General features: G+C 37.3%; 9 protein-coding genes across 10 annotated transcripts in view; 6 read left to right on the top strand and 3 right to left on the bottom strand.

Moving 5' to 3' along the window:
• Positions 1-13873, top strand: part of LOC593493 (serine/threonine-protein kinase Nek5) — a 14294-nt gene extending 421 nt beyond the window's left edge. The window contains exons 2-8 of the mRNA XM_792965.4: positions 958-1089; positions 2889-3042; positions 8966-9103; positions 9619-9817; positions 10068-10901; positions 11499-12051; positions 12668-13873. Coding sequence (XP_798058.2) covers positions 958-1089; positions 2889-3042; positions 8966-9103; positions 9619-9817; positions 10068-10901; positions 11499-12051; positions 12668-13026 — 2369 coding nt within the window. The 3' untranslated portion in view covers positions 13027-13873. The remainder of the gene's footprint in view (positions 1-957; positions 1090-2888; positions 3043-8965; positions 9104-9618; positions 9818-10067; positions 10902-11498; positions 12052-12667) is intronic.
• Positions 13874-43354: 29481 nt separating this feature from the next.
• On the top strand, positions 43355-54099 carry LOC593484 (acetylcholinesterase collagenic tail peptide). Its single transcript, XM_030974096.1, has 14 exons — positions 43355-43487; positions 44058-44143; positions 44517-44619; positions 45580-45761; positions 46175-46312; positions 47929-48000; positions 48420-48491; positions 49522-49602; positions 50139-50235; positions 50494-50630; positions 51053-51319; positions 52418-52499; positions 52837-52939; positions 53254-54099. The coding sequence occupies exons 1-14, from the start codon at positions 43355-43357 to the stop codon at positions 53354-53356; spliced, it is 1656 nt and encodes a 551-aa protein (XP_030829956.1). The 3' UTR covers positions 53357-54099.
• A 767-nt stretch (positions 54100-54866) lies between these two features.
• On the bottom strand, positions 54867-80986 carry LOC100891387 (AP-4 complex subunit beta-1). Of its 2 annotated transcripts, none has more exons than XM_030974095.1 (18): positions 80888-80986; positions 69633-69699; positions 69239-69362; positions 68700-68872; positions 67989-68119; positions 67217-67355; positions 66639-66732; positions 66157-66280; positions 65520-65646; positions 64764-64859; positions 64121-64290; positions 63463-63596; positions 62786-62951; positions 60951-61024; positions 60457-60562; positions 59344-60043; positions 58679-58805; positions 54867-56286 (listed from the first exon to the last, which is right to left on the bottom strand). In XM_030974095.1, exons 2-18 carry the CDS (start codon positions 69680-69682, stop codon positions 56146-56148), a joined length of 2676 nt encoding a protein of 891 aa, XP_030829955.1. In that variant the 5' UTR covers positions 69683-69699; positions 80888-80986; the 3' UTR covers positions 54867-56145. The 2 variants fall into 2 exon arrangements, with proteins under 2 accessions (XP_030829955.1, XP_030829954.1); XM_030974094.1 differs by having other exon boundaries at positions 80884-80980.
• A 276-nt stretch (positions 80987-81262) lies between these two features.
• Positions 81263-90082, top strand: LOC582742 (tRNA wybutosine-synthesizing protein 5). The gene is made up of 8 exons (XM_782684.5): positions 81263-81422; positions 83948-84102; positions 84524-84593; positions 84893-84937; positions 85468-85605; positions 86012-86099; positions 86582-86698; positions 87876-90082. The coding sequence occupies exons 1-8, from the start codon at positions 81339-81341 to the stop codon at positions 88133-88135; spliced, it is 957 nt and encodes a 318-aa protein (XP_787777.3). The 5' UTR covers positions 81263-81338; the 3' UTR covers positions 88136-90082.
• Positions 90083-93719: 3637 nt separating this feature from the next.
• LOC115919769 (cell wall integrity and stress response component 4-like) lies at positions 93720-98147 on the top strand. Its single transcript, XM_030973934.1, has 5 exons — positions 93720-93825; positions 96263-96496; positions 96798-97010; positions 97447-97611; positions 97864-98147. Exons 1-5 carry the CDS (start codon positions 93720-93722, stop codon positions 98145-98147), a joined length of 1002 nt encoding a protein of 333 aa, XP_030829794.1.
• Positions 98148-104914: 6767 nt separating this feature from the next.
• On the top strand, positions 104915-111234 carry LOC105440182 (cell wall integrity and stress response component 4-like). The gene is made up of 7 exons (XM_030973933.1): positions 104915-105039; positions 105434-105512; positions 106486-106653; positions 107883-108119; positions 108450-108779; positions 109051-109215; positions 110170-111234. Exons 1-7 carry the CDS (start codon positions 105016-105018, stop codon positions 110448-110450), a joined length of 1284 nt encoding a protein of 427 aa, XP_030829793.1. The 5' UTR covers positions 104915-105015; the 3' UTR covers positions 110451-111234.
• Positions 111235-114120: 2886 nt separating this feature from the next.
• Positions 114121-125396, top strand: LOC100889923 (sialin). Its single transcript, XM_030974924.1, has 10 exons — positions 114121-114280; positions 115841-116052; positions 117725-117964; positions 118855-118942; positions 119469-119564; positions 119959-120083; positions 120504-120659; positions 121885-122017; positions 123241-123482; positions 125020-125396. The coding sequence occupies exons 1-10, from the start codon at positions 114121-114123 to the stop codon at positions 125155-125157; spliced, it is 1590 nt and encodes a 529-aa protein (XP_030830784.1). The 3' UTR covers positions 125158-125396.
• Positions 125397-128846: 3450 nt separating this feature from the next.
• Positions 128847-133273, bottom strand: LOC105440089. The gene is made up of 6 exons (XM_030974654.1): positions 132947-133273; positions 131749-131808; positions 131088-131228; positions 130099-130236; positions 129566-129597; positions 128847-129242 (listed from the first exon to the last, which is right to left on the bottom strand). Exons 1-6 carry the CDS (start codon positions 133169-133171, stop codon positions 129227-129229), a joined length of 612 nt encoding a protein of 203 aa, XP_030830514.1. The 5' UTR covers positions 133172-133273; the 3' UTR covers positions 128847-129226.
• A 10898-nt stretch (positions 133274-144171) lies between these two features.
• LOC582578 (frizzled-5) overlaps positions 144172-144179 on the bottom strand; it is a 5543-nt gene continuing 5535 nt past the window's right edge. The window contains exon 1 of the mRNA XM_003724498.3: positions 144172-144179. This exon is cut by the window's right edge and continues 5535 nt beyond it. The gene's annotated coding sequence lies outside the window, so the exon portion shown is untranslated.

The following is a 144179-nucleotide window of genomic DNA, read 5'->3' as shown; positions in this document are numbered from 1 at the left end:
CCATTGACGCCCATCTGTGGGTAAATCGGGGCAATTGGGGCAATTTACCACCGGGCCTACATGGGCACCAATTTTCAGGTGAGGATGGGGCGAGGCCTCCAGGGTGCACTCCAGCAAAGCATAGAGAGTCAATGCTAATGCGTATTGACCTCTAGCACTGCATACATGCTGTGAGGCAGGGACCTAGAAGTCTATACACAAATACACACACCACACAAAATCGCATAGACTGTACACAATCATGTCGATGCAGCTGTAAGCAAAGTTTGACACTAGACTTACAATTTGAATTTTTAAATTATTATTTTTAACATCGGTAAGTTAAAAAAAAATGTATTTTACTGCTATTTAGGTGTCATCAATTGTCACTAAAGTACCGATTTTGAGTGAAATCAGTTGAGTTTTGTACAGTGGTGTTTGAAATGTTGAGAATCAAAAGCACAACTTTTACTACACAGCCAGGATAGTGATGCTCCTATGTGTGCCAGGGTGCAAATCCTCCGTCTATCGATAACCCTTCTGAGTATAATAATACTGTCCTGAAACCTTTACTTATCTGCGAAAGGTCTGCATTTTTCCACAATTAATTAGTAAAGCATTTTCCATTTCATATCTAATTTGGCGAGAAATTGACAGATATTAAAAAGCTATGGACATTTTAAAGAAAATGTGACCTTATGAATGAAAAGTGGACTTATAATGAAAATAATAATAATAATAATAACAATAATAATGATACTAAAGATATAAGACTACGTAATTCAACTTAATAATAGTTGATGGGAAGTGTTTGTTTTAGTCCATTTGGTCTGGGCCCACGCTATACTGTTTGCCAAGATTTTCCTTATCATTTTAGTATATATATATATATATTTTTAAATGTTAACATATGCCGAGACCCGCTACATTGATTCATTTTCACATTTCTGACCAAAAATATTTTAATAATCATTGTAGGAGATTTGGCGAGGAAAATCGAGGAAGCCAAACTGTCGGGGCAGAGTATTAGTGCCCCTCAAATCCTGAACTGGTTTGTGCAACTCTGCCTCGCCCTCTACTATATGCATTCTGAGAAAGTCTTACATCGAGGTGAGTAGTTTTAACTTCAGTCATTTCATATTTCACTTTACTTCATGGAATATCATACAAAATAGAAAAAAACTGAAACCATACACATAATACAAACGTGACGAAAGGTGATATGATATTACATGTAAGAAACATCTTCAAACTTAGATGACACCACGTAATATTGAGAAGAAACATACAATATTTTATGAAATCCTGAAGTCATGACTTTGTGAGAAGAAATACAAGGTGATGAAATATGAAGAAATCTAGTTTTAAAATGCTATACTCCATAAATAGTCAGCTTTTTAATGTTGGAAAACGAAAATCTTTGTATACTTAGCATTACGTTTTGGCTGTACGAAAACCTTTATCTATAGGCTATATTTCGATAAAAATGATTCGTTTATCCCCTTTTTCTGGCACCACTTTATGTACTATGAATCATCATAGGGTCAACATGGCGCTGAAAAACACCGCCAAAAAAAAGGCCGCCGCACCCCCTGCTCCTTTCCCCCTTCTTTTTTAAAATGTGCAAATGAATGCCAAATTAGTGTAACAAATGAATTGCACGTATCACTAAGCTCTGTGCAGAAACGTGAAGCATATTACACTTTACGGCATAAAATTAGGCAATTTTTGATTTGTACGTATAGTCAATAACATAAAGGAAGTCACACGTAGCAGTCCACTATGTTGACGTGCAAATCGAAAAGTCGCTAATACTGCCGGGGGTTTTCCGCTTCACATCTGAACAAGCATTTAGATTCCATATTGGTGTTTCCTATTCATGTCCATTCAAATAAGCATTTAACCCGATGCCTATTGAGGACACGGCTCAATGTAAAACTCATAAATGTGCTCTAATTTCTTTGATACTGCCGCACATGGAGACCTAACTCTCTTTTACAAATTTTTGTTGACAGTTACTTTGCTTGAGAATTACTCGGGTCTGGCAAAACCGGAAGACCTAATGAATTATATTAGCATTACCATAACTATTATGACCATCTTGTTCTTGTATCTGGAGTGTTTGTAAATCAGAAGAACAAAAAACAATCATGAGAGCATGAATGTACAGTGGCATATCGTTTTTGGGGCACATGTTTTGTATTTACTTGAAATATAGATATTGATCTGTAATTAATGACAATTTCATAAAAGCTAGCGATGATATAAGCAGCTTTATATCACGCGCATGAACAACATTATTTATTTATAGACATACAGATAATGTGCCGCGTGATATAAAGCTTTAATAATAATGAAAGAAAATCAAAATTGGCAAAACGATCATGATATATGTTAATTTTTTTATGAAGGCTTAGTAAGTTAAGTTTCATACAATTCGAGCTGCACGTTTATCCCTCCCGCTCGACATTACTACCTTACCCCCCCCCCTTTCTCTCTCTCTCTCTCTCTCTCTTACTCTCTCTCTCTCTCTCTTTCTCTCTCTCTCTCTCTCTCTCTCTCTCTCTCTCTCTCTCTCTCTCTCTTTCTGTCTCTCTTTTCTCACTCCCCCTCTCTCTCCCCCTCTCTCTCCCTCTTTCTCTCATGCTCCGTTTCTTTCCCTACATTCCTATTATGCTATACAATATTCCAAGTCATATTTTGTTTTGGTTCTTCAGGCTTTGCTACTTAGTCTTGTATGTCGAACCAATCACTATGTGCAGAATTGGCAAACCGTTGTACTATCCGCCAAACTATTTAACCAGCACACAGATGGTGATGAATTAAATGCACCAAATACACACAAATTTAAGAAAAAAGGATATAATGAATTTCTCCTTCCTCTGTATTTCTTGATGGTTTCATGATAGACCTCAAGCCATCAAATCTGTTTCTAACATCGAAAGGCCTCATCAAGGTGGGTGACTTCGGAATCTCAAAGATGTTACAACATACTCTGGACCACGCCAGTACTACAATTGGGACTCCTTACTACCTATCACCAGAAATCTGCCAAAAACAACCGTATCCTTCCAATGAGATAATTCCTGTAATATTATGCCATTAAGATATGGAACCCTAAATGTAGTCTCAAACAAAATTTACCATTATTTAGTGTACAGTTGAGCATATAACTTAACATTTTTCATACAACATATTGCTTGTTTGAAGCATTTTTGTACATTTTACATGATTTTGTATCATTCGTGGTCTATCGCTCTTCAATAAATAACCTCGAAGCCCTAACTGGCAATAACTATAAACATTTTGTTTTTCTTCAACGTGTTTTACAACACTGCAGAACCTCTAAAAATAATTTGCTGTGATGCTGTCTCTATGACTATTGCGTTATTCGCCCCTTTTCCCTAGGATAAAAGAAGAAAAGAAAAATCTCATCTTATTATACAGTGCGTCCCAGAAAAAAACGAAACCGAGAGTTATCGATGTTTGATCATAACTTAATCACAATGATGATTAATAAATGACACATATTTGTAAAGCTTAGATCCTCCTCTTGCATTTGATGCAACTCATATGATGCATATTTCACGCATGAGTGATTAAAAATAATTTGAAGAGAAGGTACCAAAAATCATTTGGCGGGCGGTATCTGAATTTCAAAGAGAAAATCAAATTTTAGAAAATTCATTTGCTGCCCTTTCATATGACACCTCAATCAGGAAATATGAGCCGGGAATAACAAAGTTCTGTTTGTTTAAAGTGATGCTTGCATTTCAATAATTTGATTAAACGAACTCATTTTCATTGGCTGCCTGCCGTAGCATCAAACAGAGTTGACAAATGACTTAACTCCGTTTCGTTGACGATGAGCCATGCGTCAAGTCTTTTTGCGGAAGAACAGCCTTTGGCTGAAGTGGGTGCCGTACGTGCAAAAAAGAACTGAATCTTTCTCGTTCGGCGCCCGCAAAGGTTAAAAGGTGCTGATCTTCTTTTCTTCGAAAACCTGATAAATAATAATGACTACAACAAAGAGGTATCCTTAAGATACATAATCGATGAGATTCTGGATTGTACCCATCCTTTGCATGTATTCATGCATTTTACGATGACAGAATAACGACGTACACTTTACTCACTCCCTACGGACTTTTACATTCATTAATTCACATCCGCTATGTGCACGGTATCATGTTACCCATTATCCCTTCGTTATCTGACACGTTCAATTTCAATTCATGTATTTCGAATTAGTACATGACAACGTTGATTTGCCAATATTACTATAGATCTCAACAGCGTAGACTATAGAGTAAAGCCATAATTTGTTGTAAACCGTTGTCTTGGCAACGGTGTATCATACCGGGCGTTAAGGGGAAGGCTCTTTTGATAAGCAGAAATAATACTGGAGTCTTTTTTAATCGGTATTTGGTATGGATCCGTTTGATGGGCATGTACCATTTAAACTTTGCCTTTTCTTTTCTTTTACATTTTGTTTGGGATAATAATAATAATAATAATAACTTTTACTTATATAGCGCTTTTCATAAGACATTTATATCAAAGCGCTTTATAATATTGATACAATTAAAACTAAACAGAGTAATGACAAGAAAACAAATATGAAGTGAAATTATGAAAAATAAGATAACAAGGTAAGGTAACAATTTAAGAACTAGGTAACAATTTAAGAACTAGGTTGAGTATGCATTTTCCATTAGGTAGGTTTTAATTTTGATCTAAACAAAGTAATATCTGAGATGCAACGAATGGAGGCTGGGAGAGAATTCCATAAACGTGTAGCAGAGCATGAAAAGGACCTATCACCAAAGTATTTTGTTTTTGCTTTTTTAACGGTTAAGAGAGTTTGATTTGCAGAACGAAGGGGCCTATTGTGTGTGTATAATTGAATCAGTTCAGGGATCGCTCCTCTTTTGAAATGAGATTGATTATTCAGGCTTCAATCAGTTAATTTTGTCAGACATTTCTTCGTTAAAAATAGATAGAACAGGCCAAAGCAACAAGTTGCAACTCGATGCAGATGATATAGTGTTCATACGTCATAGCGGATGTATGCGTTAATGCTTTGGGATAGCGTTTAGGGGACACATGGAGGGGGAGCATGCATCATATTTGCCTATATTTCCCCCTTTTCCCCCTTTCCCTCTTTTCCACCTTTTCCCCCTTTTCACCCTTTTCTCCCTTCCCCCCTTTTCTCCCTTCCCCCCTTTTCTCCCTTCCCCCCTTTTCTCCCTTCCCCCCTTTCCCACCTTTCCCCCCTTTCCCCCCTTTCCCCCTGTCCCCCCCTTTCCCCCTTTTCCCCCTTTTCTCCCTTCCCCCCTTTTCTCCCTTCCCCCCTTTTCTCCCTTCCCCCTTTTCTCCCTTCCCCCTTTTCTCCCTTCCCCCCTTTCCCCCTTTCCCCCCTTTCCCTCTTTTCCACCTTTTCCCCCTTTTCACCCTTTTCTCCCTTCCCCCTTTTCTCCCTTCCCCCCTTTTCTCCCTTCCCCCCTTTTCTCCCTTCCCCCCTTTCCCACCTTTTCCCCCTTTCCCCCTTTCCCCCTTCCCCCCCCCTTTCCCCCTTTTCCCCCCTTTCCCCCTTTTCCCCCAACATGCCGTATATTCTTTGGTTTTGCGCTTGCCCAACAAAGCAGTATATCCGCCTTATTGTACCCTACTCGAACCGGGTTGGCGAAGCCCTTAATAATCAAAAGCTCAGAGGGTAAATAACACACACACAAACACACACACTCTCTTCTCACTATGTGTTCTCTCGCACTTCATCAAGTTAATATTACCGGCTACCACCCCGACTCAATTTGACACCTGTGCCGCCCCTCTACCCCCCCCCCCCCCCCAATGGCTGGACCCAATTTACGCCAGTTTTCGTGTAAGAGGTTTTTAGCAACACAATCGTAGCATAAGCTAGATTTTAACGATTTAGTTATAATTATTGTGTCTAGATACTATTCCCTGAAGTGTATCGTGTGACGATGACTTCATGCTAAAAATCAGAGTTTTAGAGTGCCCATCGCATGATCTCATTGTGAAGAGGATAAAGATTACATCGGTTGAATTTTGTTGGCTTTCCGCATATATTTACGAAAATGTAAAGGACAATTCTTTTAAAAATCGAAATGGTTTGATGATAATATATTCATAGTCAATTTATGTTACTCTTGTAACTCTGCACTCCTCCTGTGTCGTGTAAAATTCGGAATTAACAGGTATTACAGGGAAAAGGAAGAATGAAAGAAATGAAGAGAGCAACAGAGTGAGAGCAAAGTCAGAGATAGGAACAAGAGACATGCAAAGAGAGGGGTAGATCGAGATACAGAGAGATAAAGAGACACACCAGAGACAGTGATAGAAAGGGAGATAATAATTAACATCGTCAACGAGGGTGACTTAATCAACTCATGTATCATTGTAAGGTCAGGACTTATCTTCTTTCTACTCGACATCCTTTCACCTTTCCTTTTTTTGTCTTTTTCAAATCCACCCAAACACTTTTAATTCATTAATCTGTTATCGATCTCAGGACCCTGATAAAAATTGTGCTCTCGAGTGTAAATCTGTTGCGTGCGTAGATTTTGCCGCTCCCCAACGCGGTCGGTTGCACTTCAAGAAGACAAATGTAAGAACAAATATATCAAGTCAATAAACCTTTTTTGCTTATCTTAGCTGGCCATCTTGTTGACTCGTGTTATATGCTCCAGTTATAGTTCAACTAGAAATGGCATCCCCCATGACGGATTCTGACCTTCATGGAGAATAGCGATTTAATACCGAAGTACTCTCATGAACCTAATAATAATAATAATAATATCGAATATTTAGGAGCGCTAAAAACAATAAGTACCATAGCGCTTACAAATACAAATATATGTAAAGAGGACAAGAAAGTACAGTACAGGAAGTATATCACATAGATCATTGGGGGAAAAGGTAAATATAATCATATTGAATCTATCCTGTGTAATCCAATCTAATTTGTCTCTCATGATAAAGGGACTGAAGTCGAAGGAAACCACACCCCAAAGAATAAGTGCCTTCACGGGAGTGCTGATGGGGGGGGGGGGGGGGCAGTTGACCCCCCCCCCCAAGTAAACTTCAAACGTGGTTTATTTCTAATTCGATACCCAATGTAACTGAAATGACATGATTTTCCATTTTTTCTCACTTTTGCCCATTATGCCAGAGGCGGAACTCCCAGGGGGGGGGGGGGGATGGGGGGGGGGGGCACTGTGCCCCCACTTTTTCAGGTACCCCCAAAAGGTCCAGTTTTGTTTACAGACGACAAGTGCTCCTTTATATTTTCTAATAACTGTCCTTTTCCTGTCTGTCCATCTCTGGTGAGTACGTCTTTTCAGGCGCAAGAAGTGCCATTTTCACCTCTGATAATTGCCCTTTTTACATTGACACGCGCACTTTTTCATTTCTAATAATTGTCCTTTTCTCTTTTGATAAGTGCCTACTTTTCCTTTCTCCATAACATGCACCCCTAATTCAAGGCAACGGTACTTAGAGCACCTTTTCTTTAATTTTCCCTAGAGCTCGCTCGCTCGCTAATAATAATAATAATAATAATAATACATTTATATAGCGCAGCTTTTATACAAAATGTATTCAGCTGCGCTGGTTAAGAGCTCCTTTTTACTAAATCCTACAAAATAAGATCTCTCAATTGAACAAATAAGTTTTTAAATTGTATTTGAAAACATTGAGAGATGGAGTGCTTCGTATTTCTATTGGCAAGCTATTCCATAGTTTGGGGGCAGCAATAGCAAAAGCACGGTCCCCGAGAGTTACTTTAGTTTTGCCATGGGGAATCTGAACAATAATTTATTTGTGGAACTGCGCAGGCTACGACTGTTGAATGGACTTTGAGTTGAAGTAATTCTGTAATGTAGTTAGGAGCTACGCTCGCTCACATTTATAGATGTTATAATTATGTTACTTATAACGGAATTTGCCAGGCTTTCTTCTTTAGATTGTGCTTCTTTCTCATATAGGGTTTGTTTTCCGTCTTCTTTTTAAGATGTTATTTTTCGCACTGGGACCTCGCAAATCATAAAATGTTGGCTCGCTCGCTCGAAAATGAATATACAGACCATCACACCCAACTACAAAGTATCCTGTGCCACTTAAAGGAAGAAACACATATTATTGATGTTATCCCTGGTAGTGTAATCACAATCATGACGATGTAGGTAGGGGTGTATACCAATGTCTAAAAATGTTGTACTACATGATGTTTTTTTTAATGTTTCCCTTTGTAGGTGCCCCTTTTTCCAGAAAGTGCCCTTTTTGTTGATGCCCCCTTATTTTGGAAGACGCTCCGCCGCTCCTGCAGTGTGCTACTTGGTGGTGATGCGGATTTTGTTCTGACCCCAAAAAGGTTTTTGCTGAGTGTCGTATATGAGATGTATTCCTGCCCTTTGATATACAAATTCCTTACGAAAATGTGCAAGAGATATATAAATAAATAAAGATATTCTTGGCATGATGTGATGCCTTTTAGTATGAATTGGGCGCAGCCATTTTCTCGAAAATGTGACGTACCAGATGAAGTAGTAGATATATCATGCACAAAGCTTTAGTTGGAAAGACCTTTTAAATCAATATCAAAACCTTTACTTTACTGTTAAATTCATCTTTCAGCGCAAAACATGAAACTATGCACGCGGAGCATGGCTGAAACAAGACCAATAACAGAACAATGAAATCATGTAGTTCGCTTGCCTATCGATTGGACATGGTGGGAGTGAAAAGTCGATGAAACTTCCTGCATTTCCCAGAATAAAATCAGTTTTCCTTGACAATTATGCACGCGGAGCATGGCAGAAACAACACCAATAACAGAACAATGAAATCATGTAGTTCGCTTGCCTATCGATTGGATATGTTGAAAATGAAAAGTCGGTGAAACTTCCTGCATTTTCCAGAATAAAATGAGTCTTCCTTGACAATGTTTTTCATTTTCGATCAGATACAACCAGAAGAGCGACATGTGGGCAGCAGGTTGTATTCTCTATGAATTAGTCACTCTCACACGCCCCTTCGAAGGACATGCATTCCCAACCCTCATCATGCGTATTCTAAGGGGCTTGTATACTCCTATTCCAAGGTTTGTACCGTCTTATTTCATTCCAATTCAATTCAATTCAATTCATTTATTCTTTCATCGTCATATAAAAAATACATCAATAGGTAAAGTTATACAAATATCAATAGAGACTAAGGAAAGGGAAGTGTTCCATTCAGTTGTTGAAACTAGTCAATACATGCACTTAGCCGTCTAGATCGTGTTACCACACAGCATTTAGACTTTATATCCTCTTCCCTATCTTCTATTTCTAATTCGCATCTGAACGACAGAGGGGGTTTCTTCTTGTCGAGATATTTCAAAGTTGAACTATCCTCAAAGTTATATTTCACCATTTTGAGATTTTGGCAAATTAATGTACGTTGTAATGCAGTTGTTTGGGCAGAAGTGGGATGTTTCAATATGTACCCCCCCCCTTATGTCTCGCTGCACAAGCGAATATGGGAACAGACGATCTTCCCATTTATGTGGGAAAGGCTTAGAATATTCGTCAATTTTGTTCACACTGCTTCTCTGTAACCATGTTTTATTTCAAGGAACTACGGAACCGTCATTGAGGAGCTGGTGACAGTACTTCTATCTGTGAATCCCGGTATGCGACCATCAGCCCATGCCATTCTCACCTCACACAGTATGCGACCATTCGTCAAGGCTTTCACTGACCAGAGAGAACTCCTAGTTAACTCGCCCGCACCAAGTCCCGAGACAGTGTGTCAAACTCAATCCAAGAAATATGTAAGTCTAGAAAGAAGCTACATGTAGGATAGAGAAAATAAAGTCTTGCGAATCATTTCTTATTCAAATCAAATGTATATATAATTGTAACTAAATAATTGCTCTTTATTGGTCCTTGTTTCTCTCCGAACTCATTTCTGGAGACTTTAAACCAACAACAAAAATGCAGTATGTTTGCGAATTATATTTTTCAAGTTCCATGAACTGGTACTTTTATATTTTCATTTTTCTGCCTCTTTATTTTATTTAGGAAGACGAAGGTCTTTTTCAGGTTGTGTCTATGAACTCTCCTTACGCAATAACCCCACGATCTCAACGTCAAAACGCTTCGAGACGTGTCCGAAGGTTCCAAAAACCAGAGCCATGTTTTGACAATCCCAAAGGACAAAGCAGACAAATGAAACCAAGGACGGATTCTCCGATGGTTAAGGACAAGAGAAGGACTAGGGTCACAAAGAAATCAACGGAAGCGAAATCGAGAATCTTCCACCTCTACTCTGCAAGCGAACCAATCCATCTTGGCGATGCGCCCATGCCTTCTCACTATAGACCTGCAAGAGCTATGAGTCAACGGAAATCATCCAAGAAACCACAAACACCAGCAGCTCATCGCGAAGGGCGCATCTCTGACGGCGTCTCTAGATATGGAGCGTGTTGTCGACAAAACTCAAATGCTTCCATGGAAAAGTCTCGTAGAAAAGAACTAGATGCGACGCCCTCTACAGTATCCAGAAAAAGAAGGTCTTGCGCTCCAGCGATGGATGGAAGTGCGTATGAGTCTCATTATCATTCATCTGACATGTCATCTAAAATCCCATCCAAGAAACGTCGACAATCACTGCCTGAACGAGTGAAAGATTCTAAGTTACTCTCTCGGCTTCTCTCAAGTGAAAGCAGGACCTCGAAGCGACTTCATCCAAAGTTGAATGAGAAGGTCCTCCAGAAGCCTGAACCTCATCAAGAGCATCGAAAGTCTTCTAGACATATGCTGAAGGCGAAGACTGATAGGCGACAGAGTGAACCACCAACTACCAAAATTGAAGTGATGTCGACTCTGACCCCAAAGTTGAGAGAGAAACATAGGGTATTGTTTACAAAAAGCAGTTTTCTACAATCTAACTGTATAGTCTGTTTTTCTATACGTACAATTTGATAGAATCAGTGCTAAACAGTCGCAATTATTTTTAAAATCAACTCAAGGACAATTTCAATACCACATTGTACATCCCATACAAATCATGTTCGGACGTAATACGCCAATGTAATGTTCACATGATTCAAAAGGTGATGGTCTTTTGAAATTGCCTTTAGTTGATTTGTTAAAAGTCATTACAATCAAGTAGTAGGCAAAATAGAAAAGATATTTATTTTATGCTTCCAAATTCTTCTTCTTATTTTATCTCCGTTGGAGCCGGAAATCAGAAGTCAATTCATGCAGATAAATATAGTTAAAAAGGACTTCGACATGGATTTGTCTTGTATGTCAGGGCTTATTCCTGGGGAGATGAAAATTATATGAAAATGGGGACTAAGCGCAAAAACAAACAAAGATATACATATAATTATAGATATAATGAAGATAGATAGATAGATATAAAGATAATGGAAGATAAGGGAATGATCGACAGATTAACAAAATAATTTTTCAATACATTACATTTCCATTTTATTTGTTAATCAGGTCGGCAAAATCCCGAGAACAGCACCAGCGGCGGAGAACTCCCAGAGATCTAGAAAGGGATCGACTGCTCCAATAACTTGCCTCTTCCCCAAATCCGCTGAAACATCATCACGACCTCGCACACGGATCAAGCACGGGACATACACTCTCAACCTTCCAAATCTGTCCTCTGATGATAGACAGGCGCCCTCTAAGTGTGGCCAATGTGAATGTAGGCAAGGTAGACGGGCATCATCCAGGTCTAACTCCGATGCAGACATCATTCCCTTCCACAGAATCCAAGCCCAAACAGAGAGGAAACGAAACAGAAATGATGGAGAGGTTTCCGGTGATGGCATTTCATCCGAGCCATCTGGTAATTTTGATTCACCAAGTTCTTCATCGGTTGGAAACTTCAGGAGAAGGAACGCACTCCGACGACGGTCTCGTGAGTACGTTCGACAGAATAGTGACAACAAAAGAATTCGCCTGGGAGCTAAACCTGATGTGATTCCTCCCATTGAAGACGAAGTCTTTTTCGAACCTGCAGAAGAAGAACAAGGTGTTCATTTAGGTAATACATACGCTAAAATGGATGTTAAACTTTATTTCAGATTTTAGTATGGGTCTAGTTTACGATTATTATAGCCCGGAAGGTTCTTGGTAACCTTTTGCATTCCATAACCTAAAATGCAATTTCCCCTGTTGTGATATTGGTATAAGGTCCGGGAAACATTTCATAGCCTAAATTGTTGCCCGTTTCTTTACACCGCAATACAAAATGTGAAGGAATGATTAAAAGTTTTAGCTGTCTGTATTTACTTCCATGCCACGTACCTTCATATAGTTTTTTTGGTAAACAAATTGTAGCCTCATCGTTCCATTCTTTTCCTCAAATGCTCAACCAGTCATTAAAAACAGCAGTAAGATTCACCTTGTGCATTAAAAGGGAGATCATTATCAAATAATGAATACCTGGGGGGGGGGGGGGGGGTTAACAAAACTTGTCATCAGGGACGAATGACATCTTTTGTAATAAGCTACTGAAATCCTTAGTCCTGATTGATAATCATCAGATTTATTACTGATTTTTGTCATTTGTCATTGAAAAAAGGCTTTGTGAAACGATCCCCCTGAATCGTAATGTTTATCTTCACAAGATGTGAATGTGTTTTTGTTTAAACCTCAAGGTAGAACATTGGACCGCACTCGGACCGATGCTCTGGAGATGAAGCAAGACTTCGAGATTGCAGAGTTCCTTCACGCTGGCATGGAGAGGCCTGGTGAGCTGACCTCTGACCTGCGCGGGAAACTTGAACTCTTGCAGATGTACCTTGAGCGTCGCCTCGGCACAGAACGGTCCTCTGTGGCGTACAATATCCTCGCATCCGCATCCGGCAAGCAGCGACACACAAGCAGTGGACATTCTACCGATGGCACAAGCACGGAAGATGTTGTCAGGCTCGTGGCCGAGGTCCTAGGACCTGGTAAAATGAGCTACTTTCCTGTCCTCGTGGAAGTTGTCAACCTGAGTAACCGCTGCCATTGAACTGTAAAGCATATCACGTGATCTTAAGATCCACTCTGAATAAGATCACAAAGACTTCAATTTAGGACATTTTCAATAGCCATGCATGTAACTTTTTGAAATGTGTAAACATATTAACAATGGAATAATGTTATCATCGTAAGGAGATTTATATAGGCAATACATGCCATATAAATTGTCCTTGAACTGATTTCACGAAAGTCCTCGCCATCTTGTTTGTGGAGTTAGTTTTAAGATAAGGCAGTTCTACGTACATGTAACTATTTGTATTACTATTACACAAAGAATTAAGCACGATGAGTAGACCTTTACTTTTTTATCCTCATGAAGCATATAAATAATCTTTGACTTTCTTATATTTAAGCTCATTTCTCCATTTCGGAGCAGAAAAATATGAAATTTCGTTTGCCAGATGCAAATCCCAGACAATGTGTTCTTTGTACATAATTTACCGCAGTGTGCTTTCTGTATAGCGAGATTTCATCGGCTGCCGTACAGAAAATGAAAATTTCCACATGTGTCTTGTTTTTAATTTGCTATTTTGTTATCGTTTAATATATATTTTTATTCACCAAATACTTTGTCATAATCATGGATTTCAACGATGGCTTTGTCATTTTTATATTGTCTGAATTGAAGTTATGTTACTGATTTGGGGTGTTTTATAGTGCGTTTAATTGTTTCGACCCTCACTGTAGTTGATCTCAAAAGATATATGTGAAATGTTAATGATGTTATATATACCTTTATTGTTTTTTAATGTATCTCATATTTAGGTCCTGTGGGCCCTTTTTTATGGAATTTAAAATGTTTTTATCACAAATAAATACTCACTATTATATAAATAAACAACTTTTACGTCCGTTGTCGTATGTATATGTGATTACTGTCTGAACTTATAGGGTAAGCAAACATTGAGTAAGCTGAATATTATTCCTGAAATTCTAAGATTTCTGTTTTCGTACTGATAAGCTCTTAGTATTCTGTTGGCAAACTGTGGTTCGTAACTTTTTGTTTTCGATCACTTTTATGTCAGACTGAATACAGTGGTGTGCTTTAAGTTCCGACGCGCCCTCTTTCGACGAACAATAATCTCTAGTTGATCTGCGAAGTAGCATCAACCAACTCGATACAAAAAGACCGCCGCGGTTCTCGTTCGTGTGGACCCCATACGGTGTTACTCATTAGCTCTCCGGGGCGATCGTCCGTTGGCTTTCGCACTCGAGCAGCATCAGCTTAAAGTGCGTTCAATTAGCCGCCCAAGCTGACTTCCAGCTAGCCTAATCATTGGTCGCCTTTTCAGTTGACTACTTTGGATGCTGGTGGTGACGTCGAGTCTTTGGTCGTCTCGTTCAGCTTCAAGTGAGCAACCAGGTTAGACTGTAACTGGAATAACCATCCAGATCATCACTTAACCCGAGATTAAAACCTCAAGTCAGGTTTTGATGGGATGGTGTTGAGGAAGAAGCCGCCGTAATATTTCAGGAGTCTTCTGAAAAAGAAGGAATAGTATTATCTTCAGTGAAAGTGCTGCAGCCTTGGATGCTAATCTATCTTCGCTTGCTGTCTTCCTAAGACCATACTCCACGAGCCATTCTAGCTTCAACGTACAATTGATACATTCTCAATTACTAAAACACCCGACCTAACCTGGATGTGTAAATTAGGACCAATGGTCAGTTCACATCGTGATATCTACCGCAAGTCTTTAAAGCCATAGTCGATAATCAATACCAAATGTGAAGGGATTTTGATATTAGATTGTCGTCAGTCTCAGTTCTCCTACTTTGTCGGCAGGTCAGCTTGGGACTTCATTGTAATTTTCGACATTGTTCTCCTCTTCACAACAGTTTAGCATCGCATTGTTAAAGAAAAGGAACTTTCTTCGCGGGATACTTTATGGACAAGCTGTAGGCGCTTTCTTGTTTACGAAACAGTAAGTTTATAATTCAGACCAAATATATCAAGAGATATAATATCATAATAAACCAATACTCTTTGTACATATTTCATTTGTTCACTGACGTTTAGTAAAACATCGATGTTGCAACTTTTTTTCTCATACACTGTTATCATATTTTGAGACGGCGTCAGTTCAAATTGAATAGCCTTTCATAGAGAACAGTTTAGTAATGAATAGGTAAGCTTACCCATGGTGTATTTTGAATGTTCAAAATAGAACGATCTTCGGTTTTCTTGTCAAACGAGGACGACAAAACTTGTATGCATGTTGGTCATGTTAAAGATGGTGCGACTCGGAATGAATTAATGTTATCTTCGTGTCTTCTGTGTGGCATAGACCCTCCAGAGAGCTCGAAATAGCTGTGCAATGACGTTTAAACACCGTTAATTGAATCAGTCAAGAATAGATCAACAACTGTTTGGTGCTATTTGAATGCAAAGTAATTATGCGAGATACGTGAGCGTCGCATTTAAACGATGTAGGCATATGATAAAATTCTGCTGTAGAATGTTAGTTTCTTCAATTCATTACTACTGCTTATAATCACATTTAAATGCGATGGTTGCATAATTACATATAAAACTATATTCTATTTTTAATTCATTTTGCAGTTAGGTGTAGGAAACGAGAATTCGTAATGAATTACAAGTTACAACACATACAGATCACAATAGGACGGGTTTTCTTTACAGACTCGGTCTTTAGGTAAAGAGCAAGAAATAAACCCTCTTCTGAAATCGATATTCTCATGACCTTTGACATCGCCTGTCGACCTGTCAATCAGATGTTCTATATAAACAAAAATATTGGTATTTTGCTATGAATTCCTCCTATTCAAGAAGATTTTATCTTGCCCAAATCCATCTTCACCTTTCTTCACTCTGTATTCATATCGAATAACAAAGCCTCTTGTAGACATTTTTTGATATCAATAAAACAATCTCTAATAGAAAATGGACATACCAGGCAAGAGATTGATATCTCTTAGGCTTGACTAACTTTAAAATATTTACTGAACACAGAGTATTTTGAAAAATGTAAACCTAACAACAAACCCAAATACCTACATTAGCCTCATTACTTCTCTTTTGTATAATTTTTTATCATTAGTTAAGAAATCGCTCTTAATTTGATTTGAAGAAAAAAATGACTGCGAGTAAGGAGGACTACTTTTCAGGTGTATCCCATAATATTATCTAAGAACCATAAAGTATATGATTGGCTGTCTCCCAAATCAGAACGTTTGATGAATTGAAAAATACATTTTTACAGTTCATCATATTCTCTCTCAATCTATTCTCATGGCAAATCAAGGGCTTTTTGAAATATCAAATCATTCAAAGCAGGATTTATTATTAAAATTTCTTCCTTGCTCCTCACCGAGAAAAAAGTAGATCAAGGCTTCGGGTTTATCTGTCCAAATTAGATATAAAGTACATATACCAATCACCTCATTGCTCACGCTGCAATACAATAATAGTTTTAGATTGTATTATCTTTGTGTCTCAATCTGTGATTTCTTGAGAATACGACAAGCACGGGGTGAGTGACCGTTTTGAAGCTCCTTTCTATCAGCGATAGTGATTACCAACTTTGTTAACGCAATTTATTTAATTATAGTCATTTTTAAATCTAATTATCTAATACAACGCACCTGTTTACTCTACCACTTTGTCTGTTTCAAAAGTTACGTAAATTAAAGAAAAAATGAATAAAACTGTAATTCTATTAGAGAGAAAAGAAGAAAAAGTTATCATTCTAATCGTCAAGTAGGCCTACGCCAAATTCGATTGCAGATCTCCTTACAATACACCTACATGTATATATTCAACCATATTCTTCTAACATTTCATTAGCTCCAGAACAAATCCATAACTGCCAAAATAACAATGTTCGATTCAAACGAATTTTATCTATCTTCGCTTAACCTTTCTCATCACTCCTTTTCTTCTGTCTTTAAGTCTTGCCTCCACATTCCCTTATTTTTTTCTCCCTTATGCTCTTTCTCCTTCCGCTCTTTCCTCGTATCTCGTCTTTATTTCCCTCCCTCCTTTATCTCTCAAATGTATATCCCTTTCTTTTTTCTATCATTTTTAAAACTCCTTTCTTATCCAAAAGTCTAAATTCTGTTGACTCTATTCGTGCTCAATGATATTGACTTGGCAAATCGTTGTATTTTGCTCCCACACTCTGCCCTTTCCAATTTCTTCTATCACATCATCCATCTAATGATTATTTCTCTTCTCCCATAGTCCCATTCACATCGAATGGCGTTATGACCTCAGCTTTTCTCTTGTCTGTCAAGCTCGATGAAGTCCAAGATATGTCGCTTCAAATACTTGACATTTATCCAAGTCATAGCGAGTAATATCCATATCATCGTCGAGCTATGACGTATAACGAGCTGTGTTTCCATTCTGCCCCACATAGAGCCCCCTTACCCCTGTATGAATGATCCGCGATCTGCCCAAGACACACGTAGTAAACACATTCAAGATGAATGCAAGTACAAAAGCTGATAACTACACTTTCAACAATTTTGGAAATTTGCACTTCAGCATCGAGGGACCTTGTGCAACATAGGCCTACATCCGGGCAACTGATTCTTGTTATTGTCGTTTGCATGAAAATAATGTACTTTTGATACGTGACACAGTGTGATGAGTTTTATTTAAATGGCGTTCTTAATGGGTTATGAAAATGAATGCCTTGCATCAATCTTAATTACAGACATCTTCCATGATTCAATTTTCATTCATACGAGCATTAGAAATCCATACACTGGAATACATTTAATTGAATTCTAAGTCTCTGGATGTATGTGGACATAGAGGCATAAGTACATGAAAGCAATATGAACTCTACCTAGTGCACCCTATCGGTATCTTATTTTTCATCTAGGAAGCATTAGTAAATTGGTGTAATTCGGAGAACTTTACATTCAAAACTGCTCAATTTATAATTCTAGCTCTTTGATGGCATATATTATAATACAAATCCAGTTTTAAATAATTTTAAAGGATTCTTTGCAAATGCATCCCTAACCATATTATGTTGCCCAATTTGCTTTCGTTTACGAGTAAAGTTGTATAGAACCTATACCAGCTGTTGTTCGTTACTTTTTTCATAATTCCAATAAGTCACATAAATTTGCATATAATTATGATGTCACAATACTCGCTACATGATAATACTTAGCGAGAGGGCTGGTAAATATCGATCTATTCTAATTTAGTGTGTTATTAGCACCTGCTTGTATCGATTTCCCTGTGGTTAAATGCCTAAATCTTCCATAATGTGATGTGGTAATGAACTAGATGGTCATACAGTTAGATTATATCAATCCAGTACGGTAAATTGACTTTCATTTGCAAAAGTAGGAGAAGATGGATGGTTTCGTTGACGTCGTATGTTGGTCCCGGAAATGCTATTGTATGCAAATATGTTGAGTCAATTTGAATTTAGTAGATGGATTCCTTAATTGGATCCAAAATTAACGTCATACATCAGTCCGCCAAAGTCAGCCCCATCAATAAGTCTTGTTTCTATACTGAAATGAGATTATAAATTACCAACATCGTAAAATTATTCCACCACCAGCACCACCATCATAATCGATGCTTTCTGCACTTCTCAGCTTTTTAAAGCTAGCATGTTTATCATAATTATCATCATTGTCATGGATCACCATCTTCAGTTTCATTGTCATTCCCACTATCATTATTACCTTCACCAACACCACCACCATTATATACTATACCACTATACCACTATATACCAACATTATTATCATCATCAACATCATCATCATCATCATCATCAATATCGATATCAATATCACCATCATCAAATCATCATCACCGAAACCACCATCATATTAACAACACCATCACAATAATCACCACCACCACCGCAAACATCATAACCAACAACATCATTATCAACACCGCCACACCCACCCTAATTATCATCACCACTTCCAGCATCACCACCACCATCATCATCATCATCATCATCATCATTATCACTAACATCAGGATGAAATCACCATTCTCACCTACACCACCATCAAAATCACTCCGTGATCACTATCTTTCTACATATTATATATATCAGCAACATCATCACTACCAGCAACAACATATACTTAATACGAACATCATCATTACAAGCCTCATTACAATCAGATACCTCTAGATCCTAGCTGTCACCATCACCAAGGGCTACCCAAGTGAGATGGAGTTCAGCCAAAGGTCGATGGACTCCCTAGAAATGATGAGAGTGTCCTAGATTATGAACCATCTCAATCTTGACCTTAATAATACCAAGTGCTTATTATAAATAGATTACTGGAGCAGGAGTGTTTGTTAATGCACATGGGTTCCTCATGCCATCTTATTAAGGGGTGAGATCTATTTTGTTATGACAACTCAACCTCATAAATAGAAGAATATAACTAGCGCTCATGATGGAAAACATTATACATAATAACACTGCACAATTTCATGGGGATCTTAACCTTCATGGTTCGAAATTCTTGCGACCTTTATGTTAATTCCGATTCTGTGATGACGTTTCAGTTTGAAATAATTTTGCGATTCAAATTCAGAGATGCGATATGTGTGAGAAAACGGAGCGGTGAAATCAGGTCAACAGTAAAATCAAATCAAGAAGACGTTTAAAAAAGAATGGTAACGAATGAATGACCAAGGATAACTCGAACATTAAATGTATAAGACTCTCTTTTAAATAATAGTAGGAGTCCATTCGGTATTTAACACCCCTCTGTTAATACTACTCTTTCTTTGGTTTTATTATGTTCTAGAATGTTACTGGATCAAATAAAAATCTTTATGGTCATCTTCCTTTTGACGATTCGACTCGTATCAGACAGTGCGTAGGGCAGACCGTGGAGGATAAATAGGATTAGTCTAGGTTAGGTTCTTCTAACAGATTAGTGTGAACTGTTGAAGACCTTTTTAATCGGTTCTTTTGTATCCTAAGTCTTCTTGACGCAAAATGAAGAAAACAGTTATCGTGTCAACTTAAAGGTATACCTTGCAAACATACCGTAACTTTCAGTCTTTGACAAATTACGTTGGATACGAGATCGTAATTATTATATCTAAATTCAAGTTTTCAATATGATGCCTACAATCAAAGCTCAACAAGCATTCTGGTCATGAACATTCACGTCGAGAAAATTGATAAAATTGATAGATTATCGTTTTACTATAAATAGCAGTAAAATGATCGTTTGAACCAGGAAAATGTTAACAAAGTAATGAAATGATTAATGTAATTATTTGAATTTGCAGGAAACTGCTTTCGGTAAAACGCATACCTGATGTAGTGCACGACCAACTAGCTCGTGACTACTAGCACGATTTTATTACCTTTATTTGCTCACTTTTCAGCTATTCTCCACTTTCTACCTGGCAAATATTCCCTATATTATCTGTCGTTTTGAACATAAAGTCTAAGATTGGTTTCAATCTGTGAAACTTCATTTTCCCTCATTATCTTAAATACGTTTTGATACAATGGTGATTTTCAAGCGTCAAAAATAGACTGAATCAAGGATACTGCCTTTAACTGCATTACAAGCCCATTTATTGCTGCACAGTACAGCGGCATCTAAAGTGTACTAACCGATATACGCCTTAGGTAAAAACGCCACTTTTATTGATTCGAGAACCTAATAATGTTATAACAGTTTACTCAACAGATTGAGGCTCTTGGAAAGTTAACTGTATACATAGAACACCGTGCGAATAACAATGAATATTCAAACACACCCGATTGTAGGAATTTATAAGGTACGATGAATGTACAACTCACAACTTATTTTGTTTATGATATACTGTATGATACAATTATATTAATCACAACGATATTTTCAATCTAACTTTGCAATCAATATTTAGTAAATTCAGTTGTAAGTTTGATTAGGCCAAATAATACAAATAACGTGTTTCTCGTCCGGACTTAACACAAAAAGGAGGAGGCAGGGCATTACTACTTACTATTTTGCAAGTTTTAGCTATTTTTTCTAAGACGGATGCCACTAGCTTGCCAAGACTATTTATTCACAGATATTGTGCTATGTGAGTATACTGATGCAATGTATGACAAAACAAATGATTTGTATCAATTTAGAAGCTATTTAAACAAAACGTTTGTCACAGGCTTTTTTTGGGGGGGGGGGGGCTTTTTGTGGCTTAAAAAAATAAAAATAAAAAGTAAATATATATTTTTGTAATAAGAGGAGGCGGGCGGCGACGAAAAACACTTCATTTTTGTTATTTGGCCTTATGAATGGAAGCATAATATATTCATTTGTTCATCAAAGTTTCACAATGATTTCGATAACTGTCTTATCATCCATTTGTTCATTTTCTCTAGGGATTTCAGAAAATATTAAATCTAAAATAAGGTCGTCTTATTCCGTTAATACAACAACAAAATATTACCAAACAGGTATTGCGCCATTGTGTTTGCCTACAAGTAGAGATACCAAATATATATAAAAAAATAAAAAAACTCATCTAGTCCTAATACGACACATGCATTCAAAGTGTAATACCATTGAGGCTACGTATATAAACAAATTCTCAAGGAAGACAAATTGCTTCATGTTTCATAATAGCACATCGTAGTTTTGTACATAAGATCGTAGGAGGGGGCTCGATGGGGCGTGGTATAACCATAAACACCTTTGTTTGAATTCACTCCAAAAGACCTGTCCAATCGATGGGATTCTTGATCAAGCTTTACAGACCGTTAAAAGAGATTTGCTTGGAATCTAATGGCTCACAATTGATATCGATCGGAAGAGAGGATTAACAACAAAAAACATGGACTTTTTCTGTCAGCCCATCTCGTAGAGCTGCAGGCAAGATAGTACAAACAAATTCACACAGAGATTGGGAGAGATTATGTTGATACAATGGCTAGTGCCACATTGCAAATTTGATGTTACAGAATATGACTAGATTTTGTTACCATACAAATGTATTAATGGATGAAGTAGCCTACATACTATATCATTGCTGGCACAAAAACAAAAACAACAACAGCAAAAACATTATCAACAACAACTGTTGAGTTGAATTTAGTTCCTATTCATGTAATTTAAGAGACCATTGTTTTATCTAAGCCAATTCACTGCTTTTTATTATACTATTCATTCTAATACTCTTTACGAATAATATCTTACCTTTAAAAAGCAGTTGGTTTCCAATCATAGAAAATCACTCAACTGAGATGGGAGTAGTATTGAGAGGACATTTTAAACCTGTTTTCTTTGGGTTCCCTCGAGGAATTCCATTATGAATCGTTGATAGAAGGCAAATTGCTTTCTTGACCCTTATACGCAGACTAAAGTTCATTGCCTTTGGATAGTTATTAACAGTATCGTGTTGGAGGAAAGTTTCACCGTGACCCTAGCATCTATTGCGAATAGGAAGAAAATAAGACATACAGTTTATTTGCGATGGAGGTGTTAGGTTTCTAGCACCCTCAGAGAAATTATTGAACTATTTCTTCTTTTTATTTAGTCACTGGAAGGTTCTTGTCTAATGGGGTTGTAAAATAGCAGACCCTTTCTTTGCAGAGGCATTAAAACTAAAGCTTCACGAATACTTACATGATCAGATGACATCATGGATAATTCATAGCCCTGTGTGAAATTGCACCTCGTTACGTGCTAGTACTTATATGGTGAAGCTTCTTCATTATTTATGTAATTCATGTGTAAGTATTGTTTACACACTTCATGCCACTCATATAACACCCTCTTTTGATCACCCACATGGGTATTTTTTATTGTTATTATACATACTGTACTATACATATAACTCGCAAAGCCCCCTATTTCTCCGTCTCTTCTCTATCCTTTACATCATTTTTCACTGATTACCTGAAAGTAAACGCAACGTTGTACCCCCCATCTGAAAATTACATATAACTGTCTTCAAAAACAGCTACACTCAAATTCGTATTGTCCTCTTCTTATATTCCTTTCTGTGCGGGTGGGTTGGGACGTATCCTCTTTAGCCATTGATTTCTCTTTCTCTATAATAAAATAGAATTGATCCTATCGTTGTTCTTTAAGACTCGCCCTCTTTCACAGGTGGGATGTTGTCTTTTGTTCGGGGGCAGAGTTACACTGGAGGCTAGAATTATTTGATTGAAAAAAGTGAGGTCGAGATGTCAAAGAGTTCGAGGTAAAGGAATTGAAAGGGGATGGACATTGTTGTGAAGATTAGCATGGTTTGAAGGGGTAGTAGTGTGAATGAACTCGATGGAGAGAGAGAGAGAGACAGAAAGAAATGGAAAAAAAGAAAGAAAGAGAGAGAGAGAGAGAAAGAGAGAGAGAGAGAGAAAGAGAGAGAGAGAGAGAGAGAGAGAGAAAGAGAGAGAGAGAGAGAGAGAGAGAGAGAGAGAAAGCGCATTTGTTTGAGCATGCATTAAGCAATATCATTTTTTCCCCAAATTATTTTAGTGATATGAACAGTCTTTTGAAAAATATTACACTTTCAATTTTAGACGTGAACGATTATCTTGCATTGTATCACAATTTGTATGAATTCCCTGTATCATGTAAGTTAACCGCTAAGCGAACTTTCCCCGGTTATTATCATATTTGATATTGCATTTGTGCGTTTTCTTGAAACTCACTCCACCCTTAGCTCCGAAAAGCCGATATCCGAATTATTGCCACATGCCAATATTGATATCCCGACAAATTGAATTGATACCAAAACCCATCATGAGAATTTAATTCCACTTCAGGTATAGCCAAGGTTGTATGATTATTTCATTTCGGTTTCCAAACCATCCCTGTCATGCGCCGTTGAATTCGAGATTGGTTTAGCCTTGCTTCTGTGTAATGTGATTAGGCGCCGGTAATTTTTTTCGAGACTATGTTGAATTATTCATAGAATATTTATATGAATATAATTGATCTAACGAGAAACAGGACAAGGAGCCGTATGAGGGGTATATCGGATGGGTATATCGGATGTGTATATGGGTTATCATACAGGTTGTGGTTACACCTGTGCTCCGTCTTATAAATTGTCACAAGTCCTCCAATCAATCGCAAATTTGCAGTCCCCTATTTCTTATGTACATAATATCCTACATTATGTGTATCATATAAAGGACTTTACTTATATTGGAATGTGGTTACCACTTACCAGTCATGCGGATGTAAAGAAACATCGAATTACATCGTATATGGATATATAAATAAATCGTCCAAGCTCTTCAAATATTAAATATATACAATTTCAAAACTCTGATAATCATTTACAATTTTAGACTACCCTTTTGTACCTCGTATAATATAACGCTGTTTAATTCTTGATAAAAACAAAAGCTCATTGTATGACCTAAAGAATAGCTAATACAGCTATTGAGATAATTATTACAATTAGGCACTATTCTATTCAACAGACATCACAATAATCATGGATCAATTTCGTCAAATTGAATAATTCTTTCAACAACAGCAAACAAAATAAATAAAACAAAAAGTATTCTGTTTATATTCTCACATCAATTCGTATACCAACACCTGATATACTAAACAACATCATCTTAAATACAAACCGATCTTCTCTTCTACCACTCTTGGAACCACCGGCGCTCTTATCAACCCCACTTCTTTCCAACCGACTGCAAATAGTGTTAAGAGAGTTGTCTCTTCCTTGGTTACCATAGTTACCAAAGTTCTTCTCGCGCTGGAAGAGCGTATCTCTATATTTGATTACCAATTCAAGTACCAAACACACTGATACTAAATTTGTCCTCGGAAAACAGAGGCGCTTCCTTTATACAAAGGTGAACCGGTTTACATTTATTAAATTTAATTTAATTTCAAGGTGAGGAAAACTCTAAAAAAAAAGCAGTTTATTTCGATAATTAGGGCTGTTATTCGGTAGAGTAATCTTGCAAAATTTTACATCTTAGTTACTTTTTTTTTCTCTCGTGACTTCGTACTGTTCTATTCTCATTTAGTAATATTTAAAACAAACTCAAAATTCACGATCACAAACATGTAATTTTCTTTCCCTTTCTCTGTCTCTGTCTTTGTCTCTGTCTCTCTCTGTCTCTCTCTCTCTGTCTTTCTCTGTCTCTCTCTCTCCCACATTCCCTCTCGTTCATTTGCTCTCTCCGTGTCGTACCCATACAAGTATATCTAGCCAGACATATATAAACGCCACTATCTCACTCGCTCCACTCTCGAGTATGCAGCCCTTGGGGCAGGCAGCGACCGAGTCAAGAATCTTTTTGATATTTACTTGGTGTAATCTTTCCCGGCAAAATAAACTCCCCAAAGCTCTGCGGAGCACGTCGGGGATACTCAGAATTACATTCGTCCCAAGATCTTATTTAACTGTCAAGAAATGGATGTGTTCAGATTTATAATTCCAAAGATGACGTTCCTTAGCATTAATACACCCAAGCCCAACATTATCCTGATGATGTAAATACTTGAGTGATTCATAGTATATGCAACCCTACTGTAATCGATATTGTTATTGGAATATATTCAGAAGGGAGTATGCTATGATGATGTTTATGTTGTATAGGCATGATTCGAAAAAATGGGTTTCCAAAATGAATCGTTACCATCTCGGTTTTAGGAATAATCATACATTTCTTTTGATAATTACAACAATTTAGTGTTTACGGTTAATGCTGGAAAGTCACTTTATTAGACAGGGAATCAGAGGGTTTTAAAAAGCGCAATGACATGACACAATTTTTAGAAAATTAATTATACAGAAACTAACAAAGTACATGATACATAATGTATAACCATGGAGCTATAGCTCCATGGTACATGTATAACATACATAATGTGCAATACGAACATATTTGCTTCAGGGGAGAACAAAAAAACCTATGACATTTATCTCTTTCTCTAACTTTTTCTTTCCCTTTCTTTCATATAGCGAACAAAGTACCCTTGTTTACCTATTTGGTACACACATTAAAGCATCTTCAAAGAAAATAATGCGATTGCTTTATCATCACGACCTCGTTTCAAAGCATTTTTTCACAATCCTGTCAAAATGTTTGTAAAGCGAATCAATAGAAGTGACTGATGTTAAAGTCCCGAGAAAGAAGCCATGATAAATATTCACATAAGTTGATTCTTTTTACCTCGATCATGTATCTCAATGCTGGATGAAGTGACGAGCGTGTATACCACTCTGTATACAAAATGAAACATAAAAAAACAATCAAGGGCATTCAATCTTTACAAATGCGAATCGTCTTAAGCCTAGGAACTACTTAGCAAATGCAGCCTCAAGACAAGTAGAAATATGATGCCATTTCAGGGTCCTCCGTAAACAGACATTATGTTTTGGAAGTAATTCCCTATCGTCGACCAACGTGCTAAATGTTATTTCTTACCTTTAGTGACCAAAAGTTGTATTTTCAGTTTCTTAAATAAATTGATATCCGCAATGTAAATTCTAATTCTATTTGTGTGATTATTATACTTCTCCTCTTGGGATTTCTACAACGTTTCAAGACTTCATATTCTGCCGTTTTTGTAATAACATGTTTAGCACAGGTATCATATCAAGTTGCATAAGATGAAATATCGGTCTGTCATCTGTATTACGGCGACTCTCTATATACAGGTGTTATAATTGGCTCCAAATATTCTAGTACCACTGATTATCATAACGGACTTACAGAGCTCTTCCAGTGGAACTCCGCATATTCATGGCTAGTCGACGGTGAGACCGTGGACCAAATTAAAAGTACACATATCGGAGGCACGTTTTTGCTCCATGCACGCCAACTCTATTCGTATCTGCTATCTATATCTATGGTGGCCCTGAAGGGACATCGCGAATAGACTAAATCGTGAAAAATATGCGATAAAATTCACGATATCGTCAATTTTATCGCATATTTTTCACGAAGAAATTCACGAAATTGACGATATCGTGAACTTTATCGTGAACTTTTCACGATGAAATTGACGATATCGTGAATTTTATCGTGAAAAGTTCACGATATAAAGTTCACGATATCGTCAATTTTATCGTGTACTCTATCGTGTACTCTATCGTGTACTCTCCTGACGGGCGCTTCGTAAACAAAACCAGCCCTAGCTGGGGGAGACAGAGAGAAGGAAAAAAGGGAAAGAGAAGATAAAAGGAAAGAAAGAATAATAAGAAGAAAAGAGGGAAACGGGGGGGGGGGCGAAGGGCTCTTGCCTCCTCCTCACTCCCCCCCCCCCTCCCCGTCAAAAAATAAATCAGAGAGAGAGAGAGAAGGGAAAGGGAAAGGGAAAGAGAAGATAAAAGGAAAGAAAGAAGAGGAAGAAGAAGAAAAGAGGAAAACGGGGGAAGGGCGAAGGACTCTTGCTCCCCCCTCCCCCCCCCCCCCCCGCCAAAAAATAAATCAGAGAGAGAGAGAGAGAAGGGAAAGGGAAAGGGAAAGAGAAGATAAAAGGAAAGAAAGAAGTGGAAGAAGAAGAAAAGAGGGAAACGGGGGCAAAGGGCTTTTGCCTCGTCCCCCCGCCCCCCGCCAAAAAATAAATAAGAGAGAGAGAGAGAGAAGGAAAGGGAAAGAGAAGAAAGAAAGAGAAAAACGAAAAAGAGGGAGAATAGGAAAGAAAGGAAAAGAAAGAAAAGAAATGAGGCAAGAGCCCTTCGCCCCTGTTTCCCTCTTTTCTTATTCTTTTTCCTCTTCTTTCTTTCCTTTTATATTTTCTTTCCCTCTCCCTTCTCTTTCCCTTTATGGCGGGAGGGGGGAGGGGGAGGTAAGAGCCTTTCGCCCTTCCCCCGTTTCCCTCTTTCCGTCTTCTTCTTCTTTCTTTCCTTTTATATTTTCTTTCCCTTTCCCTTTCCCTTCTCTCTATCTCTCTCTCTCTCTCCTATTTATTTGTTGGCGCGGGAGGGGGGGAGGAGGCAAGAGCCCCTCTTTTCTTCTTATTCTTCTTCTTTTCCTTTTTTATTCTCTTTCCCTTTCCCTTCTCTCTCTCTCTCTCTTATTTATTTTTTGGGCGGGGGGATGCAAGAGCCCTTCGCCCCCGTTTCCCTCTTTTCTTCTTCTTCTTCCTCTTCTTTCTTTCCTTTTATCTTCTCTTTCCCTTTCCCTTTCCCTTTCCCTTCTCTCTCTATCTCTTATTTATTTTTTTGGCAGGGGTGGGGAGGGAGGAGGCAAGAGCCCTTCGCCCTTCCCCCGTTTCCCTCTTTCCTTCTTATTCCTCTTCTTTCTTTCCTTTTATATTTTCTTTCCCTTTCCCTTCTCTCTCTTATTTATTTTTGGCGGGGGGGGGGGGGGAGGAGGCAAGAGCCCTTCGCCCTTCCCCTGTTTCCCTCTTATTCCTCTTCTTTCTTTCCCTTTCCCTTCTCTCTCTCTCTCTCTCTCTCTTATTTATTTTTTTGGCGGGGGGGGGGGGGGAGGTAAGAGCCTTTCGCCCTTCCCCTGTTTCCCTCTTTCCTTCTTCCTCTTCTTTCTTTCCTTTTATATTTTCTTTCCCTTTCCCTTTTCCTTCTCTCTCTCCTTATTTATTTTTTGGCGGGGGGGGGGGGGAGTGAGGAGGAGGCAAGAGCCCTTCGCCCCCCCCCGTTTCCCTCTTTTCTTCTTATTATTCATTCTTTCCTTTTATCTTCTCTTTCCCTTTCCCTTTTTTCCTTCTCTCTGTCTCCCCCAGCTAGGGCTGGTTTTGTTTACGAAGCGCCCGTCAGGAGAGTACACGATAGAGTACACGATAGAGTACACGATAAAATTGACGATATCGTGAACTTTATATCGTGAACTTTTCACGATAAAATTCACGATATCGTCAATTTCATCGTGAAAAGTTCACGATAAAGTTCACGATATCGTCAATTTCGTGAATTTCTTCGTGAAAAATATGCGATAAAATTGACGATATCGTGAATTTTATCGCATATTTTTCACGATTTAGTCTATTCGCGATGTCCCTTCAGTATGGTGGCCCTGAAGGGACATCGCGAATAGACTAAATCGTGAAAAATATGCGATAAAATTCACGATATCGTCAATTTTATCGCATATTTTTCACGAAGAAATTCACGAAATTGACGATATCGTGAACTTTATCGTGAACTTTTCACGATGAAATTGACGATATCGTGAATTTTATCGTGAAAAGTTCACGATATAAAGTTCACGATATCGTCAATTTTATCGTGTACTCTATCGTGTATTCTATCGTGTACTCTCCTGACGGGCGCTTCGTAAACAAAACCAGCCATAGCTGGGGGAGACAGAGAGAAGGAAAAAAGGGAAAGGGAAAGAGAAGATAAAAGGAAAGAAAGAATAATAAGAAGAAAAGAGGGAAACGGGGGGGGGGAGGGCTCTTGCCTCCTCCTCACTCCCCCCCCCCCTCCCCGCCAAAAAATAAATCAGAGAGAGAGAGAGAAGGGAAAGGGAAAGGGAAAGAGAAGATAAAAGGAAAGAAAGAAGAGGAAGAAGAAGAAAAGAGGAAAACGGGGGAAGGGCGAAGGACTCTTGCCCCCCTCCCCCCCCCCCCCCCCCGCCAAAAAATAAACCAGAGAGAGAGAGAGAAGGGAAAGGGAAAGAGAAGATAAAAGGAAAGAAAGAAGATGAAGAAGAAGAAAAGAGGGAAACGGGGGCAAAGGGCTTTTGCCTCGTCCCCCCGCCCCCCGCCAAAAAATAAATAAGAGAGAGAGAGAGAGAAGGAAAGGGAAAGAGAAGAAAGAAAGAGAAAAACGAAAAAGAGGGAGAATAGGAAAGAAAGGAAAAGAAAGAAAAGAAAGGAGGCAAGAGCCCTTTGCCCCTGTTTCCCTCTTTTCTTATTCTTTTTCCTCTTCTTTCTTTCCTTTTATATTTTCTTTCCCTCTCCCTTCTCTTTCCCTTTATGGCGGGAGGGGGGAGGGGGAGGTAAGAGCCTTTCGCCCTTCCCCCGTTTCCCTCTTTCCGTTTTCTTCTTCTTTCTTTCCTTTTATATTTTCTTTCCCTTTCCCTTTCCCTTCTCTCTATCTCTCTCTCTCTCTCCTATTTATTTGTTGGCGCGGGAGGGGGGGGAGGAGGCAAGAGCCCCTCTTTTCTTCTTATTCTTCTTCCTTTCCTTTTTTATTCTCTTTCCCTTTCCCTTCTCTCTCTCTCTCTTATTTATTTTTTGGGCGGGGGGATGCAAGAGCCCTTCGCCCCCGTTTCCCTCCTTTCTTCTTCTTCCTCTTCTTTCTTTCCTTTTATCTTCTCTTTCCCTTTCCCTTTCCCTTCTCTCTCTATCTCTTATTTATTTTTTTGGCGGGGGGTGGGGAGGGAGGAGGCAAGAGCCCTTTGCCCTTCCCCCGTTTCCCTCTTTCCTTCTTATTCCTCTTCTTTCTTTCCTTTTATATTTTCTTTCCCTTTCCCTTCTCTCTCTTATTTATTTTTGGTGGGGGGGGGGGGAGAGGAGGCAAGAGCCCTTCGCCCTTCCCCTGTTTCCCTCTTATTCCTCTTCTTTCTTTCCCTTTCCCTTCTCTCTCTCTCTCTCTCTCTCTTATTTATTTTTTTTGGCGGGGGGGGGGGGGGGGGGGGGGAGGTAAGAGCCTTTCGCCCTTCCCCCGTTTCCCTCTTTCCTTCTTCCTCTTCTTTCTTTCCTTTTATATTTTCTTTCCCTTTCCCTTTCCCTTCTCTCTCTCCTTATTTATTTTTGGCGGGGGGGGGGGGGGAGTGAGGAGGAGGCAAGAGCCCTTCTACCCCCCCCCCCCGTTTCCCTCTTTTCTTCTTATTATTCTTTCTTTCCTTTTATCTTCTCTTTCCCTTTCCCTTTTTTCCTTCTCTCTGTCTCCCCCAGCTATGGCTGGTTTTGTTTACGAAGCGCCCGTCAGGAGAGTACACGATAGAGTACACGATAGAGTACACGATAGAGTACACGATAAAATTGACGATATCGTGAACTTTATATCGTGAACTTTTCACGATAAAATTCACGATATCGTCATTTTCATCGTGAAAAGTTCACGATAAAGTTCACGATATCGTCAATTTTGTGAATTTCTTCGTGAAAAATATGCGATAAAATTGACGATATCGTGAATTTTATCGCATATTTTTCACGATTTAGTCTATTCGCGATGTCCCTTCAGGGCCACCATACTTCAGGGCCACCATATATATCTGCTACTTGATGCATTTTTTTTACTACTCTTGCGCGCTGTCTCTTCCTCTCTCTCTCTCTCTCTCTCTCTCTCTGCCTCTATGTCTCTGTCTGTCTCTCCATCCTACCCTCCCTCTCACTCTCCCTTTCATTTTCCTCCCATTCCCCTTTCTCCTTCCTTCACTCTCTCTCTCTCACATCTCTCCCTTTCGGTCTTCCTCACTTCAGTAGTTTTTATAGCTCTATTCTGTTTATCTTTATTTATCATGACGTCTGCTTTCGCAACTTTCATATCCATGCCTTAATTCACGTCTCTCTGAATGTCTACTTGTGAAATTGCTCTGTTAATCAGACACTATTATGGGGGTGTATGTCAATTTCTCTCTCTGCATGTTCATTATATAGGTCCATATTTTTCATGTTCTTTACGATCTGTCTTATATTGTCCCTTTGTGTCTCATTCTCTTTATCGCTCTCTCTCTCTCTCTCTCTCTCTCCCTCTTTCCTTCTCTCTCTCTCTCTCTTCCTGTCTATGTATCTGTGCCTGTGTCTGTGTCTGTCTCTGCCTGTCTCCCTTGTATCTTCTCCCTATATCTTGTTTTTATAACGTGTGCAAATTGATTGAGTTACGGTCGAATTTGGGTACGTGCTAATCTCGTTATGTATATGTCAGCATGTGTGTTCCTTTCATTACAAGGTCCCTTCCTACAGCTCCTGTTTAAAACAGAACACATAAAACGAGGGAGATTCTTTAAAAGTCAGAAAGGGCACCTATTTCTTTAATTCCCATCTCAAAGATTTCAAAGGTTATGTTGTATGATTGTATTGTTAGTTGATCCACAGGCGAGATTGAAAGTGCATGCAATATATGCATTAAGAAATATTTCTTTAGTATATGCTAGGCTTTATTTTGTATAGAAGAGAATGGGTGAGTGGATGGTCTGCCTGGTAGGCTGGTCGATCTCACATTATACATTTTGTCTGCCTCTTGCATCGTTCACTTGCTTTCATGTTCGTATCTTATTCGACAGTGTGGTATACTTGTCATAAATTAGATAAAAATTATTTATTACCAATTAGTACACGAATGTAAAGATACCTAAAGGTTTGGCTTTGCAATACGCAGACATAATGATATTGCCAAACAAAATTAGAAATATCTAGAAAAGGGTTAAATATATCCTCTTCATTTTTTAACGAGAAATATTTTGTTTAAGATAATTCCGATCTCCTTTCGTTGTTTGATCTCGCCTTAAAGGTTCTGATAAATTCAGAGCTGAATAGTCAAATTAACAGACGTGAATATTAGCAGGTGTGTATTGATGTACGGACTTGACTCTATGCTACGCTCCTGTCTCTTGCTCTCGAGTGTTTTCAAGAAGGAACGCTGCGAGATGGGATGGAGACCTAGCGAGTGTTTTCAAGAAGGAACGCTGCGAGATGGGATGGAGACCTAGCGGGGAGAGGGTGAGACTGGGGAGCAATGATGATGGGAGCAACAATGACATAGATGTGAAGACCTATGCAGGGAAATGTATTGGGAAGGAAAAGGAGTTGATGATAAAACGAGAGAAAAAAAAAAGTAAAATATATACCTTCAATAATTTTTGAGGTCCTATTTGAAATAAACGACCCTTGAATAGTTCCGTTCGTTAGGGGGATTCCCAAGGGTTGTTAAAGGCAATTTACAGGAGATATATCACACAATTTAAACATTGACGCTTTAAAGCAAATTTAGTCGATAATTGATCAGTTTGAAATTATTTTGCAAGCATATTAGGAGTGATTAAAGTACAATGTTTATACTTTCATCTTCATGTGAAATTGGTGTTTTGTGCTTTTTATAATTGACGACTGGACAAGGCCATGAAATGAGTTTTGTTATTTCAATAGTTGCATGTAGAGATAAATATTCAGTACCTCTGCAATCAGTCATTTCAATCTCTTCCTGCAATGTGCCTGTCTCTAATGACCGAAAGTAAACTCATACCATAATAAGCATTATTTTATTAATGCAAATTTGGAATGGACGTCATCATATTGCGATCGAATGACGCCGTTAAAGCTAAACGGACTAGTTATATTTTCTAAATTTCAAATACTTCCCTTAAATAACTCTGTAGATATAGCTACCCTCTAAAAACGGTAAATACAGTCCAAATTCTAAAAATATACCCTACGTATTACGAGAAGTTATCCCAGGCTTAAAATTGGATTAGAATTTAAACGAGAAATGTCCACAATTAGAAGCCATGATCCACTGAAGCTCGGTGGGCTTAATTATCATTTATAGTACACGCGTCAATATCCATGAGCTCCCAACGTTAACAGGAGTTGTCTATTGATGAGAAGTTAGTCCCCTTTTTAGATGGAATAGAATCAATTAAAGAGCTCGAGTAATGGATTGGTTACGTTCATACATGTATCTAGGGCGAGGGGTAATGCGAGTTGAGTGCACTAATTTCATATCGAACCTATGTAATTATCACACAGCCACGGGAGAAGCATCATAGTAAAAAAAAAAACAGAGCTTATACAAATTCAGCATTTGTCAATTTCAATTGTTTCTCCAGCTCAGTTATCATATGGTCAGTTTAATCTTTAAATTTATTACGTTACTGTTTTTGATGAAAAATATTGTGCATGATAGTACTAAGATAATGGTTTGATCTAAAATCATCTGGAGCGAATTCAAGAATAAACACGTAATAGTCATCATTTGATCGTTATAGAGGCGCTCTTTCTAAAGCCAAGCTGATTCAAACCAATATCTTTTAAACAATGTCAATGCTCTACGAGTATCAAGATAACAATTAAGTTGAACTTTTTGAAAGCTGATATCAAGATAGGGGATTGAAAATGAAGCAAAATAATAATCATTGAAATCAGAAAGATGAGGAAAATGGGGAGATAAAAGTATTGGTTAAGATGAATTCGGGAGAGATAGGTATATAAAGAGAGAGTGAGAGACTAAGAGAAAGAGAGATAGAGAGAGATAGAGAGAGAGAGATAGAGAGAGAGAGAGAGAGAGAGAGAGAGGGGGGGGATAAAGATAGGAAGACCGATAGAGATCATAAAGAGAGAACGGATGAAGAAATTATCGACATAGTTGAGAAAAGTAAAATGAAACAATTTTTCGCATGAAGGCCGAACATAATTATACGGTTCGTCCTTATTCCTTCGGGATGTTCCCCCAATTTTACGAGCTCACAGTTTTCTGGTTTATTAATAAAGTCTTCTGAGCAGTATTTCTCGACGAATATTAAAATATCCTGGATTCATATTTACATGAACATGATATATGATTAAATCATATTGAATTATATTATTTGCATTTTATGTGGTGGATCTGGGAAAGGGGGAAAATTCAGTATCTTGCACATGTTAAATTATGCGCCCTTTCCCATGCCCTTTCATAAAAATAGTAGATTCACAACTGCTTTCGAAACTATTCTTTTCACTACATTTTAGGTTAAATTTGTTAACAATTAAAGCGTAAACTGAGGGTAAATTAACTCTAACATAACATGGATTATCTTCCATTTACGTTTTCCTGAAGTCATGTCACTTGCATATACCATATTTCATAATAAATCCGTTATTTATTCTATTTAATGAAAACAAAATTCTCATTGACACATATTTATTACATATGCATGTATTAAGCAGAAATAATTCAAACTAAATTTTAGTACAAACAGTTTCCAGGAGATCTGACAATGAATGGAAGCATTGTCACACCGTATACGCTGTTTGATTGTAAACTCGCCATGGACGTATAGTTTCCTGGGCCCACGTACTCTATATATGAAAAACTTATCAGGGGACATCAATCATCCTCATTCTGATATTGTTTCCATGCATTTTTAATATCTTTACATTCATTGAGTCTTTGAGAGATATAAAAGGATACATGTGCATATTAAAACATGAAATTCATGTTCTATATATTGCGCATATTTGATGATTTATTTTATTTGATATACAAGTCATGTAGTCATGTCATCTCTGCTTACTAGGCTTAGTGACGTTGCTAGAACATTTTCATGGGGGATTTTAAACCGAATGTGCCCACAATTAGCAGAGACGCTTTCTACGGTCAGACACCAATCAAATATAGTCCTTAGATTTCCAAATTATTGACAAGGCTAGTAAAATACCGGGCATCAGATTTTGAAATATGTTAACAGAGATTATAAAAAGAGCCACACAAAAAAACCCAAACTAAGAAGAAACAAAAAAAGAAGAAGAAAAAGAAGAAGAAGAAAAAGATAGAGGAGGAGGAGGAGGAGGGGGTGGGAAGGAGGAGGAGGAAGAGGAGAAGAATAAAACAAAGAAGAAAGAGGAGGATGACGGGGAGGAGGAGGTGACGAGGAAGGAGGAGCAAAAGAAGAAGAAAAAGAAAGGAAAAAAAGAAGAAAAAGAAGAGACAAACATGGGAAATATTTATTCTTTTGAACATTATTACACTGTTCTCATTTTGCTTTATATTAACCAAATCTCATTGTGCCTAGACTGAGAAGGAACTAGGTTATTCATTTATGAAGTCAGCTCGCTGAGATATGAACGACCCATTCGTCATGTTAGAGCGCGGCTGTCCAAGATCTTCCTAAGACACATGATTAATCACCAACACTCCGCTATGTTGTACTTGAACTACAGCAGATAATCAGATAGTGTCGTAGAATATACGAGCTTGGAAGATGTAAAGGCTAGCTTCATATAACCATGGGGTATAAGGATAAGGATGAGGTTTGGTCGGAATTGAAGGGTTCGTAGCAGCAGTGCAACAAATTGTTTTTGTTATACCTATACTTTTCCATGAATTCTGTGTAATGAAAATGTGACTGCAGTTATAAGTTAATAACACTGTTTTCATTGATTTATACACCCTAAATATGTCAGATTGGACCAAGATAATAAAAAACAGAGGTTTTTTCTTTGTAATACAGGTCTTACTATTTTGGTCATCCTCAGCAAATTCTTATAAATTCGGTTCTTAAATATCGAGGGGGTGAATAACGTCCGTCCATGAGCACATTTTTTAAACAAATATTCTTGAGAATTCGTTTATATAACGACTACAAGCTGTTTTATGTATTTCAAATATTAATATTTATGTCTTTGTAATAAGAAGAAGAGGTGAACAGTACTGTGTATGAAAAAACCGTTGGACTCAAAGGTCATAAACTTACACTGCAATGCACGTTTCCAGGAACAAATGTAATCTACTCAATGACATTGATTAATCTGTGACATGTTATTCACGTCATCACTGTCCTCTTCATATTATTAGCATTAATTTGTTGGTTTCGTATACACTGATGTATTGGGCCAAATAATCACGTTGCTTGTATACTAAAAGTGCTAACGACTACTATTCCATATTTTCAATATATCCATCTTAATCTGCTTTGAAAGGTTAAAGAGAAGTTAGCAGTTCCCCTTTTCTGTTCTAATATATAGGCACAAAAAATTCCCCTTGGGAAAGGGAGAGGGTGGAATTTACCAAGGTTTTGATTTTGTTTTAATGTATATCCTGTTGTCTGTTTCAATTTTGATTGATATTTACGTAGGCCGGGCCCAAAGAACTTAAACTGGCCCTTTAACGACGTTAATACCGATGTAAGTCTCACTTGCAAACCATCGATCGTATGACGTCAGTTTCTAGTTTTTCATTATGAGGCGGGAGATATGTTTTAATGGTCTGACAGTACAGAGCTCGGAGAGGAGTTAATGTTGATGTACGTACATCAATTTATAGTATAGACGCATAGTCTCATTAATTTCACAATGGTCTTGTTCACATACTTTTTCATTCCACCGAGAAAGTTTCTCTGAAAATGATTGCTTTCGAAGACGATTCGGAATCCTTTCACAATATTAACCGTTTGTTGTCATTTTTCTCTCGTTAGTCATCTTCTCCGTCCTGTTGAATATTGATACTTTTAACAACGTACTTTTTGTGTTCATATGTTACATCTGACAACAATTTAATGTCATTGGCGAATACTTAATTTACAGATATCTCAGGGAACATAAATATGATTAATAGGGTAGTTACCAGTCCTGTGGTTAAAACGCAACGAAACAGCTAGCAGAGAATGGTGTTAGTCTTATCTTCATGATTATGTTAGAAACAGAAATGAGTACCGCAACTTTAAATTAAGTCACCATGTGGATTATATATCTTGTTTTAAAAATACTTTGCGAGTAGAGGCAAATATGAATATAGCAATGCCCTCTTCTATACAGTCTATTACTAGATATCAAGTTTTAAAAAACATGCAATACTTTTACACTAATCGTTATGTCAGGATGTCCTCCTTTTGTCTTTAGATGTTATACTATGTTAACATCTACTTTAGATTTAAAAATAAGTCGTCCTGTGAAAAGGTACTTCGTGAGAATGTGTTTTTTTTACTAGTCTTGGTAATATTCACAGTGTGAGCCAGTATTTTGTGTATGTGTATAATTGTGTGGGAGTTCGCGTTTGTGGGCGTGGGTGATTGTCTGATGGGAGCGGGAGGGGGAGGCTGCCAATAAAGTCTATCCTCCTTCTTTTATTAAAATTAGGGTCTAGTTCCATCTCTAATCACAAACCAGTTCTTTTTATTTGAGGGGGAGGGGTCATCGCTCTACTAATCTCATCCCCACCACACCCCCCACCCCCCAGATTTCTCTGTTCTCTCCGTGTTTCTTTATATACGATTCATCGTGATAGGACGGTGTTAACCAAGGATGGTAACATAAATAGACAAGCTATCCCACTGAGTGCGTAGCATAATCCGTTCAATGACGTCGAACTTGTTTAGACAAATTAAACACAACGAATATATGTGTACCTTAATTAGAATTAATTCTCCGTATTAATTGGACCGCGTATTTGTAATTGGGTTTATCTTAAGTGACTTATTCTGTTGTTTATTTGTCAATTACGTTATCGTTGAAAATCAATATATTTTGGCATGATATACTAATATGAAAGTAATGGCACCTTGATCAAATGTCTCTTAAGATGAACGATGATATTAATATTTAGAGAATGTCCATTCTCCTCCTTCTACTTCTGAGTGAACCCCCTCTCTCTCTCTCTCTCTCCTCTCTCTCTCTCTCTCTCTCTCTCTCTCTCTCTTGCTCTCTATCTCTCTCTCTCACTCTCTCCATCTCCCTCTCCCCATCTTTGTACATGCCTATTCTGCCGCCCTTTCTATATTTTCTCTCCCTTTCTACTCCTTGTCTCTTTCTGTCCAAGTGTCTTTCCTTCTTTTTTTTTTGGGGGGGGGGGGGAGGGGGTGTCTATCTCCGATTAATATTTCACTGTCATTGTGATGTTCTTTTCTTTCAAAAAGCTGTCTATCGAGTCTTTTCCATTGCAAAGGGAGGATCCGTAGTTATGCTTTAGTAACCATTATAAATTAAAACCAATATCCAATGATGTGATAAAAATAAAAAGTGTGGTACATGATTTGCAATATAAGTTTGCCATTTTTAAAAGGGTTCATAGTTTCATTTAGATTCTGAGCTATATTGATCTAGGTTTTGATAGTCCCTGCAATTCTACTCATACCCATAATCTAAATGTATTTGTTATCAATCCATTTCGCGGGAAGACATTACCGCGGGGGCAAATAACAAGTCCAGTTTTTCCGTAAGTTGGAGTCGCGAAAATCAATCTAGTTAATTGGCTACCCGACATGCACACACTAGCTCAGCCTAATGCACAGCACAGCCAGAAATTCAGGGCATGCCTTAAAGGGCCGAACTTGTTTAATTTATTTAATCAAAATGCTACCAGCAAGAGATCGTCGATGGTCGGAAGAATTTGAAGTAATATAGTGATCTTTTATATTTTTCACATGAATTTCGTTAAAATTACCATGTGATTATAAAGATGTTGATGAAAAATGAAAAGTAAATGATACTGTTAGATGCAATCTAATCGATACAACGTCTTGATTTGATAGTTTCACTAAGAATGAAGGCATCGGTGTTAAAATGACCCAGAACAATTGTGAAAATGAGACAGATGATTTTAATAAAAACATCGGTAACCTGCAGTATCAAGCGGACTATTTTCACCACTTTCAATGAATCTTTTATAACAAAAGTAGGCCTACTTATGATTTTTGACTTGAAAATGAATTCATGCTGTTGTTGACGGCATCATGGTTTCTTCTCATTATTATACAAGATGAACTGTAAATTGAAAAATAAAATATGATAAATTTAATAAAGTTACATACACAATGGTTATTATTTAGACATGGTGATATAGGTAAATGCTACGTCAGACTTAATGTATGGAGAAATACCTTGATGTACATTTAAAATTATGAATAAAATAGAACTTGTTTAAACTAAAGATTAGGAGCAAAGCTGCTCAGGTTTTCAGAGTACATTCGCAGAATATGGATGTGCACGATAGTAATACGGCATTCATTTGCAGCTAAATTTTTAGTGTGAAAGTTCCCTTTGGCGCAAAGTTTAAACACGCAAAATGACTCCCAGTGACATCATTGGAGATGTACATTTAAGTACCCCATCAATAAATAAATTGTCAAAGTTGATATGTCCCGCGCAGAGCCGGGGGCGCATTCGACAATGTCGTTATGAATTTTAATGAACTGTACTTAAGATCGATGACATATTGACTAATACAGTGGAGATTCAGTTACGTAAACATTAAGGACCTTATATCATTCAACAGTGCATTGAGGGATGTCTATTGTACATGCAGAGTTAAGAATGAAAGATGTGTGTCAATCATGTTGTGTTAACTAACGTTTTGGTGGTAAATGGTTTACACTTTATTTCATTGCGACACTTTGAACAAACATAAAGCGATGATATTGTAATGGATTCTTCATTGATGTATGTGTAGCCCATTGGTTTGTGTAATTGCATAACTTCGAACTTCCCATAGACTCAGAATGCTTGCTGGGCATATCTTTTATAAGTTTGCATCATAGTCCACCCCTTCTTCTCCTCCTCCACCTACCCTCTCCTCCTTCTCATCATAATCATCGTAATATTGATGATGATGATGATGATGATAATCATGATCTTGATCACCACCAGCATCATTATCTTCATCATCACTCACCCGCGAATCAACTCTATAAGTTGGGTCCGGTATTCTTGATTTCATACCAATCTATCTCTGCATGTTTGCAGCCAACTACAAGTCAAGAGATCAGTTGTATCGGCATGATTGGTTAGGTGGTGGGTTGAGCATAAACTTGATGAGCGAGAGAAAGGGAGTGAGAGAGAGGGGGAGATAGAGAGAGATGGAAATGAAAGAAGTAAGTGGGAGAGAAATAAATAGAAAGAGAGAGAGAGAGAAAGAGCGCGCGAGAGGGCGTGAGAAAGAAGGGATGGGAAGTAGAAAAGGGGAAGGGGAGAAGGGGAAATAGATGAGGGAGAGATGGGGGTAGGAAGGACGGAAGGGGAGAGACACAGGGAGAGAGAGAGTGACTGAGAGAGAGAGAGAGAGAGCGAGATAAAGAGAGATGGGGGTGGAAAGGGATTTAGGGAGGTAATATGAATGTGTGTGGTTTTTTAATAGTAGTGAAACGAATGAACGAATCAAACTGAATTTAAATAAATGGGGGACAGGGGGAGATAGAGAGAGAGATAGCTAATATATGGCAGAGTCGCGTGCAAGAAAACGCAGCGTCTAGAATTGGAGATAGTGAGATAGATAGCTGCCACGACTGCTGGGTTTGTGGAGAGACTGCATCCTGCAGATATTGATTTCTTGATTCAATTTACACCGGTCGATATTTCTCTCCACACTCCTCAGCTAATTGGCCTCAAGCCCACGTGGCGGATACTTGAAATCTATCGCTCGCATCGACAGGGCGTATCCCTGGGTGGCCCTAGGGGGGGGGGGGGGGCTTAGGTACCCCTCTCCCCCATCATCCCATGCTATTCACTTATTTAGAGACGTGCGAAAAGTTAATTGTGTGTTGAGATTTTAAAAGAACAACATCGAATTTAACATCTCCCTAAAAACGACTGGAAATATGTAAAAGATGTAGGATCCAACGTCGTCTGGAAAACTTCACTTAAAATGGGAGGGGCAGTAACAGAAATGTTTCTACCCCCCCCCCCCTATAAAATAATCCCTATGAAAATGGATTAGCAATATTATTCTCCATGATTACTCTGCTCTCGACTACAGCCAGAACATGATGATAATAATAATAATAATAATAATAACAATAATAATAATAATAATTCAAAGTAACGGGGTCTCATGCTTTCCCAAGGAACATTATTAGATTTTAATCCTCAACCCTTTGATTGCGGGTCAAGTGAATGAACAACATCTCCACATTCTGGCAAATATTGGTGGGGGGGGGGGTATGGGAGGGGTCCAATCAACCCCTTCCCCCCTCCTTCAAGTATTACCCCCGGTCTACCTTTCACGTTATATTATATTGCTGGCATTTCTTTACATCATATTACAATCAAGTCGGTGGCGCTACCCACTTATCCCCCTTTCTAAACACTGCTTAGTGTTCGGAATCCGCCCCTAATCCTACAAAGTGCTCTGCTTGTTCATTATTAATTACGTAGGTAGGTTAATGAACATAGAGCATGATATATAGGAATTGATGCTGCAGTTTGAAATAATCGAAGTGCTAAAACAACCACAACATGTAATTACTCCTGTTACTGATTTTGTCTAGGGTCATGTGCCCAAAATTAGGCTCACAGCATTTTCATGTTACCAAGAGCTTAATCATGTACGTTATGTGAATGCACTTCTAAATTCCGAAATGGTACTATAGTTACGAAATAGAAACAATTATCTGTGGTTAAAATATTTAAAATGAAAATTATATTGGTATGTTTTCTTCTTCTAATAGCATGTCAAACGTATTTCCCCACGGGTTGAGCTAAGGCGAGCTCTAATATAATATCTTTCGATAAGCATTTAATTTCAACAAATATATTAATAATTACAAACCACTGATATGATTACTTAACACAGAGGGAGGGAGGGAGAGTAGGATAGAAGAGAGAGAGAGAGAGAGAGAGAGAGAGAGAGAGAGAGAGAACAACAACAAAAATCGAGGAAGACAAAAATATACGTAACGGCAAACATGGCAAAGGGAGTGGATAGGAGAAGTAAAGTAGAAGAAGGAGGAGGAGGAGAATAATAATAAGAAGAAGAAGAAGAACAAGAAGAAGAAGAAGAAGAAGAAGAAGAAGAAGAAGAAGAAGAAGAAGAAGAAGAAGAAGAAAAAGAAGGAGAAGACGAAGAAGAAGGAGAAGGAGAAGAAGAAGAAGACGGAGAAGAAGAGACAGGAGACAGGAGGAAATAAAGAAAAAGAGAAGGGAAAGAGAGAGAGAGAGAGAGAGAGAGAGAGAGAGAGAGAGAGAGAGAGCATGATCGGTGAGGGGTGAGTTTATAAGAAAGATGTAGGGCTGTTAGAATGATAGCAATACTGCACTTGTATCCCATGGACTCGTAACCCATCCAGGTCATGGGTAGCCTTCTTCCGTTATTCTATTCTCTCATCTCTTGGCCTGTCTTATCATCGAAGAACCCTGATCATGGCTCTCATTGCATCATGTGATTGGAGAGAGAGAGAGAGAGAGAGAGAGAGAGAGAGAGAGAGAGAGACACACACACACACACACACACACACACAGACAGAGAGAGACAGAGAGAGGGCAAACTAATTCTAATAGGCTTAAATTCTTCTTCTCCATAGATCAAAACAGATCATGCAAAGTAGTTGTTGCATCTCACAACATATTCAATACCATTTTGCATAAAAAGTTTGACTAGGTATGGAATTTTTTTATGAAATCATACGCGCGATCGACGGCAAATAATTATGATGTTTAATTCCTTATTATTTTTTATGTTTAAATGTTGATGTTTTCACAAAATTACGTTACATGTTATGCTAGAATGTTTAAATCCAATACAAGAACGGTTGTATTTATTCAAATATTTAGCTTTGAAGAATTGATTGTCCACATCCCGTATGTATGCACTTTATATTCTCGAGAATTAATTCCTTGTGTAGTTTCTGCTGTTAATATTTCAACGTATAATTTGACATACTGAAGCTTTTCGTGTTGTACTCATCATTCGAGGTTAACAGCAGGAATGAACTGAGTGGTTTAGTATGTCTCTCTATAATAGTGGTATTCGATTTATTAGTACAATCATATCTTTGCTCATACATGACTGATATATTCTTTTCTTTCTCTCATCTCTTTTTATGGTTCTCATCTTTAGGTTTATCAATGTCTTGGCAATGGAAGGAAGGGCGAGAATTCTGCTTCAAGTTTTCTCGATAGCTGTGTTCGGTATATCGGTCAGCCGATCTCAAATAGAAAACACATTATCGCCGGGTAAGAGATCTACAGATTTATTATTTTTGTTGTGAAGTGTGTTATTTATATTAATGATTACAAAATCAATGTGAAGAGGGTTCTTTGCAAACTGACGTCCCTACATTTCAAAGGGCTCTACACTGAATTTTACCCCGGTAATCGGTCATCGGTCATCGGTTTCATTTATAAGCCAAATCAAATCAAATCACACTTATTAAAATAGAATACAAATTTTGATTATCTCACATAAACAATGTATCTATGAAGACTGTTGAATTGGCACGTCTTTATGAAATATAACTATGTAAAAGCAAAAGAGATCTATATGAGTATGATTGAAAACAATAATACAGACTGATGAACTGCATGCCTACAAGTTTTGACGATGTCCCCAAAATATTACATATCCCATATCAAGAAAACTTACTTTCGGATCGGCAAGTGTAATAATAATAATAAAAGCTCTCATTTATAATTCGCCTAGAACTTTGTTTTTTTAGGCGCAGTACATATTAATGTAAAAAGTGTAAAACGCATGCATGAATTTATTAAATGACTTAGCAGTTGCTTTGTAATATTTGTTAACAGGTCAATGCGAGTATGATGGACAATATTACCAAGAGGGCGATAGATTCAAATTAGACCTCGACCCCTGCACGAGATGCGTCTGTGAGGTGAGTACCTGCTATTTTATTACAATTACGTCACAAAAGGCATAAGGGTATTATGGTTGGTACGGGTTATAAAATAATCTACAGGTAATTTTTTTCTTCCGGAAACTCAATATTTTTTGTCGTATTTAATATTAGGCGTTGCATATGATTTAAATCATTTTAGAAGGTCAAGTTTAAATAGGTCTGTTTTTTTAATTCATTCACTTTCTAGAAAAAATTAAAACAGAGGAAAAAACACCAGACCTCATTCATGTTGTAGATAATCATGATGGTTGAAAATATATATTCACAATAGAAAGTATTGCTTCAAGTTTCTGGAGAGATGTGCCTGTTCCGGTGTTTTAATGGATAATTTGATTGTATTTTGTATCAGGAAGGAAACGTTCGATGTAAAGTCAAATCGAGAAGTTCATGTAAACCGGTGTCATGTGAGAATCCCGTCATCAGACCAGGAAAATGCTGCCCGCAATGTGGAGGTAAGAACATACGGGTGGGGCCAAAGATTATCGTAGAATGTGTATCAAAATATCTGACAAGCAGACAAGGGGGGGGGGGACTTGTTTGGAAAATTATAAGGGATACCCCGCCCCATATCGTTGCTGAGTGTTGGTAAGAAGGTGGTTTGTAAGGAATACTTTTTACCATCCTAAAATTTTCTCATAAACATTTTCCCCGAATCACTCGCACTAATATTTTCGATATTTTCAAACAAAATGTGTGAAATATTTGACTAAATCTTTAAATTTTAATTTCCCTAATTCTGTAGTTATCGAATCTTAAAAATGTATGTTTCTTTTTCATCAAGGTACGGTACTAAATCGACATTTTATGAAATTTTATTTGGGACAAAATATTTTCAAAAATATGTATTATGTTAAAGCCCCTCTAAAGTGCTGGGAGCCCTAAACATTTGATGACAAAATTTCACTTAAATTGTATCATAATGTGAAAGAGGATATCATTTTAAAACACATTTTCTGTAAGTCGAATATTGATGAAATAATACAAAATTGAGGTTTTCGGCGTACACCAGAAAAACCCAAATCATGTATTCTTTTATCAACATTTGTCTTCAAATGCAATATTTTGGGGTAAATTTTTACAGGAGTGTGTCTTTAAATAAATGGCATTCTCTTTCACATTATGATAGAATTTAAGTGAAATTTTGCCAGCAAATTTGTGTCGAATTAGGGGTTCCAAACTGTTGTGCCCTTTATGTCTATAGTGTGGGAGGCTCATGAAGTTTTTAGACTGCACTAGACTAAAGGATGCATATTATTCCTTCGTGTCATCGCCGTCATCGTCATCGTTGTCGTCGTCGTATAAGTAGTAGTAATAGTAGTGGCAGGAGTAGTATCATCAGTGAAATGAAATAATACAATAGACATTAAAAATTTATAGTCACTATTTTCTCTCTCATTTTCTTACATGTTTAGGACCAAAATCAAGACCCAACCCCAAACCGACACCTTCCCCAGCAGGTGAGGGAGAAGGTATCACCGCTGCATCTCCTACCGGGTCAAGCATCTTGATAATGAGATTACCACCCCCACCGATTATACCACCCCCTCCCCCATCGGGGGGCCTTGGTTTTGGTCTTCATAATCATAATGGCACAGTAAGTTTTTGTTTTGGTTTGTCGCCTTCTCATGTTTTTCTTCCTCTGATTATATTTCATGTTGTATGTATACTTTGTATTTCTTCTTGTTTTATGATTTTTGTTCTTTTTCGGCGGGCTTAGGAAACTTCATTATTTACCCAAATTTCTCCTGCTCTTTCCTCTTGGTACCTTCATATGCTTACCATCCCATATATTGCTCTCTTTCTATCTGTTTACATGGTCTCTTGTTGCGTTTCATTACTGTTCTTTAGATAATTCCCGCATGTTTCAGCGATGAACTAGTGATCATGATTTGTCATTTAGGAGAGGGTTTAATCCTGATCAAAAATAAATTTCAGAATTTTGTTATGAAGCGCCATGAAACAGTAAAGCATCAAAATTTGTTGTCGTTTTTCTTTGCGATCTACCAGGTCATTCCAACTACTTTCACACCTCCAACCCCACCGCCTCCACCACCACCTCCTATTGATCCGAGTGGCACGTCGAGACCGACGACCGTGCCCACGCCGACGACCACGGACGATGGTGTGTGTACTATGTCATGCGTGGTATGTATAAAGCATTCGTGATAATTTTGAGTTCTGCTGGTATGTGCGTGCTAGTTGTATTTTAAAGCAATTTTATATATTAATGGCAAAGATTATCATGCTTCCTCCCTAATATTGAATCGTTTTAGACCTAAATTTTGCCGAAATCATATGTGCTTTTATGAAAGCCACCTTGTGATTGAAAAGCCAAGGAAATCTTAAACTGTATTTATAGATCAACAAATGAACTGCCTAAATCAAGTGAAAAACTGGTAAAACTGACTGTATTTGGTTGTTGCGATTATTCATTACTTTAACACAATACAGAAGCAAGAGAGAGAGAGAGAGAGAGAGAGAGAGAGAGAGAGCGAGCGAGCGAGAGAGAGAGAGAATGAGAGAGAGAGAGAGTGAGAGAGAGAGAGAGCGAGAGAGAGAGAGAGAGAGGGAGAGAGAGAAAGAGAGAGGGAGAAAGCGCGTGCGTTTTTTTTTTTTTTTTTTTTATCTTATTCGCCGATATTCTTTTTTGAAAAGAATTTTTGATCGTGTGAACAGAGGTTTTGGATTGAAAATGATATAGCGACATTCTTCAAGGCGTTTCGAACTTTTAATGATAGTTGTAATTTGCGTTATATCACATCATGCTTCTTTTTGACAGCAGCCATACATGAATAGCGTCAAAGATTTGCCGAGTATATAGCTACGCTAACTTTGACATCGTCCTCATACTTGAAAGTGGTAATAGTGTGTCCAAGATGAAAGGATTTTGGCATCAACAAAGTTGACGAGTGTTTATAATCTTGTCACCAATTGCTAAGGGCAACTGTATCGCATGAATAACGATTGGGAATATTTTAGGAAATAGAAATTTTATTTCATGAATGAATAATAAACTTTCAAACTATAAAAACCCGAGATGTCCATTTGTTTGATTAAAAAACGCTTTTTACAAAGCCTCTCTAGTTCTTCTCTTTTATTTTTTTATATTTTTTTTCTTCTTCTTTATCATTGGAATAGTTAAACGTCGTAGTAACGACAGCACTAAAAAAGTCATAAATTCTAGTTTCGAATCCTATATTATAAGCAATCACAAACTATCATTCTCTGGTTAGCATCACAATGGCATGCCGAAACAAGACCGCAGAATTTTTTTTTGTAGAAAGTAGAAAAAGGAGAGGAAGAGTTTAAGAAGTGGAAGGGGAAATGGGAGTTTGTAGCGAAGAAATATAATAGTTTAAGAAAAGGTGATAATGGAGAAAAAGATTAAAAACCAATGTGAAGGGTCTTGAGAGAAATTACAATGCCATTTCTGTTTTGGTTATTTAGAGATGAACGACTATTTATTTTTGATAAAACTTAAATTTGTGCTTAAAACTAATTCACAAGCAGAACACATTAAGCACATACAAATCAAAACTCGGGCATGATAATCTGATATCTCAAAAAATTACCTCAAGGACTCAGCGATGGTAAAATATAATTAAATATCAGATAAAATCTGATAACAACAAACGAAGAAACAGATATTTGGAGGCTGACCATCTAAAAGTACGCCTGTGACATGATTTTACAACTATATACTTTGTTTATTGTACTCCTGTCTCTCTAATGTTTTTGTAAATTATATTTGTATTTTCTAGGGCATGCAAGGTGAGCCTGGCCCACAGGGAAAACGAGGGCGACAAGGAGATACAGGCGATAGAGGACCAAAGGTAATGTATTGAATATCAGTCGTAATAATTGTTGAACCGCTAATCTGCATAACGAGTGTATTTTCTTAAGTCGTTATCTATGATCATAGTTAATGATGTATATGAGCCTTTGTACATTTCACTCACATTTATCAATATCGTGATACGATTCGTGTAAAAATATTTTGTTATTATTATCGTGGTTATGGGAATCGGGTCAAATGCATGAAAGATGTTATGATATTAAAAGTACCTCAAGTACAAATTAATGATACCAACCATTGTGGTTTTAACCCCCTTTTCAAAATTTGAGATCCAAAAGGGACCTAGAAATGTGGTAGTCCTTTTTGAATAAAAAAAATGTTCAGTTTCATCTTGCTTTACAGAACATAGTGTCAGCTAGATAATGTAGATTATTTTGTTTGTTTGATTGATGATAGGGTGCACTTGGGGAACCAGGTCTAGATGGAGCAGATGGAATACCTGGTGCACAGGGACCACAAGGACCAGAGGTAATAATTTGGTATCAGGAGTATTCCTGATTACTATACCAACAACAGTCTAATATTTCTATGTCAGTAGAAGTAAAATAAAGCAGGGGATGGGTAGTATTAAGCACTAAAGATGTATCATTAGAAGCGAATGATTTTTCAGCAGCCTCAGTAGAAGTAATATTAGTAGTGTTAGTAGAAGTAGCAGTAGTAGCAGCAGTTGTAATAGTAGTAGTAGCAGCAGTAGTAGTAGTAGTAGCAGCAGTAGTAGTAGTAGTAGCAGCAGCAGCAGCAACAGTAGTAGTAGAAGTAGTAGTAGTAGTAGCAGTAGTAGTAGTAGTAGTAGTAGTAGTAGTAGTAGTAGTAGTAGCGACAGTAGAAGTAGTAGAAGTAGTAGTAGTAGTAGTAGTTGTAGTAGTAGTAGTAGAAGTAGTAGTAGTAGTAGTAGTAGTAGTAGTAGTAGTAGTAGCGACAGTAGTAGTGTTAGAAGTAGTAGTAGTAGTGTTCGAAGTAGTAGTAGTAGTAGTAGTAGTAGTAGCGACAGTAGTAGTGTTAGAAGTAGTAGTAGTAGTGTTCGAAGTAGTAGTAGTAGTAGTAGTAGTAGTAGTAGTAGTAGCAGTAGTAGTAATAGTAGCAACAACAGTAAAAGTAGAAGTAGTAGTAGTAGTAGAAGCAACATTATTATTAGTAGTAGTAGCAACATTAGTAGTAGTAGAAGTAGTAGAAGTAGTAGTAGTAGTAGTAGTAGTAGTAGTAGTAGCAGCAGCAGCAGCAGTAGCAGCAGCAGCAGTTGTAGTAACAGTAGTAGTAGTAGTAGTAGTAGTAGTAGTAGTAGTAGTAGTAGTAGTAGTAGTAGTAGTAGTAGTAGTAGAATTAGAAGTATCAATAGTAGATACATTAGTTTCAGTATAGAAGGCATAAAATATTTTGAAGTTCAGCAGTGATAGCATGTAATATAATCTCTTGAGTCAGAGATGGCCTGTTGGAGATGGTTGAAGTAGATTGTACTAACCATTCACTAAATCCTTTATTTCTGCTCTATTCTCCAAAGGGTTCAATAGGATTACCGGGTGTGGTCGGATTGTCAGGACCCAGAGGACCAAAAGGAGCGATAGGAAGTCCAGGCAGAAAGGTAAGGAACTATACCCTCTAACATTTGCCCCTCTAACATTTACCCCAAGATCATCCCTCAAGGCAAGATATCAGATAAGCCGATTGCACATTGGACAAGAAATGAGAATGATAAACATGCATAGGTTCATAATAATCAAAAATGCAGTTTTTAAAGGAGAAAATGCAAAAGTTTTTTTTTAGTAATGTGATATACCCCCTTTTTGGAGTGGGAGTGGGAGGGGTAACCATACACCTCCCCCATTCAATGAATTGATACCCTGAAGTTTTACAGGCTCGATCAACTTTATCATAGTGTATATTGCTCATTAAACTAAACTTAACTGATGATACACTTTTAACAGAATCACTCGGGCTTTCAAGAATTTCGGGAATTTAAAGGTTAATTTAATAACCTTCTGCATCACCTATTGAAATTTGTGAACATGACAGGGACATGCTATATCATCTGGACACAATTTCTATAAACAATACCATAGGGTACTAAAATTACCCTGAAACTATTTGCAATCTTGTTGTTGTTTGCGATCATTTCAGGGACGCACTGGATCTGATGGTGACCAAGGGCCACAGGGGCCCAAGGGAATGATGGGTATTCAGGGACCACAGGGACCTAGAGGTTCGACAGGTATAGGTAAGAACTCCAATGTCATCTTCACATCCAAGATTTTTTCTTCTTCTTAATGCACCTCCTTTATTGAAATGTTTACAATAGAAATGCAAATGGTCGAATTGTTGTCGTCCTATAACATTTCAAAACGAAGGCAGCGTACAAAGAGGTATACTTGTGTGCTAGAGATGAAATGCCCATACAAATACCTAAAGTATCATTTTAAAATGCATGAACCGATTTACCATATAATTCCTGCATTTTACAAATGTATGTATTTAGGTCAGAAAGGCGAACCTGGTCTCATGGGTCCCCGAGGCCCACCAGGAATACAGGGCAGTGTCGGGAAGCGGGGCTTGACTGGAACCCCTGGACCACCAGGACCGAAAGGGGATCAAGGAGATTTTATCACTCAAGGAGTAAGTATCGGCTGTTCCTTTATATCACTTATCATTTCTAGAATATAAACACGACCTTCATCATCTGCCTCCTCCTCCTCCTATGATCGTTATCGTCATATTTTGCAACAGCATGTTCATCATAGTTCTTTTCTTTATTATTATGATTGTAATGATAATGATGAAAAAGAAGATTGAGGTCACTATGATTGTAATGATGTTAAAGATGATGATAATGATGATGATGATGATGATGATGATGATGATGATGATGCATTATAATAATATGGTTGTGACGATGCATGGAGATCATCATAATGATGATAATGATAATCATCATTGTCGTCATCACCACCATCACCGCTGCTGCCAATTCCAGAATCTGAAGAAACAAGTGATCATCATGCAATGTATTTCCATCCTCTTCTTTTCATCCCACTTAGCGTATCTTGATCGTGGCTGACGAACTAGCAATGAACAGCATCAGCGAGGAAGCGGCCCTCGCCTACCGCCTGGACGACAGGAAGCTCTACTTCCGGGATAACACCAACTGGAACTGTCTGATGGCATCCTCCGATCTCCTGCAGGAAGTAAAGACAATGCGTGGACCTCCAGGCCGTCAGGGGATGCCAGGCCCTCAGGGACCGATAGGGGAGAAGGGTGATAAAGGTGATACTGGCTCCGACACTGACCTCATCATCCCGGGACAGGTAAGTCTTACTTATTAGGAGGGGTTGTTTACAAAGATCCTAAGTTGAACTTATCTCTAAGTTGGACTTAACAGTTATGGAAAGCCGTTAGCATCTTTGAAAAAGCATTAAATGTTGATTCAAATCCGTCATATTATCTATTATCAAAGAGATTTCCTGTTCTTGATGTGGAATTTATGAAAAGTCTAAAAATATTTGAATTTTTGCTTTTGAATATATTTTATTTTGAGGGTACAAATGACTCTCCATAATGTTTAAGTCCAACTTAGAGTAAAGTTCGACTTAGGATCTTTGTGAAACACCCCTGGGCCATTATTAATTTTGTATGTTTTAGTTCTTTGATATTCTTCTTCTAGTGTATTGATGTTTTTGTATATTTTGGTGTTTTTTAATGGTCAATAAATGAAATGAATTGAAAAATGAAATGAAGTGTATAGAACTTAAAGCCCATCTGTACTAGTTTATAGGAGGGATTAGACCACCGTGCAAGGTCACTGACAGGTGGTTATCTCATCAAATCAGTTTTCACTTAACATAAGAAAAAGAGGAACATGGGGGACCAACGGGCACGCTTAGGCATTGTTTTTTTTATGTAGAGGGAGCAAGTAGCTACAAGTAGTTAAGTGGGGCTTTAATATGTTGACGTTTGGTTTGTTGTACTGAAAGTTGGAGAAGTAAACCACTGATCTATCATGAATAACGGTACTTATTCATATTCCACCGAGTTACTTAATTCAAAGAGAAGATACACTTTTTAGCCTATGGTATGTTTCACTCAATCATTGAGTAATTAATGTAAATATGTATTGAAATTACGGAAATAAAAACCTCGCTTGAGGATAGGAGGGAAAAAAAGAAGAGAAGAATCACTTTTCATCTGTGATTCTACAAGACCGGGTTTTGGATACTCATCCACTCCCGGCTTTGATGATGAATCCAATTGTTGAATGGGTGTAACTTTATATTTCGTTGGTTTCGCTCAATAGGCGTGTGGAGCTCAACTAACACACTGATTTTCATACAAAGATACAAGACATGAATTCAGAATTGACATACATATTTACATTTCTAACTGTCCCATCTTGTTGAATGATTCAGGAGGTTGAATGCGGCAATGGAGTTATGGAACCGGGTGAACAATGTGATGATGGGAATGAAGACATCCACGATGGTTGCATTGGTAAGAAACCACCCCTTCTCCATGACAAATTTTTATCATTATGAACGTGAGTGAAGAGCTTCCCATTTTAGGTCATAGGACCTACTTTTATAAAAACACTCTTCCGTAATTGCTTGATAAATAATAACTTGATAAATCTTTCATTAAAAGAATCATGGTTTCCTCTTTCCTAGTGTCTGTCTGTCTCTGTCTATATGTCTGTATTCCTTTCTCCCCTCCACCCCCGTCTCTCTCTTCGTCTATATGTCTGTATGTCTTCCCCTCCTCCACCCCTCTCTCTCTCTCTCTCTTTCTTTCTCTTTTACTCACATCATGTTTTCTCTCTTTCATTCTCTAGATTGTAGACGATCCTACTGTGGTGATGGCTATCGTCAACGCGGTGTTGAAGCGTGTGATGGAACTGACTTTGATGGAAAAACATGCCAGTACTTCTTCCCAAAGTAAGTTTGAAATCTTATCTGTTTGACGACATATCCCTCTCTCTTGAATCATCTATGTTTTAGATGTTTTGTTTAAAAAAAAATAATCAAAACTCAAACTTCTAGCTTTTATAAGGCAAACTCAGTCAATAATCCATCATCTTTCAATCTGCTAATTTACCTTTTAATCCATGAATCAAACCTGTAAACCTGAAGTTGCATTAACTCACACATTCTCTTCTCTATCTCTCTCTCTCACTCCATCTCTTTATCTCTTTATCTCTCTCTCTCTCTCTCTCTTCATCTCTCTCCATCTCTCTTCATATGTCCTCCAGATATGACACGATAGGCTCTCTGCGATGTACAAACAGATGTCAGATTGATACAGGTGGATGCAAGGTAGTGAGAAGAAAGAGAAGAAACTTACAGACGCCGTGATCACATGACAGACCACCACGATGGACGTTCTTCGCATTCTTCATCACTTCATGCTAGCACCTCATATCAAACAAAGCCCTCTTACACAGGAATTTTAGCAAATAAAAAGAAGTTGATGAAGCCAGGCCAATAGTGATACAAAACTAATAACAAAATAATACAAGAGATGATAAGATTGTTAGAACTTAATTCATGACTTTATATCAGTACAACGAAAATGACATGCAGTTAATATAGTAAGTACATTTCTCTGGGATAATTATATTAATGAAATAAGTACATATTTCTCAAAAAATTGCACTTAAATGCGTTTGAGTCCTTTGAGAATAAGACCTCTCATCCATTAGCTTTCACTTTAATATTGCCATATATTTAAGATTATATAATCAAAAGAGATTTAAACAGATAATACTTTCAAGTTAAGATAAGTAATTGTGGGTTTACATAGTAGAATTTGAAAAATACTTTGGTATATTGTTAGAAACAAATAAGCTTCACTTTAAGTAATGGGATAACTTAATAACTTGGCTTGACAAAAAAATAAAAAGACTTTTCTGTGTGCCTTGCACTGAACTTTGGCACTTGCCCAATTTATAGCTCATTGTTTGACCTGATTCAGAAAGCAATAGATAGATGAAGATAACGAAGAATGTACGCGATGTAGTTTTCTCTGATTAAGATCATTCTTATTTGCTGACCAGCATTAATTTGATACACCTGCTTTATATTAAAGAGAGTTCCAAGTACAATGTACTATCTATTTGGAGCCAGAAGGGTGTTAACTCTGTGTAAACGATGTTAGCTTCCTTCTGGTTCCAAACAAACGATTTGATCTATTCATTGTCTTTTAAAGTGCATGTAGTATGTAGACTTACTGCCCCTCAAATAATGAACTGATACATGTATCACTAAATTGCACAGCATACACCATTAGTTTGCCATTTCACCCTATAAATTAGTGTGACATGGCCCTACACAAATATTTCCTACCGGTATTTATATTATTGTGATAAAGTTGCAAGAAAACAATATATTTGCAAAAGTTTACATTTGTAATCTGTGTTGGTGTTACACCAATATAAATGAAATCAGTACTCAATTCATGTACCAAACCAAAGAGTACTGCAAAAGAAGTTTCTGCCCTAGCTTAGGAGGCAATTGGGACTCCCCCCCCCCCCCCCCCCCCCCCCCCCCCCGTTTTTTGCACTGACCCAACAAATTGTCTAAAATACTGTCCAAATCCACCCCCAATAAAAAATAATGTCAATTTACTGCAAGGCAGACTCTCAATGTACTAGGGCAAGTAGCTATGTACAACCTTTCATCATTATACACTGTACATGTAGCAATATGAACATGGTTTACAGATTCCAGATGGACCCTTTTGCAGCTATAGAGATCGGGAAAGGCTCTGAGATTGGCAAGTTAATGCATTATAAATTGCGACTCGGAGCAGTGAAGATTCTACATGTGGTTATTCAGGAGTTGGCGTCTTTCTAGTACTATGATCCTTTTTCTTTTTACTCATTCATTTTTATCGTTTCCTTTGTATATCAAGTTAGTTTTATCTCTCAGTGTTGTTCATCAATATCTTCCATTCTATAATTGATTTGTCAGTAAAGTATATGAAATTCTTTGGCTTAAAATAGTGAAACAAGTACTTGTGGCACAAGCTGAAGAAATCTATACATATTTATTGCTGGTCCTTACATGTTTTGTTTTCTACTGTTATTGATCAATAATTCTTCTAGTAATAGACTTGTCAACTTACCGTAGGTTTAGATTGTGGTATTTTTAAAATTTGTGCCAGCTGACATAAGTATTTATTGTACATACATAAACATTGCTAATGGATGTCTATAATTCTATAATCAAATGTTAAGAGTATTTCAGTTGTTCAGTTGGATATCTTATTAATTTTAGTGGCAAGATAATCTGTGAATCGTTCTTTTTGTACTGGAATTACACAAAAATGTGACATACATGTGTATATGTATGTAAAGCAACTGGAGGGAAAGAGAATTGGATCCAGATAATATGTGGTAGATTAATCATTCACGGTTGTCAATAGAACAAACTAGTATTGTACATCAGTAATATAAGTAAGCATAATCCAAGCATACCATGTGTAACCTGGAGAGAATATTTGCATAGCTCAAATTGAAATTGATCAAAATCATACCTCAACACAACTCACTATCACGTCTGATAGACTGGCAAAAAAGGGAGACTAGGTTGAAGTTAAGACATTGCTCAAATATAACTTATGATGATGATGGATGTCTTTAGACGCATTTGTTTTATCAAGTCTAAAACGGAAGAAAAAGATCTTGTGCCTCTACAATCTACGCATGTACATGATGAAACCTTACAGACAATTCATAATCTCATACTTTTACAGTGAACTTAGTTGTGAGATTAACCACACAAACGGTTCCTATGATCTTCTATGAGTCAGAAGTACAATTTCACTTACATCCCATTGTTAATTTTATAACAAACTTTTCAGTGTGATGTCAGCAAACTTGTACTTTGTTTTGTGAAACGCTGTCAGATTCCATCTTTGATTCTCTTTACAATATATCCAGATATAAAATGTTTGAATTCAAATCTTATCATTAAGCATACCTCTTTTGATGCATAATAGTAATTCCCACTCTGACAAAAAAAATACTGCATATCAATTATCTTTGGCTGAAGCATGTACCATATACACGATAGCAAGTGTTGAGGAGGAAATAAACCCTTCTTATTAATACTGCTGTTTCTGGCATGGTGAAAGGAAACTTCTAAAGGAAGGTCTCTTTGCAAAGGGCTATAACCTTGTTTGTCAGTGAGGAGCTTGATTGAGATGACTTGATGCATAGAGAACATGTTTCCTCTGTCTGATGCGTTGTTGCCTCTACGAGAAACAGCTCCCCATTCTCCATCTGTAGACAGAGAAGAAGATACAATGAAGGAAAGAGCGAAAATCAAATGAAAGATGACGACTTTGATTTTATATCAAACAGAATTTTACACATCATAGGTGATGTATATGTACTCCAAATGAGGTGAAAAATATAATTCACATACATGCAAAATAATAGATTAAAAAAACAAGATAGAATTTAAATGATGAAGAGAGCAAACATATTAGGAGGAATAATTGTGACTCATTTATTAAGAGTAATTCAGCATTCAGACATGGGTAAAAAATATTAACACAATTTTCTCAACTCTAGGTATGATTTGCTTAATATCACTGACAGTGCATTTTGAAAAGTAAATCAAGGTTTATAGGTTTTTTGAGAGATTTTAGAACAGAGGATTTGCATTCAAAGCAAGCAGATAAAAATAATATCTCAATAATAAAAAGAAAGATGTAGGGAAGTGCATGCATGTAACCACCCTTCTATCTGTAAAACAATAAACAATTCAACTAAAATACATGAGTCACCAGACAATTCTGTGATAGTTTTCAATAATAAATAAATCATGCAATAATATATTTAGCTAATATATTGGGTATACCTAAAAGCACTGTATGATAGAAAATTGTTTTTAGTGTTATTTATTTTGGCAGTCATACATCAGTGTGCTAGCAAATCAGTGGATTTTACCATTTGCTACTTCTTACATACTGTATCTCATTCCTCTAAAACTCCTTAGGACTGACTTCAGGGAGACCTCATTTACACAAACAGTACATGTGGCTGAATAAAACTATATTCCAAGCATGTGTGTACAGAGCACATCCAGGGAAATTGGTTCTTGGTTTATGATTTAGTGATGTTTAAATATTGTAAATGTGTGTAATCCAGTTTTGCACTTTTATATACCAACATAATTATGAAAACTGTACATATTTATTGGTTGTGTATATTACTTGTGACATAGCTTTATACCTCAATATATGTAAGTGTTACATTATATATTCACCACTAGAAGTATTGTTTTATTTGTACAGTAATTGGACAAAAATGCAATAAAATTGTGATGTAGATGGATATGTATGAATACAAAATGCATCATGTCTTATTCTCTTTCACTGATGATGAAGAGGAGGTAGAGGAGGTGATTTTAATGACACTGAAGATGTTAATGAGGATGAGGATAAGGATGTTCATGTTGATTATGATGTTGAGAATGATGGTGATGAGGAGAAGGAGGAGGAGGAGGAGGAGGAGTAGGAGGAGGAGGAGGAGGAGCAGGAGGAAGAGGAGCAGGAGGAAGAGGAGCAGGAGGAGGAGGAGGAGGAGGAGGAGGAGGAGGAGGAGTAGGAGGAGGAGGAGGAGGAACAGAAGGAGAAGGATGTTCATGTTGATTATGATGTTGAGAATGATGGTGATGAGGAGAAGGAGGAGGAGGAGGAGGAGGAGGAGGAGGAGGAGGAGGAGGAGGAGGAGGAAGAGGAGGAACAGGAGGAGAAGGATGTTCATGTTGATTATGATGTTGAGAATGATGGTGATGAGGAGAAGGAGGAGGAGGAGGAGGAGGAGTAGGAGGAGGAGGAGAAGGAGGAGGAGGAGGAGGAGGAGGAGGAGGAGGAGGAGGAGGAGGAGGAGTAGGAGGAGGAGGAGGAGGAGGAACAGGAGGAGAAGGATGTTCATGTTGATTATGATGTTGAGAATGATGGTGATGAGGAGAAGAAGGAGGAGGAGGAGGAGTAGGAGGAGGCGGAGGAACAGGAGGAGGAGGATGTTCATGTTGATTATGATGTTGAGAATGATGGTGATGAGGAGAAGAAGGAGGAGGAGGAGGAGGAGGAGGAGGAGGAGGAGGAGGAGGAGGAGGAGGAGGAGTAGGAGGAGGAGGAGGAACAGGAGGAGGAGGATGTTCATGTTGATTATGATGTTGAGAATGATGGTGATGAGGAGAAGAAGGAGAAGGAGGAGGAGGAGGAGGAGGAGGAGGAGGAGGAGGAGGAGGAGTAGGAGGAGGAGGAGGAGGAACAGGAGGAGGAGGATGTTCATGTTGATTATGATGTTGAGAATGATGGTGATGAGGAGAAGAAGGAGGAGGAGGAGGAGGAGGAGGAGGAGGAGGAGGAGGAGGAGTAGGAGGAGGAGGAGGAGGAGGAGGAGGAGGAGGAGGAGTAGGAGGAGGCGGAGGAACAGGAGGAGGAGGATGTTCATGTTGATTATGATGTTGAGAATGATGGTGATGAGGAGAAGGAGAAAGAGAAAGAGGAGAATGAAGAGGAGGAAGAGAAGGAAGAGAAGGAGGAGAAAGAGGAGGAAGAGGAAGAGAAGGAGGAGGATAAAGATGATGACGATGAAGATTACGGTGATGATGCTGATGATGGGATAATGATATAATAACACATATTGGGAAACTTACTTGTGCATAAAGAAATGCTCTCCAAGGCTCTGAATCTGTAGGTGTAGAAGCCATGGTGTGGAATCCAATATCATCGAATCTCTCAAGCAAAATTGAAGGCCTCTTCTCAGCCACTTCCAACGTTTCACTGATTAGGAAACGACAAGATCAAAAACATTGTGTGAACACAAGTATAACATTTTCTCAAGGAAGACATGAAGTCATATTTTCTACATTAATTTTCTAGATCCGTTTGATTCTGCCTCATTAAATTGCTACCAGTAGGGGTCATATCTGGTCTCATATTCTAGACTGGGGTTATAACTTTACTCGCAGAAAATAATGACCAAGTTACTTGTGGTTTATTGATTCCATAGTACAGGGAATCATATCTTGTAAATATGCATTGGATGCACTCATACTGACAAATTTAAGTTACTTTCATGATAACTGTCTTATTTTGTAGAATACATGAAAGTTCACATTGCACATATGCAAAACTTATGGGAATCAGAATACTAGAAATATATTATTTTCTCAGTATATAATCAGAACATTGATAGTATTTTTGTTACAAATTTGCAGTCACATTGATGAGCATTGGGAATCAAAATGCAAGGGCTGAGCCTTCCTTGAATCTTTTACCAATTATGACTGCACATATGGATAAAAATACTGATTAATACCTATTTGTCCATGCCATCCATCTGTCTTCAAACTCCTGTGGTGAGAGTGTACAGGGCTCAAACGTTACACCGCTCTTCATCTCTCCCTCCTGAAGGCTTGCAGTTTTGATGCCCAAACTCTTCTCTTTCTTCTCACGATTTTCAACATCATTTGAACCTGGATGATCCAAGGTGCCTACTGCATCTTCAGAAGACCCACGGTTCTTAGGTGGAGAGGAGGATGACTGATTGTGCTTGAAGTCCTTGGACGCTGAAGAAGCTACATCAGAAGCACCTATATGTCTTTGAACTGGTATAGGATCCTTCCTTTCTTCTGAAGCTTCTTCATCTTCATTAACCGTAGCACTTACACCATCCCGTAAGTCATTTCCATCTTGAAGCAATGTCAAACTTTCCTTCTTCCTAGACCCAGACCGAGGTGCAATTTTCCCCTTAACATCATCGTTGCTACTGCTCTTTCCTTGCCCTGGAAGAAGATGTATGTCTGTGTCTCCTAGACCATGGGTAGTGTCTGGAGCTTTGTCAGGGTTTCCAGCATCCTGTACCTTGGTATCATCCAAGCTGAGGTCAACAAGCATGCCCTCTGGAGCCAGACTTGGGCCAGGGTCAGGCAGAGTGGTGGAGGGGGTCTGGACTGAATACCCTTTCGATGATGAGGAGGGTGGTGGTTGGTTCATTCCATCGCTAGAGTTATCCGATCCTGAAAACATGAAGATAAAAGATACTCCTAGGACGATTTCAAACTCTACAAAGTACCTTACAAATGAGTAATGATAAAATGAATAAGAATTTTGTTGTAGGCTATGTTATTTGTGGTTATTACTCTCTCTCTTAGAGCAGACAATGCTCAGTGGCATATCCAGGAATTATATTGGCATAGCCCTTAGTGATCTAGACCCAAGATATATTGATATATATATATATATATATATATATATATATTATTTTTTTTTTTTTTTTTTTTTTTTTGGGGGGGGGGGGGGGGGGGGGGGCTTCAAGAAAGGGTGTACCGAATACTGGTTTCACCCTGTGATGGGTATGTTAATGAAACTGATATGTTGTTTTACCTACCTAAAATAATGAAATACAAATCTCTGTAAGTTGAGTTCTTACCTAGTAACAGTCGGAAGCTATTGAAGACATCGTTTGATGAGGGTTGCCTAGATGAAGATCTTGATGGCGGTCTTAACCTCTGAGATGAACAGATTACCATCTTCGCCTGAATAAAACAACAATGCACAGACATGCTAGGATGTATACAATAAGCAAATTACAATATTTTCAGCATTTATATCATGTACATGTATAACAACATACCAACTGAAAATGATTGAATTATCTCTGACAATAATGGCAGTTGTATAATGAAATATACACTATTTAACAACTAAATTTTTCATACTCCTTGTAAACTCTGTGTTTTCGTGTTTTTCATAACTCAAAAATCGAAAGTGGTCTGGCTGAATACTGTTTGATGTATGCTTTAGTACGTCACATTCTGAAGAAACATAAATCTGGCCTAATAGATTTTTCCCATACTTAAATTGTGCATTTTCATGCCATAATAGTTTGTTAAGTTTTGTTTATCTCCATATTAGACAATTCACCTTTTTGACATCAGTGTGTAGTAACTGGTAATACAGCATGGCCCTTTCCTGAAGAAATACATCCTTCTGTGTTTCTGTAAATAAAAAATAAAACTAGATGGAACTTCGACTGCGCGCAGTCGAAAATGATGCCTCCGTCATAGAGCAATTTTACAAACCAAAACAGAAGAAATTTTCGAATTCAAGTTCAATTGTAATCCATTAACAGGTTCTCAGAATATTGTGATTACAAGCTATTTTTGCATACATAATGAGCCCATGACCTTTGACCTTATGAACCAAGAATCTACTCAGTTCATTGGCTCTGCAAGAAACATACATGACCTAAGTTGGCAGGAATCCATCAATCGGTTCTTGAGATAACGCGATCACGAGCTGTTTTTGCATACATAATGTGCCCTGTGGCCTTTGACCTTTGACCTTGTGACCCCTACATCTAATCAGTTCATCGGCTCTGCAAGTAACATACATGACCTAAGTTTGGCAGCAATCCATCAATCGGTTCTTCAGATAACGCGATCACAAGCTCGTTTTGCATACATAATGAGCCCTGTGGCCTTTGATCTTTGACCTCGTGACCTCAAAATCTAATCAGTTTTTCGGCTTTGCAAGTAACATACATGACCTAAGTTTGGCAGCAATCCATCAATCGGTTCTTCAGATAACGCGATCACGAGCTCGTTTTGCATACATAATGAGCCCTGTGACCTTTGACCTTTGACCTCGTGACCCCAAAATCTAATCAGTTCATCGGCTCTACAAGATACATACATGACCAAAGTTTGGCAGGAATCCATCAACCAGTTCTTCAGATAACGCGATCACGAGCTCGTTTTGCATACATAATGAGCCCTGTGACCTTCGACCTTTGACCTCGTGACCCCAAAATCTAATCAGTTCATCAGCTCTACAAGATACATACATGACCAAAGTTTGGCAGGAATCCATCAACCAGTTCTTCAGATAACGCGATCACGAGCTTGTTTTGCATACATAATGAGCCCTGTGACCTTTGACCTTTGACCTCGTAACCCCAAAATCTAATCAGTTCATCGGCTCTACAAGATACGTACATGACCAAAGTTTGGCAGGAATCCATCAACCAGTTCTTCAGATAACGCGATCACGAGAACGGGACGTACGTACGTACAGACGTACGTACGTACGTACGTACGGACGTACGGACGGACGGACAACCCGAAAACATAATGCCTCCGGCTACTTCGTAACGGAGGCATAAAAAGAGTACCGATAATTTTTTTTTTTTTTAGCTAATCCACACTTCAGTGGCAAATAATAGATATCCGGCATGCTAGCACTTCTACAGTTGTTCACCTTTACCGTTCACATTTATGTACAATGGTCACCAAGGGGTACATCTATGCTCACATCATTTTTATGTAAAAATGTATTTTTAATGAAATGTATAATGAAGCCCAAGAAGTGACAAAATTATTTCAAAACAAAATGCACCTAGTATTCTCTCTATTGGAAAAAAAAGACAACAAAAAAAACAAACAAAAACAAAAGACGTTGACCTGGCTCTTTCAAACTCTCTTTGCAGCATTTAAGGATGTCAAAACTGAGAGATCCTTTACGTATCATCATTACAAACATGGCAACTCCAGTAGATTTCAATGTATGGATCTAGAAACCCTTTTACCCAGATGTAAAGAGCAACCCAAACAAACAGACAGAATATCACAGATTTCATTAAACAATATTAGGAAATGTACATTTTATTTAGTTGTAGGAAAAACTTCACTCATGCAGAGAGTAAAATAGAATTACAGTTTGTAGACATTATGACCATGCTGAAAACTTGTTACACCTACCTATGCAATGTTGTAGCATGGTGGCAAGTGAGTCTTGGCATTCCGCAGGACGGGTAAAGAATAGCTTGGTGATTGCACCCAGTAGGTGACCTTTGACCTCATGACTAGACTCCTCCATTATATTGTCAATTGCACTCTCAAGGAGGTAGGGAGCGTCTTGAAGTTTCTAAAGGAAACAAAAACATCAAAATAACAGAAGAAAGTAGTTCAGTTGATAGAATATTTCATTATTGAGTTGCCTCTTGCATTCTGGGAAAGTATAATTGATTTAACACCTACCCTCAACAAGTTCAAAAATGGCTATTGGTGAAATATATGTATGATGTTACTACAATTCCAGGCTAAAGTTTTTATTTACTTTTCCAAACAGGAAAGCTCATATTATCCCTGTGCTTTTAACATTATTATTCATATGGGAGTTCAGGTCCTAAATCAGGATAAACTTACAGATCCGATAACCGTTTCAATTTCATATGAAATATAGTGGATACTTAGTGAACGCAAGCACATAAGTCATCACTCTTTCCACTAAAATATGTGCTCATCATAAACCCCTAGCTACATCATTTTGGATGTCATAACTGGTCTACTTTGATCAGAATTTCATGTATGTTTCTCTACAATCACATGCAGGTTCATATTTCATGTAGTCTCATACCCTCTGAATATAGACTTACTTGTCCATGGTGTCCAACTAGCCATATCATAGCACATCTGCCATCCTCGTGTTCTATATTTGACCAACAGCCTGGGATCAAGTCTAATACTTGGCTGACATAATCCTGGTACCTTCCCTCCAAGGATAACAATTCTGGAAAAAAAAAGAAATACAGAAATATTAGAAATATACTTAAACATGTAGTTAGCCCTCTATTTAAAGGAAAGATAACACAAAACTAAATCTTACAATTTCACTTTGCCACTTTATTTGCAGAAGAATGATTGTAAATTAAACCACTTCAAATATACTATCGATTTTAATACACTTTCTACTCACTGGCCCAAATTCACAAAGGAGGTTTGTCGACAAACCTAGGTTTTCGTGCGTCTTGTGACGCGTTTTGACGCGGGTTTAGAAACCAGGTTTGTAAAAAAACGCGTCAAAATGTGTCACATAACGTACATAAACCTAGGTTTGTCAACAAACCTCCTTTGTGAATTCCGGCCTTAAGGTTTGATATCAGTTGAAATTTATTTGGATTACCTGTTTTTTCTGACCAAAATATGTCCACTCTCACTCAAACAAAATTACTTCACATCTTTGTCTAGGAATGTCATGTGCATTAAAGAAAGGTGACTAATGGATAAAGAACTTGCTAATAAGGAAGCATTTACCTTGCATCTCTATGAAAACAGCTGATGAAACTCGGTCGATACCAAGCTGAAGAAGACGCAGTAAAGCATCCATACACGTCCCTGTGTAGGCTGGATTGAGTTGAGATACAGCACCCAGGGCTCGTACAGCATGCTGTCCAAACTTGGTGGATACATCAATGCAGTAAGCACTAAGGGAGCAAGGGGTTTGTTTCAGTACACGTAAATATATCAACCCGGTGTGAATATTAGGCACTCATAATTGAGAAGAGATAATCAAATATAAATAGGGGTACTGGACTGGACGAGAGAAAAAGCGAACAAGGAAAGGACAAATATTGGAGATAGGGAGAGAGAGAAAACAAAAACAAAGGAGAACAGAAATTAATTAGTAAAACGATGTGAAGAGAAATATAATAAAAAAAGAAAAGAATCATTGATGTTTATGGGGGGGGGGGGGGAACAAGCAAAAGGACATGCTAAGAAGTAAAAAGCTTCAAAAGATAGAATATTCATTCTACATCTCTTTTCTCATTTTAAACAAGTGAAGAAGAAAAAAAAAAATCAGGATTCACCCTTTACTACCATGATCAACTATTTACATTCAAATTATCCTGCTGGACAATGATTTAAAACTTATAATCAAGCAAAATGTGTGATTTACCTCAACTCTCCAACAATGTCATTGAGATTAGCCTCTGTGATGAGTTGTACTAGGAGATCAATCCTCTTGCATCTTAGATAGACAGGCTCATTGTACCTGCATGAACAAAATGATGGATTTAGTAATAATCACCTTGACTTACATACTCCTATAACATATTTTATTGGGATATTAACCTTTCCTTCAAAATGTGCTAGAATAATGTTGCTGCTCCAGATAATCACACCAGCCTGAATTATATGTATGAAATGTACTTCTACACAACATGCATCAGGTTTTATCAAGACTAAAATCATTGATTTATTCCTAAAAATGATTTTGGGTACACCATGTAAAATTAAAAGCTGTTCCTTTATGAAGAAGGGAACCACTTGAACTATTATATGATTACAGTAAGGTCTGTAGACTGTGGACATAGAATTTATGAGGACAAAACATGGAAGATATCTGAGATATCATGCTGTTATGATTATATCCTCCTTTTGGATTTAACTACCCTGGACAAGAGCTAAAGGAATATCATACAAAGCTTGTCTGACTAGGTAAAAACAGTCATTAAACTTGTCATAGCCAAATATTTTAGAACTATGCTTTAACACAGGAATATCAGTTGGTTTTTTATAAAAACTTATAGCTGCATCAACCACAGAAGTGTAATTTGACATTGCATGCCCTGAATCACATTTTGGTTCATCCAGTCAGGTGAGTACAAATGTTTACACCAATCAGAGAGAGAGCACAGTTCTGTTGACTTACTTGCAATAGAACTTCTTGTAATATTTACTGATTCCTTGAGGTAGCTTGTCCAGAAGCCACTGGAGATGACAAAGAGAAGCATACACGAAGGCTGGCTGATCACTGCCAAGGTGACTCAATAAGATTCCTGGAATATAAAACAACAAGATGAAATAGGGTAACAAGGTACCTTTAAGGTTCAAAGACACATCATTTAAGGTAACTTTAAAAAAATGCAAGCTGAAAAGTTAGTCTGGTGGACACTAGAAGCAAGATTATATGGAGGAGGCAATGATAATTGGATAAGATTAAAACTACTCTTATAGTTGTGATAATATCTACGACTTTATAAGTTATATAAATTTAAGTAATGCAGTACAAACAAAAATTTACTCTTATTCTTGAAAATTGGCATGATTTTTTCCCTTTTTTTCAGTGGTTCACACTGACTGCTAGTTATTTGATTCACAACAGAAAATATAGCCTCTGGTGATCTTGAAACTGAGCCATGCTCCCCTACCCCCTCCCTCCCCCACTTTCTCTAGATAACGATTTGGACATCACATTTGACCTAAATTCTTAAACCCCTCATCATATTATCCAATATTAACGTAGAATTACAAACTCAGACCCGTTCTGATAAAAGCATGACTCGTACCTTTGAGTCTGCCAATGACATCTTGATTGACATGAGGTAAGTCCTTGGTGATAAGAAGCATGAAGTGAACGGCTCCCAGGCTTACTCCACTGTTGGGATGACGTAAACAACCATCCACCAAGTTCTGTAGTGTAGATGTCAGATAAGTCATAAGATTCATGTTTAAACCACATAACCTTAAATGATTGGGCATGACCATGTATCATTTCATTTTCTTGAATAGTTGTAATTAATAAATGACCTATTCTAAGATCAATAACAACTCACCTTAAAAACACTGGAGACACTGCTACTGTAGACTTGAAAACCAAAGGAAATAAAATCCTGAGTTTTTACGAAATGCCTGGTACCATGTATGCACATAAAATTTAGAATTCAGTGGATCATATCTGTATTAAAGTGTAATAATTTAGCTGTTAAACATTCCACACAATTTAATCATGTAGCAATAGTTCTGAATGTATTATTAATGATCTAGTTACCAATATGTCAAATACTTCTTCCTCATTGGCTGGCTTGTACGTCAACAGGACCTGCAGCGCCTTGATTTGGCCCCATTCAGATAGCGAGCTTACTCTGCATAAAGAAATTAGGTGGGTGAAATCTAAACTTTCAACTACAGGGCCTTGAACTACCTATGTGCAATTAAACAAGGTTTTGCTAAAGTATTAAAACAGAAAACATGAACAAAAATATATTCCTCTTTAATAGGTAATAGTAGTATATATCTGCTAAGCGCTTAGAGACATTTTATTAAGCACTATATAAAAGCGGAATATTTTTATTTATTAATACTTAATCCAATAAAAACAACATTATACATTTTTTGGAAAGTAGGCTTGCAGTTGTTCTGTAATTTTAGTAATTTTATAACATAAAAACATCATGACATTTTTCTATACCACTTGTATAAACACAGAAATTGCTGAACTTGCTTCCTGAACAATCCTTAAATAAAAAGTAGAAATTTAAATAAAATAATAAAGTAAAGACATTAGGAGACAAGCCCTCCCCCAAGAAAATGGTAAAATAAAGAGGACTAACAAAAAGAAAACTATACCTGTTGAGGAGTGCATGTGCAATGTTCGGAGTGACTAAAAGACCTCCCTGAAGTTCATGAAGCACACATAGAACATTGATCATGACAGTGTTATCTCGATCAGCGATTAGCTCACACAGCTGGTCTATGATATTCCTGTCTGGAAGTCAATGGATAGGACCAAAGATAACTGTGTAATATATGTGAATTCAATCTTAATGTGAGGTAGCCTGTAACAACACCATCTTCTGTACTCTGTCACCTGTCTACATCTATGTCATCTAAATGTTCATCATTTTGTTTTACTCTATGATTCCGAAATGTTTGAACCTAAACTCAGATATTTTACATATCAAAGATCTCCATGTATATACATGTACCACTCAACTACTCATCAAGTCAAAATTTGTTTGAATTAATGTATACATCTTGCTTTCTTTAGACTAACTGGAGCAGGATAACTTGATATGCACAAGATGTTCCAGTCACAAATAGTCACAGATGTTTTTGCAGGAGGGTATAAAATTGTACTTGTGGAATGTGAGAAAGTATCTTACTTTATGAATTAAGTTTTAAAATATTAAAGTAATCAAGAAAAAAAATATTGAGAGAGGAATGGTTTTTCAAAGTTAAAGAGTGTATATAGCATTTATTTGCAATTCCATCATGAGCTTTGTGGGATTACGATTGGTTCATGCTGATGATAATGGTTCGCATTATTCTGACTATTTTCATTTGAGAGATAATACTGTAAGGAGAACACGATTGTTATTCACAGATTTTGCTATCATACCTTTAATGAAGGAGGAGTCTAGCTTACAAGCTTTGAGACAACCAAGCACAGCAATCCGTCGCACGTAGGCACTTTTGTCTTTCAACCCTGCCAAGAGAGGGAGCTCTATATACTCCATTAAAAGTGGTAACCTATTGAACAAGATTTGGATGGTTTGGGTTTAAAATAAGGATATTCTATAAAATAAGGATATTCTATAAAATAAGGATATTCTATATATCAAAAACAATGCCTTCAATTTTTCACCAAAGTATAAATAACAAAAGCTAATGGTATTTGCAAACATAAAGAAAGAAAATATAACCAGTGATGAGTCGTATTGAGATATCAGTTTGGTGATAACAAATAAATAAGTCTGATAAGACAGCAAAAGCATATTCAAGCCCCTAATAATCTGCAAAATATAAGACCTGACAAAAAGTTGTAACAGAGATAAACAAATCTTGAAGTGTGGATGAAGCCGAAACTCAGTACTGATCCAGTGATCATCATCCACAGCATTGATGGGGAACAAAGAGAGATAATGAAGGATAACAAGAAGCAAACTTAACGGTTTAAGAGTGCACTTTACACCAAAACTATGAAATAGATGTGACTTACATAGTTACAAGTTGTTTTGTTTCATCTATTGTTTCCCCATTCTTTCTTGACCCATGTAGGTTATGTCAGTAATGTTTTTAAAATCACTTCCATTCTATTCAAAGTACTAACCTGAGAGAGCATAGAGTCCTGAGAGCCATGCCTCTGACCATAGGGTTTGAATCCTGACAGTCTTTGAGAAGACAGTTGATTGCTAGTAGGGTCAGGGTAGGTTGCTCGCAGGCACAGCCAGCCATATACATGTAAACAAGCTTCTTGCTTGGCAGGTCATTGGTAGCACAAATCTAGAGATACAAAATATGCATATAAAAAATTATAAGTAAACAAACTCTTAGCTCAACAAACTAATTGTCACTGTACCCAGAAATCATTGGCACATAATATTATAAAAAAAACCTGCTTGTGCATGAAATGATGCAAAAAAACATAATTATGAAATTCATTTTCAAATTTATATATTTTCTGAGAGATTTTATCTTCATTTCTTTCCCCTCCACTTTTTAAATGAAAAAATCAACAACTCTATATGGATCAACTGCAGTTTCAGTGATATATTTTCAAACGGATGCAGAATATAATCATTGTAAGTGATGTTGCCAAAATTTTGGGCAACTACTTATCAATGGCTTTGAAACTGATGGTCATATTACCTTCACTAGTTCTGGAAATAATGCTGAGAGGGAATTCCCCAGACTCATCTGTGACACGATATGAGCCAAGGCAGCTCTGAGTTTGGAAGGATCAAGATTAGCTGCTGCTTCAGAAAGATTCAGTCTGAAATATATAAAAGAAACATACACTTTATATCATCTGTTTTGAAAATGACTGTTGTCTGGATAGTACTCAGTACCAGAAATTTCAGATGTGTAGGAGTTTTAGGGTCTGGTCCAATACCTCAAACATTTGCTGGTAGATATTTAGCACTTAAGATTAATTTCTGTCATTCTCATCATTTAACATTCAAATTTATATCATTTGTGCATATATATAAAGATATCGTTTCTTACAGTAGGCCTAACTAATATGTGAATATGATTCACTTACCTCAATTCTTTGATGTCATCATCACCATATCCCTCTGACAAAAGAGCCATGTTGCAAAATTGTAATCCTATAGAAAATGGGACCAAAATGTGTTTGTTGATTAAATGTTTTAAACTGGAAAATTTATGATTAAACTGATCTCTACTGAACATGTACTCATTGGTTGACTTGAAATACTTAATTTTCATGTTAGGACAACCTAAAACTTAAAAGCCAAATACATTGTTCGTGTACCTAGTGTTGCTCATTTTGAATGGTCTAATGGGAATTATAACTAGAAATTAGAAAGAAGTTCAATAGGGGGGGGGGGGCCTTGGCAAGAGTGAGTCAAATCATGGTCAAGTGCTAGATCTGTATATATAGCAAGCGATGTATTGATTAAAAAAGTGCCAAAAATATAAATTTCCAAATCAAATCAAGTTTGATTTGATACTTTTATTAAAACAAGTTTGATTTGATACTTTTATTTAAACCTAAATTGTGGTGGTGGTTATTTTACCTCACTGCTAAGAAAGCATAAATGCTTGTTAGTAAGCAACCAGATGGCAGACGGCTTTAGGTCCTCTCCGAGGGACCTGGTAATGAGGATTAATGCCTTACCAAAGGGCACTTGCGCATCGCCTTGGTTTCGAACCCGGGTCACCGGATTACGAGACCACTGTTCTATCGACTGAGCTATCGCGCCTCCGCAAACAATAGCAGTTAGTGAAAAAAAGTGTGTGCGGAAAGTGTCGCTTGATCCAGCAGACTCCCTGTGTGCGCATACGCCTACATGTAGCTACACTGTAGCTGGGTACACTACACTAATCATTATTGTCATAATGTCGGCATTAAATTAGCAATGCAAAATAAGCCATTTCCACATAGGTACCAGTACATCACATGTATTTGCATTTCCAGCAGAACAACAAGGCAAACTCTCATCAGACTTTTCAGAGGTCAAAGTTTTTGTAATGTAATCGGCAGTATAGTTAGCTAATTATCATCAGAAACACATGTAAGGTAAGCAAAGGCTGAAACTCTCAAATCTACCAGTTACACTCTAGAGTCTGGTTACACAAATTTCCACAATTTTAGTTAAATTATTGACCGATATCAAAGAATTTTGCATTATCTAAGAAAACTAGAACTTAGAAGTTAGAAGCAGAGTCCTGCAGCAAATTCTATAGAGTCTGAAGCCCGAAATAAGTGAAGGTAGTTTGCAAGGTTAATTGAATCATTGACATTAATTGTCATCATCCTGATCATCATCATCATCCTCATATTCATGATTCATCATCATCATCATCATCATCATCATCATCATCATCATCATCATCATCATCATCATCATCATCATCAAGTATCAAGTATCAAGTATCAAGTATCAAGTTTATTTGTCTTTCAGAAAACACATGTGACAAATTAATAGAGTATAATCATAACAGTACAATATGTAGAATAAAGGAAGACATGGAGACCTTGGTTGAAGCACAGCTTGTTAAGTTAAGGCCCCCTCATATGATGTGACAAAGATAACTTATTCATGAATACAACAACAAATATGGAATATATAAAACTATTTACAAAATACTCTCAGAGAACAACTACCCAACGATGCATCGACCACAGCATGGATGACTACAACAAGTATACCCGAAGATGCGCACATCCCCATCACACCGGGTGAGCTAACAAGCTCACCGTGTGTGTGAAAATATGTATCATATGTGCAAAAAACAGGAACAAGGCGTTGGCCTGTAATTCCAGGTCACTGCTTCTGGGTTGGATTCTTGCAATAGATAAGACTTGGAGTCGCCTGGCGCAGGCTTGGGCCTTCACGCCCGGTCTACAGGAGCGCGGAGCGGGGCGCGGCTCCGTGGAGCTTCTCCCTTCATCAATCGCGAGGGTAGCCTCTAATCGGGCACATCTACAAGGAGGTCAATGAATATGCATATCAGTGACGTCGTGTCAATTCATGAATATTGATGTTCTTGACTGCGCGCGTACGATCGTACGTACGTACGTGCAGAATTGGGGTCATGACTGTACAATGAAGGGTATACGTGCAACACAGTGGTTCAGCCAAATCAGGGCAAAATCTTACCATTATACAGTTGTATTGTCCGTGATTATGAGGTAGAAGTGTTTGAGTGTTAAGTAAATTTATTTAGTGTGGATTTTTATACATTTTTGATATAGTTTATACAAAAATGGCGATTCTTTGGGTCGTTTTTTAACTCCATAAAACGCGTGACCAACTCTGTCGTCGGCTAAACCACCTCCCTGTAGATGTGCCCGCCTACCTCTACATGACTTGTGCCCGATCGAGATAGGGATCGAGTTGTGTAATAAAATAGTATTCTATATTCAATATCCGAGAGTTAACGGATGTAACATTAAAGCTCCCTTATATAATTATGAGTTTCACATATATCAATTTATCTTCTTTTCATGGATTTTCTTTGGATTCTACGTGTTTTACGTCGTCAAACAACCACCTCCCTGTAGATGTGCCCGCCTCCTGCTACATGTGCCCGAGATAGGGGATACTGTACGTAGTAAGGCATACAACTTAGTGCTGTATACTGAATTTCCGACATGTCATGAATATAATAAAGCTTCCTAAGATACAAATGGGTTTCATAAATATCAATTTATCTTCTTTTCATTGATTTTCGTTGGATTTTACGTGTTTTAAGTTATCAAAACATGCACCTCCCTGTAGATGTGCCCGCCTCCCGCTAAATGTGCCCGAGATAGGGGAAATGTAGTGAGGCATACAACTAGTGTTGTATATTGAATTTCCGTCATGTCATGGATATAATAAAGCTTCCTAAGATACAATTGAGTTTCACAAATATCAATTTATCTTCTTTTCATGGATTTTCTTTGGATTCTACGTGTTTTACGTTGTCAAACAACCACCTCCCTGTAGATGTGCCCGCCTCCTGCTACATGTGCCCGCGAGATAGGGGAAATGTATTGAGGCATACAACCAGTGTTGTATATTGAATTTCCGACATGTCATGAATATAATAAAGCTCCTAAGATACAAATGAGTTTCATAAATATTAATTTATCTTCTTTTCATGGATTTTCTTTGGATTCTACGTGTTTTACGTTGTCAAACAACCACCTCCCTGTAGATGTGCCCGCCTTTGTGCCAGAGATAGGGGATATGTAGTAAGGCATACAACTTAGTGTTGTAGCCTATATTGAATTTCCGACATGTCATGAATATAATAAAGCTTCATAAGATACAAATGAGTTTCATAAATATCAATTTATCTTCTTTTCATGGATTTTCTTTGGATTCTACGTGTTTTACGTTGTCAAATAACCACCTCCCTGTAGATGTGCCCGCCTCCCGCTACATGTGCCCGAGATAGGGGATATGTACAACTTAGTGTTGTAACCTATATTGAATTTCCGTCGTGTCATGGATATAATAAAGCTTCCTAAGATACAATTGAGTCTCACAAATATCAATTTATCTTCTTTTCATGGATTTTCTTTGGATTCTACGTGTTTTACGTTGTCAAACAACCACCTCCCTGTAGATGTGCCCGCCTTTGTGCCAGAGATAGGGGATATGTAGTAAGGCATACAACTTAGTGTTGTAGCCTATATTGAATTTCCGACATGTCATGAATATAATAAAGCTTCATAAGATACAAATGAGTTTCATAAATATCAATTTATCTTCTTTTCATGGATTTTCTTTGGATTCTACGTGTTTTACGTTGTCAAATAACCACCTCCCTGTAGATGTGCCCGCCTCCCGCTACATGTGCCCGAGATAGGGGATATGTACAACTTAGTGTTGTAGCCTATATTGAATTTCCGTCGTGTCATGGATATAATAAAGCTTCCTAAGATACAATTGAGTCTCACAAATATCAATTTATCTTCTTTTCATGGATTTTCTTTGGATTCTACGTGTTTTACGTTGTCAAACAACCACCTCCCTGTAGATGTGCCCGCCTTCCTCTACATTGTGCCCGAGATAGGGGAAATGAAGTGAGGCATACAACTAGTGTTGTATATTGAATTTCCGTCGTGTCATGGATATAATAAAGCTTCCTAAGATACAATTGAGTTTCACAAATATCAATTTATCTTCTTTTCATTGATTTCTTTGGATTCTACATGTTTTACGTTGTCAAATAACCACCTCCATGTAGATGTGCCCGCCTCCCGCTACATGTGCCCGATATAGGGGGAGTGTAGAAAATAGGCATACAACTACTGTTGTAAATTGAATTTCCGACATGAACGTAAAGGATGTCATTTCACCATTATTTGTAAACAACCGTTATGGAATTAGAAATAAACCACGTTTGAATTTTGTTTCCCCAACCCCCCCCCCCCCCCCCCCGATCTACACCTTGTTGAAATTGCAACTGATATCCCTTACCTTTCTTCATTTTTTTTTTTCTTCTTTTTCTTTCTCTCCTCTTTCCCTTTCCCTTCCCTTCCTTCCCTCTCTCTCTTTTAGATTTGCTGGGGGTGGGGGGCAAGGTCATTTTGACCCCCACCCGCTCCACACATTGTTGGCGGGATTAACCGCAACTGATCTCCCCTTCTTTTCTCCCTTTTCTTTTCTTCTTCCTCTTTTTTGTTCCCTTTTAGCTCTCCTCTTTTCCTTTTCATTCCTTTTCTCTTTTTTTAGCAGGGACGGGGTGGGGGGGGGGGTGGGGGGCAAGGGCCTTCCCCCCTATCCACAACTTGTTGGCGGGAAAATTGCAACTGATATCCCTCTTCTTTTCTTTTCTTCTTCCTCTTTTTTCCTTCCCTTTATCTCCTCTTTTCCTTTTTTCTTTCCCTTTCCTTCCTTCTCTTTTATTTTTGGATTTGGGGGGGGGGGGGGGCAACAGCCTGGAAGGCAAGTCCCCCCCCCCCCGATCTCCTTCTTCCCTCTTTTCTTTTCTTCTTCCTCTTCTTTTTTCCCTTTCTCTCTTTCCCTTTCCCTTCTTTTCCTTCTCGCTCTCTCCTTTTTTGGGGGGGGGGGGCTGGGGGGCTCGGCCCTCCCTTGATCCGCGCTTGGTAACACCTACCTTTTAACTTTGTTTAACAGTGTAGAGGCCTGTATTTAAAATCAGTATCCTTTGATTGTTGATTATTACTCAGTATACTTTTGAGTAATTTATTTGTTTGATAATGATTCATTTGACGGACTACTTTCTTTGGGTATGTTAATGTTTTCTGTAAGGTAATTTGTTTGTGTAAATATAATATAACAGTGTTTCAAGAACGAAACAGTGCATACGAGCAGGGGCGTTTCCAAAGAGGGGAGTGTGGGGGTGCGACAACCCCCCCCCCCCCCCCCACCTGTCAGGATATTGTCGGTAAAATTGCGCTGCCGTCGGGAAAAAAGAGATAAGGGGGAGGGGAAGAAAGAGAGGGAAAGAAAAGAAAAGAAAATAGGAAAATGAAAAGAAAGGAAAGAAAGGATAGGAAAGGAAAAAAAGGGAAAAGAAAGGAGAGAGAAAAAGAGGGAGGAGAGGAAAGAAAGGAAAAGAAAGAAAAGGAAAAAAAGGAAAAAGGAAGAAGAAAACAAAAAGAGAAAAAGGAAACAAGTGGAGGTAAGAGCCTGATAGAGGAGGGGTGGGAGTAAACGAGAGAGGGGGTTGTTGGGTGGAGTTGTCTCGTCGAGGGAGCAAGAAAGACACGCGGGGTTGGGCCGGAACACGAGCCTACTTACTGTCCGGAGAGGGGTGAGAGGTGGGGGGGGGGGGCACTTCGGAATTGTGATTTGAGACTTTGGGGATATGGGGCTTGAACACTTTCGGACCTTGACGGTTTTCGCGTCATGTATCGTACAAAGAGATAATGCAATCCAAATATGAATCAAACATTTATTGTCTTTTTTGTTGGGGTGAGGGTGATGGTGATGGGTATAAGGAGGTCTGATAAGGTCCTTTTAGTGCAACACAATTAAAGTAAAAAATGCCGTGAGAAATTTGTCTTCGTTTTTATTTTGGGGTGGGATATCTAGCCCTCGTAGCAACAAGGGGGCCTGATATAATGATAAACACAGAACAAACACATGAAAAATACGGAATGTAAACATAAATTTGAATGCAGGTTCAATAAAAAATAATCATTGATTAATTCATTCGAGACATGGTTAATTCAAAGCAAACACAGAAAATAAATGTATTAGTTATTCGAGTCGATATATACATGCTTAAAGGTTCACACACGAAATATAGATAATCAATTAATTTCAATAACCAAACCATAATAAAAAGAAAGAAAATACAACAAAGGGAACACATAGAACGAAAATTAAGGCTGATGTAAGTTGTCATGAAACAAGATAGATAATTATAGAACAAACACATCATAATATACATATCACCTGTCAATTCATCATACACATTGAGAACAGGAATATATTGTTGTGTTTTTTGTTTTGTTTTTGTGAAAAAGCATTATATATTGTCATCCTATATGCTCACTGTCTCCCACGAGTTTGAAATAGTGTCTTATTGTCGGGGTCATCTCGTAGGAGAGGTTGGTAATCATAAAGCATATATATATATTGTCTTACTGTCACGTTCTAAATCTGTCTTTTTTCGGTCGAGGTGGTTTCCTTGTAAAATATATCGTCTTGTCACCAAAGATTGACTATCAGTTGAGGGGGGGGGGGGAGGGATATTTCACACAAGGGGACAAATTACGATAGGATTACGTGTGTGTTATGTTTCCCTTTTTTGTCACCACTTGAGCGGGGGAAATATATTAGCTAGATAATGGGGATGTTTTTATATAATTATCAAAGCTAAAAGAAAATAAAGGCCTACTTTTAAAAACACATAATATAGGGGACGCTACCGTTCTGCTTAATGCCTTACGATCGCAAAATCGTATCTTATTTGACTTAAAATCTTGAAAATATTACTTCCTTACATTATTATGAGGAAAAAAAATTGTGCAATATTGTATATTTACGAAAAGTTTGAATATTTTATATAATCTAACTCCCTACAACCAGGGGCGTCCCCAAATGGGGTGTGGGGGTGCGACACCCCCGCCTGTCAGGATATTGTCCGGAAAAGGAGGAAGAAAGAGAAAAAGAGGAAGGATAGGAAAGAAAGGAAAAGAAAGAAAAAGAAGAAGAGAAAAAGAGGAAGGATAGGAAAGAAAGGAAAAGAAAGAAAAGGAAGAAAAGGAGCAAAAGAAGAGGAAAAAAAGAGAAAAAGAAAACAAAAGAAACAGGGGATGAAAGAGAGAGAGAGAGGGGGGGGGGGTAAGAGCCTGAGAGAAAGGGGGTGAGTAAGAAAGAGGGGGTATGTTTGGTGGAGTCGCCACGTCGAGGGAGCAAGAAAGATACGCATAGATATAATTATATAATTAATGTCTGGCTACACCATTATCTCGGACACATGTAGCGGGAGGCGGGCACATCTACAGGGAGGTGATTGTTAGACAACGTCAAACACGTAGAATCCAAAGAAAATCAATGAAAAGAAGATAAATTGATATTTATGAAACTCATTTGTATCTTAGGACCTTTATTATATTCATGACATGTCGGAAATTCAATATACAACACTAGTTGTATGCCTCACTACATTTCCCCTATCTCGGGCACATGTAGCGGGAGGCGGGCACATCTACAGGGAGGTGCATGTTTTGATAACTTAAAACACGTAAAATCCAAGGAAATCAATGAAAAGAAGATAAATTGATATTTATGAAACTCATTTGTATCTTAGGAAGCTTTATTATATTCATGACATGTCGAAAATTCAATATACAACACTAAGTTGTATGCCTTACTATATATCCCCTATCTCGGGCACATAGCGGGAGGCGGGCACATCTACAGGGAGGTGGTGGTTTGACAACGTAAAACACGTAGAATCCAAAGAAAATCCATGAAAAGAAGATAAATTGATATTTGTGAAACTCAATTGTATCTTAGGAAGCTTTATTATATCCATGACACGACGGAAATTCAATATACAACACTAGTTGTATGCCTCACTTCATTTCCCCTATCTCGGGCACATGTAGCGGGAGGCGGGCACATCTGAGGGAGGTGATTGTTAGACAACGTAAAACACGTAGAATCCAAAGAAAATCAATGAAAAGAAGATAAATTGATATTTGTGAAACTCATTTGTATCTTAGGAGCTTTATTATATTCATGACATGTCGGAAATTCAATATACAACACTGGTTGTATGCCTCAATACATTTCCCCTACCTCGGGCACAATGTAGCGGGAGGCGGGCACATCTACAGGGAGGTGGTTGTTTGACAACGTAAAACACGTAGAATCCAAAGAAAATCCATGAAAAGAAGATAAATTAATATTTATGAAACTCATTTGTATCTTAGGAGCTTTATTATATTCATGACATGTCGGAAATTCAATATACAACACTGGTTGTATGCCTCAATACATTTCCCCTATCTCGGGCACATGTAGCGGGAGGCGGGCACATCTACAGGGAGGTGGTTGTTTGACAACGTAAAACACGTAGAATCCAAAGAAAATCCATGAAAAGAAAAATTGATATTTGTGAAACTCAATTGTATTTTAGGAAGCCTGACGGAAATTCAATATACACTAGTTGTATGCCTCACTACATTTCCCCTATCTCGGGCACATGTAGCGGGAGGCGGGCACATCTACAGGGAGGTGCATGTTTTGATAACTTAAAACACGTAAAATCCAACGAAAATCAATGAAAAGAAGATAAATTGATATTTATGAAACTCATTTGTATCTTAGGAAGCTTTATTATATTCATGACATGTCGGAAATTCAATATACAACACTGGTTGTATGCCTCAATACATTTCCCCTATCTCGGGCACAATGTAGCGGGAGGCGGGCACATCTACAGGGAGGTGGTTGTTTGACAACGTAAAACACGTAGAATCCAAAGAAAATCCATGAAAAGAAGATAAATTAATATTTATGAAACTCATTTGTATCTTAGGAGCTTTATTATATTCATGACATGTCGGAAATTCAATATACAACACTGGTTGTATGCCTCAATACATTTCCCCTATCTCGGGCACATGTAGCGGGAGGCGGGCACATCTACAGGGAGGTGGTTGTTTGACAACGTAAAACACGTAGAATCCAAAGAAAATCCATGAAAAGAAAAATTGATATTTGTGAAACTCAATTGTATTTTAGGAAGCCTGACGGAAATTCAATATACACTAGTTGTATGCCTCACTACATTTCCCCTATCTCGGGCACATGTAGCGGGAGGCGGGCACATCTACAGGGAGGTGCATGTTTTGATAACTTAAAACACGTAAAATCCAACGAAAATCAATGAAAAGAAGATAAATTGATATTTATGAAACTCATTTGTATCTTAGGAAGCTTTATTATATTCATGACATGTCGGAAATTCAATATACAACACTGGTTGTATGCCTCAATACATTTCCCCTATCTCGGGCACAATGTAGCGGGAGGCGGGCACATCTACAGGGAGGTGGTTGTTTGACAACGTAAAACACGTAGAATCCAAAGAAAATCCATGAAAAGAAGATAAATTAATATTTATGAAACTCATTTGTATCTTAGGAGCTTTATTATATTCATGACATGTCGGAAATTCAATATACAACACTGGTTGTATGCCTCAATACATTTCCCCTATCTCGGGCACATGTAGCGGGAGGCGGGCACATCTACAGGGAGGTGGTTGTTTGACAACGTAAAACACGTAGAATCCAAAGAAAATCCATGAAAAGAAAAATTGATATTTGTGAAACTCAATTGTATTTTAGGAAGCCTGACGGAAATTCAATATACACTAGTTGTATGCCTCACTACATTTCCCCTATCTCGGGCACATGTAGCGGGAGGCGGGCACATCTACAGGGAGGTGCATGTTTTGATAACTTAAAACACGTAAAATCCAACGAAAATCAATGAAAAGAAGATAAATTGATATTTATGAAACTCATTTGTATCTTAGGAAGCTTTATTATATTCATGACATGTCGGAAATTCAATATACAACACTGGTTGTATGCCTCAATACATTTCCCCTATCTCGGGCACATGTAGCGGGAGGCGGGCACATCTACAGGGAGGTGGTTGTTTGACAACGTAAAACACGTAGAATCCAAAGAAAATCCATGAAAAGAAAAATTGATATTTGTGAAACTCAATTGTATTTTAGGAAGCCTGACGGAAATTCAATATACACTAGTTGTATGCCTCACTACATTTCCCCTATCTCGGGCACATGTAGCGGGAGGCGGGCACATCTACAGGGAGGTGCATGTTTTGATAACTTAAAACACGTAAAATCCAACGAAAATCAATGAAAAGAAGATAAATTGATATTTATGAAACTCATTTGTATCTTAGGAAGCTTTATTATATTCATGACATGTCGGAAATTCAATATACAACACTAAGTTGTATGCCTTACTACAGTATCCCCTATCTCGGGCACATGTAGCGGGAGGCGGGCACATCTACAGGGAGGTGGTTGTTTGACAACGTAAAACACGTAGAATCCAAAGAAAATCCATGAAAAGAAGATAAATTGATATTTGTGAAACTCATATATAAGGGAGCTTTAATGTTACATCCGTGAACTCTCGGATATTGAATATAGAATACTATTTTATTACACTAACTCGATCCCTATCTCCATCGGGCACATGTAGAGGTAGGCGGGCACATCTACAGGGAGGTGGTTTAGCCGACGACCGAGTTGGTCACTTGTTTTTTGGAGTTAAAAAGCGACCAAAAGAATCGCCAATTTTGTATAAACTGTATCAAAAATGTATCAAAATCCACACTAAATAAATTTACTTAACACTCAAGCACTTCTACCTCATAATCACGGACAATACAAATGTATAATGGTAAGATTTTGCCCTGATTTGTGTTGCACGTATTACCTTCATTGAACAGTCATGACCCCAATTCTGCATGTACGTACGTACGTACGATCGTACGCGCGCAGTCAAGAATATCAATATTCATGACTTGACAAGACGTCACTGATATGCATATTCATTGACCTCCTTGTAGATGTGCCGGGTTGGATTCTTGCAATAGATAAGACTTGGAGTCGCCTGGCGCAGGCTTGGGCCTTCACGCCCGGTCTACAGGAGCGCGGAGCGGGGCGCGGCTCCGTGGAGCTTCTCCCTTCATCAATCGCGAGGCGGTAAACAAGATGAATGGGAAATTAAAGAGAATCGCTGAAACTAAGTATTTATAACAAAATCAATATAACAAAACAAGTAAATCTCTTTTAATTACCTACATGAAGCGTTTCCAGGGTATGAAGACCACCAGTGAATTAACTTGAGGGAATTATAGGCTATTTCCGTCCCCTATCAATTATGTTTCGTTCTCAGCTCAGCTCAGTCCATCAATTTGGTTATGGAACGCTAGATCTAGTACATAGACATAACTTATGTGATCAAGTATGGATTTTGAGGGGGGGGGTCGAGGAAAACCACCCCCTCCAGCTTGGCAAATAATATTAAAATCGTATTATTAACTTTCAAAGCAGGAAAGACAGCAATTGCAACGCTAACAATGTAATAAATGTCAATAATTTGATCACACATCCCGCGTTCCATACACTCAATAGCAAAAACACGATTATGCACAACACAATGCAACGCGTACGTTCTAGATCTACGAAGAATTACTGAAAAATTTATGTTATCCATTCTTGTCTGTGCAGGATAAACACAGAATCCAACAACATGTCTTTTGAATGGATGAAAAGAGATGTGCCTGTCATTACTGATGTCAGTAAATCAGAGTTCTTGGATGTTATATATCAAAAGGTAATGATCATCACAATCAAGTCAATTCGCAAAATCAAATGCACAAATTAAAAAATATTTTTAAAAAAAGGTCCCATGCCATGGGCCCATTGGCTGGCCATGTCTGCGTACGTACCGGTACTTATTCATTTTACATACAGTTGGAGCCATGCATGGGGGTTGGGGGGGGGGGGGGTCGAATTTGAATTTGACGTGAAAGAAAGGCAAGCTTGTGGATAAAAGATATTAAACTTAAAGATTTCTCACAATTTTTAATAGAGACGGATATAATTGTTGGTCACATGTTGGTTGCATGTATAGTAGGGTGTCTGATCGCGCACCCGATGTTGTGTGCTAAAATTCTTCCCATAGAGATTACACGCATCCCTATGCAGCCTACGTGCATTGCGCGACCATGCAAAAAAAGTCAATTTTTTTTTTTCAAATCGAGATTCAAACCTTTATCAGTTGTGATCCTGAAGGTGATAATCAATGAATGAGGTGTCATATGAAAGAGCAGGTGAATTCCAATATTTCCAAAGGGGCGTAGCCCCCGAAATTCTAAAAATATCTTGGTCAAAACAGCAATTTAAACATTGTGTCCTGGCTAACTCTGAGGTTTGTCACTTTTGAGATATGACGCCCCGATCGATAAGTAGTCCCAGTCCTAAGGAACAATTCTATGTGATTATATTTTCGCTAGCCCCCAGGGATCACAACTGATAACAGTTTAAAAATACCCTTCTCGCTATTTGGTGGATCAGCTAATTAGGAGGCGTGCGCTCCGCTCAGTCCAAACCATGGTTACATCGCGTAACATCTCCGCGCACGAACGAAACCCCAAATTCAATTACACATTATAATGACTGAAATTATGGTTGGCAATTCCCTCGATAAACCCGGAAGTGAATACACGTTATAGTCAATGGCAATATCGCGGAGACAACGTGCGTTGTCTCCGCGATATTGTCATTGACTATAACGTGCATTCACTTCCGGGTTTATTGTGCGACGAACGCCAACCATACTAGTCAATCGCACATGTCGCGGAGACAGCGTAGCTCAAGCTGCAAGTCGCGGATTGGCTTAGCAGCATGCGTACGATATGCATACGCTTGCATATCGCGCGATACAGCTGTTTGGCTAAATTTAGCAAAACAACATCACTCTGCGTGGACGTCTTTTTCGTCGATTTTGACCAAAATGATATGAATATACCAGCGTGTTGGAGGGGCTGTAACTTTTGATAGAAACATCGGTGAGACTTGAAATTTGAAATGTATTATTCTGATAACATTTTTAATTCAAATATCAAACAAAAATGGTGAAAAACGATCCCAAATTGAAAATTGAAAAATCGTTCAGACACCCTATGTATAGACTCTATGATACTCTAGACTTCTATGACTAGTCTAGATCTAGTCTAGATCTATTATTAGGGGCGCTGGTCCGAGAATAAGAATCGTCTTCATAAACGAGGATCGTCTTCGTAAACACAGACCAATGCGTCCTCAAAAATAAGGACCGTCTGCATTTTTGCAGACGTTTCATATTTTTGATCGGTGCATTGGCGATGCAAAAAACGGATTCTGCAATGATTTTCTTGATGCATTTTACATTGACATTGTAGACCTCTACAGAGACTTTCACATTATAAGCAATAAATCCTTGGGAAGACGGACAACCCATAAAAGTAGACGGTGAACTAGTCTAGGGTTATATTCCCCCGGGGAATCCATTTTTGCCATCGCCAGCAGGCCGTTCTGTAACATGAAACCCCCAGAGCGCCGATGAAAAAAAAAGTCCTCAAAAATGCAGACAACCCTTATTTTTGAGGACGCATTTTGTCCTCGTTTATGAGGATATCCTTGTTTATGAGGACGATCCTCATTCTTGGACCAGCGCCCCTACTGGTCTATGTTAAGAATTCCTTGGTTAAATGTGTGTGTAGGGTCTATGACGTATGCGGAGACATGTACATGAGCCTCTATTAAAATAGTCTAGCCATAGACTATATACTAAATATAATTATCTTATTATAGTCTACATGGAGTATTAAAGTTTATTTATAAGTAAAAAAAGAGAGAGCCGAGACTTTGTGAGAGTGAGACTGGTTGAACCACTCTGGAAGAAGGTGAAGATGATGTTGATGATGTTAATCAGTTGATGATGAAGAAGAAGATGGAGGAGAGGAAGGAAAAGTAGAAGAGGACAAGAACAAAATTCAAACTAAAAGAGGGGGGGGGGGCAGTTTGGCATTGGTGTGATGACTGGTGTAAAGCTATAAATTTCAGACGCTAGACGTAGCATTTTCAAAGTGCATTAAAATTCACTGTGGAGTAGAAGTGGTGTGCTCACTGTGTGCTAGAATAAATCTGATGACCGAGGTGATACTAATATTTGAAAAGGCTAAAGTGCTTATACTTGTTAGAGACGTTATTCCATATTGAGGGCTATATTATAAAGAAAGAAAAAATATTAACATAATAACATTTTACACTTGGACAGACAAATTAAATGTAATACTCTTTTCTTCATGTAAACAGAGGAATCCTGCAGTCCTGCGAGGGGTAGACATCGGACCATGTGTTGAGAAGTGGACAGCAGAATACCTTGCTTCACAAGGAGGTGACAGAGAGGTCAAGATTCATGTCAGCCCTGGAGCAAAGATGGACTTCATCAACAAGAATTATGCCTATAGGTAGCATGCTTGTTTTTAATTGGGAGCATGACTGTAAATCTTGGCCCAATTTATTTTTAATATTCATTCAATGTATTGCTTTGATTAATTATTTTCTTAATTATTTCAAAAAATTGATTATTGTACATTATATACCAATGTGAGTTAGATTGTCTTCTAAAGAAATCTTGAGTTTTATTGATGACAGCTAGAAATGAAGCATTTCTTTGTCCCTAAATAATCGGAATGTTGAAGTGTGTGCGGTTAGTGGTACTGATAGTACTGTCACGGTGACTTCTAGTTTGTCCCTGGTTTACTTGTTAAATAGATATTTGATGGATTTACTAAAATATAATTAAAAAGTCAGACTAAATTTAGCTTGTGTTTAGAGAACTAGTCAATTATTGATGTTATCATGTTTTTGTGTCATATCAATATACAGAAGCCTGCAATTCTGTGAGCTTATACATCGATGCTCCAAAGAAATCCAAGACGACTTCTTTTTTCAAAAGGTAGGGAAACCTTTGTAGTACCGGTATCCTGAATCTGGTATTAATTCAATACAAGTTGATTCTGGCTGATTGACTTAAAAGAATGGAAGCAGAAGCTGCATTTATCATGTCGACTCGTAATTGATGTTGGCATTTTAGAATGTTCGAAATAAATAGAAATCTCATAACTGTCATAGTTCATAGAACATTCCAGTATTCAAATGTGCTATAAAAGTATAATGTCATTACCTATTATTATGTACGTCCATATACATATACCGGGTATATCTGTTTTTCCCTTTTCTTTCTTTTGGTAATAGGATGAGCTCTATTATCTCAGATCACTTGGTGATGACCCTAGAAAGGTAAGTAAACTTTACATCACTCCTAATTCATTCTTCTTTGACAGAGAATATTAGCAACTAGCACGGAGAAAGAGAGAGAGAGAGAGAGAGAGAGATTATTTTTGAGATGGGCATAATGATAAATCATCTGAGGATTTATCAGTTGGTCATATTTAATATTTACATATAGTTTCTCTCCGTAGATCTCAACACTTCCCATACTGTCGAAAGCAAAATCTGCAGAACTTTTGAATGTTATTGTAATTTACATAGTACTCGTTTTGGGGAAGAATAACTAGTATTTTCTCATCAAAATCAAAAGAGATTCCTGTGCAAGATATATTTTTTTCCCCAATGAATTTAGGGAGGAAGATTCTAAAAAGTCACTGCTAGCATATATATGTATGATCATTGATGACAAAATATCTTAAAAGGAGTAGTTGGATGACGGTGTTTTAGATGAACAGACAAGTGTGTAATTTGATTATTGTGTAATTGAATGTGTTATGATAAGGCATGACTATTCTTATCTCCTGCTTATCACTTTACAGGGAATAGCAGATGTGAAGGCCCAGTTTCCTTCATTAGCAGACGACCTCAAGATACCAGATTTCTTCAACCAAGATCAGTTTTTCTCTAGCGTCTTCCGAGTGGGCTCGGCAAACTTACAGTTGTGGACACATTATGATGTAAGCTAGCATCCACACCAAAGCTATCTTTATTTGTTCAATAACCAAGGCACCTGGTAAAAAAGTCATTGTTTTAAAGAGTTTAAGTTTTTTAATACATGTACTTTGAGCAAGTGCTTTTATGAAATATTTTTTTTTAAAATAATTTAAAAAAAATACTCAAATGGTAATATTATCCAAAGGAGTATAAAAATATACAGTGTTCATGTATGTGATTATGCTTAATCGTAATAACTGCATACTGGTCTAATATCAATGACAATGATGTTGAATTCTGAAAAAATGAATCAATTGTAATTATTCCATCAATTTTGCATTGGCTTATTTATCCTTTCTTGTATCTTTCCCCATTTAATTTTTTTTATATCTTTATTTCTTTGTTCATATTTGATTTTTGAATTTGAAGGTCATGGACAACATTTTGATGCAGGTCAGAGGTCATAAGCGTGTCATTCTGTTTAGCCCTCGGGATGCCAATCACCTCTACCTTACAGGTAAAATGACAATGACAATGCAGGCATACTCTCAATATCTCAGCCTTGTATGAATGCCCCTCACATGAGTAGCCTCATTACTCTGACATCAGCACCATGACAGTGGCTGACCTGACTATACAAAGTAAACTTTTGAAAAGATAAAATTTCTGCTCTAACTTGCACTTGCATAAAGTGCCACAGAAATGCCATCACTACCCCTGAACTGCCCAGGATAGCTGAGTCACATCCTCATCTCTTGATGAAATGGCCCTCTGTGGCCCTTTTAGTTAGCCTCTCTTGCAGGCTGCAGCAACTGTTGATTGCTTGATCATTTGTAAGAAACCTGTAGTACATTTACAAATATGAAGGTAGCTTCGTGCCAAGTGATCTTTTGTGTATTTTGGATTACATTAAAAAAAAAGCTGGGTTCTAAGGAGAAAAAAAGCCGCTTTCCTGTCTATTCATAATTTGCGTGTACTCTTTACTACTTCTGTATCTAGGTGACAAATCTGCTGTAATGGACCTGGATAACCCAGACTTTGAGAAATATCCAGACCTCAAATTGGCAACTCCATACCATTGTCTCTTAGAACCAGGGGACGTGCTTTTCATACCAGGTAAGACACCTTATAAAACAAGCTACCGGTATGTGTGCACTTTTTTTATTGGTATTGTTGTACATACATGTAGATAAAAAGAAGCACTAAAGACAGTTTGTCAAATTTCGTACATGTACATGGACTTGGTAACATTGTTCAGATGAGAGAAAATGGTGCTAAGGTTGTGACTTCAATGCTAGATGTACAATTAAAGATAATCTGAAAGTTTGAGTGAAAACAAACCGTTATTAATGATACAAATTAGGAAAAATGATCTTATTGATTTCTTAATTCTCCCAACTCTATTATTACAATTTAATTACATTTTAGGTGAATGTAAATCGTCACAAAGCAATAAATTGGCTCTATATACCATTCCAGACATTTAAGTGTTGAAAGATTTTTTAAAGTCTGCTTTATGTCTTATTTTCATGGAAAAATGGTTGGGAAAATTCAAAAATGGTTGGGAGAATTTACTGTTAATCACTGATAGAGGGTGTTGCAAAGTGACGCCTTCAAAGAAAATCGTAAATATCTTTGTTGTTTGAGAATTTTTTCAGGATTTGTTTGCATGTTAGAGGAATCGTACAGTAGAGGGAATATAATAAGTAACATTTCATACAAAAATTAAGCATTTTTTTCATCAACATTCAACAATGTTACCGAGTCACTTTAAGTTTGAATGCAGTTTTAGCCACCACAAGGTACATGTACTTGTAATGGCAGATTTCTTCCAAAATAATTATGAGATTGCTCTGTTAGCATGGTCTGTTAAGTGTCTTCATGGCACTCTCTACTTCTCTCCAAATGTTATTTTTTTGAAAACTAATGTACCAAACAGATTATTTTGCCGATGTTCTTCCTACTGTAATATTTTTGTTTATAGCTCCTGTCATGCATAGTGAGTGCGTGAGACTGCCTTGCAGGAAAAAGAAGTTATGTGATATTCTATTGGAGATGACTTGAGTGTTGAGATTTCTTTTGTATGCATTAATCTGTTATGGGCTTCCAGTAGCAGTGGGTTACTATTTATATTGACTTGATGAGAATTCTGTTTGTCTTCCCATCCCTTGCCAATTGTATTGAGCCAAATCAAGATTCTCTTTAGTATAAAGCATAATTTTTCTTCTTAACATGAAGTTGCGTATACTTTTCAATATAGTCACATCATTGTTCAATATTTTGTTATTTCTAGCCCTGTGGTTTCACAATGTGGTGTCCCTAGACTTCAGTGTAGCTGTCAATGTCTTTTGGCGTCATCTCGACATCAGTTGCTATGACAACAAGGATACCTATGGGAACAAAGACCCTGTCGCAGCCAGCAAGGCTCTCCAGATCATCCAACGAGGGGTCAAATCACTAGAAGACCTTCCCGATGAATACAGGGACTTCTATGGACGAAGGCTTGTCCGGGAGATAGAGAAAAAGACTTATCTAGTGGATGATAAAAGATGACGATATTAATGCTCCTCCATCAAAAAATTGTGAAATGAACGTGTTACCTTGTGTCTGATGTCTCAGTTAGAAACACTGGCTAAGAAATTTGAATTCTAGAGCAATTGCCATGAGCACCTAGCAGAGGCGGATTCAACAAACTATCATGATCATTATGATCAGCATGAACTCACGGTTGATGATGATCACAGGGAAAGCGTGGGTCACTGCAATAGTTCTATTATTGTTTTAATAAAGATTAGCAATAAATGAATTTGTGAAGGACAGTGTACTTGAATATATAGATTTTCGTTCATGGATTGCATTCCCTCATGGATAAGTATTCTAATCTTTTTCCCGAAGTTATTTCAACTTTTTTTTTAACGAGTCTAACGGCAGCATCAAAGACAGTAAGACTTCACACATGAGTACATGTAGGCTTGTTGCTGATCCATGCAAAAAATGAATTTGAACATTTTAGCTGGAAAGGGTTTCCCCCACTTTTTGTGTGTGTAGAAGAGTGTCCAGAGATGAGCTTCATACATTAATATTGGTCTAAGTTATAATTCAATAACTTCTTTAGTAGAAAAACAGTATGTTATTCTTCTCATTACATTGTAGATGTCTTGGTAGTTAGTAACATCATGTTCCGGTCATTCCTTGAAAATATATCTGTTCTATAATACACATCAGGAAAAAGAATATTTTCAGTGATTCAAAAAACTTTTGGAGAAGAGAATGAATTAATATACATGCTTGATATTGTTATACTCCGTAAAGATCAACTCTACAGTGTGCTATGGCTTAGTTGCCATTGAAAGATCATTATGTTTAGTTGAAAGAATAAGACAAAACACAAGGTAATCGTTCTAAGCTAGTGACGGAGGGGCATACATATATACTAAGCCCTGCAGATCTTTATACTGTGCAATGATTTCCAAGCAGAATGTTCTTATGATCAAGGATGGTCAGAAGGGACGACTTGGATGAAGGAGAGCATGAAACTGCCCAATCAAGTGGGTGAGAGGTCCCCAAAGGTTGAGTTAGGATGATGGAGAATAATGATGGTAAGAATTCTATTCTCAAGTCCATAGAATAGTAGGATTAACCCTGTGGTGGTAATAGATGGCTGGTAGGACTGTGGTTGTACAATGTATCGTGCATTTGATCCAGAGTACAGGAGTTAAAGCCCTTCTAGCTCCATACAGATGGTACCAAACTTGTACCTGGGTGACGTGAGCAGTGAGGTTCCTCAATGACATGGTGAACAAAATTTATTATTTCTGTGGAGGGAATAATGTGATGATAAGAAGTTCCATGCACATCACTACGTGTCAACAAATGGTGCTGGATAAATGAATAATTTCTGTTTTTAAACAGAAGGCTATGTAGCAAGCAATCTCAAAGGATATGACAAGTACCCTCTTCACCAATGCATTCTGGCAATGGTCATGGAGCCAGGTAATAAAGATAGGAAACATACATTGTTCAATACAGGCTCATTGATATTGAATGGCAGTGAGGGAAATGCAGTCACAGGGTGAATGGCCTAAACGTGACTCCAAGTGAAAGGACTTGCCATACAGGCCTTTATTCTGTGCAATGATAGCCATACAGTATGACTGCATGGACACACAACATTGTCTGATACCAAAGATGATGTGTTCATTATGAGGTCTGTCAGAAGGAAAGGAGACAGAAAAGGAGAATTGTTATTAATTATTCACTTTGTACTACGCCATTAAGGCACTTACAACGAAAATGTACATCTACATACTTGTATGTCACAAATTATTTCACTTATTATAGATTGAAGTGAAATAAATATCTTTATTTGGATAGTTGAAGGGTTTGTCTATATATCATTTGGTTGGAAAATATTTTATTTCATTTAAAACACGGTGTATATTTTTATCTGATGAAACCCCTCAAGGTATTTATGGTTCTTACAGATATATCCAATTAAACATTGTTTGAATAATAAAAGGTTAAAGGTATTCAATTATTGTACTTTATCAATTCGTCTTGTATGTAATTGTTTATGGCCTTCCTGTATACCAGTTGATGTAGATGAGAAGAAGGAATAAACAGCTAATCGATGACTAGGATGTTTGGAAAGGAAAATAGGGAATACAAGTACATTTAGAATTAAAGGTCTTCATCAGAAGAGTGTTTAAATTACTTTTCTGCAGACCTAATATTGTACATGTTGTAAATTGAAGGGAAGAAAAGGAAACAAAGGAGAGAGAGAGAGAGGGGGGGGGGGGGATGAGAGCTATGAAGTGTTGCTAGATTGTGTACAATTCTATTCCATTCAATGTATTTATTTGTCCAATGTACTTTCAACATGGATATTGTTTTGCTCACACGTAATATAAAGGCTCACTTAGAACAGAAATAGAATGCAAAATATGGATACATTTTGGTGTTGACAAAATAGTGATTATACATAATATTGATTTTCGTCTGGTTATGGCTGGTTTCGTTTTCTCAAATTACACAATTTAGCTGGCTTCCTGCATAGTTATAAACGAAAATGATTAACCACTTTACACATAGATTTTAAACATGGGTTTAGTAGGGTAAAAATAAAGAACCATCAAACATCACACATCACACATCACACACATAATTAGGTCATGGTGCAGGTGTAAATATCAAAAAGAAAATTTGAATATGAACGAAAATGTTATGATTAGTATCTGTTTCCCTCTCTATCTATCTCTGTCAGTCTCTTCTCTCCTTTTCTCCCATCATTCTATTTATATGTTCTCCAGCTCTCATTTCTTTGTCCACCCCTCCCCTCTCATGTTTTCTAACTGTATATATATATATCTCTCTCTCTCTCTCCTATGTACTATATCAATGCATCATAAAGCAGGTCCAATAAATACACCAGAATGAATAGAGAACACACTTAGAAAGACTTTTAAAAAAATTATTTGCTTTTGCGTGGGGACTAATATTATTCGTGATAAATAACAAAAATGACAAATGTTTGCATTAATTGTAGGAACATAATGCAATGTTTATTTGTCTTTTAATAACTAAACACGGTCGCGCATAACGTCATATGATCGAGCATCAGGTACTTGTAATCAAAATTGTGTTACACACTACTCATTATAATCATGGATCTTGGAGACAGGAGACGCAAGGGGTGCGATATATCATTTGTTTGTTTGTTTCTTTGGTCTTAAATCCCGTTGACTCCTGATAAATATTATTATTTTTCTTTCCAGTTTGTTAATCATAACCAGTCTTAACTTATTCTTATCAATCATTCTAAATATTATATTTCGTCGTTCCGTTTGATGTGGGTATTGATAATATTCTGGGCCTCTGGCCTACATAAATTCAGAGCAAGAGGAACTTACTTGGGTGGCTCACTAGCATCATGATCATCCCTATGATAGGATCTGCATTGCTCCAATTTTAACTAATTCTTCCACCTTGTCGAAAAACAACGGAATTCTTCTGAAATATTTATGAACAAACGTGCAAGTTTATAGGTTAGGATGTCTTTCCAGATATATGAAATCTTGAAGTCGTGAAGCATAACCACGGCAACAACACATATGGACAGATTTCAAACTCTAGGTATTAATATCGGATACGAAAAAGAACGAAATCTTAGCAATTAGGCATATAGAGTAAGATTGAGTAAGGGAGCGAGAGAGATAGAGAGGTGGGAAGGAAAAAGAAGAGTGTGTGTGTGAGAGAGAAAGAGAGAGAGAGAGAGAGAGAGAGAGAGAGAGAGAGATAATGGGAGGGGGGGTAATGAAATTTAATGGAATATCTTTGGTAGGAGACACAGGTCTAAGGTCGAATATTATTGATCTTCGAGGCATTCGTCAAGTTTGGTTGAAGAGCATTGGCAGTGGATTTAGACTGAATGAGTGCAAGCTGGTTAAGCATGGTAAACATCTTTTCCTTTATGATATCGATTGTTTCAAGTACTGAGTTATTGAACACTAGTAGCTCTCGCCATGACTCCGTAAATTTTCTTTGTAAAATTGCAATAATATTAGAGATAGAATTTAAAATGGATATGCAACTCTTGGACAATCGTGATTTTTAAAGTAAGGAATATCAATATGACGCGTCTACTATAGAAATATTTCGACCTTCTATCATTATAAAAAGTGGATGTATAGAAGCTTTATTTTACTACCATTGATTTAAATTATTCAAACACTTTACATAATGTTCGAAAGTAATAGGGATAGCTTTCCTTTATATATTTATTCACAGTGAATTTTATTGCAACATATCCATTTATGAAATATATATTTTTTCTCTATGTATTCTTCCAGGAAGGGACTTACTTCACATCATGGACGGTCTTTCTTGTCTTGCTCCTCGCTTCTACCTCCACAGGTATACGACGAGATAGTACGTTGGACGTTTACATTTAAAGGGGAAATAAAAACCTATCTTTGACGCAAGGGCTCACGATGCGTTGTTTGCCTGGCGGAGACATGCGTTAGCGACTTGTGCAAGTTTTGACGCATCAATCACTGCTGCAGCTTGTCAGCAAATAACGTCGTGTGTGTAACGGGGACAAGTTGAACAGATATTCTCTTGTAATTCCTGTTGCGCATGAGGTGATATTTCAATTGCGTTATTATGGGCTTGTTCATCCGTTGGAGTAAAAGAGGCCATATGCTAGTGATTTAACGCGTTATTTGAAATGTGATTTTTCATTCACTGATTAAACGATGCCACTCTTACTTGGCTCACCAAATACCACACCATTCGTTGAAGTACCCATGCGTCAATAAGATGACTTTACCAAAGGGGAATGCAGATGTTAATGATCCAGTAGGCCAGAACATTAGGGATTATACCTTTAAAATTATGATTTTGTAATACATGTTTGGAAATCAGTTAGACAGGGTTCGCCAAGCATTAATTAATTGACGGTGGCAACGAAATGAAATAAATTGTGAAAATCTTTCATAGGTTTGATGATATATTCGCAGCTTTAGGGTTATTGTATACGAATAAAATTCGAATATAACGTGAATGAAAATCAACGGCTTTTCTTTTTGTAAACGTTAAAAACGTTTCTTGAAAATGTAAGGGATTTATTTTCCTACATTTGTCATAACAAATCTTTATGCGATTTAACTTATTCGAGACGCATTATCGAATATACGATGTGCAACTTGCACCATCTTCTCCCCAATCAAGCAATTTTAATAAAAAATTTACAGTCCCATTTGCCCGAATTCACAACGGAGGTTAATTGCCGACAAACCTAGGTTTATGTGCGTCATAATGACGCGTTTCGACGCGTTTCAAACTTAGGTTTGTAAATTCGGGACATTGTGTCCGGTATGATGAATATGTTGAAATAATGTGATTGTTAATATCATTAATATACCGGTAGCTGACAAGACAGCCTGATTGTGTATGTTCTGGCTTTAAAACCGTATGACGCACTCGACAATGCATCAATCGTAGGACAAATAATTCATATAAGTAAGAACACATATTTTCTTCGCAATCTTGATATTCTTTCTCGTTAATTCCCCCCCCCCCTATTCTACAAAGCCAACGGATGCAAACAAAGTGAATATTTCTTGAGCAAGGCAATACAATGCGGCTATATTGGTGTACCGGCAAACGGCAACTCGCGTTTATTTGCCAAGCCAACAAGGATGCTATGGGTACCAACCAATCAGATTACAGAAAATCGTCACATGGTGAGCGCTTACTCTGGTAAGTGTCATTATTGTATTGATATCAAGAAAGGGCGTTCATCTTCCATTTAAATCTATTTTTATTTAAACTATTACAATTGGAAACTAGACGTAACCCCACATGTAACTATGTATATACAGTGGGTATATAATTATATCCGATTTTAAAGTTGTAACCTGTGTGCCCTGGAATTAATTTTTATTTCAAAGAGTAACTAATATTCTGTCCAACGATGCTTTATTCATAACTCCGCTGCCACGGACCCCCCACCAAGTTTGGTTGAATCATAGGATGTGGGTCAAAAGCCCTCACACATTGTCGTTCAGACCAAAAACCGTTTCCAATCATATTATGAACTATGTAGGGCTAGCATCAATGTCTCATTACAATTTCTCTTTTTTCTTTGTTGTCATTTATGACATAAACTAATTTTCCTTCAAAAGATATTTTCTTTATCGCTCATGACTATTATATATTATATAGTTCTAACATATTTTCGAGATTGGTCTGTAAGATTAGTCATCTAGATACAGGTCAAATTATCTATATGTTATCTGAATTCTAATTAGTTAATATACCATTTTAGATGTTTCTCATAATAAAACAAATAATAAACACCCCCTTTTCAGATTGAGTTTCTAAAGTGAATGCCATGGCGTCACAGCGTTCCCACGTATAATCTCCGTGGTTTTGAAAGGGTTATATAATTATCAAAGTCTCATCGCTCTCTGAAATCCTGTCACGTATACCAAATTCTAACAATTTATCTCATCTCAGGGAGCCTGCACACTGTAAAAAAGAATTTGTTCATTGGTAATTTTTACTTTTTTTTCCATGTAGAATTTACTTGAAAACATTAGTTTTGCCACTTACAGTACGCACTAAATTTAAGTCTTGCTAACTCAAACTTTCAATTTGGTAGAACATACGTGGAATATTTAAGTAAAATCAAATACATAAGAACTTTAAGTAATTTCAGCTTAATAATTTAGTAATTTTAACTCAAAATCAGAAATTATACGTATTACTCAAACAATTTATGTTGATTATTCTTATCTTTTTAAAGTAAGGACCGATGCAGTGCGTAATAGAAATATTTACATAATTTATGAATATTCATTAAGACCAAAATAAACTCTTTTTTAAATAAAACAATTCTTTTTTGTGGTTGAATGAAAATTTTAAGGACTTTAAAACATTTACTAATTCATTTAACATGGCTAAGCAAAGACAAGACAATTTTTAATTGTTACCCAGTTCAAAACAAATCAAAACTTGATATTTCAGGAAATTGTCAACCAATTTTCCTTTTAAGATGCTACGATCAAGTATATATAAAATTTGGAGCCTTTCAATATGTGTCGAATTGAAGCGTATGTAATAGTTTGTGATGGTGGTAGATATATGTATACGGTTCAATCTTAAATAGAAGTAGTGATAGTGATTAGTGATTAATCTTAAATAGAAGTAGTGAATGATTAGTTGATGTTACTTGTTAGATTAGATGGGTACCAAATCGTGCAATTTGTAATCCTATCATAGCTTTTTTTTAATTATCTAAAATGATTACAATACTTAAATTATTTACGTTAATGTAACTCGATTTAACTGAGTAAAAATTTATTCAGCAAAATAAGTAAATTCTACTTAAGATACCGTAGGTGATATTTACTTAATAAAAATAAGGCAATTCTTTCTCTCAATTTTATTGAGTTATTTCGACTATTATTTTTTTACAGTGCACGTACCGCACGTAGTACGATTAATAATAGATTTCAGCGTATATCAGAAAACGTTTTACTTTTTAAGTTTGAACTGATATACTACTTTTCCGTGATTCCTGATTCATTTTGATTTCTTTTAAAGCTCATCTGTACTAGTTTATAGGAGGGATTAGATCACCCTGCAAGGTCACTGGATAGGTGGTTATCTCATCAACTCAGCTCTCAATTAGCATTAGTAAAAGAGGATCATGGGGGACCAATGAGACCAATGGTCACCGATTATGCATTGTTTACGATATAGAGGGAGCAAGTAGCTACAAGTAGTACAGTGTGGCTTTAAAACTTTCAAAAATCACACCTCCTTTTATTGTGTTATATTCACTTGCTTCACCAAAATTTCTTTGTTCTTTTTTTCATTCTTCTAGTAAAGTTTGCATTTGATCGGGGTTGCGGTCATGTAACTTTGATTTCTCCCATTTTCATCAGCTCATCTAAAATTGTCCGTATTAGCACATCATTTAAGAAGCGTTGTTATGTCAATATTAAATCTGACGGCCAGTTTTGCCCTTGGGCTTGGGCTTGAGGACCCTTGTATTGAGGCCTGTACCTTTACATGACGAAAAAGAATTCGGCAAATCGGCCCGGTTCCTAGTTCACAGAGGTCTGGCAGCATATGCATTTTTTTAATGTACAATATCCTTTTGTTGTTGTCTAGGTTCACATGCTGCTTCGATGATTTCATCGACAACACAGGGTAGAACTGATGAGTCTACCACTGCTCCATGGCGTACGTCACCACCAGCCTCCACCACCTCCACCACCCTGCCCTCGCGGATGCATCCCACCGATCCTCCAACTGCAGTTGATTTTAAGCCCAACTCTTCAACCACTATTCCGACCAAGGCATCCACAACCAACATAACGACAGCAATCGAAGCTGGTACCAGTGGTGAGTCTAAACTTGCTGTATATTTGCCTTTATGCCAATGCTGTGATTTGTTTATGTGAGGGGGGTTGAAAAGATTTTACAAAGTCATAATCATTTTATTTTAGAAACATTTCACTTGTGTATTCGGTATCTCGGTTTGAAACACTATGGAATTACATGTGCAATAAGCATGGTAAGCTTACATCAAAATTAAAGAGCTCTTGAACATTCTTCCTTTTCCCTTTTCCTTTCAATACTGTCTCGAATAATTTTTGATAAAATTCCGATTTCTCCTGTTTTCGCTCATCATGCATGCAACTAGGCACAACAGTCACCACCACGCCAACACAGAGACAGAGTAATACTACTGTAGAAACTAGCCAACCTACAACCGTATCGGCTACCACAACCAATGTAGCTACCACAACAAACATGATCGCCACAACTGCAACGAGCACTACAACTGCCAGGAGCACTACACCTACCAAGAGCCCCACAACTACCAGGATAGCCATAACTGAAATCCCCACCCCTGGTACGTTTACAACAACTTTAACATGACTTATGTATGAAGTGGGGAACCAATTGGTCGGCTAAGCCTGATGGTCTTGCTGCCAAGTCGTATTACAACCCTAACCATATCGTTATTACTGACATATCTTGATCTAAAATATTATATAGGCTCTATATCTAAATAGGGGGAGGCGTGAGTTTGTCTATTGTTCGTCTCATGATCTTCGCCCCTCGAACCGACTCTAATGGATCCTGATTTAAAAGTTGAGATGGGTCTTTCAGCTATAGATGTTGATGTTTCAAGGTCGTTCTCTTGACCTGAATAATAAGATCTTATTGTAACGCAAATTTCAAGTTCCACAAACCACACAATCCTCTCACCCTGGAAATAACCTGCATGCGTACGCATCCACATCGAATTAAATTGAACTTCCTTCTCTTTCTCACCTTATCCCTAGAATGTATCTTCTCCACGAACACCTTCGATAACATCCAATTCAAGTTCCCAAAGATCCTCACCTTCCCCCTTCATATTGATGTCTCCTTCAAGATGGAGAAGAACGCCAGGATTGTTCTGACTCGAGATGAGGCCAAAGAACAAGACCAGGAATATTACGAGATCAGTAAGTACCTGCTTTTGTTTTTATCTCCGCTAGTACTTTATGCATCGCCTTTATGCTAGCCTGTTTATTTAGCGGTATTGTTTTTGGGGGGTTAACTAGTGAAAGATGAACACATATTGTCCTTCTGCAGCTTAATTTCTAAGCTCATTGAAAACAAACAAAGAAAAGACAAAATGGCATGTAGGGATTTATTCCTATTTTAGAATAACGTTTTATTTATTTCTTTTATATTCTTCCCTAACTCTTCTCAAGCACTGGGTACTCTGTATAAACAAAGCCGCGCGACCGTAGAACATTGTAGACCGGGTCCAGGTTGTAGTAAGCTTGAAACCGCAGTCAACGGATTTTTGCTATCTGCGAACGATTTCATTCGGGTGTGGGTGGAGTACGAAACCAGCGGTCGAATCCAAGTCGGATACCACGGACAACCGGCTATGATAGACTTTACCGATAGAGATCCGATCCCTGATATAGCTTACATCGGATTCGTTAACAAGCAAGTGCTTGCTGAGTGGATATTTCATGACTACTGCTAAGAACCTCAGTGACTTCAATAAATTTCTATTCAAAGAATATTTCTTTCCTTTTTAGACATTTTAATTCAATACAATGTGAGTTAGAAGGCGAGGATTCCAGAAAAGACATGCTTACATTAGGCTTGCCTAATATACATTCTACAATACAATGTAAATCAATACTTTTCTTCAGTTTTTAATCTCCACTTGTTTCGGTTTGCATATGATTGATATTAGCAGGGGTATCATGTTATTTAATGCAGTAGCTGTGGTAATAAACCAACATTTTGTCCATTGTTGTTTTTTGTGTTTTCATATAATTATGATGGTCTGTTTGTAACTGATAGGGATATGCACGACTGTTGTACTCACCCAAGTAATCAACATCGACAGTCCTTGTATATTGGTAAGCTTCTTGGTAGAAATAAACATTGTTTGATCCGAATGTGTACCATTTACGTACCTTTTCTTTCATGAATATCTTGCATGAGTATCATTTAGTTTCTGACATGAGAAATTATTTTATGAAGGCACAGCCCCCATGTCGTCAAAATATTTAAAACAATTGCAAATCTTTTTTTTCTTCTTTTTTTTTCTTTCTTTTTACAATGTGGCATCTGGATGCAATATTCTCCTCGGTATTCAATTTCAACATTTTTTTTTCTTCTTCAATTTTGGGTCCAATTTCTTTACAGGAATTTGAAATGTTGGTGGACTAACTAATATAAATAGCCTTTTAGCAACGAAACGATAAGATTAAAGTTAATTCGTAAGCACTATTTTGCTGTTGCACTCAAGTATATTAAGGATTTGCTATTCACTGGGACCTTGAAAATATTGTATGCTGTAATAATATCTCTAAATATGACACCCACGTTTTATACCTAGAACTTTGATGAATGTATTTTCAACTCTGGTCTAGATGTACAGCTTTTATTATTTATTACTGTACAATTTTAGGTAGCAAACTAATATTTAGCAGTAATCATCTCTGAATCTAGAACATGTTGACATTTTCGTGGAACTATTTTAAAGTTTTCGTTTACTTAAAATATAAAGGCAAAGAAGAACATCACAATTTTTTAAAGCGTTCTTACAACGGTTAAATAGTGCCTTATATTTTCCTCATTGGTTAGGCAGATTTCCATGAAGTAATGTTGCCACTGCTGAGTAAGTCAGCTGTTGATAGATAATGTCTGAAATAATTACCATAAGATAAGAGAACAGAAAGTATGTTTATTTTTTAAATTAAAGGGTCAAAACAATTGTAGAAGACTACATCGTATTTAACGTTAAACAATTATTTTGTTAAAGTACCATAGTAACAAGCAAGCAAGCAAACTTTGATAAATTAAATGTATTTTTGCGGAACATGTGCTACAGTTCTATAGTTATAGGAATCTCTGAAACTTGGTTATCAAGTGAAACTGAAGGAAATGTATTTTCTCTTCCAGGAAGTAATATAATTATGAATAATCGACAAGATAGGAGGGGAGGAGGTGTCGCATTGTATGTCCCCACGCAGCTGAATTACCGAGTTTTAAATGAAGTTAATTTAATGAATTATTTAATGGAAAGTGTCTTTGTAGAATTGTTTTTTCCTGGCAGACGAAATGTTATAATTGGGGTCGTTTATAGACCACCTCAAGGTAATGTGAATTTGTTTATAAATGAAATGCAAACTGTGTTATCAAATTCAATATTTTTTTTTTTTTTTTACATAAAACAGTCTTTGTCATGGGTGATTATAATGTTAATTTTCTTCAGCACGATGAGAATGCTACGTTTGTGACTTTTTAAACATGTTTATATCTTTCTCTTCAATGCCCTCAATTACTAAACCTACCAGAGTTACAGACACTTCTTCTACTCTCATTGATAACATATTTAGTAATGTACGGCCTTTACCAGATGCGGGTATTATAACTTCAGATTTGTCTGACCACTTTCCAGTATATGCGAGGATGTCTTTTGGTAGGAATATCCGTAATATTTCTAGTAATAGATATGTTCGAAAAAGTAAACCTACCAGTATTGCTAAATTTAAAGAGGAGTTGTTAGCAAGTGATTGGAGAGAAGTATTACGTGATTATGATGTTGATAGCTCATATGATAAATTCTTAAATACTTTCTTTTTGCTGTATGATAAAAATTTACCTTTATGTAAATGTAATAGTAGAAATCGTAGAACAACCCCTCGATTGCCATGGATTACTACTTCTATATTGAGGTCAATAAATAGGAAAAATAAGTTGTACTATAAGTATAAGATCAGTAAATCTCAGTCTTCTCATAGGAAATATAATATTTATCGGAATACTCTTACTTCAATCCTACGTGCTGCTAAGAAGCAGTATTACTGTGCTCAATTGCAGGCGACACATAATGATATAAAAGGGACATGGAAAGTGATTAGGAATGTTTTTAAGCCAAAGCAGAAAGTGTCTTATGTAAGTAAATTAAACATTGATGGGAATGTAATTGATGATCCTGAAGTTATTGTAGATAAATTCAATGAATATTTTTGTAATATTGGCCAGAATTTGTCGCGTGTCATTCCAGAGTCTCAAAAAACATTTCAATATTTTTTAGAAAACCTTAATCATAAATTATTTTTATTGCCAACGACTGAAGAAGAATTATTTGATATTGTACATTCTTTAAAGAATAAGAAAAGTCCAGGTTGTGTGACTATATAACAAATGAGTTGATAAAAATGTAATTGTTGGTATTGTGCAATTAACCTGTCGTACATATATTTAATCTATCAATGACCACAGGTGTTGTACCCATGAAAATGAAGATTACAAAGGTTGTGCCCATTTTTAAACAGGGTGATGCCCTTATCTTGAATAATTATCGTCCTATTTCTTTGCTGAATTCCTTTTCGAAAATTCTTGAGAAGCTAATGTATACTCGGACGATAAAATTTCTGATGAATGCTAACATTTTATCAAATTTTCAGTTTGGTTTTCGTGAAAAATACACCACCACTCATGCTATTCTACATTTGGTGGATAAGATACCCAGTGCCTTTAGATGCACGCATGCATACAGTTGATGTCTTCTTAGACTACTCTAAAGCGTTTGATACTGTAAATCATTATATTTTAATAGATAAACTGTGCCATTATGGTGTAAGGGGAATAGCATTAGACTGGTTTAGAAGCTACTTAACAAATAGGAAACAGTTTGTTACTTTACATAGAATTGATTCAGATTTGCGGGACGTCACTTGTGGGGTCCCACAGGGATCCCTTTTAGGCCCGCTTTTGTTTATCGTGTATATTAACGATTTTCAACTTTCCGCAAAGATGTTATCATTCATTTTATTTGCAGATGACTCGAGTGTTTTTTTCTCTCATAGAAATCCACAAACTCTTTTACAGACTGTAAACTCTGAGTTGACTTTGTTGATTCATGCAAACAAGTTGTCTTTAAATCTTAAGAAAACTAATTATATGATCTTTAGTAATTCCCTGGGTATATTGCCTGGAAATGTAATGTTTAATGGTGTTGAGATTGAAAGGGTATCTACATTTAAATTTCTTGGCTTGCATATTGATGAACATTTAAATTGGAAGTACCATATTAATAAACTTTGTAAATTATTGTCGAGAAATACTGGTGTAATTTATAAATTGAAATCTGTGTTCCCACTGAATATTGTACGTATGTTGTACGCAACTTTAATCTTGCCATATTTGCACTATGGAGTGCTAGCTTGGGGTAACTCGTTCAAATCTCAAATGGATAAATTACTACTGGCACAGAAAAGAGTAATACGAATTGTTTGTAATACTCACTATCTTGCGCATACAGATGTTCTTTCTTTTTTTTTATAATAGTAGTGTTTTGAAAGTTAAAGATATTTATCATTTACAACTAGGAGCTCTAATTTATGAATTGAATGCAGGTCTACTGCCAGTAGCCTTGGCTAGAATATTTAAGACAAATAACCAAGTTAATAGTTATTCCACACGACAGGCGCAAGCATATCACTTACCTCTTGTTAGAACACAATTTGCCCTTACTACTTTGGGGTCCACTGGACCTAGGTTTTGGAATTCCCTTGAACCAAGAATAGCGCAATCGGTCAGTATTTATGTATGTTAGCGCAAACTGAAGTTACTTTATTTGAGTCGATATCGTCTAGATTTATAGTTGTGATCAATATTTAAGAAAATTATTTGCTATATAGGTCAGCATAATTCTATTCCCGTTTCTCACATCTATTCATCTGTCTGTCTTGTTTAGTTTTTGTCTGTGTTTCAGTCCTGTTGCTCGTAGTATATCCCTGTTCCTCTTGTTTATAGCCATCGTTTAGTAGTCCGATGTTTATAGTTTCTTAGTTGTTTAGTTAGTTTAGTTTGTAAGCATTTAAATGTACGCATTATTCTTATCTGACGAGTTTGTTCTTTTAGGACATACTCATAAGCTACTCATGAGGGACCGTAAATCCACAAGCCTTGCTTTCAACCAAGGTCACCTCATCTTTCTATTGTAACGCCATATTCTGTTTACTTGTTATATTCATGTCATATTTGTAATGTGTGTTATGAAAGAAAGATAAATAAAACTTGAAACTTGAAACTTGAAACTTGTAACTAATGGAAGTATGGAAGGCCTGAATAGAGAGTTAAAGTACAGAAAAGTATAATTAATTCATAGGACCACTCCAAACCCACACAGAATGTTTAAAAAATGTACAGGAAATGAAAGAAAAACAATTCGAAAAGCAATTGTAAAATCTATAGGTTCTGTAAATACTATCTCGCTTGAAAGCGACAAAATGCTGTACGATGTACGATATTTTAACCGAGAGTACACCATTCACGTATATATATCATTGCCAAATTTGGATAACAAATTTTGGACAAACAAGGAAATGAAAAGGAGTAAACAATCTGTCTTAAGCAACCCAAAACATATAGGTGTTAAGTTTGCCAAAAATGAGGGAGGACAGGATTATTTGTTCATAATAAGGCATACAACCCTTATACCCTACCCCCCCCCCCCCCCACTCCGTATCTGCTTCTACTTTTTAACGGTATTATGGTTCCTTCTGGACTTTGAACTGTGGTCATCCTCTGACCGAACTTGTGTCCATATTCGTGGACGTGATGGTCGATAGAAACTAGCAAAGTCTAGAATTATAGTATTAAATGTAGGCCAAGAATATCACTTATGTAGATACACTACACAATGCCAGACGTAAATTATACAATTTAGATGTCTTTATGCATACCCATAAAATGGAAACTATTTCCCACATTACACATAGAAAATTCAGCCATTGAATTGAATTGAAGCATATCGGAATAAGTCTGATAAAGGAGAAAATAAAAATACCGAATTTGTATGGGAAAATGATCACCGTGTTCATGATTATGAAGAAAAAAAAATCTCGTATCACTTTCTTGAATATTTGTTATCATTGTCCATGTAACTTATTTCCATTATACAGTATTAAGAATAGATACACATGGCAGTTACTGATTTCAATATAGTACTAATATTGATTTCTAACAGGTTTATTAGGGTAAACGAAAAAAAACTATCCTTGAAGGTCGTTTCATTCAAACATCACACACATTATTAGTTAGGTCAAGGTGTAGGTGTAATTATCAAGAAGAAAATTACGTAAATGTTATGATTAGTATCTGTTTCCCTCTATCTCTGTTGGTCTCTTCTCTATCTCTTTCTCCCATCATTCTATTTACATGTTCTCCAGCTCTCATGTCTTTGTCACCCCCTCTCCTCTCATGTTATCTAACTCCTTTCTCATCCCTCCCCCCCTCTCTCTCTCTCTCTCTCTCTCTCTCTCTCTCTCTCACTCTCCAATGTACATATATCATACACCGGGATGAACAAAGAACACATTTGGAAAGACTTATGACATACATCTATTTGCCTTTGCGTGTGGACTAATTCGTGATAAATAACAAAATGACAACTGTTTGCATCAGTCGTAGAGAAAATAATGCAATGTTTGTTTGTTTTTTAGTGAATAAACACGGTCGCACATAACGTCATAATTATGATAGAGCGTCTGGTATACTTGTAATCCAAATTATGTTACACACTACTCATTATAACCATGGCCCTGTGAGACAAGAGATGCAAGGCCAAGGGGTGCGATGATCATTTGTTTGTATTTTGTTTCTTTGGTCTTAAATCCCGTTGTCTCCTGATTGATATTATTATATAATATTATTTCCAGTTTCCTTGAATAATAACTTATTCTCATCAATCAATCAATATGTTGTATTTCGTGGTTGATGTTGATGATGTGGGTATTGATAATACTGTGGCCTCAGTAAATTCAGAGCATAATGAACTATACTTGGATGGCTCACTAGCATCATGATCATCCCTATAATGGGATCTGCATTGCTCCAATTTTACCTTTTCTACCACCTTTTCGAAAAACGACGGAATACTTCTGAAATATTTATGAACAAACGTGCACGTATATAGGTTTGGATATCTTTCCAGACCTATGAAAACTTGTAGGCGTGAAGCATAACCACGGCAACAACACATAGTGACAGATTTCATACTCTAGGTATTAATATCGGATGTGGAAAAAGCACGAAATCTCAGCAATTAGGGGTATATAGAGTAAGCATGGGTATTCGATTTGGTGAGAGAGCAATATAGAGAGAGGGGGAGACAAATTAAATGAAAACTTAAGAGAGAGGGAAAGACAAAGACAAGAGAGGGCGGGGGAGTAAGAGACAGAGACAGAGAGACATAGGGGGCCGGGAGAGGGGGTATGAAAGGAATATCTTTGTTAGGAGGCGCAAGTCTTGTAACTGGTATATTATTGTTCTTCGAGGCATTCGTCAAGTTTGGTTGAAGAGCATTGGCAGTGGATTTAGACTGAATGAATGCAAGCTGGTTAAGCATGGTAATATTTTTTTCCTCTTTGATATCGACTGTTTCAATTACTGAGTTATTGAAATCTAATAGCTTTCGTCATGACTCCGCAAACTTTCTTTTAAAATTGCAATAATATTAGATATAGAATCAAAAATGGATATGCAACTCTTGGACAATCGTGATTTTTAAAGTAAGGAATATCAATATGACGGGTCTACTATGGAAATATTTCAACCTTTTATCATAATTATGAAGTGGATCTATATAATCTATATTTTACTACCATTGATTTTAAGGATTCAAACACTTTAAATATGTTCGAAAGTAAGAGGGATATCTCTCCTTTATCTTTATTTACAGTGAATTTTATTGCAACATATCGATTTATGAAATATATGTTTTGTCTCTCTGTATTCTTCCAGGAAGGGATTTACTTCACATCCTCCACGGTCTTTCTTATCTTGCTCCTCGCTACTACCTCCACAGGTATACGACGAGATAGTAAGTTGGACGTTTATCTTCAAAGGGTAGAAGCCTATCTTTGACGCAAGGGCTCACGATACGTTGTTTGACTGGCGCAGGGCTGCGTTAACGATTTGTGCAACTTTTGACGCGCCAATCACTGCCGCAGTTCTGTGTCAGCAAATAACGTCGTGTCTGTAACGGAGACAATGTGAACAGAATGCTCTTGTAATTCCCGTTGCGCACGAGGTGCTATCCCACTTGCGTTATTATCTGTGCTATAGTCCATCCGTTGGAGTAAATCAGACCATAAGCCAAATTATGTAACTCAACGCATTATTTGAAATGTGCAATTTTTATTCACTGATTATACGATGCCACTCTTACTTGGCACGCCATATACCACAACATTCGTTGGCGTACCCATGCGTCAATAAAAATGACATTACCACAAGGAAATTCAGATGTTAATGATCCAGTAGGGCGGAACATTAGGAATTATACCTTTAAAGTTGTGATTTTGAATTACATGTTTGGAAATCAGTTAAACAGGATTCACCAAGCATTGATTGACGGTGCTGGAAATGATCTGAAATTAATTATGAAAATCTTTCCTAGATTTGATGATATATTCGCAGCTTTATGGTTATTGTACCAATAAAATTCTATTATCATGTGAATGAATATCAACAGATTTTCTTTTTCTAAACGTTGATAACGTTTCTTGATAATTTAAGTGATTTAATTTCTTACATTCCATAACAAATCTTTATACGATTCAACTTATTAGAGACTCATTATCGAATATACGAAGTGCAGACTTGCACCATCTTCTCCCCATTAATAATTTACAGTCCCATAGTGTCCGGTATGATGAATATCTTGAAATAATGTGAGTGGTAACATCATTATATACATGTAACTAAGAACACAATAAACATCAAAAGCTGTGATTTTCTTCGCCATCTTGATATTCTTTCTCATTAAATCTGTTTTTGTCCATTCTATAAAGCACACGGGTGCCAGCAATGTGAATATTTCTTGAGCAAGGCAATACGATGCGGCGATATTGGTACACAGGCAAACGGCAACTCACGTTTGGTTGCCAAGCCAACTATGATGCCATGGGTACCAACCAATCAGATTACAGAAAATCGTCACATGGTGTGCGCTTACTCTGGTAAGTGTCATTATTTTATTGATATCAAGAAAGGACGTTCATCTTCAATTTAATTCTATCTTTTTAAAACCATCACAACTGGAAACTAAACGTAACCACACATGTAAATATGTATATTCAGTGGGTATAATTATAACATATATAAAAGTATACCCAACTTTGATAGATTCTGATTTTAAAGTTATAACCTGTGTGGAATTGATTTTCATTCCAAAGAGTAACTAATATTCTGTCCAACGATGCTTTATTCATAACTCCGCTGCCACGAATCCCCCACCAATAATAAAATCAGTGAGTACCAAGTTTGGTTGAAGCATAAGATGTGGGTCAAAAGCCCTCACACATTGTCGTTCAGACCAAAAACCGTTTCCAACCATATTATGAACTATGTAGGGCTAGCATCAATGTCTCATTACAATTTCTCTTTTTTCTTTGTTGTCATTTATGACATAAACTAATTTTCCTTTGAAAGATATTTTCTTTATCGCTCATTACTATTATTATATAGTTCTAACTTATTTTCGAGATTGGTCCGTAAGATTAGTCATCTAGATACAGATCAAATTATCTATATGTTATCTGAATTCTAATCTTAGTCAATATACCATTTTAGATGTTTTACACAATAAAAAAATAATAAACACCCCCTTTTCAGATTGAGTTTCGAATGTGAATGCCATAGCGTCATAGCGTTTCCACGTATTATCTCCGTGGCTTTGAAAGAGTTATATAATTATCAAATTCTCATCGCTCTCCGAAATCCTGTCACGTACAAGATTCTAACAATTTATCTCATTTCAGGCAGCCTGCACGTACCGCACGTACTACGATATAAATAATCGATTACAGCATATAATACGTTTTACTTTTTTTATTTTGAAGTGAAACTTATCCGTGATTCCTGAATCCTTTTGATTTCTTTTAAAATTTTCAAAATTCACACCTCTTTTTATTGTGTTATATCTGTGTCGTTTACTTGTATCTTTACTTCACCAAAATGTCTTTGTTCTTTTTTTCATTCTTCCAGTCAAGTTTGCATTAGATCGGGAGTGCGGTCATGTAATTTTCCATTTCGTCCATTTTCATCAGCTCATCTATGTCAATGTTAGCATCTGTTGGCAAATTTGCAAATCTGACGGCTAATTTTGCCCTTGGGTTGGTTGAGTTCACAGATGTCTGGCAGCGCTTGTAAATCTTCTAATGTATAATATCCTTCTCTTATTGTCTAGGTTCACATGCTGTTTCAATGATACCATCGACAACACAGGGTAGAACTGATGAGTCTACCACTGCTCCATGGCGTACGTCACCACCAGCCTCCACCACCCCCTCCACCACCCCGCCCTCGCGGATCCAACCTACCGATCCTCCAACTACAGTTGATATCAAGCCCAACTCTTCAACCACTATTCCCACCAAAGCAGCAACAACCAACATAACGACAGCAATCGAAGCTGGTACCAGTGGTGAGTCTAAACTTGCTGTATATTTTCCTTTATGCTAGTGCTACGATTTGTTTAAACGTGAGGGGGGTGAAAAGTTTGACAAACTCATTATCATTATATATTTCAGAAACATTTCCCTTGTGTATTCAATTATCTCGGTTTGAAACACTATAAACAATATAATGTGCAATACGCATGATAAGTCAAAATGCAAAATGGTAAGCCTACCTTTAGATCTCAAAAAGAAAGAGTTTTTGATCATTCTCCCCTTTCCCTCATTCTTTTATATTAATACTCAAACAATTTTGATTCGTATTTATCTTTTTTCGCACATAATGCAACTACATGTAGGTACAACCCCGCCAACACAGAGGCAGAGTACTACTACTGTAAAAACTAGTCCACTTACAACCACAGCGGCTACCACACCCACCGCGGCTACCACACCCACCGCGGCTACCACAACCACAGCGGCTACCACAATCGCAGTGGCTACCACAACCACCGCGGCCACCACAACCACAGCGGCTACCATAACCACTTTACCTGCCACAACCAATGCAGCCACCACCACAAACATGATCGCCACAACTGCAACGAACACTACAACTACCAGGAGCACCACAACTACCAAGAGCCCCACAACTACCAGGATAGCCACTACTGAAATCACCAACCCTGGTACGTTTAAAACAATCTTAACATGACTTGTGTATGAAGTAGGCCTAGTATGAAGGGGCGGAGCTAATTGGTCAGTGGCAGCCGATGTTCTTGCAGCATTTTCGTCTTACAACCCTAACCATATCGTTAGTCCTGACATATCTCGATCTAAATATTACACCCATCCCCACACACCCCACCCAATCCTCTCACCCCGGAACTGCGCATGCGTACGCATCCACCAACTAACCATCGAATTAAATTAACTTCCTTCTCTTTCGCTTATCCCTAGAATGTAACTACTCCACGAACATCTTGGATGAGATCCAGTTCAAGTTCCCAGCGATCATCACCTTCCCCCTTCATATTGATGTCTCCTTCAAGACGGAGAAGAGCGCCAGGATTGTTCTGACTCGAGATGAGGCCGAAGAACAAGTTCAGGAATATTACGAGATCAGTAAGTACCTGATTTTGTTTTAACTCCACTAGTACGTTATGCATCGCCTTTATGCCAGCCTGTTTAATTAGCGGTATGGGTTTTTAAAAAATAGTGAAAGATCAATACATATTCAGGGGCGGCGATTTCTGACCGGGGGGGGGGCGAAATGTGAGCGACGAGGGGAGCAGTGGCATAAGGGGCAAAAACTTCTTTTTTTTGGGGGGGGGGCAGAAAAAAAATCCGCATTACCACCACTCTCACACGTTAAGCAGGCCTTGGGAACGTTTTTCAAAGTAGGGGGGGGGGCTAAAGTATTTACGATCAGGTAGAGCAAAGCAAAGCAAAGTGGAGCGTACATTGGCGTGGGGTCCAGGGGCAAAGCCCCGGCGGTTGTCGAGGGGCGGAGCCTAATGAAGCTCAGGGCTTTTAGGCATTTAATTACGGCCAGATGAGCATATTTTGATACCTTATTTGTAACTTTAATTGCTTTACATTTCATTTGGGAGAACTGCCACCAAAGCCCCCCGCCCCCATCAGTACACAAATGCGAGGGAGCAAAGTGAATTAGAGGGGTGAAGGTTACAGAAGTGACTACCCCCTCACAGGTTTTTTGAAGTTTTGTTGTATTAAAAAATTACATCCCTTAGCAAAACTATAATATAAACGTTAGCAATATACTTTTTTTCACCCTTCAATTTTCTCGGTTTTTACTCGTACATTTTGAAGGATATTATGCGAGGGAGCGTAGCTTCTGAGTGAGAAGATTTTTGCATTTTATTTGTTTAAACGCTGCACTCTTGGGCCCTCTAGAGCCTAAAAGTGTGTTGCAGTCTTTAGTCAGTATTTGCTATACATTTTTTGGGGGGCACTTATTCAAATTTTGAGGAGGGACGATTGCATGTAGGGATTTATTCCTAGTTTAGAATAACATTTTATTTATTTCTTTTATATTCTTCTCTAACTCTTCTCAAGCACTGGGTACTCTGTATGAACAAAGCCGCGCGACCGTAGAACATTGTATTCCGGGTCCAGGTTGTCTTCAGCTTCAAAAACTCAACGGATTTTTGTTATCTGCGACCGATTTCATTCGGGTGTGGGTGGAGTACGAAACCAGCGGTCGAATCCAAGTCGGATACCACGGACAACCGGCTATGATAGACGTAACCGATACAGATCCGATCCCTGATATAGCTTACATCGGATTCGTTAACCGGAATGTGCTTGCTGAGTGGATATTTCATGACTACTGCTAAGAACCTCAGTGACTTCAATAAATTTCTATTCAAAGAACATTTCTTTCCTTTTTAGACATTTTAATTCAATACAATGTTAGAAGGCGAGGATCCCAGAAAAGACATGCTTACATTAAGCTTGCCTAATATACAATACTATTTAAAACAATACTTTTCTTCAGTTTTTAATCGCTACTCTCGATTTGCATATGATTAATACAAGCAAGTATTGTAAGGTTATATCTATTCAAAGCCCATCTCTACTAGTTGACAGGAGGGATTAGACTACCCTGCAAGGTGTATCGTTGCTTTTTGTGTTATCATGTAATTTTGAGGGTCTGTTTCTAATTGATATGGATATGCACGACTGTTGTACTCACCAAAGTAATCAACATTGACAGTCGTTGTATGTTGGTTAGCTTCTTGGTAGAAATAAAAATTGTTTGACCCGAATGTGTACCATTTACGTACCTTTTCTTTAATGAATATCTTGCATGAGTATATCATTTAATTTCTGACATGAGAAATGATTTTATGAAGGCACAACGATTTTTTACAATGTGCATCTGGATGCAGTCTTCTCCTCGGTATTCAATTTCAACATTTTATTTTCTTCTTCAATTTTTGGTCCAATTTCTTTACAGGAATTGAAATGTTGGTGGACTAGCTAGTATAAATAGCCTTTCAGCAACGAAACGATAAGGTTAAAGTTAATTTGTAAGCACTATTTTGCTGTTGCACTCAAGTATATTAAAGTGACTCCGTTGTTGAAGGTTGATGAAAATATTGCTTAATGATTGTATAAAATGTTACTTACTATATTCCTTCTACTGTACTAACCCTCTGACATGCAAAAAATCCTGAAAAAATTCTCTAACCACGAAGATATCTATGGTTTTCTTTGAAGGCGTCGATATACGACACCTTCTAACAGTGATTAACAGTAAATTCTCCCAACCATTTTTGAATTTTCCAAACCGTTTTTCCATGAAAAAAAGACATAAAACAAGCTATAAAAAACCTGTCAACACTTAAATGTCTGGAATGGAATGTAGAGCCATTTTATTGCTTTGTGACGATTTACATTCACCTAAAATGCAATTAAATTGTAATAATATAGTTGGGAGAATTAAGGAATCAATCAGATCAGTTTTTCCCAATTTCTACCATGAATAATGGTTCGTTTTCACTCAAATTTTCAGATAATCTTTAATTGTACATCTAGCATTGAAGTCACTATCTTAGCACCACTATCTCTCATCTTTACAATGTTACCAAGTCCCTTTAAGGATTGGCTATTACTTGAAAGTATTGAAAGTATTGTATGCTGTAATAATATCTCTAAATATGACACCCACTGTTTTATACCTAGAATTTTGATGAATGTATTTTCAACTCTGGTCTAGATGTACAGCTTTTATCATTTATTACTATAGGTACTTCTTTTAGGTAGCAAACTAATGTTTAACAGTAATCATCTCTGAATCTCGATCTTGTTGACATTTTCGTGGAAGTATTTAAAAGTTTTCGTTTACTTAAAATATAAAGGCAAAGAGAAACATCACAATTTTTTTAAAAGCGTTCTTACAACGGTTAAATAGTGCCTTAAAGTTTCCACAGTGGTTAGGCAGATATCTATTATGTAATTTTGCCACATCTGAGTGATTCAGCTGTTAATAGATAATGTCTGAACTAATTACCATAAGATAAGAGAACACAAAGTATGTTTATTTTGTTATGCAATTAAAGGGTCAAAACAATTGTAGAAAACTACATCGTATTTAACGTTAAACAATTATTTTGTTAAAGTACCATAGTAACTAATGGGAGTATGGACGGCCTGAATAGAAAGTTAAAGTACAGATAAATATAATTAAATCATAAGACCACTCCAAACCCATACGAAATGTTAAAAACATGTATATGAAATGAAAGAAAACAATTCGAAGAGTAAAATCTATTTAAGGTTTTGTAAATACTATCTCGCTTGAAAGCGATAACATTCTGGACTTAGGACAAAGTCTAGAATTATAGGACCTAACTGTAGGTCAAAAATACCACTTTGTAGATACACTACACAATATTTTCAGAGCCCGTTGGAGAACTATCACCTTTGTAAGTACAAAGAAAAAACTCTTAATTCCATTGATTGTTTCACTCTATTTTTTTCTCATTTATCCCAGTGTTAGACTTTTCATGAGTTCCGACAATCGAAAAAATATGGAAGTTGCAACGAGTCTAAACAAAATATAAACTAAATATATTACAAAGTTCCAATTAACTGCGAAATTGAATTTAATGAAAAATGCTGTCGCTAATCAAATGGACTAAATGGTGAGAAAAAACAAAATGGTGAGAAATAAGGATGAAAATAATGAATATAGAAAAGAATAGTCGGAAATAATTATGCTCCCTAGACAGAGTATCTCATGTTATTTTCAAATTAAATGTTCGTGAAGGTATACATGTATTACAATTTATATGTAAGCATGAACAACTAGACAGGGACGTAGAGGTTTTACGAACTTAGGAGGATACGTAAAGAAGACCCAAATTCGAGTAATGTAAAGTTTATTAAATCAATCTGAAGTATATCTGTCAATATTATGGTCGACTTCATATCCGGTTTTGTTACAATAATGTGAACGCACAGATTTTGTAACGCACTGTAAATGTTTGTGATATTTCCACCAAATAAATCATAACTTTGGTCTCATATTTCGTCAAAAGTTTGTATGTAATTAATGGAATCTTCGTTAAAAGATAACCTTGAGTTCTGGTAAAAAATGAAAATGAATTCTCACATAATCAAACGAAACTTACACTGAATGTTCAAGGTTACAAATAGATGTCATTTACCAAACGATTTTTGGTAGAAAATGTATACTGGCTGAGTAATGAGCATAGAAAGATAAGGACATCAAGGTAAGTAGCCCCGACACCATTTGTGAAGTCCTGTATACATCTTTCTGTGTACAGTGCTTGTTACTTTACCAAGACTGGGCCAAATTCATTATGATTTTGATTACTCCAGAACCTTGCATTACACACAATTAATTACATGCTACATGATCAACTTTTTCTGATCCATTCCACACCTTTTCTCTCACAATGCAATCGCACTTTAATGTGAATGTACAGAGACAGGTCGGTGGTACGAGTTCGATAGATTTTTAAGTACCACGCTATTAACGACAAAATCAATACCCCATCCCAGGTTTAAAGAAATGGTGCTCATTACGATTACCATTAAAGTGCATGTTATAGGAAAAAACTTTGCCGGAGTCATATCTCTTTGGATTATGAGTGCAGTGCAGAGGAATAAAGAGTACTACAATCATGATAACGATTGTCATTGTTGCTATTGATATTATTATTATTATTATTATATTATCATTATTATTTTTATTATTATTATTAATAATATTATTATCATTATCATTTGCATTGTTATCATTAATAAAAGGCTTGTCAATATTATCAATATTAACAAAATTGATGTGATAGAAAACCTCCTACACCAAAACGCAGTCCATCCGAATTACTAATTATTCCAATAAGGCTCCGGCAAAGTTCTATTTCCCTGGCTTTAGCTTTAGCCAAGCTGCCCTGAGTTGTCCCTACTATAGGTACTTATTTCCAACATGTTGGTTAATTGAGAGTGGCAATTGTCTACATTATTTAGCTAACAATGAAAGACGCAATGTATGATGCGGTCCAGTTGGACGACGAAGATGATCATGGTGATAAACAGGTGCATGAAGAGACCATCCAACTCCAGAATGGCACACAACTCACTCTTGAGAAGAATGAAAACATGATCACTTCTGACAAGAATAAGAGGAGCAAAGGTATGTGAACCAATATCATTCGCGATTTTTTTTTTTCGTGAGAAGTTAATTACCTGACTGCTAAAAAACATAATGTTTGTAATGCCTGGATTCCATTTGGCCTGCGATTAGTCTACGGAGCCCGTATCCTGCCCGTATCTCCTTTTCCGTGCGGCCTCTGTGCGAAGGCAGGAGGCGACCGTGAGATTTTCGTACGGATTCACGGGCTCCGCAGCCCTTACGATTTTGTTTCGCGAGAAGTTAAACAAATTTGAAAAAAATCGTAAGCCCGTAGCCCGTATACATGTCGTAGGTGGCATTGCACAATCCCCGCACGGGCATCGCCCGGAGGCCTTGCACTGGTTGTGCAGCAAACGTACTATTTTTCGGTGAACATGGGGGCAAACAAAAATCGTACAGAGATTGTAGACTCGTGGGGCATTCGCACGGCCATTGCGCAGCTATCGCAAGGTTGCTGCTCGCTGCCCGTGCATTATCCGTGATATTGAGCAGTCATCTTTGCACGGAAGCTGCACGGGCTCCCTACGATTTCCGTGCGGAGGCTGTGGAGACTGCACGGCTACTGCATTCAAATTGCACGATTTCCGTACAATCTCCGAGCAGCCTCTGTACGGATTTGCCCTGGCCTGCCCACGAGGGCCAACACAATATATGGCACGATGCTCGTAGATAATGTAAACACAAACATCGTACCCCGTAGCCTCCTACGATGTCTACGAAAAATCGTAGACTAATTTATCGTACGGCGCCCGGAGCAAATGTAATCCAGGCATTAGTAAGCAACTGCTTTAAGTCATCTTAGAGCGACTTGCTAATTAAGATTTAATGCCTTTCAAAAGGCACTTGTGCATCGACTTGGTCGCGAATCCGCGAACTCCCGATAATGGGACCTGCTCCAGCAATGAGCTAGTCTACAGGTAGTTCTGGACATTAAAAGGGTCCAGAACTAGACTAGCAATGAGCCATCGCGACTCCAAAGTTCGTCCGTTTCACCAATCATTAAACTCACTTGATCATAGATTATTCAGTCTTTAGACTGTTGTTCCTATCCACGGTTTTCTTTAGTTGGGGTTGTCATCACATTTATCTGAGGCATCTTTCCACCAGCTCACTTAAGATGGGTTTTTAAAAATAAAAATTATTCAATTAAATATCCCTAGCTCTGAAATGTTCATTTCTTATGAATATGAATTACATTGTATATTGTTGATGTGAATGGCATTATGAAATTTTTAAAAAAGTATTTTTTCTTTCTTCATGTGGTTGTTTTCATTTGCCAATCTTCTACAAAACAAAACTATAAGCAAAACAAAGAATATACTTGACGAGGGAATGAGAGAAAAGTACAATCATTAGCTATCATTACATAATGAGCCACGGGCTGAATGCAATAATGATTAAAACTGATTTGGAGGCTCCACTCATTATTCATTGTTATCCTAATGATATTTTCAGCAGGGTGTTCAGGATGTTCAGGGTGATTTTAGATATTGTATTTTTTTAATTATTTTTAAAAATTACGAATGTTTGCTTCAAATACGATGTATTTCATATTCATAGCTGGGCTTATACCAGTGAGGTACCAGTTATGTTTTCTTTCCTTCATCGGTATGACATCACTCGGCACCATGAGGCAAAGTGTGGGCGTGGCGATGGTTGTCATGGTAAACACTTCTTACGTCGGTTACGAACGCACCGAAGGCCATATTGCAAGCAGTGACGATGTATTGTCGTGCAAGGACATTCGCAACAATGACACAGATTACATTGATGTAAGAATTTCCTCATTTATTTTCTGTAGTTGATAAAGAAATAAAATCGTTTTAATTTTTGCAGTTTAGGGGGGGGGGGGTGGGAGGGAAAAGAAATAAATCCCCCATTCCAAAATTTTCTCTCAACAAATTAAGGATTGTTCGATCTATGTCGGCAAGTCAAACCAAAATCAACGGGCCAAATTTGGGAAGGTTCTACGATTGTCTGAAAGGAGACATATACAACATCTTCCTCGACATTACTGCCCCTTCATCAAATTTCGCTAATTGGTCATAATGCAGATATATTCTGTTTATGATATCATTTTGTATGAGAATTTTTGTATTGCATAATGAAATACTATATTATAAGATGATGACGTGGATCCTAATCAAATAATAAGTTGAGAGCGTACACATGACCAGGCATTTATTTTGCCTAACACGTAGTTTTGATAATGACCGGTCATTAGTAAAATCATGTTTTAAAACATAATTTTTTAACACAAATAATACACACCAATTTATTCGGGCATTAGTTAAATTACCCACACTCGTGGAACCTTCAAAACAGTCCAAAAACCCTCGGCTATCGCCTCGGGCGTGTTGGACTGTTCCAAAGGTACCTTGTGTGGGTAATTCATACTAATACCATCACTGCTGTGTATCGTTTGTATCTTCCTCGATCGTTATATCAAATTCCTATATCATTACATATTGCTCCGGTTGTCTCATTTTCGCCAGCATAAACGTAGCTAGTTCGCCGTCTATAGAACGTATATAGCAGACGGCAATCGGCGGATCAGACGACACTTGATAGTGATTTTTTATGTGAGATTGCTTACTAAATATAAAATACAAGAACCTTTTCCATATCTTTAAACTATCATTGATATCTGATAATTAAACAGTTAGTAAAATAAACCTAAACTACATAATACAATGAAATACTTGACTAAAGGGGGGAGTTTGATGTGGTGCACAATTGCACCCCTCTGTTAATAATCGAATAGTCCATGGTGTGTCATGAATATTCATGTTTTTGCTTACCTCGGCAAAATGTTTGCCTATACTAAATGGAAAAATTACGGCGGGGGGTTGGCTGAAGTGGACATAATGAACCAAGCAGAACTGATCTATGATAATTCATGCTTCTTATCCGAGTGCTTGACCTATAATCTTACAATCGCGTGGTAAATTGCGTCCACGTCCAAAGTTCGACTTGTTACACATGCGTTATATATGCAATGGCGAGCTTGCGACCTAATTTGATCAAATTAGGGTGGGTGAACTTTCACTTTTGAGGGTTCCAATGAAAGAGCTAGTTTCAACGTACGTCGGGGTGGATGTGCTTTTCGTTTAAACAAAAAAAGAAGAAGAATTTTTAACGATTTTTTTTTTGTGTGTAAAAGTCCATAGGCTAACATGTTTATTGGCTGCTGGACTCTGACGATAGGGGGCGTTCTCAAATGAGACTAAACGGAGCAATATTTTTCGCATGCCTGTGTTAATCGATTCTACCTTCTGTCATACTAGAGCCTATTTCAAGTACTCATGTATTCTTCTTCCAGGTGGGTTGCATCTCATTGGAAGGAACATCGATTGGCGTATCCAAACATCCAGACGGGGGAAGGGGGCGGCGGCGGAATTTACCTTCAATAAATCCATTCAACCTATCCGTGTTTCCCTACAGGGTACATCAGGGGAATTCCCATGGAGTACGCACACGCAGGAGCTATTACTGGCGAGTTTCTACTATGGCTACATGTGCACCCAAGTTCCAGGTGGATGGATCTCAGACCGTTTTGGGATGAAGTGGGTTCTAGGCCTGGGCATCTTGCTATCCAGTGTATGCACGATCCTAGGACCATGGGCTGCTCGTACCGGGACCATATTTTTCTTCGTAGCGCGATTCCTCACCGGTCTTGCTGCGGTATGGAACCGTTTTTTCTTCTTGGTTTTATTTAATAGTTGTTTGTCGTACCGAGTAAATATCCTATTCATTCGTATTTAAGTAGCTGTTCTTCAAATGAAGTTAGTATGGTAGCCCTGAAGGGACATCGCGAATAGACGAAATCGCGTTCTAAATTGACTGCTCTATTCGAAGCAATATCACATGAAGCAGAAGAAAGACAAAATGGTTAGCATGCACCATGCTAGACAAAATATATGGGAAAATGAGAATCAGAATTAAGTCGAGAATATTTCCTGACCCAAATAACTGACAACTTTTGGTGACGTGTAGGTCTCGTTTATGTAAGGATCCATGTTGAGTACGCCTGTTGCCTTCATCGTTCCCAGTATAACAATATGATACGTGTTTCATCAAGCTTTGACCCTAAAGCTGGGTTCAGGCTTTACAAAAAATAAATTGGGTTTAAGAAAAGAATTTCGTCTAAGGTCAATGCTTTCCCTTTGCTAAAACCGACTAGGATCCAATATCGGGTTGATAATAATGATAATGACATCATAATTGCGTACATTACCCCCCCCCCCCCCCCGAGATGCGCCTTAACTAATTCATGTTGGATATTTTTACCCCGGTTTAGCTGTGATGTCATTGAACGGCGCTCTAGTATTTCAAGGAATTAATTCCTACCAGGTACCCATTTACATCACCTGGGTTGAGTCATTGAGTGTGACATGCGCATTAGAAGACTACGGATCAACCTCTTTTCCCGATATTGTATGTTTGTTTGTTTGTTTTTATTTCCGTATAAAATCATCACAACATACAAATACATACATAAATAAGATATACGGCGGATAGCCCATTTCAGGTGTATTAACAAAATACGCCTGGTATCACTTGTTGTTTTACAGGGTGGTGTTGTTCCTGCTGTGTCATCAATGTGGTCTCAATGGGCCCATCCAGACGAAAGAAGCCGACTGGGAATCATAACATGCTCAGGTATAACATCCTAACATTGAAGCCTTTATAAACGGTTTCCGAGTCCTGCACATGGAAACCGCCTTACATATCGTGGGGGGGGGCATCAAGTATGCTCAATAGAGTTAAACAGTTCCCGCTTTAGTTCGGGGAGGGCCATGCACCTGTCTGACCACATAAGACATTTAATAATCCTTTATTTTATGCTCTTGGACGTCCCCCAGCTATGGGGAATGAAGCACTACGGAGCTCCCAGAAACCACGGAAACCAAATGTCTATGTATTTCCTCTGTTATTCATTTCATCTCAAAATCAATCTATGATAATCATGTCGGATTAATTTAAAGCTTCAACTACGTATGATATTTCCATAAATTAAGCTTTATCATTTAAGTTGTCTGTTTCTACGAGTGGAGACTGGTCTTTTATGTCAACGTAGAACGCGGCAAAATGAAATGAAACATAAACTACACGAAGCCTTCTTCCTCGAGATGTGCCAAACACTTTTCATATGCATATTGCTTTATATTTCCAATTCATTTGGCAGGTCTCACATTTGGTGGTGTCATTAGCAATATCATAGGTGGTTTTCTGGTGGATTCTGATATTATGGGTGGCTGGCCATTGCCATTCTACGTCTTCGGTAAGCTAACATGATACAGCTGTAGTGTCTTATATCGACCACTGTATTCAAAGTCAAAGCTCGCATGTGTCTTACTTTTATCCCCACGGTCTAGACACCTTGGAAGTGCTGCTAAAGCATCTCTAAACATACTGTAAGAGTCGAAGGTTTATTTGGTGGTGTATGGGGGGGGGGGGGGAGGTGGTGATGGGGGCTGTCAGCTGACTGTCGGAGGGGAAGGGTATGCGCTCCATAGAGAGAGACATTTCACAAAGGTTCCTACCCCAAAATGTTATTCTTATTGATCTGATGAGGTTACGAAAGATAGATTACAAACAATTGACTTGATACAACTTATTACAACTCTTAACAATAGCCTTATGTAACACCATGAAATTATGCCATTCGACTTCAGGTTCTGTGGGTTGTATCTGGTTTGTATTATGGTGTCTATTCGCTTCTAGTCATCCATCAAACCACCGCTGGATCTCACGGGAAGAACAAAAATACTTGGAAAATAGTCTGAAATTACAATCAAAGGTAACTATCATTATATCTTCATAGTCGAGTCTGTCTCTCATTGGTGAGTGGCAATTAACGTTGACCGTAACGCTCTTGTTTTTTAGTGAAAAGAACTAGAATTAGGTTTTAGAGAACCGGCCTATTTGATAAATTGTGAATTCTTAGGAAAATTGATATTCGAAACAGCCTTCAAACTCTTTGTTATGTTCACTCTGTTGAGTATTTTTGCACATTTTTTGGTGTTGTTGATAAACATAACTGGAATAAAGGAAGAGGGTTACTAATACTTGGCATTCCCTCTTCCAACAATATGTTTCCTTTGGAACGCTCTTTCCATATTTACTTCTCCGTGCTCGTTTAGTGCCTCTATTTCCTAAATGATTTATGTAATGGACGTTGCGTTCATCATTTCATGTTTCTTTCCCTTTTCTTGCCTAGAAAAGCAATAAATCTGTACCCTGGTTGTCGATTCTTCGTTCGCCAATCGTCTGGGTGATAACACTTTGTCAGTTTGTCCAAGGATGGGGTACTGTCATCATTATCACCAATCTACCTCTTTATTACACCAGAGGTCTTGGGCTCTCAGTGAAGCAGGTACATACATGCATGCATGTAAACCTACTGATCATGAGGGCAATGTGCATTAGTGTTTGACAAGAAAGCTTTATAGCCTTTAAGAGATATGATGGAAGCCTTCAAAGTACTACACTTTCCTGAAAAAGAAAGTCGCTTTCAGTTCTGACGTCGGAAGATGATTATCTTAAATAAAATAAATTGACAAAAATTGATAAATAACTCGATAATTCACTGATATGTATGATTAACGTGATCACCCTATCTCTTTGGTTGTTATCTATTTCAATTTACTGCATTGCCCGATGTCAGAACCTTAAAGGTACAGTAATTTTGTTTAAACGCCCTTCTTTAAAGGTACTACATTCTATGTCCCATTTGCAGGCCAACAAAATGAAAAGGTTAAATTCCAACGGCATTTGAAAGACAATACTAATTTAGAACTTCCCTCAAAACCAAAGGGCTTGAAAACGGCTTTTAGTGGGAAAAAACGACCATTAGTTGTCGAATCGATTTAAGTGATTGCAATTACCTAAGTAATAGTCTGATTTTCAGACCCTTTTACCGAATGGTCGTACGTTTTGTGCTGCACAAGATTCAATCAATTTAATTTTGGCCATTAGAAGTAGTGGAATATTGATATAGACAATTGCTCACGTACCTGTTACAGCTCGGTTTATAAAATTTTATTACCAAAGAAAAAAAGATGTCAGTCAGTCACTAAATAGTGTCTGACAATGAAGTCTAGAAGGTAAACGGGTTTCCGTGCATAATTTGAATACTAAGACATTGCTAGTCAGATAGGACATACATGAGATATTCATAATTCCTGCAAAGTTCTATACATAATTATGATGTTGGCTGTAAAAGGGACATAGTATCTCTAAGTTATCTAGGCCAACTGCGTCAGTCTCTTACTTCTACCTATAGGTACATGTAATCACCCTTGACAAAATGTCTTTGCTCTTTGTTATCTCGAAATTAATACTGGTTATGCTACGGTCACAAAGGTTCGTACGAACGATAATTTCGTACGAATCTCCCTGTTTTCCCATTGTCTGAAAATCGTTCATAGGGCGTTCGTATCAGTTCGTAATGGCATTTGTGACCGAGGCTTTATTGGAATGAAGAAAGAGAGAAATGGCATACACTAACTGCTTATTATGCTTTAGTTTGCATCTATTTGATGTTTGATTGTTACGTAGCGTTAGACATTTCAATGTAATTCTTATTATCTCTTTTGTAGGCAGGACTGTACTCAGCATTGCCCTTTGCTTTTCTGTTCTTCGGCCAAGTTACGGCAGCCTACATAGCAGATAGGATATTATCACGGAAGATCCTAGGCCTCAGCCATACCAGAAAACTGATTACAGACATATGTAAGAATTAAGATATACTAAGTTTTTAGATAGAGCCTTATGGAGGTTCACATACAAAAATGTAGATAATGCAAACGCGGAACAAGAATATGCACATTTTGTATCGCTGAGATTTTGCCTCTAAAACTCAATCACAAAGAAGTAACAATCAATTTGAGGCATGCGCAGTAGCCTTGTGCGTCATCGATTGGCATGTGCGCATGACAATAACTTATTACATAATCCAACCATAATGAGCAGTGCCTATATGTGAAAGTCCCAAGTGCTAATTTCTTGAAAGTATTAGCGATCTTTTACTCTGCTGTTCAGGTATTTCTTAACTACTGGGTCAATGGGGGTACCTCATCCATGGTTTATAATGTATATCTTATCGTCAGATTACGTAATGTTGGACTGTAACAAACTAATAAATATATCAATGAATTCTTTGCTGTAGATTGCTCTTCAGTGTCGATATTTCAGGGGGAGGTTCCTTGCTTTATGTTGTACACGAGCAGGCGCGTACGCAGGGAGGGGGGGGGGGGGGGGTTGGGGGTTAACCCCCCCCCCCTCCCCTTGAGTTTTTTTTATGTGTATGTTTTGTGTATGTTTTTTCGAAACCCTTCCCCCCCCCCTTTTGAGTTTTTATTTTACTTATTTATTTTTTTAAATTAAAAAGTACGCCACTGTACACGAGAGGTGATTGGATTGCGTGTTATTACTTCAGCTTATCAAGTCTGTGAAAGTGATTTGCACAAGTACTAGTAATTCAAGACTTGTACATTTGGGTTTATTTTGTACACGAGGCCTCTATTAAACGTTGCGTCAGAGACAGCGCAAGCCATTGACGCATTCCTACGTCAATAAATGAGGTCTGAGTCCGGTCACGCATGCAATGGACAGATCTCGACACCAATGGGCATTATACTTTAAGCTCAGAGTAGGAAAAAGGTGTGGACATAATTATATTCTACCAAAGGTTTTTTGATGATGTAGTGTTATTGAATCCCATCGAAACTATAAGACAAGATTTTACCCTCAGTTTCCTACGAGGTGGGTTAATGAATTCACTAATCAAATGGTTCACTCGTCGTGAACAGGTTACTCGTGGACTACATTATTAAAGGTTAAAATGGCAGCCTCAATCTAAGCGTATTTCCAGATATGTTTTCTGCAATATTCCTTCTTTGTTTGTCTATGTAGGTAAACGGCTGTATAATTATTATTCCTATTTTTCTTTTCAGCTTATGGGGGTTGCTCAATCTTCCTGGTGTGTGCTGGCTTGGCACGGTGTAACGCCAGTCTCTCGGTAACGTTCATAACACTGGCTTTAGCTTTAAATGGAGCAGCATATTCAGGTTACTTTGTTTCAATGCTTGATGTAGCAGGCAACTATGCCGGTTCTGTGACGGCCCTTGCCAACAGTGCTGCCTCCATGGGTGGTGTCATCGGCACATATGTTGTTGGTGAATTAACAGAAGTTCAGGTAATCCAATGTCAGCTGCACATGAGACGTTATTAGGGATTTTTAGATTCGCACGTCGACAAAGTAGACTGCTACGTGTGACGTCCTTTGATTTGCAAGTCGACATAGTGGACTGCTACGTGTGACGTCCTTCCACACGTAGTAGTAGCTGTCTGTCGCGAAGCGACAATGACCGCCTTCATTTTCACTTTACAGCTGTTCTCCATACAGCTCGCTGGCCTGCAGCAGTTGTCCAAGTCTTGGTTTCAATTTGCCTCCGCTTAAGGTTCCTCTTGATCGTGTCCTTGTAGCGAAGCCGTGGACGACCAATCCCTCTTTCGCCAGCGGGTAGTTGCGAGAATAGTACTTGCTTTGGTAACCTCTCAGAGGGCATCCTGATGACATGGCCTGTCCATCGTAGGTTCTTCCTGATGAGCAGGTCCTCCATAGAAGGAAGGTTTGCTCGCTCTAGTACCTCTTTGTTGGTCACCTTGTCCTTCCAACTGATTCTCATGATTGCTCGAAGGTGATTCCACACGTAGCAGTCCACTATGTCGACGTGCAAATCTAAAATTCTCTATTTGCTAAAGTTGGATAGCGTTAGTGACTGACGACGTCTTTGACAATCGATACGAGAGTATGTTCGCCCAAAAAATGATTACAAAACGAACAATACAAACACTCTTTGGTCTTAAATAGCGCAGGAAAGAATTTAAGAATAGTTCAGAACTTGAGGCTAGCTGCCCACGAGATCTCAATTGTATTATAACACTCAAATAATTCAGGCACAACGTGATCAATGTATAGACACATCATCCAGGCGTATCATTCAAGAAGTAGGGGCGCTAGCGACAAACGCTGAGCAAAACACAAATAATTATTTTAAAAGAAATGTTTGAAAATTCACTGTTGACGGAACACGAAGCATGCTGTCACTAGGCGATGGATCGTTGCAGATGATACTTCAATTCGATCGCATCACTATCTGCGCTATTATTAATAAACCTTCCATTTACAACACTGCACTCTCTTGACCTCCAACCGGCATGAAGGACGCCACCGTTCACTGACGCCGTCCTATGTAAAGCCTCGATCAGATATGTCGTTACAAAATCACGACCCCCCCCCCCTTCCCCCCTTTTTCCCTGGTTGTTTAGCGCGTCATAACTGAGTAAGCCTTTAGCATAACGGTGCCTCATGTCCAATAGGCATTACATAAATAAAAGGTAGATGAACAATGCCATATATAGTGACGCCTTTTGTTCGATATGTATATTTTTTGGGTATTTGTTGTTGTTGATGACATCAATCTCAAATTCTATGATTTGCCAGGATAACATTAAGAAGTTTAATGTCTCTTTCCTTTTACCCTGCTTTCGTAGGTAAGGCATGGGTGAATATAATATATTAATTATGCATCATGTTCCGACGGCATTGGAAAGGGGTAATCTCATTTCATAATCGACTATTGGATTAACCATCCCCATTTATGCAAGATATATTATTTCTAATCAAATACATTTCTAATTAATGTTATTTTCTATATCACTTCTTTTAGTCTGACATCTTTGGTTGGCAGACGGTATTATGGATCATGGCTAGTCTCTTCTTCATCGGTGCCTTGGCCTATACCTTCGTTAGCCCGATCCAGCTACAGCCATGGGCCAGAACAAGTGCATCAGAAAGTCATAGCTAAATAAAAACATGGAAACATTGAGATATTTAAACTGAATGATTTGCGCTAATAACAATGATCATTTATTGCGCAAGCATAGCTATGACAAATTTAACAAAAGCAGTCCATTGCACAACATAGACCTAAACATGCTTTAAAAAGAATCCTTTTTGTACACTTTTACACACTATTAGAACGTTCCACCCCCGTTATATCATTAGAAGTAATTATTATAAATTGCATAATTATTTTCTCCTGTAATTTTTAATGGCCTATAATTCAGTTTATTGCTCGTGGTACTACGTAGTAATTTATGTTCAAGTTGTTTTTCCTCTAAATATTGTTGTTATATCCTGAACTCTGTATTACGCCTATACCGGTATGTTTGATGTTTCCCTAATCAGTGAGGGATTCTGTTAGATTTTCTATCGTGTTTCTCAAAGTTGTCTAAAATGTAGATATGAAGTTATATGTGCAAATGGTAGAGCTTCAGAGGCTGGACTTGAAGAACTAAAAAGCTCTCAAACAAATCTGAAGTTTGTACATTTTCGTTTGATTTACATCTGTCATTTATTGTAGGTCTAACGACCACTTTCCTACAAAGACACACTGAACTTGTTACATACTTGTGATAGGTGGACTGTCTTCGTTCGATATTTATTTTCCACATTCGATTATTCCCTAGAACGTGAGAAAGTGAATTCAGCTCAATTCTTTTTTGACAAGTTGTTTGCACAAAAAAGTGTCCAGACGTTGAATGTTTCTGCTCACATGATTTGTCAAGTATTACAATTAAAATAATGCTATCTCAAACGGGTAACTATCTCATAGACTATTCTTGTGTTTTGTCCTTGCAATGTGATGTAATGTCATTAATTTCAAAAATAAATCAACATATCATCTGGTTTGTGCTGAATATACACGTATATCTTTGTAAGTGATACCCACTTTAATATTTTCTTGAATTATCCATTTATTAGTCTCTCCGTTATTATAATATTCAAAATCTTTAAAAATAGGGATAAATTGCATATTTCCGTTGACCCCAGCTGGCATAATCCTGTCTTACAGAGAGAGAAGAGGGGGAAAAGAGAGAGATATAGATAGAAAGAGGGGAGGAGAAGGGCGCATCGATACGTTCCATGGGAAGGGAGAAGTTACAATGGTGGTTGGTAAGAGCATTATGGTTGTGGGGTATGGGGGAGGGGAAGAGAGAAAGAGAGAGAGAGAGAGAGAGAGGAGAGAGAGAGAGAGAGAGAGAGAGAGAGGGGAGCACAAGCGGATTATAGGTCACAACCGTCAATGACCAAATATAAATGTTCTATATTTCGAAGTACTTAAAAGAAATGTAGGCCCCTTTGAAATTTTCGACCAGATGAATGTACTTCAAAGCTTATACATGAACATGAACATGTATAGAAACGTATAAATATACATATTTCTGGAATAAAACATAATGTGTGCATGTCTGGGTGTGTATGTGAGAGAGAAAGATAAAGAGAGGGTGCACGAATCGAATAACTTTAAAAACTCAATTTAATAAATCTGGAATCTGAGCTTGCGATGCAACATAGAGATGAACCAATTGTCATCCTCTATGAAACATAACTTTCTCTTTCAATATGATTAAGCTCAGATGCCTTCCAAGCAGATTTACTAGGCAAAGCGTACGGAATAACTCAAAAGAAAATCCTTTAGACCAGTGTTTTAGTTGATTGATTAAATAGGTTTATTGTCAATTCATTACAGAAAAAACGAAGGACATTCTGAACATTCAGCACAAGGGCTAAAGCCGCTCAGTTTACATGATTTACAAAGCAAAGCATACAGAATACATATTAAAAAAACAATATCAAATATGAAAAAGGAATCGACTACCAGTTAGTATGTCGAAATAAAAAAAATGAAAAATTGCCACCAAATCACACAAACCATTTTAACTGAATTTTATTCTCGACCATTACATTTTTTGTTGTTGAAACTTTTAAGTAATCCTTTTATACGTGTTGTACGTGCTAGAACTGTAATACGTGTCCGTTTGGCTGTAAACCCAAATGACAGTTGATCATAATCGTGTCTCAGTTGAAACTCCATATTATTCATGGTTTGTAATCCAATCGATATTTGTCATAATATAGAGCCCTTCCCAGATCATCATTATCATCAGAGTCATCATTACCATCGATTATTCGTCACCCATGGATGCACCTTCACATACATATGAAGAACAATAATTAAAAAATGAAAAGGTTTGTCTCTACCCTCGACTCTGTTATGATGAATATCAATGCATTATGCAATATCACTTGTACGTTTCAATGTCCATATTCTGCAAATTATATCAATGTGATTAAGGGGGTAGCCTGTCATATACATGTATGTCAGTATAAACATAAAATAACTCAGCAACAAAAAACGAAATTAACTCTAGCTTTTTCAATGAGAATGATAACGCAATCGTAAACATAAATAATTATTTGTATAGGAATCAACGAAATTTGTAGCTTACTATATTTTAAAGGTATTACAAAGTTTTGGTATGGGGTCATGAATTTGGTTCAAATGAACATATTGGAAGCATATGCGTTCCTACATTATCCATTGATCGTTGTCGCGGTTGAAATCGAGTCTAAAATTATGAAATTATAAATAATAAACTCTTTATGTTGTATAGCTCCCTCTCAACGTCAAGATATTAATTTAGCTATGAAACGATGTTTTTTTTTTTTTTTTTACTAAACTCGACCGATTAGCTATTCTCGTTTGGAAATTGTATATCACAACTATACATTCTGAGATTGTCATGGTCGCAGCTACCATTGTACGGCCATAGGCGCTATCTGAAATTTATCAAAATTTACCGGGAGCACCGGTAAATTTTTATATTCAATTTTTCTCGAAAACAGAAGTGTTTTGGGGGCTAATTTTTTTAGTGCTTATAATACATCCACAGGGGCATCCAAATGAAAGATTCACTTTCCACCCAAATTTCAAAATTACCCAAAACTTTGTATTACAATAAGAAGTTTATATTATTTTAACTTTAAAAAGAATTGCGCTAAACATAATACAATCATGCATGAAAAGAGTATAATTATGATGGTACATATAATGTATATGAATAAATGTACATATATTTAACTGCAGACGTATTGCTTCATATTTACAGGTTGCTGGATAAACATCGGATTTAAGCACCAACACAGTGCATGTGGTTTGGAATATGCTTATCTCATAATTTCCGGAACGGCATGTGGTTATTTATTATTGACAGTGACTTTCAGCACCTGTTATAATGGTCCAAAATCATTTCCCGAGAAATTAAAGTAGGCAAATATCTTTCCAAATGACATTAAAGTGCCGTGCAGGGTCTCGAACCCACGAGCTCCACATCTTCAGTCAACCGATCTAACCACTCCCGCACAATTAAAGGACTTGGTAACATTGTTCAGATGAGAGAGAATGGTGCTAAGTAAGGTAGTTACTTCAGTGCTAGATGTACAATTAAAGATGATCTGAAAGATTGAGTGAAAACAGACCATTACTAATTATAAAAATTGGGGGAAAATTATCTGATCGATTCCTTCATTCTCTCAACTATATCATTACAATTTAATTACAGTTTAGGTGAATGTAATTCGTCACAAAACAATGAATTGGCTTTATATACCATTCCAGACATTTAAGGGTTGAAATATTTTTTAAAGCCTGTCTTATGTATTTTTTTCAGGAGTTTTTCCTTGTTACTGTTAGAGGGCTAGTACAGAAGAAGGAATAAAATAAGTAACATTTCATACAACAATTACGCAGTTTTCTTCATCAACCTTTAACATTGTTACCGAGTCATTTTAACAGGATGATACCCGTCGATTCCAGGAATAGTTGCATTATACTAATTATCAGTTGAAAAGTCTCTCTTAACTTAAATGCTTCACTCAAATCGCAGTAATCATTACATTCGAATAAGAAGAAAAAAACAATATTCGCAAAATTTCACAATAATGCATGTGTTCCCTTTAACGAATTGGCTGTAAAATCTTAAACTACTCGTCTGAAGTGTAGATAGATCAATATGTGATGCTGTCCTTTCTTAGGCATGCTCCAAACTGCAAAGAAATGGCGAAATAATTTTGTTTTCATTAGACAGTGTATAACCGCTATTGAACGCTATCGTACCGAATTCTTGGTAAAATAATTTTTAAAAGTTACTGGAAGAAACTGAATACTACTTTTAATTAAGCCAACCAAATCGTCGAGTGTGTAAGGCCTATTAAAATTTTAAATGATTATAATATCTGCCCTGTAGAATTCACACAGCAACAACAATAACAACAACAACAACGACGACGACAGCAACAACAGCGACAACAACAACAACAATGATTAAAACAACAAGCAAACATAATTGATGAAAAGAAAGAAATTTTACCTCTGTTTCTTGACATCAGTAGGCTCCTGCACCTATCAGATTGAAAAGAAAAACATTTCGTTACTCACCAAGTGAAAGAGAAAAATATATAGAGGGACAGAGGAACGCAAAAGGAGGAATAAAGGGAGAAAGAGAAACAGAATATAAAGAGAGAGATAAAAAAAAAGAGAGAGAGAGAGAGAGAGAGAGAGAGAGAGAGATGGGAAAGGGGTTATTGGGGAGGAATTCTTTGAGATTAAACTTATAGCGAGACACAGAATGTTAGTCAATGCATCCGAATAATGACAGCTATAGCCTTTACCATATATATTTAATTGAAGAAAAGGTGTACATGCATTAAAAAAAAATAAGATTGCTTCTTCTTCAGCTATCTTTTTTTTTTCCTCCGTGTTTTCCTTGCATCCCTCTTTGGACATTTCAGTTACGCCGTTACACGAATGAGTATAACATATGGGATCGTATGCTACTATCGTAAAGGTGAGGGAAGTTTTAAATGTCACGTAAGTAGCTTTATTCACTCTGCATGGTCTTACCTCTTGAATAGGTTTGATGTCTGCACCACAGCATGTACAGCATAATCCTGAACAGCAGTAAGAAGCAGCCACTATAGCAATGATCATCTCTAACAGACAGACGATAGACAGCATGGAGTCAGAAACGATTCGACCAATCTGTGCCAAAAAATATGAAGAAATATTTACATTGCAACCACCATTTTGCCACACTTATAACAAAGGAAAAGGGGCACCTATCAGATTTCAATAGGGGCATTTATCTGAGGTGAAAAGGGGAATTTATGAGAAGGGGAGGGCCTCTTATCAAGGAGGTAAAGGGGCACTGCTCAGTGGCTGCCGGGCTCACGATCAATTGGGCAAAAAGAATTTCTATTTTCGGTTTAACTTAATAAAATTTGGAGTAGACTTTAAAAGATTATTATTATTATTATTATTATTATTATTGTTATTATTATTATATCATAAGAAAAGGGACACTTATTAGAATGGGAAGGGGCATTTATTACAAAGGACAGATGAACTTGTCAGAGGTGAAGGTTGCACTTATCAGTGGTGGTAAGAAGCACTTATAAGAATGTGGAACGGGCATCTTTAAGAAAAAAAAAGGGACACTTATCTGAAGTAAAAGGGCGCACTTTTTCTTTGTAATAGGGGTACTTGACAATACTTGACAAATGTGTGGGGGCACTTTACTTGGGTAGATGAAAACAGAAGTTAAAGTCCAAATTTTGTAAGAAACTATTCTATCCAACCCCCCCCCCCCCCCCCCCCGCACCATCTTTCCCCTTCCCGGAGCGCCGCCTCGGGTAAAAATAAATTAAATTACACAATTAAATTCAATAGTCTTTTTTTGCTTTGTTATTTCAAATTTTAAGAGCGTATATTACTGAGTGTAAGGATTATTTTTGCCCGTTAAATAAATAAATGTCGCCAACTTTGGGGTCCTTTTAGGAATCACAAATCATGTGCCTTTATGCGAAATACACAAAAGGAAAGGAAAGTCATACCCATGTACTCTTGCTACAACAATCATATTGCCAGTCACTTTCGTAGCATCGACCTGTAGCGGATGCACTGATGGCGCTTACGATCATCACTCCACCCGACCCAGCTGCCGTTAAGATACTTAGCACAAGGTAGGCAATAATCTAGACAAATAGAATAAAATAACGAGGAAAGAAATATGGATATTACGATAATGAAGTAATTCGAAGCACCGTTTATGTCCGTTTTATAAGCATAAATACCAAATGATCCTATCGTATATTTTTTTAATTGAAAAATGTTGTTTGACAAATTTCAAACACTAAAGTTTTAAAAACAGCGTTCGAAATCATCTACCTAGTTTAGAAATCTAGTTTAGTCTGAAATCTCAGGATTACATCAAACAGGGATTGATCTAGAACTGTGCAAAGGACGGAGCCAACTTCATATTTTTCGAGACAAATTTACAAATTGGAAGATGAATATTCAACTTGTTGATCACATGTAAACACGTTGTTCCATAATGTGGATGGAAGTATGAACTGGCTACATTGAGAAAGGAAGAAATGAAAGAAAGAAAGAAAGAAAGAAAGAAAAGAAAGAAAGAAAGAAAGAAAGAAAGAAGGAAAGAAGGAAAGAAGGAAAGAAAGAAAGATCGAACGAACGAATGAAATGAATGCTTACAAGGTTAGCGTTCTTCTTGTAGCTGCTGATGATTCCAACGACTCCACATGGAATGAAGACCTAAACACAAAACATTGGATATAAAATCATTTGGAACAATCTTAATTTAAAGTATGGATTTTTCATCATGGTGAAAACAAAATCATTTTTTGTATTTGAGAATAATATCTTACCAACGTCTGCACCAAGAAAAAACAGAGGCCTGTCGTTAAACAATTCATACGACAGGCACCCACTTCTGCAACGTTCAAATCTTTACGAAAAACGCACCTCTTTGGCCTTAATTAATTAGCTTAAACTATCCTTACTTACGATATTTGTTTTGACCATGTTAGCTATCTCTTTATTATGTTATTTACTATGTTAAAGCTTATCTGCCATAGTTTACAGGAGGGATTAGACCGCCCTACAAGTTCACTGGACAGGTGGTTATCTCATCAACTCAGCTCTCAGTTAACATAAGAAAAAGAGGATCATGGGGGACCAATGGTCACCGATTAGGCATTGTTTGTCATATAGAGGGCGCAAGTAGCTACAAGTATGGCAGTGGGCCTTTAAGTTAGTCATTTTAGTAGTTATAAGATTTGTATATTTCTCTGTGTTGATTCCTTTTATGTGATTATATTTCTCGTCATTCATGATTGTACAGCGCCTAGAGAAACTTTTTGTTTATTATGCGCTTTACAACTATTGTATTATTATTATTATTATTATTATTATTAATATTATTATTATTATTATTATTATTATTATTATTATTATTATTATTATTATTATTATTATTATTTTGTCTAAGAAAAACAAATGCCTGACATGTGGCACTGAAATAATACTTTTTAGTATGGGCGTCCTCTATCTTTCCATAGAGGAATTTTCAAAAATCATGATTTTGTTACCGATTAATACTGATTTTTTTTCTTCAAATTTAAAAGGATTCGTTTAGATCTTCATTTTCCTTTAAATTATTTTCAAATTCATAAACGTGAAGTAAATTCAGGAATATTACACTAGCTTAAAGCAATGGAGTGCGGAAATAAAACAATGAGTCCCGCACATCCTGATGTTAAGCATCCACTCTGTGAAGGCAAGATATGTACCGCCATTAATTATACCTCTGTATGGTAATTCAAACATATAAAAAATTACATTCATAATAGATATTTAAACACGTGTGACAGGGATCAAAGTGTTAACTTACCAAAGCAGAACACCATATTCCTGATCCATATCTTCCGATCCCAGACTCCAGAACAATCTGAGCAATGGCTAAGATAACACAGCACACAGCACCACAGAAGATCAAGTAGCCCGTTACTCTGGCGGAAAGGACGTTGTAGCGTCCCGTTGGGTTCCTAAGATGGCTCCCTGGATTCATCTGATATCCAGGAGACTCAGAAGATGTAGCCCCTATCTCCATGGTCATCTATAAACTGCTGACAATAAATCGTAAAGAAGGTTAGGAACAGTAGGGAATTGGTACCTTGTAATATTGCAGTATGTGGAGCTTCGGCGCAGTTCAAATCGAAACTATGTAATTAAGAATAAGAGATAGGAGTTGCAATTAATTTCAAGTTGCGATTGGACACCAGAATTCATCAAAACTCATAGATATAATATCGAGGTATCGGACATAATATTGTTTACCATACCTATATGCTGTGCCTGTTCAATCCAATAACGTTTTATTATAACAGTATGATTGCTAAAACAAATAGCGTGTATTAAAAGCGTTAAAGTGGAATCAAATAATGTCCACTTTACATGGCGGGAAACTCTCTGCCAATTGAGTCATGTAACAGTCAATCACGCTATACGCTATGTTCTGCTTGAACCTGTACATTCTAGCTCTATTGTGGAAGAGTTAAATTCTCACCTGGAGTAGGGATTGACCTGAAACATCAACTGCTCGGCTAAAAAATGTAATCACAAAATGTACAGTAAGCTGAGATGGCAATTTAAGTAAATGATGATTTAAAAAAACTACAACAAACAAATAAAAGAACAAAGAAATGAACAAACAAATACAAGAACAAACAAACAACAAAATAAAAAAACTTACTCTTGAAGATAACGATGAATACAAACGTCCCAGCAGGTTATCACTTGTCGTTATAGAAGCACAGGTAGGAAAGTAAATATCTGACTGATGTGACAGTTGAATCAGTTTTTAATCTATGTGAAGCTTAATACGATGGCTTATAGCTATATAGTCGTCAGTAAGTTGGAGGAGGGGCATGGGGCTTACCATTTGAAGTAAATGCAAACTTGACCGAAAATGATATGGTTTGAGGTCTGTATCTTCTCTCAAATCCTATTCCCGCTTTTCCCTTTCTTCTTTTTATCGCACGTTCTTACTTGTTTAATTTGCAGCCATTCGAAGGGGGATCTACAAGCCCCCCCCCCCCCAGCCCCCCCCCCCATAGCTACGCCACCGTTGGTATATATCTATCAGCCTTATCATCACCATCATGCGAAATGTGCACGCCACAAACCCACCTTTTAAGAGGAAGCGATTTAATTTCCACATCCATCCAAGGTTTAAAAACCATTTATAGTTAACAAAAATAATCCTAGCTTAGTTGTCATGGTTATTGGCGTATATCGTAATGATTTCCACCGTTCATTGAACTTTTCTTGCGAATTTGGTATGTGACTTGACTCAATGCCAATATCTCTTCGTGATGTTTTGATTGAAACACGAAAATCAAACATATTCAACATTGCGTGAAAATTGGCTCATAACCGCTAAATAACATAATTATCTTGACATTGAATAACGTAGGATCGGGGAACTTATATTGGCAATCAAACAGATTGAAAAGTATTAATCTCCTAGCGACATTTTACTCTTAATCTTGAATGTATTATTTGTTATTGAATATGGCTCTCTGCAATGCTTTTGTAGATTCACATCGTTATCGCTGTCGTTATCATCAACCATCTTTTCTTTGTTACATGCAGACTCATATGCCGGACCTAAAGCAGTCAATTCCACTAACAACAAAACGGAATAGAGCTCCCTCTACTGGCAGTAAATTCAAACGGGTCAATTTGATACCCCCCCCCCACACACACACACACTTATGTTCAATTTGTTTAAAAGTTATTAGAATAAAAGATGTTGGATTCCCATTTGACTTTTTGTGGTAAGATGTAAGAACGTCATGACAAGGGTAATTAAGGAGGATGGGGGAGCCCGCATTAATGTGAATGCGGGATGGGGGGGGGGGGGGGGGGGGGGAGAATGGTTTCGTACACAATTTGGACTTCAACCTTTTTTTTAAATTTACCCAAGTAAAAATGAGATGAATTTTTTATTCCGGACACAAACATACAGAAAGCGGCAGCAAGCGAAACAAATCAAGTTTTTATTTATTGTGGTGAGTTGTATGAACGTCATGATAAGAATAATTAATGAGGGTAGGGGTATTAACTTTTTTGGAACTTACGGGAAAAGGTGAAAAGGTCGTTTTGCTGAAGCTTCTGTTTAATTTGTTCGAGTATTTAAATTTATCCAATGGAGTCTGTGTTACAGACTAAGATTTCCATGGCATAGATCAATGATGATTACTCGATCAAAATCATCACGACCTATTTATGTCTCCTCTTTGACGACAGGCCTCTTTGTTTTCTAGGTGCAGACGTTGGGATGATATTATTCTTAAATATGAAAAATTGTTTTGTTTTCACCATGATGAAGAACCCGTACTTTAAACTAATATTAACATAAAGTTATCTCTTGTCACAGTTGCCCTATTTTGTACATTTGACAGAAGTATTACGTAACTTCATAAGTGTATTGTGTTTAACAAAAAATATAATTGATGACAAATTCAACCAAGAAATGAACGAAGCCTCAGAAGAGACTATTTCCACGCAGGGATCTAAACCTGATGAGTGATTTGCCTCATCCCAAGCCGTTCAAAGAAAATAAATCGGGATTACCAGAGTTTAGTCCAAATTTCAATAACGCGACGTTGTTTTCGTTGATATTTTGTTGTTCGCATGATAATCTTTGCAGTTCTTCATGGGTGGTTCTAGGTGAGTTGTGTAAACTGTTGAGTTCTTCAAGCGATGATATATTGGCAATGGGAGATGGAGATTTTAAAGATTAATATGTACAGTAAAGAATATATTGAGATCAGTCTCTATACTGTCAATAGGTATATTAAAAAGAAGAAAGAAATGTTCGTAAGCCTCTATCCGAAAGGAAAGTTTTTTTTTTATCTAAGCACTTCAACATTTTCATGACGATTAGTTCCCGAAAATTCGTAACAGACCTGAATAAAATCGTAAAGACCACTCACAGAAGACAGGAAGCGTGGACCTTATAGGCATGTCTTATATACGGGTTCTTTCAATTCAGGTTTTATTGATAACACATCATTTAAGGAAACAGGAAATGTTGCCATGAAATACAGATAGTCGCTAATTAAGCCGCTTTGACAGCAATTAACAATATAAATGTGAATGAAGGGAAAAGGCAAGCGGGAGATAAAGAAAGGCGGAAGGAGGGAGAGAGGGATATAGAGGGTTTGATGTTTGAATGGGAGGGAGAGAGAGGGAGAGGGGGAGAGAGGAATGAGAGAGGAGAAGGGGGTTGAGAGAGGAAAATAAAAAGACAGGGAGCGGGGAGAGTGAGTGAGAACAAATAATTGTAGCAAATGCGGATGAAGATTTTGATTCATTTCGCCGGAATCTTAATGAGGACATCGCTCTCAAAATTTGCCTAATCCTTCCCTGTCAAAGAGCACACATTATCTCCTGTCCAAAAATGGGTTAGGGAGGGGGTCAGTGTATGACAATGGGGTCATTATCGGGGTTAATAATGACTCATTATTCTGATTGACAGACAGGCAAACAAAAGTTGTAACCTCGAGAGTTTGGTTGATGAGAGCGGTCACCAAGCAGGAGGGTTTGTTAGGGCCTCTGTTCTGCAGCTGCAACTAAAACGGCAGTTTCTTTAGGATGAAGATGGTACTCGAAACGGACCATAGCCTACCTACTATTTCGAGGATGGTTAAGGGTGTTTGCGGGGCACGGGATCTTTTTCAAGTGCATCGAGTGGAGGAAAACAATTCGAGAGAGGGAGAGAGATAGTGTGTTGTGAGAAACAGATTGTTTAAAAGGTGGCCACTGCGTGGTTACTTGATACGACATAACATAACTACGCCTATATTATACCAAAGCCCCTTGGTGACAGAAGAGAGCGATGTAGAAGAAATAGAGAAAGAAATACAAGCCACATGAACAAAATAAAACAAATTAAAAGCAAGCACACAATGTGAAGCACCCCCACCCCAAACATATATAAGTATATGAAATTAATAAATAGATTTTTTAGTTTCGTTTTTACTAAAAAACTGCTTTGACAAGCAATTAAACACCCCCTACAAAGTGGTATAAAGAGGGGCACTGGATCCCAATCACCCCTCCCCTGGATCCGTATGTGGTATCCGTGTGATAATATATTGGCTGCCTCAAATTGACGTGAAGATATGTCAAAGGTTAAATCAGAATGTGATTTTGATGACATCTTGCTTCACAATTCTGCATTAGTGTCCCATCGCCAGTGGCCATGGTGACACTGACTATCTTTCTTTATAATTGGCACTCTGTGACACTGCCAAGTCACTTGTCGCTTACAACATTTCTTCAGGTCATCAATCATAACAAGCTGTTGGATCATATTTTTTGGAAGGATTTTCTATCTTTCGCTCTTTCATTGCGTTCATGGAGTCGTATGTCATGTTTTTAAGCCCTCTTTGTCGCTTTTCATTCTTTTTTGTTGTTGTAAAGTTTGAACTTATGTGGACCCATGGTTTATATATTCCTTGAACGTTAAGTGTTGGAGGGGAGGGGATTGAGGAAGAGTGGATTAGGGGGAGGCGGAGAGGATGAGATAGGCTTCAACTTTTGATTTAAAAAAGAAATCCAACCTTTTAAGTTATTGATTTGAAGGGATGCAGAGGATCTTGGTAACAGAGGAAAAGTGTTAGCGAAATCGGATAAACAAATGAAAAGTTCTAAACATGAAAAAAGGTCAGTCCTTCTATTTAAAGAAATATTGAGTTCTAGTCATTCAATTGCAATTTCATGAAATAAAGTCATGCGCACTGTAAACAGAAATGTGTTGGAACAAAACAAACATATGGCATAAACATTCCAGCGTTATATCTTGCAATCTTACGTATATGACTACATTTGAAGAGCCATCCTATGTATGTGACCTTTATTCTATGACTTTCTGTCACCTACATATTCAGCAGAGTGAAAAGGGCTACTAATAAATTCTTGAATTATGCTAGCACCTTTCCCAGATATCAACCGCCTCTTTCATAATCGCTCTTCTTCTGCAAGTGGTGGTGAATATGTTTTGTTTCATAAGATGGACGATGAAACGACTGAATGAACCAAATTGAATAGAAATGATTCTTGGATATAAACGATGTTAGATCTAAAGTTATAATGGGTGTAGGTGAGATTGCGCTAGTTGATTAAGAGACATCTCAGTTGGAAGGAGGGGGGGGGGGGAGGGGTAGGGGGAAGGGGGAGGGGGGGAGGTCATGTAATCAATTACGAATAAGTTTGTGTTAATATACTAGTTAGACTGTCGGATAAGATATATTAACATTATGACATAGGCCTAACATTCACAAAATTCGTCCTTGTTTTCACGAAGTGACGGTAGTAAGGAAAATCGTAACGCAAAGTGAATGCATTTTTTTTTCACTACCGTCACTTCGTGAAAACAGCGACGAATTATACAAATCATGAATTAATGGTCATTTGATTGAACGATCTGATATTTTAAGAAGCGATGATAGATTTCAAATTGAAATGGCTCCCTGACTGAATCCAGTAAAATATTGTGAACATATTAAAATCTGTTGTGAAAAAAGAAGGAGGCCTGAATGAAGAATATAAGAATAAATAAAAAGAAGAAGATGCTAAAACTAAAAGGTTGAGAGAGAGAGAGAGAGAGAGAGAGAGAACTCATCCCAATATTCGCTGTTCAACAACCTTGTTATGTCGTGCTTTCTTGCTCCTATCCACCCCCTTTTTAATACGATTTTTCTCATTCTTTTTTTAAATTCTGGTAGGGTAAAGTAGACATTTTTGTCTCAGATATTATGAATATATTAAGAAAAAAAGGAAATGGAAACTAATGTTAGCAAAGAAAGGGAGGAAACATGATAAATGAATACAAGTACTTATCAGATTCCATGTCTTCTACCATACAATAAGTTACGTCAGACGTGCCACTGTACTTTTTCTTTCATTTCACCCTATATCCCTGTTTCTATCACGAACAATGTCATTATGACGTCATACACCCACGATGTGATTGACATTTTCGCTCCTATAAACTTTCTCTATTTTATCGCAAGCTGGCGCAGTGTTTACATTCTATCAAAGAGATTTGATCATCCCATTCTTTTCAGTATGCCCGACTGGTCAATATCGCCGTCAAATTAAATTTCACGATCTTCAAAATTTACAGGGCCAACAGTTGCCTGATCGATGTTGGTGTCGTGTTTCATTGACATTCAAGACGCGTTTAAACTCAATAAATTTGACGTAGTCATATAGTTTTGCCATCAAATAGAGAGGTATTGCAAATAGGTAACAAGAACCTGCATTGCTGCCGATCCATTATTATTATGATATTGTATTTTTTAATACTTTCTCTTATCAATGATCATTTTTAGAATCCATGAGAACATTACTGGCCTTACCGAAAACCTCCTGATTATTATTTTTTCTTTCCGCCTCTTGTAGTCTTTCAGAAAGCCCCCTTAATCTTTCTGAATACGATTGCCCCTGGTTGCCCCCCCCCCCCCCCCCCCCAGCGCCCCACTGGATACGCCGGTGTGATTTACAATACGCCAATGATATACATGTACAATTCATGCAGTAACTTCTATGTTAATTATTGCCAATAAATTATTTATAAAGCTAATGAAAATATATTGATACCTTTTATATTTACTTCAATTCATTTCAATTCAAAGTAAAGTAACATTAACTTTCTTTCTTGTTCATATGTATTCAAACAAATACTCTAGTAATAATGTATACAAACATAATGACATAGCCTATTTCTAGAGCATACTGATAGTTAACAAAACATAGGAGAAATCATTCATTTGGAAACTAAAAAGGAAGGGGCCCTTCGTCCACTAAGCTGTATTCTAGTAGAAGTTATACAAGTAAATAGCCCCTCAAGAAGTCTTATCCCCTCAAAAAATCTATACAAATATTCAATGCCGTTTATATATCCTTAAATATGCATCTTTTTGACTCATTGTGAGAAAACTATTTGTTCTTGATTGTTCGGATAATTCTGGTTGAGGATGTTCATCACTCATTGTGTTCCTGGTTTATCCATTTTGTGGGAAAGCCTTCAGCCACAGAACTCCTCTGATGCCTGATGGTATTAATTTTGTGGTAACAAAGATAGCAGTCAACGGCTTTCACTTTGGTATAGGAAAATAAAACTTAATGTTAAAATAATGAAAGTTAAAAATATCATATTTTTGCTGGTTTGTCATATTTGTGGGATTTGGAGTCCTGATAAATCAATTTTGTAGGGTTTGGAGGCCATCGAACCTAGATATGATTGAGTTTCCATTGCAGCATGACCCGACCTAGACGCTGTGGGAGACCACTAATGATATTAATAGCTGTTGTTAAACTTAACGCCATCCGTTAACATCCCTCCCTCTTCCTTCATCACCTGGCATTGTCTTCGGAAGAAGAAAAAGTTTGCTTGAAAAGGGAGGAGTAAAGATAGAAAGAGATGTAAATCTAAAGTAATTCGAAGAAGGTCGAGAATAATGGGTGTTTCCTCGGAAGATATCATGTGCTGCGGATATAATCTTAGACTTTAATAGTCTCACAACTTTGTCGATGCCATGACATTGCTTGTCTTATTCATTCTTCTCCAAGATATTCCAAAAATAGGAAGAGGAAATCACAAAACCAGCAGTAATGGGTCGTAAGGGGTGAGGTGAAGAAATAGCTAAACAGGCCGACTGGGAAAATGTTCAAAAATTATTATGAACATTTACTGGGGACATATAATCCCCCCCTCCATGAAGACCCCCCCCCCCCCCCCCATCTCTTTTCAACTATATATCACTAGAAAAAAACACGATATGAACAGATAAACGATAGCATCTGGATCCGGGAAAAACTTATTTTCGTTGGGCAGGTTTGTCATTGAAATGTATGTGTCATTATCTTTATTCAAAATAAGTAGTCAAGCACGACACGAACAAAGGAGTGAACATTGAAAAGACAGGTCCCTGACACAATGTAGTACAAATTACAAATGTGTCATTGGCAGGGTGTACAAAAACAAAATACAACATATACAAAGCACAAAATAAATTACAAGAAACGCATTTTTTTTAAAGACATCAAGTCATCAACGGTTATGAGCAACCTCTACATTAATATACATTATTCGTCAATTTAAGAACGCACAAAACAATAATAATAAAGACAAATCTTTATTATAGATAATTGGATTCATGCTGATTATTTTGAATTGTCACAGTACTCATAGGTTATCTTAATGTTTTATTTTGTTTTACAATTTCTTGACAGTGAGTAACACAGAGGTAAATATAAACAGCCAGGGTAATTGGTGTTCTGACATTGGACAATTTTTATTTGAATAATAGCTTTTAATGTGTTATTAGGGGATCTACCTTTGATATATTTCATTGTGTCTATTTTATGACGGGCCATGACATCGAATGGCATATGGAGCTATTATATTGGTTGCATGTAGTCACCAAGTGATTCGCTCATTAGCACATGCCTAAAGTGGACAAGATAGTAACAAAACGCACTATCAACCAAGATAACAGCCTTGCCCCATCATTAAGACATGCGAAGTCTAGATTCAAAGAATAGATCGTCAACGGGCATGATATGAATGGGTTGATCAGAAGCGAGTGAAGAATAGCACCCTATGGTGCGGGGGTATGAAAGAAGATGTGTCAATAGAAAAGAAAAGAATGGGGGCTGATAGGGGCGGAGACGGGAACAAAAGGGAAAGATTTAGGAGAGACAATGCTGGTACGCCTGATTTGGGTTTATGAAAGAGAACCTCAATATGTGGGACTAAGGACGCAGACGTTATGTCCCCAACGTGTGGAGAAGGAGATCTTTCAATAATATCGACTAGGGTTTAACATCCTCGGCTAACAGGAAATAACTTGTCGTATAAATGGTCGAGGGGTAAGATGTGGTCAATTTTCTTGAACCCATATGCCTGTAGTTAGGCCATTTTGACCCCCCCCCCCCTTCCAGTGAAAATATTTGTTGGCAAATTGTGAAATGTAGAATGAAATTGTTTGTCTTTTTCCTCTTCCCCATTATAAACCGCATATTGACACCCCTGTACATCTTGGCTACTCGTCTAACCGATCGGTATACTGTGAATTTGGTTTTAATCATTATAGTACTTGTCATATTATCAAACCGTATGGCAGATATCTTTCATTATTCTTCATTTTCAGTGCAAATTTGCTGGATTGTTTTTAGAATTTCGTTTCCTTTCATTTCCAAAGCCCCAAACTACCATAGATGACTACATGTAACTACTTGGGTACCCTTTCAATTTGAGTTTGGGATCGTAAGACACAATTTGTTTTCAAGTGTGTGTAAATATGCATACCTCCAGCAACTGTTACCCTAAAAACCCTGAACGAAAATCCTTACTCAAATGGATTATTACCCAGTACTTACCTGTAAGATCGAACCCTTTGTTAGTCGTCCTCTAACTGGGGCCAAGAGGAATGAAAACAGAGCTCTTGAGTGAAGAGGAAGAGACCCCCTCCCTTCCCCGAACCATTATCTTAGGAACAATGGAGGAGGAGTGGAGGGTCTTTATCATCTGCCTCACACTTTGTATCAAAAGGGCTAAAACGGGACACCCTAATTGCGCATTCATGCAAACTTCTATTCTGTTTTTAGAGGCATGAGCACGATGAGAAGGGATCTGAGTTTGATCAAACCATCAAAGTGACAGATCTTTTTTAAGCATCATGAGCTACTCGGAGGGGTAGTGTCTTCACCCAGTGTCTTCACCATTGATGACATAATTCCCCACCTATGCCTATAACATGTCATGTTTACAGTATTCTTGCTTATAACGAATTTACAAGAACAAAAATGTACGGTGCCGTCTATTACTGCATAATGTTCACACAATGAAGAGAATCAAGAGATGAACATAAATCAAACCCTCATTTTTCTTTTTAGATTGGCTTGCATGCTCCCAGTAGGTCTTAGGCATGGAATTGTCACCCGAATTAAAAACAAAAGTAATAAAGATAAGGCTTCAACTTCTAATTCTGAGTTGTATAATATATACTGTGTTTCCGCCCTGTCTTCGAATAGTTTTGTGTAGGTGACGGGCATCATAGTTTTTTGGACACTTTTTTTTTTTTTTTGTCTCGAAATTTGAAAATTTGACATTTTTCTTCGTTGGGGGGGGGGGGGGTAAGGTCACCTTTTTTAGGTTAGCCGTGGGCATTTTTTTTTTTTTTTTTTTTTTTTTTTTTTATAATTAAAAAAAAAAAAAAAAATCCAAAGGGGGGGGGGGGTTTAGGTTTTTTTAGGGGGGTTTACACACATAAAAATACCAAAGGGGGGGGGGGTTTGAACCCCCAACCCCCCCCCCCCTGCGTACGCCCCTGACCACCACAATTCATCTTTATTATTATACCAGCTTCATCATGGTTATAAATTATAATCATCTCATCATCATCATCATCATGATAACCATCATCGTCACCATCACCACCCCCACTACCACCACCACAATTCATCTTTATTATTATACCAGCTTCATCATGGTTATAAATTATAATCATCTCATCATCATCATCATCATGATAACCATCATCGTCACCATCACCACCCCCACTACCACTCACAGTAATCACTATCCTCTTCACATTCGACATAATCATTTGATCGTCATTACTACCGCCGTCATCAAAATCACCATCTCTATAATCACAATTGCCATCATCATCGCCATCACTGTCGCCATCATCACCAACACTATATTCGCGATCGGTTAGGATAGCATGAGCATTAATTTTCTCAAACAATTTCCACCATCATTTTCACCATAACTCATAATCAGCATCATCATCATTCTAATAATCACCAATTAAATATTGTCATTATTATCTTCATGAAAATAATAAATTGTTCCCAATCATTATGTCAAGACAGCAGGGATCTTTTTTTTCCGAGCCGCAAATGACCAAATTCCCACGATGGACTAGTTTCAGAATTTCAAAGTTTCAAAAATATTTAACATTTAAGTCATGATACCTGTGAAAAGAATAGGACGATATCGGAAGATACAAAAAAAACGCATTACAATAATAATTCATTTG

This window comes from Strongylocentrotus purpuratus, unplaced genomic scaffold (genome assembly GCF_000002235.5).
Source record: "Strongylocentrotus purpuratus isolate Spur 01 unplaced genomic scaffold, Spur_5.0 spur5_scaffold_7, whole genome shotgun sequence".
In the NCBI taxonomy this organism is placed as follows: domain Eukaryota; kingdom Metazoa; phylum Echinodermata; class Echinoidea; order Camarodonta; family Strongylocentrotidae; genus Strongylocentrotus; species Strongylocentrotus purpuratus.
Note: the sequence above shows the minus strand (reverse complement) of the source record. Positions and strands in the feature narration are given on the sequence as shown.

Bases quoted from the DNA above. Each gene is read 5' to 3' on its own strand.
- LOC582742 (XM_782684.5), top strand. From the start codon at position 81,339: ATGTCTTTTGAATGGATGAAAAGAGATGTGCCTGTCATTACTGATGTC. The intron at 84,103-84,523 runs GTAGCATGCTTG...ATCAATATACAG, and splicing joins AACAAGAATTATGCCTATAG to AAGCCTGCAATTCTGTGAGC. The intron at 86,100-86,581 runs GTAAAATGACAA...TTCTGTATCTAG, and splicing joins CAATCACCTCTACCTTACAG to GTGACAAATCTGCTGTAATG.
- LOC105440182 (XM_030973933.1), top strand. From the start codon at position 105,016: ATGAATGCAAGCTGGTTAAGCATG. The intron at 106,654-107,882 runs GTAAGTGTCATT...CTTATTGTCTAG, and splicing joins CATGGTGTGCGCTTACTCTG to GTTCACATGCTGTTTCAATG. The intron at 109,216-110,169 runs GTAAGTACCTGA...ACTCTTCTCAAG, and splicing joins TCAGGAATATTACGAGATCA to CACTGGGTACTCTGTATGAA.
- LOC593484 (XM_030974096.1), top strand. From the start codon at position 43,355: ATGGTTCTCATCTTTAGGTTTATCAATGTCTTGGCAATGGAAGGAAGG. The intron at 48,001-48,419 runs GTAATGTATTGA...GATTGATGATAG, and splicing joins CAGGCGATAGAGGACCAAAG to GGTGCACTTGGGGAACCAGG. The intron at 52,500-52,836 runs GTAAGAAACCAC...TTCATTCTCTAG, and splicing joins CATCCACGATGGTTGCATTG to ATTGTAGACGATCCTACTGT.
- LOC100889923 (XM_030974924.1), top strand. From the start codon at position 114,121: ATGAAAGACGCAATGTATGATGCGGTCCAGTTGGACGACGAAGATGAT. The intron at 117,965-118,854 runs GTATGGAACCGT...GTTGTTTTACAG, and splicing joins TCCTCACCGGTCTTGCTGCG to GGTGGTGTTGTTCCTGCTGT. The intron at 120,084-120,503 runs GTAACTATCATT...TTTCTTGCCTAG, and splicing joins GTCTGAAATTACAATCAAAG to AAAAGCAATAAATCTGTACC.
- LOC105440089 (XM_030974654.1), bottom strand. From the start codon at position 133,171: ATGACCATGGAGATAGGGGCTACATCTTCTGAGTCTCCTGGATATCAG. The intron at 131,809-132,946 runs GTAAGTTAACAC...TTTTGTGTTTAG, and splicing joins GAATATGGTGTTCTGCTTTG to GTCTTCATTCCATGTGGAGT. The intron at 129,598-130,098 runs GTAAGACCATGC...TCAATCTGATAG, and splicing joins ACATCAAACCTATTCAAGAG to GTGCAGGAGCCTACTGATGT.
- LOC115919769 (XM_030973934.1), top strand. From the start codon at position 93,720: ATGCGGCTATATTGGTGTACCGGCAAACGGCAACTCGCGTTTATTTGC. The intron at 93,826-96,262 runs GTGAGCGCTTAC...GTTGTTGTCTAG, and splicing joins TTACAGAAAATCGTCACATG to GTTCACATGCTGCTTCGATG. The intron at 96,497-96,797 runs GTGAGTCTAAAC...GCATGCAACTAG, and splicing joins AATCGAAGCTGGTACCAGTG to GCACAACAGTCACCACCACG.
- LOC100891387 (XM_030974095.1), bottom strand. From the start codon at position 69,682: ATGGCTCTTTTGTCAGAGGGATATGGTGATGATGACATCAAAGAATTG. The intron at 68,873-69,238 runs GTAATATGACCA...TTGTATCTCTAG, and splicing joins TATTTCCAGAACTAGTGAAG to ATTTGTGCTACCAATGACCT. The intron at 64,860-65,519 runs GTAAGTCAACAG...TTGTTCATGCAG, and splicing joins TACAAGAAGTTCTATTGCAA to GTACAATGAGCCTGTCTATC.